Source organism: Hesperophylax consimilis, chromosome 8 (genome assembly GCF_061612785.1).
Source record: "Hesperophylax consimilis isolate HC1 chromosome 8, BYU_Hcon_1.0, whole genome shotgun sequence".
NCBI lineage: Eukaryota > Metazoa > Arthropoda > Insecta > Trichoptera > Limnephilidae > Hesperophylax > Hesperophylax consimilis.
Window position 1 is genome coordinate 20,863,267 of NC_142843.1, and position 144,179 is coordinate 21,007,445.

At 35.1% G+C, this 144,179-nt stretch overlaps 7 protein-coding genes across 9 annotated transcripts; 3 read left to right on the plus strand and 4 right to left on the minus strand.

Moving 5' to 3' along the window:
* Positions 1 to 447: 447 nt before the first annotated feature.
* LOC149421702 (multicopper oxidase 3-like) lies at positions 448 to 60,995 on the minus strand. Its single transcript, XM_089635023.1, has 9 exons — positions 60,410 to 60,995; positions 51,368 to 51,718; positions 28,223 to 28,433; positions 10,399 to 10,562; positions 6,702 to 6,853; positions 5,974 to 6,187; positions 5,153 to 5,356; positions 3,982 to 4,117; positions 448 to 3,087 (listed from the first exon to the last, which is right to left on the minus strand). The coding sequence occupies exons 1-9, from the start codon at positions 60,531 to 60,533 to the stop codon at positions 2,853 to 2,855; spliced, it is 1,791 nt and encodes a 596-aa protein (XP_089491149.1). The 5' UTR covers positions 60,534 to 60,995; the 3' UTR covers positions 448 to 2,852.
* A 696-nt stretch (positions 60,996 to 61,691) lies between these two features.
* Positions 61,692 to 76,597, plus strand: LOC149421703 (putative protein phosphatase CG10417). 2 transcript variants are annotated; one of them, XM_089634490.1, is made up of 8 exons: positions 61,692 to 61,912; positions 67,453 to 67,687; positions 70,653 to 70,969; positions 74,301 to 74,595; positions 74,758 to 74,991; positions 75,079 to 75,204; positions 75,339 to 75,748; positions 76,239 to 76,597. In XM_089634490.1, the coding sequence occupies exons 1-8, from the start codon at positions 61,802 to 61,804 to the stop codon at positions 76,431 to 76,433; spliced, it is 1,923 nt and encodes a 640-aa protein (XP_089490616.1). In that variant the 5' UTR covers positions 61,692 to 61,801; the 3' UTR covers positions 76,434 to 76,597. The 2 variants fall into 2 exon arrangements, with proteins under 2 accessions (XP_089490616.1, XP_089490617.1); XM_089634491.1 differs by having other exon boundaries at positions 74,881 to 74,991.
* A 5,199-nt stretch (positions 76,598 to 81,796) lies between these two features.
* Positions 81,797 to 84,269, minus strand: IFT20 (intraflagellar transport 20). Its single transcript, XM_089634492.1, has 3 exons — positions 84,093 to 84,269; positions 83,445 to 83,599; positions 81,797 to 83,088 (listed from the first exon to the last, which is right to left on the minus strand). The coding sequence occupies exons 1-3, from the start codon at positions 84,214 to 84,216 to the stop codon at positions 82,972 to 82,974; spliced, it is 396 nt and encodes a 131-aa protein (XP_089490618.1). The 5' UTR covers positions 84,217 to 84,269; the 3' UTR covers positions 81,797 to 82,971.
* A 7,009-nt stretch (positions 84,270 to 91,278) lies between these two features.
* LOC149421705 (BTB/POZ domain-containing adapter for CUL3-mediated RhoA degradation protein 3) lies at positions 91,279 to 94,284 on the plus strand. Its single transcript, XM_089634494.1, has 3 exons — positions 91,279 to 91,713; positions 91,961 to 92,220; positions 93,065 to 94,284. Exons 1-3 carry the CDS (start codon positions 91,539 to 91,541, stop codon positions 93,515 to 93,517), a joined length of 888 nt encoding a protein of 295 aa, XP_089490620.1. The 5' UTR covers positions 91,279 to 91,538; the 3' UTR covers positions 93,518 to 94,284.
* A 1,632-nt stretch (positions 94,285 to 95,916) lies between these two features.
* On the minus strand, positions 95,917 to 97,560 carry LOC149421706 (INO80 complex subunit B). The gene is made up of 3 exons (XM_089634493.1): positions 97,280 to 97,560; positions 96,568 to 96,941; positions 95,917 to 96,476 (listed from the first exon to the last, which is right to left on the minus strand). The coding sequence occupies exons 1-3, from the start codon at positions 97,323 to 97,325 to the stop codon at positions 95,934 to 95,936; spliced, it is 963 nt and encodes a 320-aa protein (XP_089490619.1). The 5' UTR covers positions 97,326 to 97,560; the 3' UTR covers positions 95,917 to 95,933.
* Positions 97,561 to 102,018: 4,458 nt separating this feature from the next.
* On the plus strand, positions 102,019 to 118,860 carry LOC149421707 (SAC3 domain-containing protein 1). 2 transcript variants are annotated; one of them, XM_089634495.1, is made up of 7 exons: positions 102,019 to 102,242; positions 102,323 to 102,514; positions 111,293 to 111,454; positions 112,491 to 112,790; positions 112,895 to 113,032; positions 113,793 to 113,985; positions 118,680 to 118,860. In XM_089634495.1, exons 1-7 carry the CDS (start codon positions 102,190 to 102,192, stop codon positions 118,764 to 118,766), a joined length of 1,125 nt encoding a protein of 374 aa, XP_089490621.1. In that variant the 5' UTR covers positions 102,019 to 102,189; the 3' UTR covers positions 118,767 to 118,860. The 2 variants fall into 2 exon arrangements, with proteins under 2 accessions (XP_089490621.1, XP_089490622.1); XM_089634496.1 differs by having other exon boundaries at positions 102,021 to 102,054.
* Positions 118,861 to 127,905: 9,045 nt separating this feature from the next.
* LOC149421708 (uncharacterized) lies at positions 127,906 to 133,270 on the minus strand. Its single transcript, XM_089634314.1, has 2 exons — positions 133,091 to 133,270; positions 127,906 to 129,042 (listed from the first exon to the last, which is right to left on the minus strand). Exons 1-2 carry the CDS (start codon positions 133,268 to 133,270, stop codon positions 127,906 to 127,908), a joined length of 1,317 nt encoding a protein of 438 aa, XP_089490440.1.
* Positions 133,271 to 144,179: the final 10,909 nt, after the last annotated feature.

The window sequence follows — 144,179 nt, forward strand, 5'->3', positions numbered from 1 at the left end:
TTCGTACGACATTTTATAGCATAGTAATGATCAGCAGAATCCATTTCTAGCCAAAAAAAATACCCTTGAAAATTCAAGTCTCTATGTCTATGAAAGGCGATTTTCAGCCCACTGTGCGGCCCTCCAATTATATTGAAGTAGACGATTTGCATCAGAAAAACATAGATGTCAGGCATCAAAACAAAATAGCCCTCTGTGGAACGATTACAAAACTAAAGCCCAAAACCATTAATTTGAGGTAGTCAGATTTTTCAACATAATGTAGAATTGAATTGTAAATCACCTAAATAATATAAATGCCACCCCATGACTGTGCAGTGATGCGTTTACTATTACAATTATTTTCAAACCATGCAATAAATTAACAAATCAGTGAAAAATGAAACACATTTCTCGATATAGTTTTTTTTAATTATAATTCATAACTTACAACAAAAAAAGGTTTATGTATAATTAAAATTATGATCTGTTTATTTATTTATCACATACATACTTACAAATTTATAACAGTTTCCCAGTGGAATTACTATTGGAAGCAGTCATATTATTCAGATTTACTTTCTTGTTATTACTTAGCGGTGGTATCACTCCACTCTAAAAAATAAACCTAGGATGTGGTGTAGAAGCTTAGTCAATTTTACTGCATTGTGATTCTGGCCACCAAAAATACATAATGAATATACAATAACATGGTATAAACTATTTTTCTTACTAAATCAAAGTGGCCGGTTGCACAGTGTTTGCTTTCCTCTTGGTGCTCCATGGACGGAGTGATTTAGTACAACATTTCTAAAGAACATCAACAAAACTGTGTACTAGCATTCAAATCGAAAAGTGATAAATCAAAAACAAGGTTTTTAAATAGACTATAAGTACCTACGTGAATTCAGGGGTATGCAGTCCATATTGGTACATAAGCACTGCCTATCCTAAATAACTCGTATAAAAATAATAATATTAACACTTATAAAATATTAATATTAATATAAAATTAAAATAATATGAACACTTATAAAATTATTGCAAGAAACCGATAAAAAAATTTGCGCCAAATAATGCAGTGTGTCGCGGACCGCAACTGCTATAAAGTATCGAAGGCAGGAACTAAATATGGAAATGACCACACGTCATTTTCAAAAATACGTCGTTTTTATTCGACATAAAAAAATGTACACTCATTCAAGGGACAACTTGTCTGTGTTAGTTCGAAGAAGGCTGTGCCTTTTGATACAAATCACAAATGTAGCAATCAGTGCCATCTGTTGGTTCTATTAATAAGTACAACTTTACTAATGAAATAATTATCATATTATGTTGGTTTTCTTCAATGTTATAGTGCAGTCAGAAAAAAGGTAGAAATTTTATTTAATCCAGTAATCGGCTTGAAATATGTACAAACAAAGCGGTTTTTGATATTTGACATGACTTAGTTCATTCCAACCAACATAGGCTAAGGCCAGCAGCTTAGCTATCCTTACAAAAAACTTACTATATCTATGGTAAGTCTTATTATAATCAATTAATTGTTTATTTTTTACTGCCTACCCGGATTAAAAATTCTGTACAGCCCATTGCCAGTATTGCATTATAGAATGTTTAATTTCCACAAAATGGTTGCATTGAACGCTATCATACCAACCTAATTAAAAACATCAAAATTCTAAATGCAACTCAAACATAAATTAATTGTGTTAACCTTCATAACTTATTATTACAATAGCATCCTATACTTTTACTTCTTCAATCCATTTCACATAAAAACGAGGGTAACTTTTTACTGAGACAATTTAAGTAACAAGCACATACATTAAAAATATGAACTACATTGAAATACATATATTAATGAAAAGCACAACAACTACACCAATATCACATTTTAACCCAATTAGCCTTACTAATTAAAATCAACAGCACAATACGAAAAATAATTGAATATCAGGGAATGGTCTTATTTTTTTGGGTTGAAAAATCTCAATAAAATTCCACTTTCCGTAAAGTTCATTTAAATAAAATGCACAGCATTAGAAAGGGTTTTCAAAATACGTAAATATGAAGAAAAAATAAATAATAGTACATTCAAGTCCTGGCTCTGACATTGCCCTTCCGCAAAATATCTTCTCAGAAAATCAAAAATTTATTATTATACAGGGTTTTCCAATAAGAGGTGTTATTTTGATATTCAATCGTAAAAGATCAATGGTTTCGTTGAAAGTAAACGTTGTTCAGATCAATACCATCCAATTCTCTATATAGCAATCCATTCACCATAACTGTTGCTCCAGCCTCATTTTCGAAAAAGTAAGGTCCAATGACTTCGCCGGACCATAAATCGCACCAAACAGTCACACGTTGAGGATAGAGAGGCTATCAAACAATAACTCTTGGGTTTTCCGAGCCCCAGATGCAACAATTTTGCTTGTGACGAAGCCACCGAGGTGGAAATGGGCCTCATCACTCAAGATGATTTGCATTTGATTCACTCAAGTGAATTTTAATAATTTTAATGCGTTGTTGAAGCGTGTATCGTTCCATTTTTATTGGCGTAGTTTCTACTAGTCAAATGTCAAATGACAGCTTCAAAAGTAACATCTACCGAAATAGCGGGCTATTCAAAATAACACCTCTTATTGGAAAACCCTGTAGATACCAGTAAAAACAGAAATTTTACAATAAACTCAAATTCTGTGTACACATGAGTTTGGAATTGATCAGAACATGAGATTCTTGTTTTTTCATTGTTTTTGTGAGCATGTTCTGTAGAATTTGCACTATTGCAAATCATATACAATTTCTCTAACAATCTAACTAAAAATAAATAGGTTTTAACATTACAGAATCAATTCTATAATAAATTAATTGATCAAAACATCTGGAGGTTTGTAGTTTCCACACTTGGGCAGGTTGTTGAGGATCTTGGCGGGGAGTTTGGACTTAACCCTGATGATGAGGGCTGCAGGAAGAGAGGAAACTCCGCATTCACGGCACTCGAGGAGCCAGGCTCCGGGACTATCAGCCACCAGGCGGACAATCGTGTACCCCTTGTTGGGTACGTAGATGGTGTCTTTTTGTGGAGGGTTCCATAGATTCCTGATACAAATAAATATTGAATGGTTTAATAATAATTGTTTTCTAGAATACAGCAGTACATGGATGAGGCTGCAATTAGAACCCATTCAGGGAGAAGGGCTATAAAAAACTATACATAAAATATTATTTTCTGTTCTAACGTTTTCACAGAGTTGCCCAACAGGGTGGCGATGTATTTAGTACTTATCAGGTATCACACATATAAAAAAATTAAATAAAAGTCTTCAAGGATATCCCAACACACGAATTCTACTGTGTGATATCGAAGACTACGATTATTTCGATGACTATGATTACATATATCGATGACCATGATAATATCGATGACTATGATTATTTCGATGACTATGATTATATCGATGATTGTGAATACATCGATGACTATGATTATATCGATGACTATGATTACATATATCGATGACTATGATAATATCGATGACCATGATAATATCGATGACTATGATTATTTCGATGACTATGATTATATCGATGACTGTGAATACATCGATGACTATGATTATATCGATGACTATGATTACATATATCGATGACTATGATTACATATATCGATGACTATGATAATATCGATGACTGTGATAATATCGATGACTATGATTATTTCGATGACTATGATTATATCGATGACTGTGAATACATCGATGACTATGATTATATCGATGACTATGATTACATATATCGATGACTATGATTACATATATCGATGACTATGATTGCATATATCGATGACTATGATTACATATATCGATGACTATGATAATATCGATGACTGTGATTACATTTATCGATGACTATGATTACATATATCGATGAATTTCATAGGGAAATTAACGTTATTATGTTTTAGTTTTGCTAATTTTCATAGTTTAGATATACCTCTCAATTTTTCCTTCAGCGTCAATCTCTTCAACTTTTTCTTTGGACAATCCCTTTTCATGTGATTTGGATGTTGCCAATACAAACATTGGCTTTCCATGAATATGGAATGTTTTTTCTGAATCACTTCCAAAACCTTAAAACAAAAATAATACATTAATATTTTGAAAATTAGTACCTTTTATGGCGGACCATTACCCAAAAATTGAAAAGTATTATCAACTGAAATATATAAAATCGAATATCGTAATAATAAAAAATTGTTACATGTAAAAGATCGGTCTCACTAAAAAATCGTGGTGAAAATTTTATTCAATTGATAAATGACCGTGTATGCGATAACCTTACTAATTGAAATGTAAAATAGAAACCGACATAAAAAAACCTCAACACAAACATTTTGAATCAAAACGTTGAAAAATTTCAGAGAAATAAAAAATCAAAAAACGCTGACCTTTTATTTAAAAAAATTGAAAGATAACTGTCGCTTCACTTTTATCTCGTTTATCAATTAAAAATGTAAATATTATAATAACAATCCCAGAGAATTACCAAAAAATCAGACAATTGAGATCCATTTTGACAATAAACATTGATTTTTTTATCTTCGTATTTACCTATACACACACATGCATAATGCATTTATGTTAAAACAACTTCACTTTCATGGAACTTTTATTAAATTAAAAGTTTTATTAAGTAAAAGTCAATTAAAAAATAATAATTACAATATTACCTCGCTTTTTACGATAACATGAAACTATATTATTCACAATAATGCATTAACAAAAGTATATTATTCAGAATATGACAAAACTGATAAAAATAACTCAAATAATATTAAATATATTGAATTCATAAAATACTATTATAAACTAATATAATAGTGAATTGGTCTGGTCATTAGAATCGAAATCATTATTAAAAACATGATTTTAATCACACTACAAACAAACACTGTCATTCGCGGGGAAACAGCGCATGCATGCGCGTAGGTTGAAAATTTCAATGTTGTTATTGGTAATAATTCCAAATAAACAGTGTACACTATTTGTACAGGGTGTAACAAAAAACCGTTTAACGAATGTGAAAATGTTTTTCTTTAGTACGGCTGATAGTCTGCAAGATGAATTTAACTCCTGAATAGTCGAGACTTTCATAGATCTCTTACCTTCATTAACTATTACTAGTTCCAGAGTGGATTTATAGTCGACATCGAGTAATTGGACGCACTCAACTCCTTTGGTTTTATGTTCTTCATCAACAGGGCAAATTGTGTGTTGCAGAATGTCATTCGGTTGACTTAAGATTGGAGCATTGGGATACATGAAATTCTTCCCATTTATTTGTACAACTTTAGTTGTGTCATCTTTGCCTAAACCAAAAACAATAGTTAAATAAACAAAGCGATGTTACATATATTTTTAATTAGATTTTTGAGTTAATCAAATTATTTTGTTTTCCATGACTGACGGTTCTTTCGCCTGATGAAGGAAATATCAAATATAAGTTTACCACTGACCACTGATAGGTAGTCTGTTACCTCTCCCTCGTTCTCATGTGACAGAAATGTAGCTCTCGGAGATATGGCAATGAATATTTATAATACTCTTTAAAAGCGAAAGAACCATCAAGTTTATTTGATTTACAAAAAGGGACGTTTTTCATTTTACTAAATACTTACCTACAATACAAAAATGCAAAATAATGTAACTTATTCAATTTAGTTCTAAAAACAACAAATTTAATGCCATTAAATTTAGTAAAACTGATAAAATACAAATTTGTACTGAAAATTAAACTTTTTCATACTTAACCCTAACTTAACTTATTTTACAGAATAACAATAACAACAAAAAAAGCAAAGTTGTGGAAGCCATTTTTGGTATTTTGCTAATAAATAATATGTATTATATGATAACATAATGTGCATGCTTTCATAATGTGCTCTCATTCCATTTCTTTTTCCTCATTTAATCTAAAAATTCTTACTCAGTTCGGATGGATAGAAAGGTGGCACAGCCATAGCATCACTCAGATATCTGTACTCATTGTCCTCGTCATCAAACATGACTGTGTTGGTGTCAACCTGAAGGTAGACCCTCCGCTCACCGATGGGAGAAACCGTCAGATCAGCCGGGGGGCCAACAACTGACAGTAACTGATGACCGTGGATCACTTTTCCTCTGCTTTTGGCTTCATCGTCCTGAAATATATATTTTTGTAAATGGTAGATAATATAACCGTATTCAGCAATAATTTATACTTTGGTTATTTAAATCTGATCCCAATGCAATAATGACAGTCCATATGTTTCAGAAACTTTTTAATCATATTTTCAAAATTGCTTCTTTCAAAATTGCATTCTTTTCTATAACTCTTTTTTTAAAACTGGAGTGTTATTTTAATAGTGGAGTTATATATAAGAACATTTATTTTATAGATAATTATACAAAACACTGAAACATCAATCTGTTGAAAAATCAATTGAATTATAATATATCTCAATTTCATTGCTTCACAAATAAATTTTCTGAAATGAGGATGATACTTAAATAAATCGCATTCAGACCGCAGTTAAAAACAGCCCGGAATATTTTCTAGCCAATACAAAAGTCAAAGGGGTCACCACTGTTAGTGAATATGGCGACCTTGTTCGTTCTGTTACTAACTAGAAAAATACTCTAGACTCTGGATGCATGAACAATTGAATTACTTACAATTTCAATAATTTCCTCACTATTTTCAGGAACTTCTTCATAAGTGATTAATGCTTTTTGTTTCAAATTATGGCACAAAGCCAGTCCTTGTATCCTCAGCTCGTACGTAGCAGGCTTCTGATCAGCATGCAAGGCGAAGTCTATTCGTTCCCCTGAAAGATAGGTATATTCAGCAATTACAATTTATTAAAAAAATAATTGTTTTCATCGAATTATTTCCTTTCACAAATTCCACAAAAAATGGATGGTGATTATGAATAATCACGAATATTTTTAACCAAATATTGTTTGTCCCTTTGTGTTCTGTCACCCCATACTTTTAATAATACCTACAACATCAAAATCGATACATATAACAAGAAAAAATTACGAATATTAAAATGCTTCATACATGCAGAATGAAACATAAAAAAATAATAAAAAACAAAATTAAAAATTAATAAATTACAATTAAATAAAAAAATAAAAAATAAATATAAAAACTAAACAAATAAAACCTCATCCCATACACACAAGCAATTGCTTATTAAGGGAGAACATTAAAAATAATAATAATAATAAAAAAATAAAAATTTGAAATTGACTAACTACTCAGTTGACTCAAGAACAATTCTCCACTAACCGGGAATTGTAATTAGTAAAAATGAAAAAAATAAAATAAAATTTAAGAAATCAACGAAATGAAATCTCATTTATGATTACGATCGCGATTTGCTACAAAACACGAGGACACGTTTGAAACCACAAAGTTTTACAGAATCGAAATAACAACAGTAGCTACCGCTGGCGTGCCTTGATCTATGCCCAAAGGCAGGCTGTAGTTTCTCAAGTTCGTGTATTGAATATTTGAAAATGGCCATTATTGTATTATGGGTGGTTTGCTACAATGACACAATTCAAAATTAGCAATTTTTACGGAAACTAATTTGAACATTTTCTAATAATATTGTGAAGCATTATTGAAACTTACTTAACTGCCTCTCGGCAACTTTTGGTAGTTCAAATATAATTGTTCTATCAGTAAAAAGTACAAGAGGAAATGGTTAGTTTTGACCAAATAAGGCAGATGTGGATATTTTTTATGTTTCATTTATGTTCTTATTACAGCAAACAAGCGCCGTCTTATTAAAAAGAGGAATTTTTTCACATGAAACAATGCATCAATGCAGAAGATTGTAACATAAAAAATATTTTCAATTTTTTTTCTAAATAAGTTTTGGTCAAAAATAATTTTATTTGAGTAGACACAGCTTTTCAGCCTTTATGGACTGCACGTCACTGAAAAGTACGTACCTATCTACATATTTCAAGAACGTGCAAAATTCAGGAACAAATTTCTTCGGAGATGAGTGGATATTTACTTCGAATATAAAGGTTAACACCTATCTGACGGCTAATAAATAAGTGCCCACGCAAAATAGACTATGTCAAAATCGATATGAATTTGTTTAGGTGCGGCAACATTATTCTTGGCGACCGTTTTTCAAGGTATTTATTTTACATAAACCGGTTGGAAGAACAGAGCGGAAAGTTGTGCAATAAATCAGTGAACGACGTAGAAATTTTAATGATATTCGAATATGACCATGAATTCGTTGTTAAAAAAATTCTTACACTTTAGCATATATTAAACTAGCTGAAGTCCCGGCGTTACCCGGGCTTTACACAGAGTTTTTATAAATTCGCGGAAATCTAATATAGACAGTGATTTTCGTATTATTTAGAAGGTCAAGTGTGGGAAATGTCATCAACCTCATAATAAAACTGTAGATTAGCATAAAATCAAAACCACGCCACCCGCCACTCCTCTGTATATAAATACATAATAGATATATAATATAGGATCATAAACTAAAAATAAATCCCAATTAAAAATATTTTTTTCAAGGTATGGAGATTTAACCCTGTCTGACACCCGTATGAGACCTAAACTACGAAAATAGGTTCGGTAGGTATCTATTTTCCAGAGGGTAAACATATATTCTAAGAAAAATAAGTTTTGAAAAATCGCAGATTTCCCGAGTGGAGGATCAGAGCAAGCCTCTTTCGAACCTCACTTTCCCTTCTATCACTTCACTTAGTTTCATGCCTTTATTTCGGACGACAACAAAAAAAAAAAGTTAAATTAAGCACCTATACGAAATTGTGATACGTAATTATATTTTTAACATTCCCAACCATCTACAGCCAGTAGATGCCAGTACACGTTGGGCCAACGCGCTGGGCCAATGCCGGCCTAACCGCCAACGTGTGAAAGCTGTTGGCGGGTTGGCGCCAAGATCCTTTGATGTGTGCACGAAAAAGCGACACTAATCGGTTGGTCGGCCAACGTTGGCGGCTAACGTGTAACATACGCCAAGTAATCAAATACATTTAGGCCAACATAGGGCATAATATTGGCAGCTTTAAAATAGAAACATCGTTACTTGGTCATCTCCATTTTATCTGCGGTTCTATATTTTAAGCCACAGTTAAATAACGACCTTAAAACGAATACAGTAATTAGTATATGCCAATTACCTACTTTAAAGTACGTAACATAGGTTATGCTATGAAAATGGAATGGTTTTTTTTTATTGCCTCGTGATTCGTCGTAATTCTAGCATTTAATTATCATTTTAACAGCCATATACCCAAAAATAACCTTGCCGGATTTGAGAGCGCTATTGGCTAATAACATTGATGAAATAAATAAAATAAAAGGATGAACCTGTTTCAGTTTCTGATTGCATTACCGACAAGCTTTTATGCTAGTTGAACTGAAATTGAGTTTCTTTCGAAGTTGACTAATACTTTTATTACATTCGATTTTCGCACCGCTCCATATCTCACGGAATACAAAAACCTTCGTGAAAACAGTAAAATATGAATAATGATCGAAATTTGTAAATTAGACTTGAGAAATTGAGAATTATGAATGCATTCAGCAAGGCCATAAAAAACGAGATTAAAAATATGTTTACGAAATAAATCCGATTGCCAAATTCCACAAGCGAAAAACACAGATGTTTATTTTATTAAATAATAATATTGATGATTTCCTAACCAAGTTAATTAATTTACTTTCTTCAAAACGATCCACATTTGAATACAAAGTTGAAACGCATTTATGAAACGAATTTGGAAACTTGTTTGATGAACTTGACGTGACGCATCTATCTAACTATATAAATAAAAATTTAAATGTTCGTTTGTTCAAAATCTTAAATCTCCGAAAGTTCTTCTCCGATTGCGTTGAAATTTTGACACAACATTGCGTTTGAATATGCATGTTTTTATAAACGAGAGTAAGAAAAAAATGAAAATTAATTATTGTATCGATAATAAATTACATACTTTAATTTTTAACATTTCAGAACATGTCTACTATAACTATAGTCAGGTCATATTAAAATATTGACAAAATATGCATGTTTTACACTATAACTATAGCCAGGTTATATTACAATATTGATAAAATATGCACTTTTTGCTGATTTACAGTAACAACAATTTTCAAGCAATGAACACAAAGGGGTATGAACTCATAATTCATACAACATTATCTTCGTCGATAAATAGAATCAATTTTCAATAATCAAGTCATTAAAAACTTAAATTACTTTGAAGAAGGACAAAGAGTCGTTTTTTAGATTCAAATTTCCGTGGACACACATTATATAAAAAAAATATTTAATATGTAAATATGTGTAAGTACCTGGAAGAAGGACGAAGGTTCCTGCTGCAGTAGGCTTCACCGCCTTCCCGTCGGCCGCTATAATGGTGACCTCGTGGCTGGCGATGGACACTGAGAGGGGGCAGTCCAGGGGAATGGCGTTCATCGCGCGGAATCTGTACTTTTCACCCGAGGCCACGGAGATCCTACGAACATGATGATTCATTTAAGTTGATAAATAATTTTATTTTTAAGAAGACAGGTATTTTAACGTTTTATACACAATGGAAACCTGTAAAATATTATTAAAAAAAAATTGTCGTGCATACACGTAACAACGAGCTTCCATCCAAAAAACACATTAAAATTAGAATATATGTTTATCAATCATGCGAAGGACGCACTTCAGAAACATAAAAAAATGTGTTTTTTTTTTATTTATTACTAAACATAAACTTAGCTTACATATATGGGGGTACACCTATAAATAAAAATATATTTATAATTATGAAAATGAAATGTTACCACACATATGAATTATTACTGTATTATCAATTATGATCAAAAGATAGGATACTATTGTACAGGTTTCAGAATCATTTTTTTAAGCCCTCTTGATGATTGTATGGACTGTACCCTACTGTTTTTTTTTTGCCTTTTCGGACTTAGAAGCTGGATATAATGTGTTTCTAAGCAATAATTTCTACACAACTCATCAGTTGCAAAAAATACATTTGATATATTTTCGTTATAACGAAAGACAATAAGTTAAATACTTTCGTCATAGCGAAAGACAATAAGTGGCTTCCTGGTTTGATAAATTGACCATATATATTATTACAAAGGGTGCATAGACATAGAACGGTTGTAGATAGTTAGAATATTCTTCAAATGAGACAAGCACAACATAATTTTTTGCAGGAAAAAAATTTTGAAAACAATATTACCATTAAAATCCATTCATCACAATGTGAAAATAAAAAAGAATGCGGTAATGTAAATTGTTTACCAATAACATGCAAAAATAGTATAAAGTATCTGGGTATCATAGTAGATAGACACTTAAAATGGAACGAACAAGTCCAAAATACGGCAACCAGAGTAAGAAAACTTATTTACTTATTCATTAGATTGAGAAACATCCTTTCATATAATATGATTAAAATTATATATTTTTCTCTTGCCCAATCCATATAACAATATGGTATAATCGGTTGGGGAGGGACTTTCAAAACTACTTTTGAGTGTTCGCGCTTAGAAGCTGCAGACACGTGTCTATATAAGCTCCCGGACTTTAATTCTCCTGACGGGGTAGTTCTTATACTAGTGTTCTGAAAGTTCGTCCTTATAAGTGAAATATTAAAATTGTTGTGTTTTTTATGTTAAAATAGTTGTTTAGTGTAAATTCTAATAGATATGACAATTTAAAATATTGAAGTAAGAGTTTTATTCAAAAACTTTTAACAGACATAGCTGTATTTAAAAGTGCAGTGTGGGTTCACAGATGGATGCCACATGTTTTTCTGCCAGGGTGGAGCGATGACCGGTGTAAGGTTACGTTTTATTTTTTGTGGGAACATTTCGAAATGGGTAGTAAGGTCATAAATCATGATAAGATATACTTTGGACGAACTGTATGCCTTACGACCCTTACCGGTAATAAACAATCATAATAGTTTTAATAGTGGTGATAATGAAAAGGACGATGGTGTACTTCTTCCCCAACGTAAGGGAAGGAAACGAGGGTGTAGAGCCGGAAGGAAGGTAAAATTAGTGAAAAATCTGCGGTTAGCTCAAACCAGAAATTTGCGTCCACCTAAGTCTCTGAATGTTGCGGCTTGGAATGCGAGATCCATTGCTAATAAACACGAAGATATTGTGGATCTGATAAGGGGCAAAGATATTCATATTTTGGCGCTATCGGAGACTTGGCATGAGAATGCAGACTCATACTCCATCAAAACACTTCGGTCAAGCGGTTTCTCGGTGTATGAAGCTGCAAGACCGATCAAAACGGACACAAGCAACGTTAATTTTACAAATCACGGGGGGGTTGCAATTGTAGCGCAAAATGGTATTCGCTTAGACAGTATAGGAATACGTCAGGTGTATACCACTTTTGAGTTTGTCGGCTGCAAGGCTTCAGCTAATGGTGCATCCCTCGTGATAATTTCCATCTATCGTCCCGGGTCATGCACACCGACTGCAATTTTTTTCAATGAATTTAGATCTCTCCTGGAGTGTACCTCCAATTACAATTGCGACGTTGTTATTCTGGGAGATATAAATATTCACTTGGAAAAGAAAGTCAATCCCATGACTAAAAAATTTAATAAAATTCTGCGTGACTTCGGCTGCGACCAGTGGGTTAACTCACCTACTCATGATGCAGGAGGCACACTTGACGCAATAATTTCCCGGGTCGGTTTTCCTCCGAAAATCGTAGATGTTACGGACATTGGACTATCGGATCATCGTCTCGTCACATCCGTGTTTGCCTTCGATCCTCCAAAACTGGAGTTTAAATCTATTATCTCCAGAAATTGGAGAGAATTCGACTTCGAGACATTTTGCATCGAATTAAAAACCTCGCCTCTCTGTGATAAGGAAAAGTATTGCGAAATGCAGGTAGAAGAGTTAGTTACTCTCTATAATTCTACGCTACTGGCATTAATTGATAAAAATGCTCCTTTCACAGAAAAGATCTGCCGCATTAGAAATTGCAGTAAATGGTTCGATGCAGAATGTCTTCAAAGGAAAAGGGAAATGCGTAAATTGGAGAGGGCTTACAGACGGAACCCAACTCTCAGCAATCGGCAGCTTTGGATTGCAAAGCAAAGAGTGTATAAGGAAGAAGTGACGAAGAAAAAATCAAACTTTTGGTGTGACCAAATTGAGTCAGAAAAGGACCCTCGAAAGCTCTGGCAAAACATAAAGACTCTGTCTGGAGAGAGCAACATCAAGGTTGATTCCTCCCTTGAAGCAAACAGCCTCGCAACACACTTCAGAAATAAGGTTGAAAACATTCGGGCCCTCAGTGTAGTAGGATCGCCTCCTGTCGCAGCACCAAGTCCGCTCTCTGGTGACTTCACTACTTTCGCAGCTGTAACGGAAGAAGATGTCACGCGTGCTGTGATGTCTTGTCCTAATAAACAATGCACACAAGACCCCATACCTACCTGGCTCTTAAAGAAATGTCTTCCGGATATAACGCCTATAATTACCGCAATTATCCAGAAGTCACTAGTAAATTCACTTGTACCGGGAACACTCAAAAAATCAATTATAACTCCGATTCTAAAAAAACAAAATCTTGATACAGACAATACGGATAATTACAGGCCAATATCTAACCTACCATTTCTGTCAAAACTGCTTGAGAAAATCGTTGCCAAACAATTGGTGGGGTACTTGAACTCGGCCGGTCTATTTGCCAAAAATCAATCTGCTTATCGACAGTTTCATTCAACGGAAACTGTCCTTTTGCGGGTAATTTCAGATTTGATCATCGGGATGGAAGCAGGTAAGTTGGGTTTGGTATCTGTTCTTGATATGAGTGCGGCATTTGACACTGTAGATCATAGTATTTTATTAAATGTGCTTGAAACCGAATTTGGCGTTCGAGGTGATGTACTCCAATGGATGTCATCGTACCTGTCTGGACGAGTATCTTCAGTAACTTTCAATAAATATACATCACCTGAAACTCCCATCGAATTTGGAGTTCCCCAGGGTTCTGTACTGGGTCCCATTCTCTTCATTCTATATACTAATCGTCTCGAACGACTCATTCACTCAGCTGGCTTTGAATCACAAGGCTACGCGGATGATCGTTTGATTTTCAAGTTTTGCTCCCCGGATGAAAAAGACGTCCTTAAAAACGAGGTGGTTAGTTTCATTGACACGGTTTCAAGTTGGATGTCTGTTAATAAACTCAAACTTAATCCGACAAAGACGGAATTTATTTGGATAGCTTCTCCTGGAAGACAAGCCCTCATCGACTCCAGTCCAATCCGTATTCAGAATACAAATATAATCCCTTCTACGGAAATAAAATTTCTAGGTTTCACTTTAGACAATTGTCTTTCTCTTGAATCGCAAATTTCAAAAACTGTAAGTGCTGGCTTTTTCCATCTAAGGCAGATAAAATCAATTAGGAGATGCCTTCCCTTTGATGGAGCAAAATCACTCATTAATTCGTTCGTTGTCTCACGTATGGACTATTGTAATAGTGCATATGCTGGCCTACCTAAAAAACAATTCAACAGAATCCAGTCCGTTTTCAATGCTGCGGCGAGAATGATTTTTGGTGAATCTAAGCATTGTCGTATAACCCCGCTTCTAAGGGATCGTCTTCATTGGCTTCGATGCCCTGAAAGAACAGAGTTCAAGATCTGCCTAATGACCTTCAAAGCATTGCAGGGAATGGCGCCAGCCTATATATCGGAATTATGTGTCCGACAAAACCTAAGCGATAGACAGCTTACTCTGAGGTCAGCAGATCTAGATGTTACCAATCGTTTAATCGAACTTTCTCGGTCAAATCGAGCTGTTTACTATGATCGCTCTTTTCGTGTAGCTGGCCCACTCATTTGGAATAAACTTCCCCCAGCCCTTACCAATATACAAAATTTGGCTGAATTTAAACGGGTTTTAAAAACAAAATTATTCAAAAAATCATATTTAATAATTTAAAATCATTTATATTCTCATGAATCTAAGCTTCTTTTTTAATATACTATAAAAAGCCAGGTTTTTAAGTTTTCCGGTAATTGTTTGGTTTCGGTTTCCTCCTTATTGTACTTTTATGTTTAATGTCCACCTATTATATAATATTTTGATGTTTTCCTGTTTTATATAATATTTTAATTTTAAAGTTCTTATTTTTCGTGCACTGTCACTGTCTTTTATTGTTATCCTCTACTAAAATAGCACTGTTATTGTTAAATTTTATTCTCTGCTTTTGTGTAAACCGTTTATTCTTTATTTCATATTATGTAATTAATTTTTTTTAAAAGGAACACAATAGGAAATTTTATTTTAAGTTTATTATAGTTAAGCGCACTTGTAGTGAAACAACACAAAACTGCGCTATATAAATGTTATGTTATTATTATTATTATTATTAACCTTTCACCTGTAGAAAAGGTTCAGATGTTAATTTTGAAAGTCATCCTAAGAAAACCATCGATATTTCCAACGGAGCTGTTTGACTCGTTTAGGGTTCTTAGCTTAAACAAAATTTAAAAAAAAGAATGCACTGTTACAAATTCATAAAGACTTTTCAATTCAACAATTTCTACAAAAATAAGTAACCGATCTAGATCACGTGGTAACTTAGAAATTCCTAAATGTAATACTAGTACCATTATACTTATCAAGGTATAAAATCGTTTAATGCCCTTACGGATAAAATTAAAACTGAAAAAATTACAAAACTTTCAAATCACAAATCAAACAACTTTCAGATAAACCCAACGGTAATCACAAGTTTTAATTTCATTGGATACATTTTTCAAATAATTGTTTATATGAACTCATTTGTAATTTTTATTGATTAAATTTTCCTAAATTCACGCTATGAATTTAGGAAAATTGATTAATCATTAATAAAAAATAATATTAATAAACAAAATTTAATATTTTTAAAAAAAATACATATCCTCTAAAGTTATATTATCCGCTTCCTAATATGTGCTAATATGCGTTTATTGTTGTTGCATTTTATTAAGTACCCATTTCATACAAGATTGCCAGCTCGGTCTTTGAACAATTGACTACCAGTACTGTACCTACCTACTATTATTTCGTACCTAATAAGTACATTTTTATTTTTATATCTTATTTTTTAAAAGTTTAATAACTATTATATTATTTAAGTTATATTTTTTATTTTTAGTTTGTAATTAAATTTCTTATTTTCTTAATTATATAGTGTTATCAAATTTATCATCTAGTTTTATAGCTATTTGTTAATTTTTAGCTACATCAACTAGTGAAATTTTACAACCTATAAACCATAATGACCCACTACACTCCCCAACTAAAACACGAGAAATAATTTCTCAATTGAGTTGGGCATTTTTTTGTTAAAAATTTCTAATTTTTTCGCAATCAGCCTCGAAATATCTACATTTGTAAATTATTGTAATGTGTTTGTATATTCAATAAATAAATAAAAATAAATAATCAATCTCCATTTAGTAACTGAGAAAAATAATCAGACCATTTATTTGCCTTTTTCAACATGATCGACATAATTTATATTATTTTAGATTTCGACATTAATTTGGCAACGACATATTTCTTGAAGCTTTCGTCATTACATTTGCACTTTTTACCCTGGTTCTGTGAGAAAAGCGTAATTACGAAATCGTAAAAAATCCGAATTTATCATTATTCAGACTGTAAAACGTACTACGTAAATTAGAACGTAAAACCGTCAAACCACAACGTTTAATACAATTTATTCTAGACAAGTGATCACTGATGCAAGAAAGCAACTCAACGTTTACTTATTAAAAGTAAATTAAATCGTTCATGTTTCACTACCAACTAGATACAAGATGTTGTAAAATTATAATGAACTTCTCAGCGAAAAGCTGTCGTTAAATTATGATGGATGAAATCACGAATAGAAATGAAAGTCACTGCCAATCTGTGATTAGGAGAAAGGCAAGGAAAATGTTAGCACTTAATCGGCCTAGGGAGAAATGAAGGAAGGTACAACCAGGTGAAAATGTTATAGCATTACAAATTTGCATGCTACAACATAGCGTGCTACTATTATAACAGCTATGAGTGAAGAACGCAAAACACGTTCGAAATTATTTATACTGTCAATTATTAACAGATTACATTGTAACAGATTAAAATTATCAGGTTGATGTTACAATAAAACAGATTGTTAATTGTAACATCAACCTGATAAAACATGCTCATGTAAAAACTAACATGTAAGTTCTAAAAATGAAAATTGAAACATCAATAATCTTCTAATTCTACGTACACAGCGAACAGAAACTGCAAGCGGCGTTTTGCGCCATTTGCGGTTACTTCGTTACTTTCCCACAAGTAACGAAGCTTAGCTTAGCTATGGCTTAGCTAGTTCAGCTAGGTAGTTCAAGTCGCGTATGTGATATTTAGAATATGAAATACTTAGAAGACACAGAAAATAAAAAGATTAATTTGCGACCATAGAGATTACAACTGACTTGCCCTGACATGAAATCTGGATATCATTTCGACGAACTGGAGCCATATTTTTGGCAACAGGAGGGTCCGAATTCTTTGGATAAATTAGGACATCAGTGATACATTGACCACCGAAGAGCGCCCATTGTAATAACCAACCACTGCGAAGAAAAGTAATTTTCGATAAAGAAAGGCAAAGGTGGGACTTTTCTGCGCAGCATCTGAATGTTCGTTAAAAGTTAACAAATAATAAATAGTATTAGATTTTACGGTATACAAAATGTTGGGACTGATTCGGACAACTTTCGAAATTATTATTTCAGATGTAATATGTGATTTTTCATGGATACTCGCTAGTGTGTGTAACAAAAATGAAGGGCCGTATTACTGCGTATAAATTTGCAAACCGAAACGCAAGACGAGCCACGAATTATGGAAAAGTAACGAAGCAACCGCAAGCGGCGTTTCGCGCCATTTGCTGTTGCTTTGTTTCTTTCCCGTAAGTCAGTTGCCCGTGGTTCAGCTCGGCAGTTTGGCTCGCGCGTTTATACGCAGCATTAAACGAATCGCCTGGAGTAGCAACGCTAAAATTGAGTGAGGTGGCTAAATTATAACAATTAAAGTTATTTTATGCAGCCCATAATTTTTATTTCGTGACCAAAAGTAAGATTTTATTTTCGAGGACCGAGTGGTGATGACCGAATCACGAGTTGCCTGTATACTATCAGATTCATTTATTGACAGATCACCGAAAGTGGGATATCCATTTCCGATACTGACAGTCATCGTTCTTTAATACCGCGGTCAAGCGAAAAAGTTTTAATAAGTTAATTCCGCCATGAAAGTTCTAAAAAGAGTTCTTCAAAATTATTTCCAAAATCATTTTAAAAAGTTTAGGTAAGACTAAATACAGTGAATTTACAGTAAATAGAAATATCCTGTGAGTTTTCAAATCCCCTTAGAGTAAAAAATCTTTAATTTAGGTCGTATTTGACTCAACTGTCATTTGAGGTAGCATTTGGCGTAATTGTGAATATAATTTTTTTATAAAACCATTTTATGTCATAGTAACTTATTAAAAACGATTTCGGATAAAACGCAACTAAAAACATAAATTCCATTAAGTTCCAATTATGTGCTTCATTGTTTGGAGACTGTAAAACATCACACCAATTATTATGATCCCATCGTACGCAAAGATTTACAAATTCGAGTAAAAGTTAAACAACAGATTTACATGTTGGCCATAAAGTTTTACGATCGCGACGAATGAACGCCCCGAAAACCCATATAAAACGTGATAAAAAGATTACTTAGAAATAACAAAAGAGAAAATAGAGAAATACTGACTGGTTTTCTTATAAAAAATCCAAACCTCATCCGTGACTTTAAACAGGTTTAATATTCGCGAATAAACTAAAAATTAATTTATCGTGCCTTATTTGAACTTGACGGCAGTGAATTTGCTATCGATCGCAACGATTCAATGATAATAAATATCATTATGTATTCCAATAGGAAGTCAGACTGGTTAGGTAGGTAGGTAATATCCAGAAATTTATGAGGTAGATACGATTTCGATAAGTTTATACATTCCATTTTAAAACCCATTTCTTTCTACACCTACCTAATAATAAAATTATGAAACCCTCTTCAAGTGGAATACATTTCACTGTATATTATTTAGATGTGTATCTTTCTAACATTGAAGATCTTTCAATATGATAAGAAATAATAAGAATTCTTAGAGATCTGTACCCACATAGTATACGTCACTGTCTTATATCGATCTCTTTGAGAAAAAAATAATAATGTTCTGATTGATAAGTTGACACTTGAGAACGAGAGATCGATGGCAAACTATTTTATTTTATCAATGACTAGCTGACGTGTACCCGGTGTTGCTGAAGGTTATCCTTATGAGATAGATATATGCCATAGCGGACTTATCTGTAGACCTTTTTAAGATATACAATTCCGTAGTACATTGTTTTGATGTATCTCATAAGGTTTAGCCAGCATTAGCAATGTAAGCGCCCGAAAATATATTTTGTACGACTCGATTACAAAACATCGACTTATCTCTATTTTGTACAAATATAATATGCATGTTTAATTTTCACAAAAACTTTTCCGGAGAAATTCTCTAAATGATCCGTATCAAAATCCGTTGCGTAGTTTAGAAGAACTAAGCGCACAAACAGACAGACGCGGATAGTGACTTTGTTTTATACTATTTAAAGAAGATAATATCAACAATTCCCAATGAAAATATGAAACAGACATAGTTACAGAGAAAATAAAAAAGGAACGGTCGCAACCGGAACTCGAACCCAGGTCTTTTCTAGTTTTCTCTACCTACGTAAGGCGAAGCTTAATGCCAATTCACTATTTAGATTAATCTTTATAACGAATTGGTGTACATTATGAATACCAAAAAATATGCTTTAGATAAATTGAAGGTTTTCCTATCGTTTCGCTTTAGTAGAATATAAATACAAAGGTAAATTACTCAATAATTTTTTTTCTATAGAAATGTATGAACGCGTAAAGGAAACAACTTTAAAAAAATACAGTATTATAGCGAAGATTATCTGTGGCAGTTTCACTTGATTAACTTTTTGCTTTCTTATAAAATTATTTACAAAATAAATAAAAAACAGTTTTGTGCTTGAAATCGATCGTTTTTAGACTCCGTTTGTAAAGCGATTTTAATGACTATTACCTACAATATAAGGTATACCAAGAATATACACATTTTTGGCTTGTAGCTTCTTCTTAAGCAATTGCAACCTTATTCATTCTCGTACTTCCATTTTTTCAATTATAACTATTTGTTTTCTATATTTTTTGGCGACCACTCTTTATATTTATTTTGTTTGTTGGTTTATATATAATATAAAAGGCTAAATAGAATATTATTAATTATTACTAATTCATAAATATTATATGGAGACAGTAAATGAACATGCTATTCATATGGACTTCTGGCGTTCTTTCCTATGGGATATCATCAGGTTCACCAACCAAAAAAACGGCTAGGCGTAGGTACAGTAATTTCACTGATATTTTGAATGCCTTTGATAAGAAGATTATCACGAAGCGCCATGACTCCTCCTAAATACATTGAACTCAAGAGAAAGCATGTCGTGCGAAGATGTGCGTATGGGTGTTATCAGGTTCTCTTTAATCGCCGGTCAAAAAACAACAACATTGCACGCGCATTATCTCTAATAAACTAAAGAAACTAAGCACGCCGTGCGGGCATTTCCCTTTCACTTTAACAGACTTACAACAAGTATTAAATAAATGCGTGTTTAAAATATAGAATATTTCCGAGTTTCTATGAAAATTCCACGAACGAAGTTATTTCAGTAGGGGTCAATAATTTATTATAAAATTACTAATTTCGGCTGTAAATCCGTCTATCTGTCTGTAACTCCGGTTCATTGTTCTCTAGAACTCGGATTTAATGTAAATTTAAGTCATTTCAAAATTGTTTTTTTTTTTGAGAATTCAGACAAGCGATAAAGTAGCTACTAGTAGTTCCATGAGGAACAGACCTCACGTTGATTATTCCGATTTGATAGCTCGTAACGCTAATGCGGACTCTGGCGGAATAATACGGTACTATCCAACAGGGTTATCATCTTGACAGGATTGTCCGGACACGGAACACACAAATTTACAGACAGACGAAATGCAAATCGGTCGAGTTAAAACAGGACTTCACCAGGACTAAAAACTGTTTTTTCGAGAATCCAGAACCGTGATTTTTCACGTGTACAATATTTTTGAGAAAATACATATTTTATTTGATAATACATATTTAGGAAGCGAAAACCGCTACGACATAGAGGTAACTTATTCTCCTATTATAGCTTATAACCTCGGGTCCGCTTCCTAACAAAGGTTTACATCAAATAAACGTAGAAAGTTCTAAATTACATGACAATGAAAGTGGAAGCACAATACGATGACTTGTAAGATAATAAGTGAACTATTTAGTTGCTGATTTTATCGAGTGACTTAGCCGAGTGAGATATACTAATTAGTTGCTGATTTTATCGAGTGACTTAGCCGAGTGAGATATACTAATTAGTTGCTGATTTTATCGAGTGACTTAGCCGAGTGAGATATACTATTTAGTTGCTGATTTTATCGAGTGACTTAGCCGAGTGAGATATACTATTTAGTTGCTGATTTTATCGAGTGACTTAGCCGAGTGAGATATACTATTTAGTTGCTGATTTTATCGAGTGACTTAGCCGAGTGAGATATACTATTTAGTTGCTGATTTTATCGAGTGACTTAGCCGAGTGAGATATACTATTTAGTTGCTGATTTTATCGAGTGACTTAGCCGAGTGAGATATACTATTTAGTTGCTGATTTTATCGAGTGACTTAGCCGAGTGAGATATACTATTTAGTTGCTGATTTTATCGAGTGACTTAGCCGAGTGAGATATACTATTTAGTTGCTGATTTTATCGAGTGACTTAGCCGAGTGAGATATACTATTTAGTTGCTGATTTTATCGAGTGACTTAGCCGAGTGAGATATACTATTTAGTTGCTGATTTTATCGAGTGACTTAGCCGAGTGAGATATACTATTTAGTTGCTGATTTTATCGAGTGACTTAGCCGAGTGAGATATACTATTTAGTTGCTGATTTTATCGAGTGACTTAGCCGAGTAAGATATACTATGAAAAGCAGTCGTCAAAAATTTTAGGAAAATATATAAAATTTACTTCAGTTACTTAGGTACTGAAATTTTTTTTAAATACTTTTGAACGTTTAAAAGTACTGAACCAATTACAAACATAGTGTCTTGTCTTATTTGTTGAACGGATATCCTCAACGCACTTGGTGAAAATATGAGCAAAAAAAATATATAAAATGATGTGTAAATTTCACAACACCGGGTTAACCATTCAAGAGAATTTTCTGATTCTGTCATACAGATTCTGTTTCACATATAAAGCCTATGGTGGAAATGACGATGCTACCTGAAAATAGTTGCATTGAAGTTGATGTAGGTGTCAGAGCTTTCCCATCGAGGATTATTGCTACTCCATCGTACCACTAATATAAATTGACTCTTGCGCGTGATAAAGGAATTTGTTTTTTTTTTATTTTGAATATGAAAGATACCTAAATACGATCAATTGCTTAAAAAAATTTAGATAGTTAGGCTTATTAGTTTGCTCATAAAGTAATGACTGTCACTTCCTTCAGTCATGATGTTTTATTGACATTAATCATACACGCCAGATAATTTCATATTCAGGCGTGACATTGGAGTTATAAAACATTAAACCCAAAATAATTAATCAATCAATTTGTTAGAGTACCTGAATTATATTCATTCGATGGTACAATTTTAAAGTTAATTTAATTCATAGTAATATCAAATCACGTTTAATTTAATATATATATGCTAATGACATTCAAAGAATAGAAAATTTTACCCAACACGAGTTCTTCTTCTAATAAACATCGTTAAATAAGCACGAAATTGACTTTGTATAAATTAAAAATAGGAATTCTTGGGTAACTTCGGAATAATGTGAGTTCTCAGCCGAAAACGAGTTTTTTAGTCTTGACACTGAAGGTTAACAATTTGTAGGTTATTCAAATTATTGAACGGAGCCTCGAGCAAATTCTTGTATTTCGATAACGTGTTTCAGATTTTCTCAGGATTTTTAGCTTCAAATTTGTATATAATATGCGAAAAGGATTAGTTTAGCAAGTTCTTTAAATTTTTGATTAATTAATGAATTATCGCAGATTATAATGATAATTAATTAATTTGGAAAAATTTTAATCTCGCGGAACACGTTTCACCAATTAATTTTAAGCATTTTTGCCGTTTTCTTTATTGCGTGAACAATATTGTATTATTTACACGCATATTAAACCTGCCTTTATATTTTTAATTTATGCTTAAGGTGAGGCACCACATCGTGTAACATTTGGATCGGGCCGCTAACAAAAACACTTCTTATGCAGATGGCGATAAGGTTTAAACTCCTGCAACATCAGCCCCCTATTTTGTATTCGCCAAAAAGAGTGTTTTATTTTATTTTGCAAACTTTCGTCACAAAGATTTATTATTTAAGATTAATTTACCTAATTTTTTCACATTGTACAATGCAACTATAGTCAAAAAAATTGTTATTACCGCAATATTTATGTTATAATTAAGGGTAAACATAACTTAATAATAATCTACGCGTTCATAGACAGCGTAAATTGCATTACTTTATGAAAATACATTATTTGGAAGTTATGCTTTAAAATATTAAGACGAATTATTTGTTTGCGCCCGTACGTACGCAATATGAGTATGAATAAATAGTTTTGTCTGCACAAAAACTTCATTCTTTCAAGAAAGAAATACAATATTTTATCGGTGATTCAATCCAATATTGTATTTATATGCCTTTCTTGAAAGAATTGAGTTTTATACGTACATAACTATTTATTCAAATTCATAATATTACCTACGTATATGTACGGGCGCAAACAAATAATTCAACTTAATAATATAACATTGATAAACAAAAAAATAAACTCCATCAAATGCTAGCGCGAACCCGTGAAAAACCATATGATAATTCCAACCAGGGATATGATAATTTAAATTTCGAAAAATTGAAATAAAAATCCGTTAAAAAAATATACTTTAAGTAGGTACTTTATCGCTTGTCGGAATTATTCAAATTAACACTATCAGTTTTGAAAATCACACTAATTACAATTATTCAAGGGCAAATTACAATTACAAATATTCAAGGGCAAATCCAAGTTCTAGATATCATTGAACCAGATTTAGTATTTTTGATAATTTGTCTGAACGATTGTTTCGTTTTAATGGTGGCATATAGATATGCAAAAATATCCAAATTTCAGATTTATAATAAATTCTGTGGTCCAGAATAAACATAAGTTATTAACTTTTCTTTTTTTTTATTTTATGAGGTTTGAAAAAAATTATCCCACGCGTTGAAGTATTTTATTTATACACAAGTTTTTTTTATTTTTTATAGTGAATACCTCACAAGAGTCCCAACTGCTCCCGTCTGGAGCCAGTGAGACTATGGCATCCCCAATTGGGGGATGTTTTGAGGCTGAAGGTAAGTGGGGAAGGGAAAGAGGAAGGTGGGGAAGTACCTGGCTATTCAGATCTAGTCACTAAACACGGCTAAAGCCATTTGGAGCAACGTTTCAATTCTGAATGGTGGTCTTACACCAGGGCGATACTGGTAGTATCTTCAACTCTGGAACGTGCCGCAAATATACTATATATTATTTTAATTAATTAATTGTGAAATAACACAAATTAATCAAATAAAATTTATTTGCGCACGCCGGGTTCGAACCCGCGACCTTCGGAATGGCAGTCCAATGCGTTACCACTGGACTATGCCGGCCGTCATTTTATTTATCGGCCGTGAAGTTATTTCATCGAAAACTGGGTTTACTTTATTTTTTTTAAATTAAGTCTAAATATGCGCGAAGTTGAAGTCCCGCTACGTAGCTTATTCCGAGTAATAAACATATGTATTAATAATATTATTTATAACGGGTTTTATAATGTTGTATCCTTAATTTCCACGCTCGTTATATTTTAGGTGTTCATAGATGACATTAATTAATTTATTTGATTAAAATACGCTTTTTGCAAGGTATTCCTTTACAATATTAGGACAAAGTATTTGTTTGCGCCCGTACATACGCAATATGAATGTGAATAAATAGTTTTGTTCGTTTAAAAACTCAATTCTTTCGAGAAAGGTATACAAATACAATATTGTACCTACCGATGATTCAATACAACAAATAATTGTTTCTTATGGTTGTTTGACGCTGTTCAATATTACCCAATTACCCAGGCACTAAATTTATCGTATGCTTGCGGTGGAAGTCTATTAAAGCGTATATTAAGTACAAGGTGGGGCAAAAGTAATGTCATAATGTGATTTAGCTGCCGCTTTGTTAGAACTTTTTTTTTTTTTAAACGGGCTCTGTTTTCATGGAAAGTTTATTTGAAGGTGTAGAATTGATGAAATTAAGTTTAAAAAATGATACCGGTCAAATGACCACCTCCTGAGTTGATGCATATTGACGGCATTTCGAATTGTTGCTCGCAAAACATCTGGCTCGAAATTGGTGATTTCTTCTTCAATGTTGGCTTTCAAGACGAAAGAAATCTTGCGCCGTCAGATCTGGCAATCTAGCTGGCCAGTTCAAATTTTAAAATCGCCAAATCGGGAGATCACACGGCCCGGATATTGGTGATCTCCATCGTTGTCCGAGCTGTGCGCGCAGTTGATCCGTCCTGCTGGAACCAACAATGCTCGAGACCCAATTCAGCAACTTGTGGCTAAAAAAATCGTTTAACATCTATCTGTAGCGTAGCTGGACCTGTGGCTTGGCGGTCAAAAGGCAGGAATTTGTAAACGGTTTGCACTTTGTTAGGGAACATCTTCCGGTCTTTCACCAAAATTCGACGCAACAAAATTCTGCTGATGCCAAAATTATGTGCATCGTTGTTTCGTCAATATTTGTGGACTCTCTCGGACATTATGGAGGAGGCCCACCACTTCCCCGCTCTGTTTTAGGTAGTGATGGTACCCCTTCAGAGCTCTCGCAAGGACGCAAATTTTTTTGATATAACGAGTCTACATTTAAAATTTCAAAACAAGACCTCCAAAATGTCCATGCATACAATGTTATTCGCAGTATGCAAGTGCTGCGTATTAATAACATGGACTCGGACAGCGATATTCTCGGTCGAACGAGCAATACGGGGCTGGCCGGACCACGAAATTCACGCTGCGTTAAAACAACAGACCGGAAATTGGTCAAATAAGCATTAACAATAATACTGCTTATCTTCAACTAATTTTCTATCTGTCTACAACATAAATGTCAAAGCACAATGACATTTGACGCCATTTTCTAAAATTATGGCACATTCACATTGTGATATTACTTTTGTCCCACCTTGTACAACTATCAACATATAAAATCAAAAGGGCCGAACGTTGAAATAAATCAATATCATAACTTACTTCCAGACTTTATGATTAGAAGCTCTTTGTACAGTAGACCTCGCGTCCAAAGAGTAGGTTTCGAATTTTCTCTTATTTAATAAATCAAAAATAATATTTAAAATACCAAACTTCCCCTAAAATCATAAGATTTGTAAGTAGATACATAAATACAAAACTACTTAGTTATAAACCCTACATTTTATGCAACTTTTTGAAATTTCTATGGAGGAATTGTAAATTTTTTCAATGATAATTCTTTTTTTTAATTCCTTAGACGGGTAGGTACCATAATATTGAAAAATGCGAATAAAAAAGCCCAAATAAACACGAAAATTTCATATCTAAAAAAAATCATCTTTACTCAAGCATTACAACGGTCACCATCTTCAACCTGAAACGATACGTACAAACAAATTTTCAAACAGATAAAATGTAAAACGGTCGAGTTAAAGCAGGACTTCGCTACGCTTAGTCATTAATATGGAGCACAGTATAAACTTGACAATAATTGTATTTACAATCAGGTTTCATAGAGCCATTCGCCCAAACAAGAGGAAGAATATATGAAACAACTAACTCGAGAATATATCGAACTGTTTTAAATTTACAAAATTTTTGACGGGGTTGAATATTATCAAATAATTGGTCGTGATAAAGTAATCGTAATTTCAGTATTTAACATTTAATCACAAATAAATTACCTTTGTATACACGTTGGAAATTAAATAAACGTGGTTGTCTCGTATCACAGTTGGATCGAGTAAAATAATGGGAGAAAATAGGCAAACGTATACGGAAGACATGTCACCGTGGCCAGCTCGGCTGTTTTATCGGATGGAGTGACAGGTATAATAATGATAATTAAACTCATGCAACAACTGCACAAATGGCAAATGTCAGATTGTTCGGATAGTAATGTTGTTAGAATGAAAGTTAATTGATGGACGTTGTTTCACCCGGAATCACATTGCACAAAATTAATTATTTGCAACGAAAACACGATAGATGCAAAAGCGTCGGAAATAGGAACAGAAACCACTTATATGGTATTGTGCTTGTTTAATTACCAGATCTGAATGGCCAGGTAGAACACCACTTCAACACTCTCATATCATGTCATTAGTCCAGTGAGGAAATCATTACATTACATTACATTACACAGTTTTTTTAAAGAATACTGACTTCAATAAACCTAAATTCTCTACAATATACAATGGAATCAAAAATTTTAATGTGATAATAAAAAATGCAGAACAGTTGCCAAAATTTTGAGGTATTTCTTTTGTTAAAGTAAGTAATAAAAATCACGATATTCAATGTCGTCATCTAAAGGGAGGGTTGCCATAAAAAAACCACTCTGCCTTAGCATATACTTTGCTTCATAATTTCGTACATAGTCACTCCTCTATTTATCTATTATACTGACTCTTAACATGACCCATATAAAGTATTTGATTCAATTATTCGTGCCATGTTTTGATGTTTTTCTCGAAACATTAAACAAAACAACAAAAAAAAGAAACAAAACTTAATTCAAAAAACGAACAACAAAGTAAGCAAACAAAAAGCCAAAATTGACAAAACCAAAAAAAAATGTGTAACTTCTACCTCCTGTACTCCCCGCCCTGTCCGGAGAGTCCATCGATTTCCAAGTGCGTGGGAAGCACGGTCATTGTGCCCGGCGGGCTCGTAGAGATCGCGGACATGACCAGCACGCGCGCCGCGCCCCTGTCGTGCTTGAAAAGCGCGTTTGCCGGCTCCAGAGGTGAGGGTTGGCGCACGATCAGCGCGCCGAACACGCCGGCCAGTTGTTGGGATACTGTTGATATAAACTTTGCATTAATATACTTTATCAATTTTGTAGACCATGGTTTCTGTGTGGTCTACGGTGAAAAATCTTAAAATGTTTTTTTCATATATTAGAACGAAAGATAAGGAATGCTTGTGCCTATATAAGAACAACCATGTTATAATAATATTATAATAGAAGATAATAATCAATATGTATAATAACATTCACACAGAAGCATTGCATGAATGAATCTACAAATAAAGGAAAATTACATCAAATATATTTACAATAGTATTCTGGCTCAGCTTTAATTCTTATATATAACAAAGTATATAACAAAGATTCATTTTGTCATTATAAACGCTATATGTAAATTATTCGAGATGAAAGCAAGATTACTCCAGCATTGGTAACCATTATTTCTATCGATCCATCTTTTATGTCAAACCTGAAGCAGATTTCTTAAAATCAATTTATGCGGACCAGTGTACACCACGATTCGTTCCATTATTCATATAAAGTACACAACCACGTGTTTTTTCTTCACAAGAGTTAATTTATACATAAAATACAATAAATTACTAAATAAGGTCAGATTTTATTTACTCTTCTCCGTACAGTAATCTAGAAAATACAGGGTTTTCCAATAAGAGGTGTTATTTTATTTTAGAGGTGCTGTTGATGATCGGCCGTCTTGAGTTCTTGTGTTAACTGAACTTTATAAGCCTTAAGACACAAATCTTCATGCAAAATACGGTGTAATGACGTTTGTGGAATGCCTAATTCCAAAGAACGACGAGTAATGGACAAACCTGGGTTTTCTTGAACACTTTCGGCTACAGCAGCAATATTCTCGGCTGTTCTTGAGCGACGTGCACGGTTTTTATTCTTCGCATCACCAAGTTGTCCCAACAGCTCGAATTTTTCCACCAATTTCTGTATTGCGTTCCAACAAGGTGCTTCACGACGACCCAAAAATGTTCGAGTTTTACGAACAGTCTCTGCCAAATTTTCACCATGTGAATTTTAATAATTTCAATGCGTTGTTGAAGCGTGTATCGTTCCATTTTTATTAATGGCGTAGTTTCTACTTGTCAAATGTAAAAAAATGACAGCTTCAAAAGTAACATCTAACGAAATAGCGGGCTATTCAAAATAACACCTCTTATTGGAAAACCCTATAAATATATATATAATGAAATGTGGGCTGGTATAAATAAAGTTTAATGGGTAGTCATTATTAACCACCGACAACAAATTTTAGGTGGTCGTAGTCAATATGTTAGACAACTTTGCAGGTGCGTAGGTAAAAAAAGTAATATAATACTTATTTTAGATGATATTTTAAAACATTATTTTTTAACGTTAATTGGAAAATTGTGCATAACACCCGACATTTTAATTATATAATGGACTAAATTAAATTTCTAAAGGTAGAAACTTTGACGGCATCTGTTGTGCGATCTTCGCCTTATTCGAGTTAAAATTTTGGGGGCTTGAAAAAATATGCACTGCCCATGATTTTTTCTGTCCATCTCTTTTATTTAAATATTTAAAATTACTTACAACTTTAGATGTTATATGCAAAAGTGATGTAAGTTTTGAGCCGATATACATACATACATTCCTACGTCATTTTATACATAAATAATTCAAACCAGTGAAACAGATGGGTATATTTAGAATAATTGAAATATTAAATTTCTTCCCTGATAAAAAAGTCAGTTTCATTGTTACAGAAGACCAGAAAAGTTTTTAAAAAGCGAGGAGTTTTAAAAACCACTCTGCATATCCTTGCAAATTGGCGTGCTGGTAACTGTAACTTGACTCGTCACATAAGTTAGCTGAGATTGTAAGGAAGCCAAAAATGTGTATGTTCTTTGTATACCTTATGTAGTAGGTAATAGGCATTAAAATCGCTTGACAAACGCAGTCTAGAAACGTTCGATTCCAAGCAAAAAACTGTTTTTTATTTATTTTGTAAATAATTTTATCAGAAAGCAAAAAAGTTAATCAAGTGAAACTGTCACAGATAATCTTAGCTATAATACTGTATTTTTTTAAAGTTGTTTCCTTTATGCGTTCATAAATTTATAATATATATATTAAAAAAAATTTAATAGTTTGCATTTATATTTTTTATTGAGTAATTTATATTTTTATTTGTATTCTACTCAAGCGAAGCGATAGGAAAATCTTCAACTTATCTAAAGCATATTTTTTAGTATTCATAATGTACACCAATTCGTTATAAAGATTAATCAAAATAGTGATTTGGCATTAAGCTTCGCCTTATGCGATGGTCTGATGAGCATCTTTGTCAAAATTATAATATAATGATTTTAGATTTTTTCATTTCAGATATGTTTTAAATATTTATGTCTATAAGTGGTTCATTGACTGAAAGTGACATGATTCTGAAGTGTAAAAACTGAAGAATTTTTTTTTAAAGCAGTGTAAGTGCGTACACAATTATTCTACATTAGTCAAGGTAACATGTAGTGTAATAAACAGTGCGTGCCTTTTTAAGAAAGTTTTTTAGATAATTTACAAAACCGCACGTAGGTTAATTGATATGATTAGCAGTTTTGGAAGGGAAATCTAGTTTGTGTGAATCAACGCTACGTGCCACACAAGCAACGAAACCATTGATCTTTTACGATTGAATATTAAAATAACACCTCTTATTGGAAAACCCTGTATAATAGTTTTAGAACATTTTCATTTCAGGTATGTTTTAAATATGTATGTCTATAAGTGGTTCATTGACTGAAAACGACATGATTCTGAAGTTTTTTTTAAAGCAGTGTAAGTACGTGCACAACTCTACATTAGTCAAGGTAACATGTAGTGGAATAAACAGTGCGTGCCTTTTTAGGAAAGTTTTTTAGATAATTTACAAAACCGCACGTAGGTTAATTAATATGATTAGCAGTTTTGGAAGGGAAATCTAGTTTGTGTGAATCAAATCGAGATTGGTTGAAAAGAAGTTAATGGATATTTTATATTCGGTTCGAGAAGGGAAAACTGAATATTAAAAATCGTAATTTTGGGCACAGTTTCTAAAAAGTCGAAAGTTATAAACAATATTTTCTTGGATTGGATTAGATTGAGCTTACCAAGAACAATGGAAATCTTTTGTAAATAATAATATAGACGTGGAGTTTAATATCGCGGAAATCTTTCTCCTTGATAAATATCTGCAACTAGGTATAGCAGAGAGCTCGAGGCAGGCACCTTCCCGACAGGTACGGAGTACCTCTCACTAACTGGTGTGTACCTGGCACTGGCAACATCAATTTACCAAGAAACTAGTAATAGAAACAGAATACCTATTTATAACACAAATGCAGTAAATAATTAAAGCAATATATTTTTGCTACATGAATATGAATTTTAGTGCAAATAAAAATCATTTCAACAAAACCAAAAAAGTGAAGCGAAGGCAAGTTAAGTGTGAAGCCCGACTAAGAAGTTTTCCGACGGTGAGTTTATCACTACTTCAATAGTTGACTCCAGACGTGCCGCATAATGCAGTGGAGTCGCTGCTCACAACTAGCAAGTAGCAAGTAATTTAATAAATTCAGTGTTTTCCAATAAGAGGTGGTATTTTGATATTCAATCGTAAAAGATCAATAGTTTCGTTGCTTGTGTGGCACGTAGCGCCGTCTTGTTGAACGTAAACGTTGTCTAGATCAATACATTCCAATTTCGGCCATAAAAAATCATTAATCATCTCACGATAGCGTAATCCATTCACCGTAACTGTTGCTCCAGCCTCATTTTAGAAAAAGTAAGGTCCAATGACTCCGCCGGACCATAAACCGCTCCAAACAGTCACACGATAGAGAGGCTTTTCAACAATAACTCTTGGGTTTTCCGAGCCCCAGATGGGACGATTTTGCTTGTTGACGAAGCCACCGAGGTGGAAATGAGCCTCATCACTCAAGATGATTTGCATTTGATTCACTCAAGTGAATTTTAATAATTTCAATGCGTTGTTGAAGCGTGTATCGTTCCTTTATTATTAATAACGTAGTTTCTACTTGTCAAATGTCAAAAAATTACAGCTTCAAAAGTAATATCTACCGAAATAGCGGGCTATTCAAAATAACACCTCTTATTGGAAAACCCTGTACTTGAACATTGATGGTAAGGCCCAAATACACTATTATAGTTGTAATTGAATTCATACACTTCATTTTGCCCTTTTAATTGCTAAATTATTTATTTGCCAGAGGGAGCGGTTCACGTGTGTTGTGCGGCCCATCTGGAGGCCACTTTTGACTCTAATAATGAAGGTATAAAATTTTACATGCAACTTCGAAAAACGTAACAATAAGTAGGTACTCAATTAAAAGCCTTTGTAAATGTTATTGCATGAGCAAATCTTTAGCAAGTGTTGATAATTTTTATGTACCTACCGATAAAATAATTTATTGTTACGTAATTCCTATATGTGATACTACAACATACAATAATAGATGTATCTAATTTTTGTCACTCGTATGTTACTTCTCAACATTAATTTTTTTAAGCGCTTCCTACATTTTATTGAATCACTAGAATAATCAATCTTAACGTGATTGAAATTCTGTATCACTTTCCTATCAAATTGTTAATCGCCACACCAACCATCAATCATTTAAATCATTAGGTACAACTAACAAAACATCGCTACTGGCAGACTATAATAGTTATGCTAATAAAAAAAACCCCATTCAAATGTAGTCTCTGCAATCCCTAGACAGAAATAACCTAACAGTGATGATGTGTTTAGTGATGAATCTCCAAACAATGGTCAATTTAGCCTCGTCCAATGTACATTTGAAGGAACTTTAGAAATAAAAATAATAATTAAAACGTAGTGAGTAGACCTTTAAAAGTTAATGGTTATTCCAAACGATCAGCCAAGACCCTAGACAACCCAAAACGTATGTATATCCGAGAGGTAAGTAGGTCTCTCTTCAGTGGTGTAGCTATAGCAATCACATCGGGGGTTCGACCCTGGTGGGGGGGCAGAAGGGGAGGGGTGTGGAAAATATATTTAAATCTCTACTGACCACAACTTATTATTTACAGATATTGATAAAAGAGATGGTGCTAATAATATTGGTTGTATTTTCCAGGGCCTCGATTCTCGACGAAGTCATTCCACTCGAACAGCGAGTGGTTCAACCCACTCGTTGTTCGAGTGGAATGACTTGACGTTTGGCGTATATGAATAAAAATGTCGACCAATGTATGCACTTTCGACGGCGATTGTAAGCGGCCTGGATTGGAGAGTCGAAACCCAGGAATGTAATCTACGAGTACTATTCCCTTATTTTCCTACGCAATACTGAACGAGAATTGAATCAATAATGAATAAGGATATGAACCCACTATAAGTTCTTGTCTCTCTTAACTGGACAGATTATTCAACACATCTTACACAACCCGGTCTTTTGACGGCCTCCGTGGTCAACGGGTAAGGCTCTCGACTAGCATACCGGGGGTCGCGGGTTCAAATCAAATTAAATTTTGTTTGTTTGAATTACTTGTGTTATTTCACAATTTACTTATTTAAAAGTATAAAGTATTTTTGTGGGACGTTCCAGAGTGGAAGATACTCTCAGTATCGCCCTGGTGCAAGACCACCTTTCAGAATTGAAACGTTGCTTGAAATGACTTTGGCCGTATTTGGTGACCATATCTGAACAGGTACTTCACCACCTGCCTCTTCACCATTTCCTTCCCCTCCCTATATCCTTCAGCCTCACAACATATCCCAATTGGGGATTCCATAGTCCCACTGGCTCCAGGCAGTTGGGAGCGATTGGGACTCTTGTGCTGTTCACTTAATATATATAATTATTTTATTTTATAAAAAAAAATATTTAATTTTTAATTTTTTTATTTCAAAACGAGCAATGATGATTTTCCAAAAAAATGATGAATTTAACCGTAAAAAAGTATATCTGCGTAGGTCTCTGAAAAGGGAAGATTCTTCTACAAGCCAGACTAACCCAATACTGATATTTCCCCAAGCAATGGTCAATGTAACTCCGCAGCAGGTTTGAATGAACATTAGTGTAAAAATATATCTGTAAGTATATCTAAGTAGGTCTATAAAAAAGAAATATTTTTCTACATAGTAATCATCAGTAAGATCATCATAGCCAGTGAAAGCGGATTCGCTATGAATAAGATGCAATCGCCGTCGGTAAACTGGTTACTACACTCCACTAAGATCAAATACTTGACATACATAAAATTTGTTGTAAAGAGAATATTTCCATTGTGTTAAAAACTGGTTTATAGAAACCTAAACACAATGTCAAGAGAACTAGAATTAGAAGTGTTGTACATTGGTCATCATATGCAACTAGTTTCTTTATCACACAATCGTGTTATTTTTTGTTCCCAAGCTTAGTGGCTTGAAATTCTGGACTCAAAAATTGGATTACGGTTTGAAAACGATAATATTTACTTCCACGCGAACTCAGAGAATATCTATTCACTGATAGATTAATTTATTACGAGATGTGAATCAATCAGAAAAAATCTCAATATAGGCACGTAAATTTTAGAATCCGTGGGCACCAAACATAGCTTCACTACAATATATCTCCTCTTCTTACACCTACAAACAAATACACACACTTATTCAATAAAAACGTCTCCCAGTAATTACTTACTCTACCTATCAAATACATTAAAATAAAATAAAGAAGATACTAAACACATTAGGTACCCACCTACGTAATATTATATATACAGGATTTTCCAATAAGAGGTGTTATTTTGATATTCAATGGTAAAAGATCAATGGTTTCGTTGCTTGTGTAGCACGTAGCGCCGTTTTGTTGAAAGTAAACGTTGTCCAGATCAATACCATCTAATTCCGGCCATGAAAAATCATTGATCATCTCTCAATAGCGCAATCCATTTACCGTAACTGTTGCTCCAGCCTCATTTTCGAAAAAGTAAGGTCCAATGACTCCGCCGGACCATTAACGCACCAAACAGTTACACGTTGAGAATAGAGAGGCTTTTCAACAATAACTCTTGGGTTTTCCGAGCCCCATATGCGACAATTTTGCTTGTTGACGAAGCCACCGAGGTGGAAATGGGCCTCATCACTCAAGATGATTTGTATTTGATTCACTCAAGTGAATTTTAATAATTTCAATGCGTTTTTGAAGCGTGTATCGTTCCATTTTTATTAATGGCGTAGTTTTTACTTGTCAAATGTCAAAAGATGACAGCTTCAAAAGTAACATCTACCGAAATAGCGGGCTATTCAAAATAACACCTCTTATCGAAAAACCATGTATAACTGTTTCTCACCGTTTTATTCACCGGTCTAAACAACGTTAAAGGTAAGGCAATGTGCTATTTGTAATTATCTTGATTTAATAACACATATAACTAGCCAATAGTGCTATTTGTGTACGTAGTATTTCCACGTTTTTATTTAATGCCAAACATTCTTGGACCATTAAGGACAACATTAAATAGTGTGCGGCCTTATGCTACGTATATACAGGACAAAATTTCCGCGAGCAGCAAGCAACCGCAACCGCCGAGAAGGACATAGTATGTAATTTTTTCCATAAACAGTATACACAATCCTTCTACTATGCCGAAAAAAAACAAAACAAAAACTCTCTGTGAATTATTTTTTAAGATTACGTCATTTTGTCAAAATTTAGGAAATGTCTTTTTATACGTGTCACTAACATGTTTTTCGTCAATTTTACAACTTTTTTTTCTATTTAATTAAAATCTAATGCTTTTTAACTTGGTATGGGTAATTAGTTCATAATTAAATACTTAAGAAAGGGTTTTTCCCAGAATTAGAACAATTCAACAAATTTCAAGGTAAAAATTGGAGTTCTGTGAAGGTTCTATTCAAGTTCTGTTTATATTTCATAACGGGACGGTTGTTTCATAGTACTTAGATAGTAAAAGAACTTTAAAATAATTTCAATATTATCATTGGAATTTGATGAATTGTTCAAATTCTGTGAAACAACCCATCCTAAGTGGGTATTTCTGAAAAATGTGTATTCAGTACCTACCGAATTATTCATTAACACATAAAAAGGATTTGGTTTTTGACCCACTCCCCTACTGTTTTGTTTCTCTAATAAAAAAAGCCTAAAGTCTGTAAAACTGTGAGCTCTAAATTTAGTACTGAAATTTGTACATCATTTTATCATTAATTTCAAGATCAACATAACTATATTCAGCATCTTTACTTCCATATAACTACTACATAACATGATAAATGCTTGAACTATTTTGTGATGCGTTCAAGAGAAACGGATAACAGGCTGACACGTGCGCAGGAGAGGTTTTAAGATATCAAATGTCCTGTCTGTGGTGCTATAAAATCATCACAATAAGGTTATAATTACTACAAATACGAGTTATATTGCAAACTTTTTTTTTTTTTATCAACAAAATTTTGGTACATATACAATTCAGGTACACACATAGTAATATAGAATGAAAGAGTAACAAAAAAATCCCACAAAGGCGAAGCCTGAGCGTGGGTATTATAGTGTAAGGATAAAATAGTGGTGTTTAAAATATATTTCTTTAAACATGTAAAAAGTATCCATAGAGATCAATGTAATTGTTTTTTTTTACAGAAGTTTCTATTTTTTTTTAATTTACAAATATACACACACACACACACAATCACATAAAACATAGATGCATGTATATTTCTTTGATTTACAGAAATTAATCTTTAATTTACAGAAAGACATGTGGTATTTTAGTTATTTAGAAACAGATAGCTTAAATTATAGAAAAAAGTTACTCGCTTCAAAATTATTTCTTATCCAACTTTTAACATTTTTCTTATATAAGTTCAGGTTTTGTCACATGTTGATGGAATTGGCACTACAATACTTATTGCGATGTCCTTCAAAAGTTCAGACATGATTCATCAATATTTATTTAAAGCTTTTTATAGTTTGTAGCCACAAAACGCAAAACACTTTCTAGTCTCTACAAGAAATATATCATTTCACATCATTGGTTTAATATTTTGCAATTTTCTTGCCTACCTAAATAATTAATAAATTCTATTTTTTTTTCTTCATGTTGGCCTAAAACGATTATAAGAGATAACATAGCATATTATAAGAATATGAATACATTTTTACAAAGAAAATACAGATACATTTTTCTATAAGCTTCTTTTTTTCTTTTACAACATAAAAAATATTATTGGATTATTGTTATTTTTTTATAACTTTTATTATTTATTTATACATGCAGCTATTGATTACGTTGTATATTGTTTTCTATCGTGATAATATGGCTGCATTATCACGATATAAATTAGTATAATATGCAAAACAATTAAAATTAAGTCAATTCACAACGGTGATCCATTGCCCGTAAATCACAGAAGTAACATTGCATTGCCTCGAGAATATGTACACATCATTTTATCCTAAAAACTTACATTTGAATCTAACGTACAATAATATTAAAATACTTTACATTAGTTTTTCAATATCAAAACCTCACAAAACCGATAACTAACTAGCCTATCCACTAATTGTGCTGCAAATAAGAATTGAAGCCACATAGTTTTTCAATTTAAAACATCACACAACAGTAAATTAGCTTATCAAGTAATGGCATTGCAAATAAAAGTTGAAGCCACATTGCAATAACTTAGCATATCAAGTATTGATACTCCAGATACAGTTTTAAGCCACATACCTTTTCAATATAAATCTTCGCAAGACATAGATTTTTCAATGTAAAAACTTCAAAAACCAATTAATTAGCCTATAAAGTAATGGTGATGCAAATCAAAATTGAAGCCACATTTTTTCAACATAAAACAACAAACCAATAAATTAGTAAATGACATTTCAAATAAAATTATAAACTAGGTAGTTTTTCAATACAAAACTTAAAAAGTCAATAAATTAACCTAAAAGGTTATGGCACTACAAATACAATTTGAAGCCACATTGTTTTTCAACATCAAAAACTTCACAAAACCAATAAATTAGCCTATCAAGTAAATTGAATTGCAAATAAAAATCGAAGCCACATTCAACATATATTTTTTACGTTTTTGTTTTTTATAACATCTAAATATTAATGGGTTGTTGAATAATGTTATTTTTATAGTCGACCCAGCATTTACGGAATTTCTATCGATGATTGATAGAAACAAACATAATTTTATAAGCATATCTATAAGCATGTTTATAGCCTACATTAACATAGTCATGTCACTAGATTTTATTTTGAGTAAATTCATAAAACACTATGTAATATGACGTGCTTTCAAGCCCATCATTTATTTTTAAATGAATAGGAGTATAATTAAATTAATTAAGGGTTAACGAAAAATCTCATTGTAAATCTTATATATACGGTAGCGCATTCGTATACATACCTACTTCTATTTGGTTGATCGAATCTGTTTATGAAATGTAGAAATAACGATAAAATAAAAAGAGTTCTAATAAAAATAAATTGTTAGCACTTTTGGATTCCAAAGCTTCTTATTTTTTTATGATAGAAATACATTTCCGACTTTCGAAAAAATATACTTTTATATCGAAAGAGCAGAGATAATTTTACTAACCATTCTGAAATACAAAATTTAATTTGATGAACTATCCTTGAAATAATAGCGTGATTTTGGTATTTCGAAAATCGCCAAACGCAGCGTCTGTGCTCGCCAATGATATTTTAAAGTTTTACAGTAAGCTTTTTCAAAAACGTTTGGAACATTTCGGATTGACTTTTAACCTATTTTTTAAAACGTTTCACGCTTTCAATAGTAATTCTTCAGCATTCAAAGATATTCGTTCTCCAAAAGGTTTTCAACGCATGCAAAAGCTATTTGGCGTTCCATGGACTATGTTGGCGTTGCATAGGCCGAACTCATAGACATATGAATATTAGTAGACCTGCCCTAAGTGATTAAAAGCGTATTATTCCCCACTCCCCATACCGGTTCCATTGGAGCCGGCTGTGCTCGCGTATGGCCTCAAGTGAATTTAGAAAACGTGACGTCATCATTCTTGTGCGAACTATGGTCGAGGCATCATCGGTTCATTTTACGAAATAACACGGCAAAATGGTATGAAAACTTGTAAAAATAGATGTGAAAAAGAGAATAAACCCAATTGTCGTATTACATTCCATATATAAGCATTATTTTACTTTATTTTAAGCATATTCACATCGAATAATATGGATCAGTTGTAGAAACATATACTATCACATCGAGATACGTCTGAACACAAAGCTGGTTGGTTGCTGGGAAGTAAATTATGAACATTTATAAAAGTGTCTTAACTAAATACGCAAACGAAATATTCGACTCTGAAAATAGAAGAAATTTATTTTGCCTAGTTTGGACTTCGCAAATTTGTTCATAACGTGGCGAGTAATTTGCGCTCCCATGTAAAAATGTCTATTCATTCAAAAGCAGATTTTACTTTTAAGAACTAAATGGTGATATTATAATGCAAGATGCCTATATACTGTCAGATTGATTTATTGACGAATCACAGTCAGCTTTACCCCCTTCGTTCTTCAACAGTTGATTTTACCCCTCATCTTTAATTTCTAGTCTATATATTCATATGTCTGTGGCCGAACTGGTGTTTCATGGGCTATGTTGGCGCTCCTAGTTTGTTTGGAGTGATGGCGCCTCACACGAGCCACTCTTCAGTGGGGCGCGCGGGTCACACATCTGTGCCGCTGCAGTAGGTCGCTGGCCTAATCATATGAAATAATCATAATCTTAATCATATGAATAATTTCCAAATACGTATTAAGAGGAAGCTACAAGCCAAAAATGTGTATATTCATGGTATACCTTATATTGTAGGTAATAGACATTAAAAATCGCTTGATAAGCGGAGTCTAGAAACTGTTTTTTTATTTATTTTGTAAATAATTTTATAAGAAAGCAAAAAATTTAATCAAGTGAACTGTCACTCATAATTTTAGCTATAATATTGTATTTTTTAAAGTTGTTTCCATTATGCGTTCATACATTTCTAAAAAAAAAAAAAAAAAATTGCAGTTTACATTTATACTTTTTTTGAGTAATTTATTTTTGTATTTGTATTCTACTCAAGCGAAACAATAGGAAAACCTTCAATTTATATAAATCATATATTTAGGTATTCATAATGTACACCAATTCGTTATAAAGATTAATCAAAATAGTGATTTGGCATTAAGCTTCGCCTTAAATTCAATCGTTTTCTTGAGATGATTTCACGATCAGTTAAATCATACAAAAGGAAATAATATCGCTGCACACCGCGCTCCACCGCCCGTAGACAAAAACCTACTTTATTTGGCCTGGTTTGGTAGCGTTAAAAAATAAACATTCTCAATGTCAGCGCGGTAGCCCCAACAATCACTAAAACCGTAGTCATAAACTATAAATGGAGGTGCTGTAACTTTAAATAATATGTATTTATTCCGTTGACATAACTTCGGCTATAAACATTATACTTTTCGTTTGAAGATTAATGGCCCAATTTTATTATCAAACTAGTTGAGAGGTTTGATCTCATTGCCAATCGGTATAATACTAGGTTGTTAAAAATCTCGAGAATATAATTTAATTATTTGTGTTAGTTAGCAGCGGGGGATACTTTCAGTATCGCCCTAGCGAAAGACCGCCATTTTGATGTGATCGTTGATGTTTGCAAAATGTCCTAAACCCATCAGTTGTGTTGAGACTTGTGTTTCAAATATTAAAAAATGTGTTGATAGTATTGAGAAACAAATATATTTATCCCCGCAAACATTGTGTGCTTTTACATTTCAAAGTAGCTATATCCTTGCTTGTGTGTTTGTAGATAGCTTTGCTGCATCTTGGTTTTCGGCAGCAAATATTGCAAAAATGATATATGTTTCAAAAACAATCTTCTAAGACTTCAATTGGAGACTGACTCTTTGGCATTTCAAGTATTTATTTTATAAAAATAATAAAATATAATACATGTACATGCATGTATGAATAGTTCAATTTATATCTTAAGCATTCATATTTAGGCATTAATTTAATTATTTTACCTACCTAATACTAATGGCCGTTGTTCCCAATCCTACTGATCAACTGTTGAGCCGAAATTTTGGCTCAACACAGTTCAAACTCACAACTATGCTCTTTCCAACGGAAAGGTGACGACTGAGCGATCAACCAATTTAAGGAAGCCAAACTACTGGATTAAGACTGCCTCAGTAAATGACTAGTTATAAAAAGTGTCGACAGAGTGAAAAATATTCGCTAAGCCAAAACACGGTGGCATTAAAGTCAGGCTAACACTTTATTTTTAACATATCACATATGTTTTTTTTATTACAATATAAAGTTTACATATTATTTGATACATATAATATTTCATTACAGTAAATTACAAAGTGAAAATGATAAAAAAAATAATAATAATAAATTGGTTAATCAGCATCTAGTACATACTTATGAGTGAATTTTTATAAAAAAATTGATCTTGGATCTGTCTTGGCTGATGATCCAAGACTTGATGTCTGTTTTGTATTTCAAAAAAGATTCGTTCAGTCCAATGGCTAGTGGGAGAGCATTATATAGCCTTGTTGCAAAATATCTAAAATTTCTCTGGCCAAAAGTTGTTTTAGCCAAAGAGATTTGTAAGAGATTATGTCCTTTGGTTCTAGTATCACGATCAGTTTGGAGATTGTCAAAAGTAGTTTTGTGTTTGAAGAGGTATGCTAGTATGTTTTTAGCATAAAGTTGCCTAATGTCCATAATACAGAGTTTCCTAAAGATTTCATCCGAGCTGCTTGTGATTGATAGTTTGAGGATAATCTTTATTATAAGTTTCTGAGCTTTAGATATTGGATCAATGGTGGCAGCGTTTGCTCCTCCCTATGCTATGATACCATACTCTATTAAAGATTGACAAAGTGCTCAGTAGATTGTTTTGAGCTGGCTTAGGTTGAGAAAGATGCGAGTTTGTCTAAAAAAGTAAATGAATTTTCTAAGTTTGTTTGCTGTAGTGGTTATATGTTGTTTCCACTTCAAATTGATTTCAAAAATAATACCTAAGTATTTAATTTTAGTTACCTGTTCTAAATAAGGGCAATCACATGTTATCGTATTTGTCAGGTTGCAAGCACATATTTTAATTTGATTTCTTAAGGAAGGGTTAATACTAAATTCAATGTATTTAGTTTTGGTCACATTCATTGTTAGTGTATTATTGTTTAGCCATATTTTAACAACAGTTATGCCCCTGTTAGCTTTTATGTATACATCATTCCAATTGCTTGATTTGAAGAGGAGAATCGTATCATCAGCGAAACTTACAATTTTGGCATCTATTTGAAGATTACACAATTCATTTATGTATATTAAGAACAAGGTAGGACCTAAAACGCTTCCTTGAGGCACGCCGTAGCTAATTGGTAATTGACTGCTATTGCAGTTGTTGATTTTCACACTTTGCTTTCGGTTTGACAGGTAATCGCTAATAATAGTAAGTTCATCACCATTTATACCAATATTAGATAGTTTTTGGAAAAGTTTAGAGTGAGAGATAGTATCAAATGCTTTGCACAGGTCTAAGAATATTGATATGCATTTTGATCCCTTGTCTAAGTTTTCATTTAGAAAATCGGTAACTGTTGTCAGGGCTTCGGGGGTGCCTTTATTTTTCCTGAATCCAAACTGGTTGAGTGATAGAATGTTATTTTGTTCAAGGCATTCAATTAGTTGATTATTAATAGTTTTTTCAAAGACTTTAGATAGTGAATTTAGTAATGTAATTGGACGATAGTTAGTTATGTCCGCCCTAGAGCCTCCTTTATGTATTGGGATTATGATTCCGTGTTTTAGTTTGTCGGGGAATCGGCCTTTTAGGATGCTTAGGTTAATAAGATTTGTTAAGGGAGTGGTTATTTCTGATACAAGTTTTTTTAAGGCAATATTTGATATATCGTCCAAGCCAGTTGAAGACGAGTTTTTTAATGAGTTTATGATCAATCTAGTATCTTCATTTGAAATTGGTTTTAGACTAAAATGCAAATTGTTGGGCAAATTTGTATTACAGCTTAGTGAACTGGAGTTGATATGATTTACATCAATATTTTTTGCGAGTTCTTCACCTATTTTTGAGAAGTATTTATTTGCATGATTAACAATAATATCGGGATTACTAGAAAAACTAAATACTTTATCATTTACTTTTAGTTGTTTTAAGTCATTCGTAGGATTAAGTTGAGAGTGGGTGGCTTCTTTAAGTGTTTTCCAAAGTTTTTTAAGATCATTATTACAGTTTTCTATTTTTTGTTTGTAATATATCTCTTTAGCCTTTCTTATTATTTGTGTACAAATGTTTCTATATCTTTTATAAAAGTTTCGAAGTTGTATATCATAAAGATTGTTAATAACGTTTTTTTTTTTGTGTTTTTATGTTTGTCTTTTCTGTTGCATGTTTGTATGGAAAAAAAAGTGGTGTAGTGGTCGGTAAGTGTAGATTCATATACAATAGATATTACTGGGTAGTTGGATTTGACCATGATGTGGTCAATGCATGAAATGGAGTCTAATGTAGCACGTGTGGGAGTGTTTATGGTGCTTTGGAATCCATGGTATGTGAGCGTATTTAGGTATTTTTGGCACTAAGAATGTTCATTTGTTGGCAGAATATTTATGTTGAGGTCACCAGTAATAATACAATTTTTAATATTACATAAATCAGTTAAACAGTTATTAATCGATTCTAGGAATGGTGAAATATTATAAGATGATGGAGAACGGTATATTGCTAAGATACATGTGTCATTATTGAGAGTTATTTGCAAACAGTTTGCACGGCTGACTTGGATTTCATTGACAGATAAACCAAACGTTTGTTTAAAAAAATATTAAATATCGATTTATGTATTATAGTATTTAAAATATATATATATGCATTAATAATAATAAATTAATACAATAATTAATTCGCCAATATTAATTTAGCATTGAAAGTTTTTACTTTGATGTCATTTTATTGTTTATGAAAGTGGGCGGGGGCACTGAAGATAATCAACGGTAAAATTTTTTGGAAACAGGCGAATCGAACGTTACTAAACAAAAATACTTGGCTGATTGGTCGTTCGAAAAGTTATATTATATATTTAATAATGGAATGTTTAAGTGTGTATATCATGAAAGCAGGATTATTGGAATGATATTGAATCCATTTAAATTAACGATTTAAAAGTTTAATAAAATAATATTCGGTCTTGTATCGTTCATTAGAAAAAAGAATCTTGTCTGTGTTTAAAAAAACGCCCCTGATGCGCTCGCATCCCCTTGAAACTTTTCCCAAAGAGCAAATAATAAGCGGCAAATTAGATTTTTTTTTCTTTTTTAATAGCTCAAAGAAACTCATTCGGGTAAAACGGCTCCGAAGAGTTATGTTAGATCATCTATTGTAATAAAGACTTTGTCAAAAAAAATATGAATACCGCACAAGAGTCTCAACTGCTCCGAATTGGGGTATGTTGTGAGGCTGAGGGTAGTGAGGAGGGGAAGGACATGGGGAAGTTTCTGGCTGTTCAGATCTGGTCACCAAACACGGCTAAAGCCATTAGCAACGTTTCAAATCTGAATGGTGGTCTTACACCTTACATGGGAACAAAATAAATCATTATTCATAATCAAGGCGCGCAATCGTCTCTAACATTATACAGTGAGCAACTATTTGAGTATACATCTCTAAATAGTATAAAATAAAGTCGTTGTCCGCGTCTGTTTGTGCGCTTAGTTCTTATCAACTACGCAAACGGTTTTTTATAGGGTTTTCACTATCATTTAGAGAATTTCTTCCGGAAGGTTTAAATATATATTTTTTTTATTTTTTTTAATATTTTATTTTTTATTTTTAATAATATGTTTTCATGGTACATAATTCATTTTACATCTTGGGTCTTTTTACTACTCTTCCATTGAAAGCATTTGCTTGTGTATGGAAGGGGAGTGTACATAAATGTTGTTGTTAGTTAGTACTTAAATAATTCATTGTACATAAATGTATGTTTGCTGTAGTATTTTTTTGATAGTAGTGAAGGATAATATATTAATATAATAAATTTTTAAAAAGAAAGGAAGTTGTGGAAAACTAAGGATATTTGTGAGATTAATTAAGTGACAGTAGTTTTTTTTTCAGAATATTTTTGAAGTGTCTCTTGACAGAGAGCAGTATTCGGGTTTTATCATTAATGCTTCTTATTTCTTCTGGTAGACGATTGAAAAAAGTTCTTCCCTGGTAAGTATAATGATGTTGTGCAAAAGACGTATTTAGTTTTGGGCATAGAAGTCATGTCTAAGTCGCGTTCTGTTTTCATTTAAAAATTGATATTTATCTTTTTCTTTTATAATTTGGATTAATGAGTTTTTAATATATAGGTCTTTAAATATAGGTACTTGAAATTCTTCAAACAGGCGTTCTGTAGGGTAGTCAAAGGATTTTTTTAATATAATTTTAATAATTGTTCTTTGTATAATTTCAATTGGAAGAAGGTTACATTTATACGCGGATCCCCAACTAATAATAGCGTATTGTAAAGTGGATTGAACAAAGGCATAGTAAATTAAATATAGATTTTTTATCGACAGAAAGTTTCTAATTCTTAAAAATATATATTATAATTTTCTAATTTTGTTTACTACTTGACATATTTGTTCCTTCCATTTCAGATTTTTATCAATAATTACTCCTAGATATTTAATTTTATTTGTTGTTTTTAGTACTGGCATACATTACATGCATACTATATATAGAGAGTAGAGAAATGTTGATGTTTTATAATCAAGTCGTAAAAACATATTTTCGGGCGGTTACATCGCTAATGCTGACTAAACCTTATGAGATACATCAAATAATGTACTACGGAATTGTATATCTTAAAAAGGTCTGCAGAAAGGTCCACTGGGGTATATATCTATCTCGTAAGCATAACCCCCTGCAAATCCGGGTACACGTCAGCTAGTTTGATATATTTTAAGTTCTATGACCTTCACGTTCTGAGTTCAATAACACCAATCTCATAGTACACGTAAATGCAATTTCTAACTAATAAGAAGAGAAAGGATTAATGGTAGGTAATCATGATACCAATGTTGCATTTATTCCGTTAAACTTGCAAAACATTAAAACATAGAAAATGATCGCCACATTGATGGCTTTTAAAGGAAACTTGATATAAACGTAATTGCTTTGCAACGGTATGAGTGAGCACGTTTTAACAGGCAGAAAACCATAAACATAGATACTAGCCTTCACTCGAAGTGAAATCACTAACGCAACGGTTAATTGGGTATTTTAACATTAGGACAAGCTGAAAACAGATAGTTGTGTAGTATCATAGATTGGCACAGCAGTGGTGCTTTTATTCGAATTATCACAGATTTTCCACAGTAAAAAGTTTTTCCAAAATACTGAAAGTTTTTTGGAATAAACTGTAATTATAATTTTTTTTTAATTATTAACTTCACATGGGAGACCCTGAGAAAAATAATTTCTCTCAAGGTCTATGTCATCTTTTCATTCAACAGTGAAATTTATATTCAACAGTGGGACGCACATTTTGATTTGTACAGAGTCAGCGGTTATGAACTATACTCGTAAAGTATCTGCAAGCCCTGTAAAGTACGCCCAGCTTCTGAAAGGTTAACTTGATTCGGGCTTCGATGGAGATGGTGCCTAGAAAATGGAGAAAATCAGTAAGATGCCCTGTCCCTGAACAGAGTAACTAACTTTGTTGATTATCCGAAGAACTAAGAACACCCTTGCTCTTTGGAATACACTTACACCTAATCGATGTGAACTCTGTCGCAAACTGGGCAAAAATTAACTGCTTAAGCTTCAGTGCACCTAAATGCAATGTAGTCTCTTTCACAAGGGCAAAACAGAAGATCATATTTGAATATTCAATTAACGATAACATTTTTCATCGCTTTAGTCAAATAAAAGATCTAGGGGTTATTTTTGACAGCAAAATGACATTCCACCAGCACACAAATGACTTATGCAACAGAGCATATAAACTGCTGGGCTTTGTCATTCGCAATTCACGCTCATTTCAAAACCCACTAACAATTAGGCTACTTTACAACTCACTGGTGCTAAGTGTACTGGAGTCGAATTGTATTATCTGGGCCCCATTTGAAGCATCCTATATTTTAAACATTGAAAGAGTTCATAAAAAATTCCTACGTTTTTATTTTATTTTTACGCCTCTATGGAACATATTCATATTTATATCCATCGAGATTTATTCTAGGTATGGCTAACTACCATTCTCTAGAAACTCGTAGATTTTTTGCGTTGCTAAAATATTTCTTTCAATTAATCAATGGCCTCGTCACTAACGGTGAGATTCTGGCGCAAATCAATTTATTTGTCCCAGAGTCTCACTCTCGGGCACGTCACCATAACATATTATATTGCCGATTGAGTCGTACAAATCTGTACCCGAATTCGCCCGTGGGAAGAGCGATACGCTATTTAAATATATTAGATAAAAATTTCGACATATTCTTCGGAAAATTCAATGAGTTTGTAAGGTTTTTGGCGCTACATTCTCACTGTGAAAATGGTACTTTTACAATTAGTTAGATAAAATATCTGTAATGTTGTAAAAATTTTTGTACACAAATAAAATAAAATAAAATAAAATAAGATGATTTAGAATAAGAATCTACTTAAGAATTGCAAAACAAGCAACAAATGCAATTACGCAAGTACGTCTGTCTTAAATGCAGCAATCGCGATGTTGTTCACTAAATGTTGTTCAATAACTTATAATGATTATTACTAACGCAAAATTACAGATGTTTGAAAGCACAAAAGGGCTTTTATTTTCAAAGAAAACTTCATTAAATCCGTGAAATGACGATACCAATAAATTAAAATAGTGATTATGAAGTTCGAGGAGGAATAATAAATTGAAACATATCCGTTAATAATTAATTGAATTTACCTTACGAACAGTGAAAGCAATTTTTTTCTCGAGATATTTTGCCTTGGCCAACTTTTACTAAAACATACTTCTATTTTGCTAATAAACATTAATTCTAACTAATCGCGAACGCCTCGAGTCGGGCTTGAGCCTCAATTGATAAAGATCTCAGATGACGAATTAATTATTTTTATACATTATTAAGATACAAAGACGATCAAAAAATATAAAATGCATATAAATAACCTAAGTAAGAATGTTTAAGGATATGACTTTCATTTTAATTGTGCATATTGCGTGGGTTAAATATTATATTGTGGCTTTCCTAATAATGACGTAACTAAAACATTTTAATTGTGCATATTGCGTAGGTTAAATATTATATTGTGGCTTTCCTAATAATGACGTAACTAAAACATTTTAATTGTGCATATTGCGTAGGTTAAATATTATATTGTGGCTTTCCTAATAATGACGTAACTAAAACATTTTTCACTAAACTCAAAAATCAATCAACAGTTTCAAAAATAGTAACCATTTCCCAACGATATTTGGTATTTTCCAAAACAAATTTAACTGTCAGTACTTCTGCCGTTCCCAAATTTTCCTTTTCTTCTTCCTTTTGTACATTATTTTTGGCGAAAACCCTTTCAGGAATTCAGTCTTTTTCCACCCAGATTTTTGACTCATTATTAGCATACGCAAAAGTTGTGACAAAAAGAAGAATTCCAGAACTACTCATTAGTAAAGGCCTGGTCTAGAGCCAGTGAGACTATGGAATCCATAATAAGGGTATGTTGTGAGGCTAGTTAGGAGGGGAAGGAAATGGGAAGAGGAAGATGGGGGGGAACCTGGATATTCAGATCTAGTCACCAAACACGGCCAAAGCCATTTCAAGCAACGTTTCAATTCTGAAACACGGCTAAAGCCATTTCTAAAGCAGTGGTCTCACATCAGGGCGATACTGAGATTATCTTCCACTCTGGAATGTGCCGAAAGTACCTATACTATTAATTATTATAAAATGAATGAATTGTGAAATAACACAAATTCATCGAATAAAATTTACTTGCGCACGCCGGGCATTTGAACCCGCGACCTTCGGATTGTTATTCGAGAGTCTTACCCCTCGATCACAGAGGTTGTCAAATCTAAAATATGGCAAATATCGCAGTTGCAACAATTTATTTGTACAGAACCTTAAATTATTAATTATCCTAATTCGTAAACGTTAATACTCATTCAGGCAATGATTAACACAATCGCCTCCGCTTAATGTGTATTGCGAACTGAGGACCGCGCAGCGTTGCCAGGTCCAGATTGCAATATTTCCCTAGATTGGGAGTTGAAATTTCCCTAGATTTCCCTAGATTCCGGGGGTACCACCTTGGCAAGTTAAAAACGTCTGTCAATCCGGGGGGGGGGGTTTATTGTTTAGTAAATTGTTAAGGTCAAATAATAGCAATACATAACATAGCGATGCCTTAATCTGAAATTTTGTGATTTAGCAAGGAACAAGAAGATTTGGAATAATGAATTATTTGTATGGCGAGGTATCAGTGAAATATTACCTCAAGGGCGCTTTGAATTATTAGTACAGGTTGAAGACTGAAGTTTATCAGTTTGGCACTTGAGATGATTCAGAAGAACAGAAGTGAAATGACAGTGGAAATATTTGACGAGAAAAAACCTGTACTATTACATGCCGAACAAAACCCAGAAGTTTAGTTACTTTAACTACTTTAGGTACTTCTGCGCGTACATTTTTTTAGGCCTTTTGGCCGAAGTTGAATCATCCTCATCCGGAAGGTTCCTCCTTGCGCCAGAAGTCGAAGGTATATCCATCGTGTTGACCTATAATAAATACTATATTATAAATTCAGGGTGTATTTATACCAAACACATAATAGTATAAGTTGTGTTAAACTAAACACTGAATATATTGGAAAGTAGCTTATAAAAATTTTAAACTTAGTAGCTGAACGCTGAACTTTGTGTTACACTAACCCTGTTTTACATGTTAATTAATTGGAAAGAGATAATAATAATTTCAAATTACTTACCACTGAATTCAAAACAGAAATCTTAATAAAAATCACTGTAAACCAACCGAAATTGCCGAAAGTGGAAAGCCAAAAGTGAAAAGCTGAGAGAAGATAATTTCTTATTGTAATGATCATAGACAAAGTCGTAATCTGAAACTTTTAAGAAGTCCCCGGTTTTAATATTTTTAGGAACATAAATATAATTTTGAGTTGTCAGTGTTAAAAATAACATTGCTTCATTTATGTACATCAGCTCTTTGCGGGTTGGCCCCAAGATGTACGAATATCAAATATCAATCAAATATGGCCAAACAACATCACATTTAATAAGTTGTTTTTAAGATAAAATCATTGGAACAACACCAACCGTCAACACATACGAAAGGCACGGAGTGAGGAATCTAATTTAAACGCATATTACCAGAACGTCGGAGGGTTGAATTCTAAAACGTCCGTATTCAAAAGCAATCTTATTCCTCGCTAAAAATTATGCTGTTTACCGAGACCGGTGTACCAAAGCCGGGGGTGTACTTCTGGCTGTCCGCTCCGAATGCGTACCACGTATATGCGTGTTGAACGAATATCTTCAATGGACAAATACATTTCTTTGTGCCATTCTCACTCTCGAGGACGTCGCCATAACCTCATTTATTGTAGAGCGAGCCGCACCAATTTGTTCATGAACTCACCCGTGGAGAGTGTCACGTACTTCCTAATTGTAGTTGATCAAAATATCGATACTTTTTTTCATTTCTTAAAACGGCTCTTACAAGGTTTTGTCACTGCAAATATATTGTATAAACGGTACAATAATAACGATCTAGACCCCAATCCGGAGTGTTATTAAAAAAATTATACGAATTGAATAAATAAATAAATGTCTGTTTTGAGATGGGTAAATTTTACAAAACATTATTATCTTACCAGAATGCGCATGATACATATAAGTTCCCACATCCTCCGCGCGGAACACGTACTTAAAGCTGGTCCCACTAGCGATGGGGCATTGCGTGACCATAGGCACCCCGTCCATGTAGGGGCTGCCACGCTGCGCTACGCCTCTCCAGTGCAGCGCCAGCTCCTGGCCTGGCAGGCGGTTCACCACCTCCACCACCACCAAGTCCCGGGCGCACACTTCGATCGCGGGTCCGGGTGCATGCCCGTTGACGGCCAACACGGTCCTGTTGTGCACGGTGGCCGGCGCCACCCTGAACGTAAAGGAGCATGTGCGCGGCTTCTGTCCAAACTTGCAGGGGCCGGCACAGTTTTTTATGTCTGGAAGAATGTAAAAAAACGTTTTATTGGGATCATAATGAAAACCAGGGTTTGTCAACGAAACCTCTCAATGTGTTATAAATCCTATAATTTTGTTTTTTACTATGAGATAATTTTTCAATGTAAATACCGCACGAGAGTCCCACCTGCTGTGGACTATGTAATTAATAATTATGAATGTTGTGAGGTTGAAGGGAGTGGGGAAGGGAAGGAGATGGAGAAAAAGAAGATTTGGTAGTATCTGACTACACAGAAATGGTTACCAAACACGGCTAAAGCCATCCCAAGCATCGTTTTGATTCTGAATGGTGGTTTCATATGCGATTAGCATCGGTATTAGTCAACGTTATTGGCGATACTTTTGTTCGCCCGGTTTCATACTAATATTAGTTAATGGCTTATCTCCGGTGTTTCTATTATCCCTGTTTGATAACATATACGATGCACAGGATTTTCAACGAAATCTCTCAAAACATATTATCATTTTAGAAGGCTTAAAAATAAAATACAATAAATTTCGATTTACTAAAGCCCCTGTAGATCCTAATACATAATAATAATATTTGAATTATTTGTATAGCGCCATTTTTGTGCAAAATCACATATATATACATATGTACAAATATATAATACATTTCTACAATAACAATGGTCGACATTTATTTTTTTAAGTGCAGTCCCTTAAGCATAGCTAATTTTTTTATATGTATAGTATCCATAAACACGAAATGAAACAAACAAAAAAATTTAATAGGTCAGGTGTTTTTATTATTTAACAACGTTTTTTCACATAATTCTTCCATAGTATGACGGGTACTTATTTATTTATTTATACTGGGTTTTACAGATGATCACACTTACGTGAGAACAATCCACTTATAAAAACTCAGTTATTGTACAATTACAAAAATCTACAATTAAATAAAGATACAATAAATTAAATACAGATACATACAATTAAATACAGATACATGCAATTAGAAAACAAAAACATCAAAAAATAAAAATAAAATACACAATCATATACAAGCTCGCTCAAGTAACACATTACATTATACATTATTACAAGTGGTAAGAGGCATAAGAAATACGAGAGGTATGCATAGAGAGAATATTGACACAATGAATTAGCTAATATTTTTTAATAGCGCCAGAACTTTTTTTCTGAATCCGTACAAATTATCGACGAAAATATCTATTTCAGCACACTCTATCTTGTTATATAGTCGACACATCTGGGTCAGAGGGCTAAAGTAGGCGATATTATTTATAAATGTATTCAGGTGAAAAATATTATGGCGCCTTAAACAATGCGAATTGGGGACATTTATTTTAATATTGCTAAGACATAATGTAGTATCAAGTTGACCGTGAATAATTTTATGTAAACATATGAGATCAGTCAATTGCCTTCTAGTTTTAAGTGTATCAATCTTGAAGTAATCACGACGTACGTCATATGATCTTAGATGGTCATGTAATCCACATTTGAAGGATAACATTCTTAGCATTTTTTTTTAATAGATTCTACAATATTTTCATATTTGCAGTAATGTGGATTCCAAATAGAGCTTCCATATTCAAGTTTACTTCTAATTAAGGCATTGTAAAGAGTTAGAATTGATTGAGGATCTTGGAAAGGTTTACATATTCTATGAATAAATCCTATCATTTTTAATGATTTGCACTTAATGTCGTTAATGTGTACATCAAATATGAATTTAGAATCAAGAGTGATTCCTAGATCTCTTATTGGAGATACTTTTTTGAGAATAATATTATTAATAACATAGGAAAAATCCTTTATAATTCTATTTCTAGTGAAGTTTAAAATGTAACATTTTTCAACATTTAAGTGCATATCATTGACAGTACACCAGTTATTAAGTGTGTGGAGGTCGTTTTGAAGCAGTTGATGATCGGAAACAGACTTGATTTTACGAAAAATTTTAAGATCATCGGCGAAAAAAGCATAATCACAATTTAATTTCGAGCCAAGGTCATTTATGAATATAAGAAAAAGCAGGGGGCCAAGATTTGAACCCTGTGGTACACCGGAAGTTATAATTATAGGGGATGATTTGTATCCATTAATAAGAACTAATTGAGTTCTGTTATACAAATATGATTTCACCCAGCGAAGTAGATCTCCATGTATTCCTATTTGTTCAAGTTTTTTTAATAAGATGGAGTGATTAACTTTATCAAAAGCTTTTTGGAAATCAGTATAAATTGCATCTACTTGTAATCTTTCATTAAAAGAATTACATACATAATTACAAAATTCCAAAAGATTTGAGTTAATAGATCTTTGAGGAACAAACCCATGTTGCCTAGTGCAGAGAAGGGGCTTAAATTGCGAAAAAATATTTTTATATATCAAAGATTCAAAAACCTTAGCAAAACAGGATAATATACTGATTGGTCTATAATTTTTTACTAAAGATTGGTCTCCCGATTTTAATACTGGTACCACATGTGCTTTTTTCCACAGATCAGGAAAAGTTCCCGTGGTTAGGGATGTATTAAAAATTATAAAAAGCGGTAAACATAAAGAGTCTGCAAAGCAACTGACAAAGAAAGGAGGAATATTATCTGGGCCTGGACCCTTGTTGGAATCTATTTTACTCAAAAAACATTTTATTTCATCTGCACCAATATGTATTTTACCCAAATTGCTTTGATTGTGTTCAGTTATGTTTGGCATTGAACCATTAGTGGATGATTCCGAATTGGTATAAACAGATGAAAAATATTTAGAAAATATGTTTGCTATGTGTTCACCGTCATTTGCGGAAATATCGTCAAGATGCATTACTTTAGGAATACAATTGGTTTTTCGTAATGATTTTGAGTATGACCAGAACACCTTTATGTTACCTTGCAGACCACTTTCGACAGAGTTGATGTATGATTTATAACATTCGCTTTGTATTTTTTTTGTAACTTTCCTTAAATAAGAAAATTCTCTATAATCTGACTCGTTACCATGTTTTTTTACCTTAAGTCTAATGCTGTTTTTTTCTTAAGAAGAGCAATCAAAACTTACTTAACAAAATTTCAGAACTAATTCAATTTAATTTTTTTTGCTCCTGATTTGCGCTTGTGAGTATCTTGAAAGTCTCTCTGCAGGGTCCAGCAATAGTCTGCTAGCATAGATGGACTCCACTTTCCTTGGTATCGCTTTTCCATAGCCGCAATGACCTTGTGAAATCGTTCGCCGTGCTCGTCACTGACATCTTCCATATTTTCTGGGAAAAAATTCAAATGAGAGTGAAGGAAGTGTATTTTTAGTGACGTTACATCCCATATTTTTATAGGCCATGAGCATTTCAGACACAATGCTGATATAGTCTTCACTTTAATGACTTCCAAGAAGTTTCTCGACAACATTCGAAGGCTGAAGATTGAAGGCTGACCAAGCGGCTAGGTCGACTGGTCTCAACACTGTTATAAAATTCGGATCAGTCAAGACCTCCCTTATTTGTGGTCCCACGAATATTTCTTCTTTAATTTTTCCGTCGCTGATCTTAGGAACGTTTTGCTTTAAGTAAATCATGCCATTTCCATCCTTTTACAAAAATTTTCATCAAACCCAACTTAACGTGTAAGGGTGTAAGTAAGATATCTTTAGATTTTACTATTGGAGCATGTTGAACATTCTTCGTGCCAGGTTTAAGGTGCTTTCTAGTAGGCCAGTCCTTCTTGGCATAATGGTTTTTCCTGTCTCTGCTGTCCCACTCGCACAGAAAACCACAATACTTTGTATAACCCGCTTGCAGTCCTAGTAGGAGCCCTATTATTTTTAGATCACCACATATTTTCCATTCGTATTTTACAAATTTATTTTTTGTTAACAGCAGCTTCATGTTGTCATAGTTCTCTTTCATGTTTGCAGCATGACCAAGTGGAATGGATGGTCAAAAAATCAAAAAATCAATTATAACTCACGAATAAATATGAATTAAAACTTAAAACCCATAAAAACCTGACGTGATAGAAAAAAACTAATCACATATCTGAAATCAGCTTGAAATTTCCTGTCAGATTTGGCTACTTTCGTTAAAGGGACAAAAAATGTGTTGACCAGTGTAATCTATGTTTACATATATGGAGATAATATACAGTACCATACCTACCCGGTAGGTAACACATTGACACTGTTTCATTGTTTATTAGCGAAATTAAGATACGGTTCGCACGCACAGGGCACACAATTGGAAAATTGGATATAATTGAACTTTCCGGTATTTATTTTAATAATATATACCTATTTATATTCTAATGAGCATGTTTAGGATAAGAAAAGCAAATTTTTTGCTGGGCGGTACTACAGAACAAGGTTTTTATCAGAATTCACTTTCCTAAATGTGATTCGTCCCTCGGTATAAGACAGATTTGGAATAATGTAAATCCAATAAGAAGAGTGTGATTAGGGTGTATTATAGGCAATACAAGAATGCTACTCACAGGAATAGTATATTTAATTTAAGGGTATGACAGCTTAAAAAGGTAAGTTTTCCTCAAATATAAATTTTCTACATAAAGCAATAGAAAAAAGGTGCATTGATGAATACTTCCAGAAAAAAGATAAACCTAACAATACATTCAATTTGGGAGGCGTGTATGGGTACCGCCGCCCCGGAACCATTTATAGGATAACCTACACCCCTGCCAGCATTTGCTACATTATTTATCTGTTATTTTTTATTCTTTATTTTATATTTCATTATATTTACAAAAAGATAGTTTATTTTTTTTTATTATAGGTTATTACAGCTTAGGTTAGGTTAGGTTGAGTTATTATAGGTTAGAATAGGATACGTTAGGTTAGGTTAGGTTGGATTATTATATGTTAGATTAGGATAGGTTAGGTTAGGTTCGGTTGGATTATTATATGTTAGATAATAATAATTTTCTATTATAATCCAACCTAACCTAACCTATTCTAACCTAACCTAACCCAACCAAACCTAACCGTATATAACATATAATAATCCAACCTAACCTAACCTATAATAACCCAACCTTACCTAACCTAACCTATCCTATAATAATCCAACCCAGCCCAACCTATAATAATCCAACCTAACCTATCCTAATCTAACCTATAATAACCCAACCTAACCTATCCTACCTATCCTAATCTAACATATAATAATCCAACCTAATCTAACCTAACCTATCCTAATCTAACATATAATAATCCAACCTAACCTGACAATCAATCAATTGCATGTCATACTAATCAATATTTTGCATCTGTTGGATCAAATCTAGCAATAAAATTTTTATTAGAAACCCAGAAAACGGAAGACTCTTTAGCATCGACAATTGAAACAAAGGAACAATCTTTTTCATTTAATATTAAACCAACTACTGTAGAAGAGGTCTTAAAAATAATCAACAGCCTTAATACTACACATGCAAAGGGTCCAGATAGTCTAAATACACAAATACTAAAAAAAATTAAAAATCAGATTTCTGCTCCGCTATCATATATTTACAACTTAAGTTTTGCATCAGGAATATTTCCTGATCACTTCAAAAAATCAATAATTGTCCCAATTCACAAAAGTGGACCTAAATCTCTTGTAGAAAACTATAGGCCAATATCACTATTAAGCGCGATATCCAAAGTCGTTGAAAAGCTTTTCAAAACTAGGTTAAACGAATATGTGGAGAAACATAACATTCTAAGTCCTAACCAATACGGCTTTCGGTCGGGCAAGGGAACGGATGATGCCATCGCATGTCTCACTGAAACTATTGCAGGGAATATGAACCGTGGCAAGAAAACTATTGCCCTTTTCCTGGACCTGTCCATGGCATTTGACACAATATCCCATAAAATTCTTTTACAGAGACTTAGAAATATAGGAATAAAGGGAAAAGCTTTTCAATGGATAGAAAGTTATATATTTAATAGATTTCAACAAACCAGAATTAACGAGGCTATTAGCACTTCACTAAAATACACTTTTGGGGTACCACAAGGAAGTACACTTGGGCCCCTTCTCTTTATTATATACATAAACGAACTTTGTAACCAACACATTGATGGCAAAATTATCACGTTCGCTGACGATACAGTTATTTTGTTTGAAGGAGATTATTGGCAAGAAACACACCACCTTGCGAACACAGGTATAAAACAGTGGTTGGACAGTAATTTGCTTACACTAAACATACAAAAAACAAAATATCTCACATTTAGCGCTACCCTTGCAGGTCAACCCAAAATACCTCATCACCTCACAATACATAATATTAAGTGTAGCCTTGGAAATAATAACCATACTTGTAAATGCGAAACCCTTGAATGTGTTAAATCTATTAAATATTTAGGTATTATATTGGATAACTATCTTAAATGGAAACAACAAATTGAAAACACAGCTAACAAAGTGCGCAAGCTTATTTATATATTTATAGCATTGCGGGAAATTATAAAAACTCAAGACATTAAAAAAATATACTACGGGCTCTGTAACTCCGTCATAACCTACGGTTGCATTGGATGGGGTGGAACAGGATTAACAATATTATACCCGCTACTGAAGGCACAGAAATCCATTCTACGCGTCATTATGAAGAAACCCTTCAGATACTCGAGCGACGCTCTCTTCAAGGAGTTTAATGTGCTTGATGTTTGACAGTGTTACATAAAAAAATAACAATCTGCGTCCACAAAAATAAAAACAAAACGATAACAGTCGATCATAATCATCAAACCAGAAGTAAGAGCAGAAACGACCTTTCTATTCCAACTAGCAATACTGCGGCTTATCAAAAAGTTTTCTCATACCTGGGACCAAAAATATACAACAAAATCCCCTCTCAATTTAAACTATGTGAATTATCAGCCTTCGGTACTAAAATTACTAAATGGTTATTAGACTTAGGTAGGACAGATTCCGAAAAATTATTAAAAAACGTAGTCTGAGTTGATTTCTTCGATTTTGTATTTTGTATTTACCTAAAAAATATTTTTTTATTTTTCTTTCTTACATTGATATATTATATTTTTATTTTATATTTTACATGTACCTATCTGGATTTTATTGTTTATTACTGCTAAATTGTATTTTCCTAAAAAAATATTTTCTTTCTTACATTTATATGTTATATTTTAATTTTATTTTATATTTTACATGTACCTACCTGGAATTATGTACACGCAACCTGCCAATTTGACTGTCCTAAAACGGGAAACTTCCTAGTTGGACAGTCAAAGCTTCCTTTTATATTTGTATATCTTGTATGGAATAAATGTAATAATAATAATTAAATAAAATAAATAATAACCTAACCTAAACTATAATAACCCAACCTTACCTAACCTAACCTATCCTTTAATAATCCAACCCAGCCCAACCTATAATAATCCAACCTAACCTAACCTAACCTAACCTAACCTATCCTAATCTAACATATAATAATTCAACCTAACCTAACCTAAACTATAATAACCCAACCTTACCTAACCTAACCTATCCTTTAATAATCCAACCCAGCCCAACCTATAATAATCCAACCCAGCTCAACCTATAATAATCCAACCTAACCTAACCTAACCTATCCTAATCTAAACTATAATAATCCAACCTAACCTAACCTAACCTATCCTAATCTAACCTTTAATAGCCCAACGTAACCTAACCTATCCTAATCTGACATATAATAATCCAACCTAACCTAACCTAACCTATCCTAATCTAACATATAATAATCCAACCTAACCTAACCTAACCTATCCTAATCTAACATATAATAATCCAACCTAACCTAACCTATAATAACCCAACCAAACCTAAAATCAAAACGTTTTATTTAAAAAAATCGTTGTAAACCTTTAACATTGAGAAACTAAATTCATATGATGTTTGGGACCAAATTTGGTCGCCTCATAATTAAGGGGTGCGTGGTGCGTGGCCAATAATTATTCGAGATCGCTATCTCGAATAATTGTCTATTATGCCGATTATGTCTTTCACGTTTTCTAAACTGCCACTACACAAACAAACGCGAATTATGAGCGATGTTCAATCGGTGTTCTGTCAAAATGGTGTGTCGAATGGAAAATTTTCTCGTAAATTATTATTTGCGTAAATAATATTAAATATCAATATTTTTCAAAATCATAAATGCAAGAAGTTGCTGTTTATTGTCATTAAGGCGATGCCATACGTATTAATTCAAAATCATGTGTTTTTGGTTTGAAAATTTGGTCGCCTAGAAATGTTTCAGATGCTTTAATTAAATATTTTTGCCTGAACATCGACAAAATAAAATAAAAGGCACTTTTTGGCCATGTTTTTTTCTTGCATAAATCAAAACAGGCGGATGTTGTTAAGCGGGAATTTAAACCTTAGCGCAATCGACGCAAGGGTTGTTATTGAAAGCGGCTCAATTTAAAATATTACACGACGTAGTGCATCACCTTAAGTTGATCAAATGATAGTTTTTTTTAATGCGTATTAAAAACGGGGGACGTAGGTAAATATTTACCATTATAATAAATATGTACACATAAATAAAATAATTTTATATTTAAGTACATATTATGAATTAAAATATATACCTACATAAAATGAATTCACTATCATTGAATTTAATCATTTTGAAACGGGTAAAAAATAAAAATATTGTAAAAACGGTACTTTTACATCAAAAATAGAAAACTCTTACCTGCTAATTTATTTGTGAATCCGTAAGTTTGTGCTAAAACTGTGTCAATAGAGGCATTACCCCAAATTCCCACATTTTCCAAAATAACGACTAGACACAACAGAATTTTTGTTGACAGCCTCATCACAATAAACTTTCAATAAAACCACAAGGTTACAATAAATTACGATGGTCTCACTGGTAATGATTATTATTCATTCAAATCTGAGCATCCTCTGAAAGTGAGCACTTATTTTTTCACATAAAAGAAAAGTCGATAGTAAAATTACACTTTTGAAAACAAGTAAAATAAAACAACAAATTATTGTTAGGTCATCACATGAAAATCAAGAGTATTTTCACCAACCTATCGCCGACAAGCCGATCCCCAACACCGACCGTAAAAACGTGAAGTAAACTGAGCATTTGAGCAAACTGAGTAAATTAAAGTTGTTGAAAGTGCTAGATATTTTTTGAAAGGCCGCGCTATCTCAGAATGTTTTCTTTGCTTGCTTCAGTACAAGTAACGAGAAGACATTTGTAAAAATGTCACGCTAGTAACTCGCTTATCAAAAGTGTTCATCGCGCTAAAAACAACATTTTTATTAATTTCTAGTACTCCATCTAGGTACTCTCTAACTAATATGGCCGTCTCAAGTCGTATCACATTCTTGCCATAATAGAATATTACAATTTTACTTTACAATGCACACACAGAGAACTCAAGCCTTGTTTATTATTAAATAGTTTTAGTTTTATGACCACATTTTGATAATGGTCTCGAACGCTGAAACAGCAACACAAATATAAAAACTAAAATATTCGCAGATTTTTCAAATTATTAAATTTGATTTACTGAATTTAAAAATATATTAATATAAATATGTAAAATTCTTATAACCAATGATTGAAAAAAGGCAGAGTAGTGTTTATTTACGATCTTCAAGGTTGGTTGCTCTTTCTTATGCACCTATTGATTCGAAGTCAGACGTTAAATATTTTTGAATTTCCTAATTTTACGTTACGTTTATTAGAATTAAATGTTTTTATCAATAAATTTTGGGTTGGATCGCCCAATAAGGTATTATTTATGTAAAAAAAAAAATAAATTTTAAATCAGAATTACGTAAATTAATAAACATGTTATTCTAGTTATTAAAATAATCACAAAGTTTTCGTGGTTTCATGGATGTCAACCTTTTGCGATCTATGAATAGTTTTATAATAATGACGATTCATTTTCCAACCCTAACAAATTGTCTATTGTAGAAATATAGAAATATGTTGTCTGTGGTATTTTAGAAGCGTGTGAGGTTGTCGGTTGTCGGGTGATTGGCGGTATTATCAGTATTAACTTTTATTCTGATCCTAAAGTGTTTGGTTTTGTGTGTTCTTCATAATTTTTTGTGCAAAATGGGCGCTTATCTTTCGGAACCATTGACCAATAAAACATCTAGCGACGAAACAAAGGACCACATATCTTGTGGGTCCAGTTCAATGCAAGGATGGCGAATTAGCCAAGAGGTACGAATCCCGCCGTTTTTACTATATCTGATATTATCTTAGAAATTGCACTTTTTGCTATAAACTGTGCAAACCGAAACATAGGGCACGGCGAATTTACTGCAGATTCTTAAATAAACAACACCGCAACACTTATTATTGTTACCGGACATTGTAGATTGTCACATGCGGTTTTTATGCAATTGTTTATAAGTAACACACTGTTCTGTACTATATTCACGTTTAGAATTAGTAATATATCAATTCATTGCATTTTCATCGAACTTTGAATACCAATAACAGGGTGTGCACAAAGTACAATATTTTAAACGTGAAAACTCGCTGAAAATGATTCCCAAGGATTAATTTGTTGCCCACCGTTACTGACGTTTTTGTGAATTCGCTTGCGATTATGTTTCTTTAACTCCTAATTACATTCTAACTAATTTTGAGAACAAAGGTTTCGTAAATCATCCAAGTAACAAACCCTTATGGCGGGAGAGGTTGTCAAAGTCAACTTCCATACTAAACAATGTTGTGTTCATTCATTAGTACAATCAATCAACATACACATTCACTTATAAAGTAATTAATCATGTATACTCTCCAAATTTTCGTTCGTTAAGTCCTAGATTTCTAGTAGTGAAAAAAAAAATTCCTTTAAAGTCCTTGATTTCTAATAATGATAAAAAATTGCGGGTAAAATTCGGTTTATGGGAGTCACTCGAATAACCGAAATTGAACTTGATTTAGACTAATTTAGGGCTGGGGAATCCGAATCTGTAAGAATTAGGTGGGGTTCAATTTCGGTTATTCGAGTGACTCCCATAAACCGAATTTTTTCCAAAATTGCATAAATAGATAGTACAAGAAGAAATGTTCGACCTACAAGTATTCAAAATTTATATGCGCTGTCAGGTTTTCCCACAAAGGGCGAAGATGACAATTGGGAGTTCCCGCCACTTAACCTCTAGTGTGCCGGCGTTACCATCTTGCGTTGGTGTACGTTTTATACTTTAAAACATGTTATGTACCATGTTTAAATGAATCACAATCACTTGTCAACAAAATTACCAATCGGGAGTTTTATTTTGTATTGCTTGAAATGAGGCGCAAGTCAAGCATAAAATATTGGAAATTCCAGACGTCGGTTCGGCTCGTGCCTTTGAGTGGTTCGGTTGTTTTGTTGTTTACATTACTGTATGTATTTACGAGAGAACCATGTATGATTTTGTTTTTATTTAGAAGGACATGATATTTTTTCAACTGTTTAAAAATCTTTGCATTTATTTTTTTACTTTTGTAGTAACATGAGGGAGAAAAAAAAACATTTCTTTGAATATAAGTAGCTACTCTGGGAAAACCATTATTTCTATTAACATGAAATTTTGATAAATACACATACACAGAGTGGAAGATACTACCAGTATCGCCCTGGTGTAAGACCACCATTCAGAATTGAAACGTTGCTCCAAATGGCTTTAGCCGTGTTTAGTGACTAGATCTGAATAGCCAGGTACTTCCCACCTTCCTCTTTCCCTTCCCCACTTACCTTCAGCCTCACAACATCCCCCAATTGGGGATGCCATAGTCTCACTGGCTCCAGACGGGAGCAGTTGGGACTCTTGTGAGGTATTCAGTATAAAAAATAAAAAAAATAAAAAATTAATCTGATAAGTTGGTTCAATTTATAAAATCACTGTTTTGTTAAGCACAAATAAGTAATTAAGAAATTACAGTCAGCAAGCGCACAATGCGATGAACGCCTTAGGGTCTTACTGCATACAGTCTTTTTCTGTTGAGGGTTTGTGTGCGTAATAATTGTACCCATGGATATTTTCTTATGACCCAAACAGTCATTAGCTGTACATAGTTATAACTAATTTGCACACAAGTAGTGATGTAGACCCGGGAATATTCCCGGGAACAGGAATATTCCCCGACCTGAAATAAATTCCCGAAAACGGGGAATTTATTTTATTTTGAATAAAATGGTTTCTACACTTCTCTTGGATGCTTTATTGAGTGTTAGCATGTAAAGTAAGCCTGCAAACATTTGCAGTAAACGAAGCTGCCTCATCTTTACCTCGTGATATGAAGAACAGCCTGTTGGACGATGATGTTTACTGGACAAGAGTGACATCATTAGCCGATGTTCTGCGACTGATTGTTTCCTGGATTACACAGCTAGAGAGAGACGATCCACTAACACACAAAGCATTGTATGCTTTTGAGGATATTGAGAGCAGTCTAAGTAAAACTCTTCCAGCGTCTCTACTGTCACATGCCGAAGAGAAGCAAATACTGGAAAAGGCGGCGCAGCGCAAAGAATTTGCTATTGCTCCAATACATCTGGCTGCTGCCCTACTAGATCCAGGTTCCCAAGGACATCTGCTAAGCCACGCACAGCAACTTGAAGCACTTGAATTCATTGACCAAGTAGCAAGTCATATGGAGACTGTTGATAGTGCAAATGTTCTTGTTGATTTAGCCAATTATAGGGCTAAAGAAGAATCATGGAGCAAGGCATTCCTATGAAAGTGTGTCGATAAAATCACGCCAGTGACCTGGTGGAAGGGAATGTGCGGATGTTCTGATTTGTCACAGGTTGCCATAAGAATATTGACTGCTCCCATTACTTCAGCAGCCACTGAGAGATCTTTTAGCACGTTTAGTCGCATTCATACAACACGGAGGAATCGTCTAACAACTCAAGGAGCAGGGAAAATAACATTTGTGGCACACAATTGGAAACTTCTTTCCTCTGAAAGAGGCTCTCAAGTTGCTCCCACGAAAACCCTTTCTTCCACGGATGAGCAGATTGCTTCGCATCATAACGTTTCAAACCTATCTGGTACTCGCAAACGCAAACATCCAATTGACTGGCTGTGGAAGAAGAAAACGTAGATAATCCTGAGTTGACAACAGCTTCGTCCGGGTCAGATGAAGAAGAAGAAAAAGAAGAATATGAAGGTGAAAGTGGAAGCAAAGTTGATAGTGTCAGTGTCCAATCGGTATCATCAGATGAACAGTAACGATCTGTGAAGTTATGTCATTTTTACAGTTTTACGATTGATTTTTTATATGTACCGTTTACTAGCATAGAGTGTATATAGGCTACTAATACTGTACAGTAGAGGTGGGCAAAATTGATTGAATTAATTCCATGAATTAATTCAATCTTGTAACACAATCGATCTTATTCTCATTTTCAAAAGGAATTGAATCTTAATTCCTTATCGTTGGCATTTTTTTCTAAACATTTTACAATTAAATTATTTCATGATAATAAGGTAATAATTTATAATGATGTGCACTTTAAATGATTTAAATATTGTAGTGTTTCATAGAAATCTAATCTAATTAAATATTATTACGGTACTATGGCGGCGCGCCGCAAAGTTTATATGTACTGTGCCCTGTCGCACTAAATCGCGTATCTAGTATCTCGCGTCCCGCGCCGTAATCCAAAAGACTCTTTTCATCGAGTCCCCAGTCAAGGAATTAATGAATTTATTCCGTTTTCAGTTGTGACGTCACGCGTCGTGACACAAATCCTATGTCCCATGTACCGAGTCTGTCCGGACAAGCGGCCAATCTCAATCTCAGGGAATAAGTGAAACAGGACAGAGACAGTGACACTCGAGACAGAGTTCCCAATTCCCTATTCGTTATCGAGTCCCTTTCCTTACTAGTTACAGGTCCGTCCGCACCGTCTGCAAGAACGCAAGTCATTAATGTCGCAGATAGACACAACACACTTACTAGTCAGAAGTTCCTAATTCATTGCACTATGTCAGCTGTCAATCGGTTCGTCGTTAGTTCCCGCGTGGCTAAACCTTCGATTTAGTACCTAGTCAGGTGAAAACTTTCTACTTCGGAATCTGAACCCAAATAAAAAAGCGAAAGTATCTCCTGTATTCTTCTCCTTTCCACATGCGAAAATAATGCAATACGCTTAGAAACAAGACGATGTTTACGTTATTGTTCTTATAAGTATGTTTTTTTATGTACGAGTACCTGCTTCTTGTAGACGTAAAACGAGATCAGTTGACTATCGAATTGTGGGTGATGATAACAAGTAATTTGTTTTGATTTCTGTATTTTTGTACTGAATTGTATGTCACTCAATTTCAGACTTTCAATCAGTTTTTATTTGGCGCATGGATTTAAAATTACCATTGAGGTAAGTACCTGCAAACATTAAAATAAATAAATATAATATATATGTGGTTGAAGCTTATTCCAGGTGAACGGGTCGGATATACAAAAATTGGATAATAATAATATAGTTCTTATAATTGCTTTAAGAACGTATCTTATTGCCCCTAAAATAATGTATTTTTTATGTAAAGGTTATCTTAACGTATCTACTTTTTGTAGTTAACATAAAGATAGTTTTACGAAGAAAGATAATAATAATTTTTATTATTGGATTCAGTTTGCCAGCAAAAATTTTGTATGCAAAAAAAGATAAATCGAGTCGGACTTTTTATTTTTGGTATCGTTTAATGATGTTTTACCTTCGTTTTTTATAGGAAAAAGCAACATATTGAATAGCCAAGTTCTCTTCCAGAAAAAGGATCGAACTTTGGTGTTACTTTTCTGAAGTAGATGGAGGGATGCATTGCTCCACAATTTAGAAATGGCAGTTAAAAAATAAACATCCGACTATTCCTGTCCAGGTCCAGCGCCCTGCGCCTTCCGTGTCCTTTGCGGCACCGATTTCAACGATTTTATTAGTGACTTGTAAAATTACTTTTTATTTTTGTTTGTAAAATAACATATTTATTAAAAAGTTTGTAACATGTTTATTTTGTGGAACGACATATCTTTTTTTACTCAAGTTACTCCAAAGCTCTCCTCGCTTTAAGAACTCTGTGCTATAAAGTGTAAAGCTTACAAATACAGGTTTTCTAAGTAAAGTTATAAATGTACTTCTGCAATGTACAAAATAAATCCCTATATTTGATATTTTTTGTGTGTTTATTTAAAATGTTTTTTTCAAAACGAACATTATGTGAATGCGAAAAAAAAAATCATTATTGCTTTCTTTATGTTTCCTAAATGTGAGCAATCTAGGTACAAAACCAAAATGAAGTGTCGAATCAAGGAATTAAATGAATGATTTTAATGAATTAATTCACTTGACCAGGTGAATAAGACTGAATTGATTCATTATTGTGAATGAATCTGCCCATGTCTACTGTACAGTATACAATTATATAGAGATACTACTTACTTTAAAATAATTTTGATCGGTGTTTTTTTGTTATTTTTCTCTTGGATCCTATTCCTATATATATGGGAATAGTTTTTATGGATCTATCCTGCTCTATATGTACCATATGAGTGTATATTTTATTTTTTATTGAATAAATATTATTCTTTTTGAGGTATTATGTTGTTAAAATCAAAATTCCCAAAATTTCCCGTCCAGGGGAATATCCCCAGAAATAAATTCCCGGGAATTTATACATCACTACACACAAGAGACAGTGTGTGAGTAACAGACCTTTGTGATGGTGTGTGATTGTAACCAACAATCTATCTCTTTACAGGACGCCCACAATCATATAATTGACTTTGACATAAAAACATCACTGTTTGCGGTATATGACGGGCACGGGGGTGCAGAAGTGGCCAAGTACTGCGCCCTGAAGTTGCCGCAGTTCATCAAGGACCTGCAGGCATACAAGGATGGGGATCTCAAAAAAGCCTTGGAGGAGGCTTTCCTGGGATTCGACGCTTCCATTTCCACACCAGAAATCATCGAGTTGTTGAAGGGACTGTCAGGTAAATTTAAAGTGCTGTTGAGTTGGTTTAGAATGGAGAATGAGCAAGCAATACATGACACTATGAAGGCAATCAACTTCACTCATTCATTATTCTCTGCTGTGGTTAGGTTCCCGCATCGAGGCGCAGATAGCAAAACCTCGGATTACGAGTACTAGTAGCAGATATAAAATCATTCACAGAGTAACTAAGAGACAGAACTGTCCATAGGGGTGATGGGAATAATCCAATTTACGCAGACCGGGGGGAGGTGGTGTGGGCTTGCCCCTTTCAGTGATTTGTCAATAAATGATTCTGACATGTCTACAAGCAACTCAGATTTTAAGTATCATTATTTTAATCTTCGGAAATGAAATCTTTTTTTGAATAAGTTGTCCCTTTTCCAATGGTGCACGAATTCCTCCCTGCGTAATAACCGTAACTGCGAATCCCAAATCAGGTGAAAAAAGTAAAGTTGATCTTGTTTCCAAAATTAAATATTTTATTCAGTATTTAGTTTGACACTTTTACAAAAGTTTTATAATTTACTTACCGCATTTAACTAACATGTGAATGATGAGTGAACGCATGACGGTCCAATTAGAAAAGAACATTCATACCTTGTGCTGAAAAGTCCCACAATGAACACTGCGTTGCAAACTGTTAACTTACTTTAACAAACTTTACTTTTCTGTGTAGGGTCTGGTTATGTAATGTAAGGTTAAGTACAAATGATGTCGTAGTTTATTCAAGACATGCTCGAATCCTCCTGGTGCCCAACAGATTGTCATATGGTTTGCCTCCAGCTCTTTGAAATGATATCCAGATTTTGTCTTATGGACCATTCTATCTCTTCTGACATAAAAAACACTTATGAAAGTTCAAATCGGTTTGCCTTAGTTTTCGTAAGCACTCAGGTCATGGGCCCATTGTGCTCTCTCCTATTTAACGTAACCCGGTGCCTTTATAAAAGTTTACCAGGGTTGTCATTGGATATTGGCTTTGTCTCCTGGTTCCAAGTTGTCTTCCCCAGGTAGCTGAGCTTTGTTCCCATCAGGGCGGAACATCCTCTTCACATTTCCTGCATCTATTGGTGGTTTGTACTCCCATGTATCGCCTGAGGTGGCATTGTAATAGTTCTACCCTTAGTGAGTTTCTGTCCATATTTACTTTACCAGTTGCCTGGTTCTGGTTGTCTAGGGTCTAATCCGTTGAGTACTTTGGCTTCTCCCATTCCTAAGATTTTTTTTTTTTTTATAGTCGGAGGCGGTTTACTTACGTTCCCCGCGAGCACTTAGGCCATAGGCCCATTGTACTATCTCCCATTTTACCTCATTCCCTTGCCAGTAACCCGGTCCCTTTTATGAAGTTCACCAGGGCTGTCATTGGATATGTGGCGATGTCTTCTGGTTCCACACTGTGTCTTCCCAGGTATCTGAGCCTTATTCCCAGCAGAGCGGGGCATTGGCACCATAGGTGAATTGGAGTCTCTTCCTCCTCTTCACATTTCCTACAGATGTTGGTGTTTTCCACTCCCAACAGTTGCATGTGTCTCCTGAGATGGCAGTGTCCCGTTAATAGTCCTACCAGTTCCCTCAGTGAGTTTCTGTCCATATCGAGTAGTTGCCTGGTTCGGTTAGGGTCCGGTCCGTTTATGAGTACTTTAGATTGCCTCATTCCGGGTGCCTTCTTCCATTCCTTCCAGTGTTGGGATTTGATCCACCTCTTGATATGTAGTTTGGTGTGGCAAGCTGCTACTCCTACGGCCGGCTCAGATCCCACAAGTGGTGCTTTCGCCCCTTTCCTTGCTAGTTCGTCAGCCCGCTCGTTGCCCTCAATACCTTTATGTCCCTTCCTAAGATTTGATCCATATCTATGAAGTTTGGTGTGATAAGGCTCGATCCCGCAAGCGTTTGCTTCCACTCCTTTCCTTGCCATTCTACCAGCCTGCTCATTACCTGCAGTACCTTTATGTCCTGGTACTCAGATCAGGGTTATTTTAACAATGGTAGCAAGTTCTTCAAGGTAGTCCCAATAAATTTAAGTTTGACAAGAATATTTATTCAAAGTTTAAACATGTTGCAAAAAGCTTTTTATGGGGGTATTTAAATATTATTTCATGGTCTTTTGGCAATTATTTATAGAAATCTAATAAAGTTTGATTTGCTCCTTTGACCTTAAATGAAGCGGTCAAAAAAGTCAGTTAGCCGTCTGGCCAATTTAAAAAAATTGCATATTCCCCTTTCTTGGTTTTTGATTGTTGACTGCGGATGTGTAAAAGAGTACTTTGGATTGTGAGGGATTACTGTCTTTTTATAGTCCCATGTGAAGTGTTGATATAAAGATAGATTATTTTTTTAACACATTATGTGTTTGGTTCAAAGGTAAATCTTATTACCAATCAAACTGCCGTCTTGGACATTTAAAGTGTGTTAAACAAATATCTAGTGTAGTAATTTGTGTTGAACTGAAAATATATTCTTTCCACTGAGATTACTGAAACTGAATTAATGTTAAGTTAGTCAAGCATTAGAAAGGAGCGACCTTCAAAAATTATCAGATAAGATGTTCACGACCCATACTATTTTCCTAGTCATGTGTTAACCTGAAGCAATGTCTTAGTAATATTATGCTGTGCTTAAAAAAATACAATTGAATTTTGTTAGCCTTTTTAAGATTAAGACCAAATTTTAGAATGCGGGACATTTTATTATACACTCAACAATAAAGGGATTTATCGATGGCTAATTTAAATTTAGAGATCTGTAGAATGTAAAAAAGCATTCATTAATTGCCAGTAATAAGCCCGTAAATATTCCCAGAAGAGGTGATTTAAAGTGGAACCCACAAGAACAGTTCTATCATGAAAAAAATTTCCCTAGTTTGTACAAGGACCTTTACTTATAATTACTGCTTTAGTTTTCTGTTATGATTGCTCTTATTTTTCCCATAAGTGAAATCTAAACCCTAAATGAATTTATTTTAGAAAATGGTGAAATGGAAGCTGACGCAGACGAAAACATAGATGAAGAAGAAGAGGTGCACAACCTATTTGAAGAGGCGTCGATGCCTCTGGACAAGATCATGGCCAAATACCAGGAGGGTAAAGCCAACCAGCTCCTGGCTAAAGTGTGCAAGGGAGGGTCCGATGTTCCCGCCTCCCCTTTCCTTCGCTCCAAGCGTTTGGGTGGACAAGACGGCGGGGAAGCAGGCTGCTCCAGCAAAGTGCTCAAAGAAGAACCAGAATCCAGCGTCTCCTCTTCTGTTAAAGATGGTGAAGCAGACAAATCCAGTGAATCTCAGGTATACTCTCATATTACTTTAGATACATTCTCTATCTTACAGTTACACCAATCTCCATATTGACAGAACATCGCTCTAGTTTGTTTTTGTCCAACAGACCATTTTTGGCAAAATTGAGTTTAGTATGGAGTTCTTAGAAAGCTTTTATTTATATGATACAAGTCAAACAAATATTTAACCCTTAGGGGGAACTTTTGACTTTTTTTAATTCCATTTTTTTTTGCATATTAGGTTCAATTGTATGTAAATAAATAAAACGAAAAATAATATTTAAAATTTCGATTGGCAATTTATTCAAAAAAAATTATGTGGTTATTACAAAGTAACACTGCTAGTAGCATATTTTTTTTAATTTGAAAAATAAAAGTAATGATTAAAAACAATGTGAAACCTACCTACGTAATACTTCTATAGACTGTTGACTTTTCCGAGGTTTCTGTAGGATTAAATATTTCATCTGTATTTAGTTTATTAGTCTTCACTCAACTCGTCAACTTCAGATTTGGGATCAGAAAGTAAATCTATGAGATTTGAATAAATCACTCAGCCTTTCCATCTGGTAGAATTTCAAAATAACTTTATAATCAGAAAAACAGTAACACAAAAATAAAAATTTTGATCAGTGCAGGTTTCTCTAGTGGAGTTGTGGTAAGCCTGAAGTAACACCACAAAAAATTCTACTCACAGGTGGTAATTTACACATTTTATAATTAACAAAATAAACTGAAGAGAACACCTTATTTGTAAAGAAAATTAGATTCTTACCTTAATAGTTGCACAGAAATTAGGTTTTTTGTGGCAATTCTTTCCTCTAATATCCAACTGTCATAAAATCTCTAACTGAATGACAAAAATGTCTGTAAACACAATGTTATTCAAATTTTTAATGAAGTTTTTGACGGCGATGAGTTTTTGGATAGACGGCAGTATTAGTTACTTCAATAAATATGTGTTATTTTTAAAATGCACACTGCTCCTCTATTATTTTATATGTGTGCTCACAAGGATGCCACAATTCTACCAAAATCAAATAACGCCTCTTTTTAAACCCGCCGTTAAGTTACAATTCATATTATTGTGGCCAACATCCACAGCCATTCGTAGCCTAAGTGTGAAATTTGAACTCTCTGTTACGAGCGCATTTCTCAAACAGACCAAACAGCCAATAGCAGCACAGCGAAAGACCATGTGATCACTCTCAGCTGAGTCATTCGTTCGCTTGCGTCACGATATTAAAAATCTTCACTTGTGATTTTTCTATTTAGAAGGTTATTTTAGTGGTTTTCTGGAAGTTTTTGCCACACTGTAGAAAAACAACATTTCCAAGAAAAAAATAAAAGGTTATTAAAATTTTATCATTTTCTCAGCAAATTGTTTGATTTTGGTTTCAAATTATCGTCTGTTAAAGATCCATACAGGGTGGTTACAAAAACATTGTATGTTTTGATTAAATGTTTCGATCTGGTAAGCTACCACAGTAAAAGTACAGATAAACTAACATCGTTTCTACTTTAAGTTTATTAATTAAAGCCCACAGGGCTTTTATAATCAACAAAAAAAAATTGGGTAAAAATTGGTCTTATGCTCACACTCGTTCTTACTCAACGGTTTTACTTGATGTGGAGTAAGTATTACCGTGTGGATGGCAAAACTCATGGCTCGATTCGAGCTGGCTCAAAGTGATTAGGAACTCCTAATATCTTTTGTTCTTACTTGCTTGGAGTCATCGAGCCGGACTCTAAAATGTGTACATTACGTCGTGTAAGTTAGTAGTTATTGCTGCATATTGAAGGTCTGTGCAAGTTCTTCCAGTTGCTAGGTACCGCAACGTTACAGACAATGTTTCTTGAGGTCAAATTGATTGCCCCATATGGGTGTCATTTTTTCATGATTAATTAATTAACGGGATAACCATTTGCAAAAGTTCGTTGTACGACTCTGGCATTCTTAAATAATTTTGAAAATCGTCAGGATGTAACGCAGAAATAACCATTACATGACTGTAATCTGCGTGTCATTTCAACCTCTCCTTCACCCAGTATCTTTTCTTTCGCTTTAAACACATTTTATGAGCGAGCAATGTGACATTCGACAAACAAAGCCACAGCTTACGCCGCGTTGCCGACATGCTCGAACTGTTCGATGTACACTGAACTTCGAGCCAATGTTGTTGCGTAAAACCATATGTGTGGACATCGCCTCGAGCCTTCGTTCTAGCTCGTCTCTTTTACTCGATCGAGTAAAAACGAATGTTCGTACTAAGCTTTATGATTCTTGGAAAAAGAAATGTCTACCACAAAGGTCAATAAAAAAAAGATTTTTTTCTTTACATTTAATGTATAAAATTATTTATTTTGTTACTTACCTATATCCATTTCCAATCACTTCATTCAGCCCCTTTTGTAATCTGCTTAACAATTATTCCCAACCGAGTGGTGAACACTTACTACTGAGCTGAATGTAGTTAGGTAGGTTTTATGACCTCTTTTTTTCAAGTCTACATCGTGTAATAATTGATCTTAATCCTACCCGGTGTATTCCAGAATTGAACCATGTTTAAAAAGAACTCGTTATTGATTTACAAATTTCTAAAGAACTTCTATTGTGTTTCGAAATCCATTGATTATCTTACTATTTTTAAATTTTACTAAATTACTGTTATCACATAAATCAATCCAATCTTCCGGGTCTGACCATTATTCAAGCTCCTGCTTATATGCCATATGAATAAAATAATAATATTTTTGGAAAATTGTATAGCGCTGCTTTAGTGTAAATATCACTAACGATTCCCCACTTATTCCACTAATTGCACGTCAATCAGAAATAACACATGGAATGAATTGACCGATGAGTGTAATGCCGCCTGACATAATTTTATGGTTGTACAAAAACTCACTCTTACCATTTGTTTCCCAATGAAGTAGCATTATTGTTATAAAATTTAAGCACATTCTTAGTAATTATTTAAAAATCACACCCGAATTTTTCAGTCTCGCCTAAAAAATATAACAAACAAATTTTTTTTTTTTTCTTATAAGCTAATCCCATAAGTATCGGCGTACAGTGATTGACCTATTTTAACTGTGTTTCGTAATAATATTTCTTTGAAATGATTTCCGATCTTCCTGTAATACCAAACACGTTGGGTCAAGCAAGAGTTGAGCTAATTTCATTTTATATGCCTTTTACGTAAAAAAAAAACTTTAGTGCTATTTCTCCCGATATACTTTTTTGGTCTGTTTGATAAAAAAGAACTAGAGCGACAAGAAGATACAGCGTTTTTAACCAAAGCCTCACAACTTGTTAATCCAGACATTTGTTTTGAAAGGTCTCAACCAGCAATGGCGACATTGAGCCGAAGGTGGAGGAAGTCCAGGAAGAGAAAGCAGGCAGCAATGAGAAAACCACATCAGCGGAAACTTCCATTCCTGACAGCTCTGTGGATGAGTCCCTTCCCACTTCTGACAGCAGCACTGCCAAGGAGACGGTGGTCACTGCCCCCGCTAATGAGGACACGTGCAATGGAGAAGTCACCAATTCCAAAGCTGAATTAAAAGACAACGTCACTTCATCATCCAACGGGGAAGTCAATAGTTCACCTAGCAAAAAGGGAAAAGCCTTAGGTAAATGTCTTATTCACTATTTTCATTTTACTGACTTATTATTTACATGGGAGGCAATTGATTTTTTCACAAATGAATAGCCAAACTTTTGAAAAGAACTTTTTTTTTACAAAATTATGTTTTAATAAATTTATAAGGCTATTTTTTTCTGTTAATTTTAAGCAAAAACAGTGGTAGTTTCTAGCACAGAAACTGCTGCAGAAAAAACAGAATCAACGCGACCAAATAAACGTGCCGCCGCTACTTTGTATAATAGCCTACTTGACATTATAAACTGTTCTGAAGATGATGAGAGCGACTCCAACGATGAGACCTTCGAGGGCAAGGAAGAAGCCACCTCATCCGACGATGAAGAAGGGGCCGTTAACGGAGTAGGTGGCGATTCTTCAGAGGAAGGTAAGGAGGCTTGCTTTTCTTTTACCCCTTTTTAGTTGAAATTTTTAAATGATTCCAATGTTTGTATTGTTTTGTTCTCCTTTGTAGATCCTGATGAAGAGGAATCAAGCGATGAGGATAGTGAGCAAGATGAGATGGACGCCTTTAATATGATGATTAAAAATGAACCTGGTTCAAATAGTGGATGCACAGCTGTCGTTGCTTTACTTCGTGGTACGTACAATAACATTTAACACTTGGTCTAATGAAAATCAAAACTCAATCACTTTGTACATCACACCATGCACTTATTTCATTTCTTCAAAGCACCTGTATCCGTTAAGTTTATAAGTTTTCTTTATTTTCAGAAAATGAGCTGTTTGTCGCAAATGCTGGAGACTCTCGCTGTGTTGTATGCAGAGATGGCAAGGCAATCGACATGTCCATAGATCACAAACCTGAAGACGAAATAGAGTTGAATAGAATCATCAAAGCCGGAGGAAAGGTATCCAGCGACGGTCGAGTCAACGGAGGCCTGAACCTTTCCAGAGCCATTGGAGACCTGGGCTATAAGCAAAACAAAGAGCTCGGTCCCAAGGAGCAGATGATCACCGCCCTGCCTGATGTCAAAGTACTGACAATCGACCCAGCTTCGGATGAATTCATCGTCTTGGCCTGTGACGGAATATGGAACTCAATGAGTAGTCAAGAAGTTGTGGACTTTGTCAGGTGTAGACTAGAGAAGGGAGTAGAAAAGCTCTCTCAAATTTGTGAAGAAGTGAGTATTGTTTACTTTTTTAAGTAGGATCCTACAAACTAAATAAGTATTTTGTCTAGGATCCTACAAACTAGATAGTTTTTTTAGGTAGGATCCTACAAACTAAATAAGTTTTTTTGTCTAGGATCCTACAAACAAAATAAGTTATTTGTCTAGGATCCTACAAACTAAATAGTTTTTCTTCTGTATGTTCGCTAACTTTCATTTTTAGACAGACACTCATTTATTATTTATAATGAAATATGTTCAAATTTAAACATTATTTTATTTGATATTTTCACGGCCAAAAGTATTTTAGTGATATATTTGTGGGGTATTATGCCGTGTTGTGCTTCTTCTTTAGCCAACGTTTTGGACAGCATTACAGTGTCCATCATCAGGGCAGATTACACATGGACATCACTATAATTATTCTATATATTGAAGTGGCACTCCTCTCCAAAGTTTTTCCTATTACAGGAAAGTGCATCAGTGTGTGTTTGTTTTCCAGATGTTCGAGCATTGCCTGTCCCCCAACACGGCTGGAGATGGCACTGGCTGTGACAACATGACAGCTGTGATTGTCAAACTGAAGGCTGTCAGTAATATTTCTAAAAAGCGGCCATCAGATGATGAAGCGATGGATGAGAATCAAGCCAAGCGCACAAAGACTGAAGAAAAAGTTTCCGTTTCATCAAGTGTTTAATTTATTATACATGTGATTACTTATAAAGGTGCTTAAAGTACTGAAAAAGACATAGTTGTACACTTCCAGTGGTATTTCCTGAGTGACTGTGCCATCTTTAAATCTGTCCGATTCTCTTGTCTATGTAAATCAGTGCCATGCTGTGACTTTTCTCCATTTTTTTTTAAGAAATTAATTTTGGTCAATATTTAAAAATACCTATATCTTTTCCAGTTTAAAATACCAAAAGTTGACTGTTAAATTGGAAAAGTGCAAAAATAGGAAAGTCGAAGTTACCGCATGTCACTGACATAAACAATATTAGTTTGGTAAACCATTCAGTATTGTGTCTTTTCCCTTTGAAGAGGAGAAACGTTTTATTATCAATGACTGATTAACCACCATTACCTAGGTAAAATTTTACCCTGTGTGACGTTTAATTCTGGTCATCATTTGTGAGCCAATTCTCAGTAATATTTCTTACTGCTATCCTGGTTTCTGTATGGTAGAAATGTTATCAATTCTGCATGAACTCTGGCTAATTATTTTAAGTATTGCTTGGCTATCCACATTATTGTCTTCGAACCAGTGAATGAAACAATCATCATCGTGTCCTTAGTTGGGATTTTTTTTTAATTTATTTAAAAATAATTGTTCACAAGTCTTCTATACCAGTGTCTAATACGCAGTTATTGAATTAAATATAATACATTTAATGACAATAAATTTAAACGACCAAGCTAAATGGTTTTCTGCAGTATGCAGTGAACTCCATACAGCTGGTAACTTCAAATAAGGTTTTCTGTTCTGGTTTTATAGTTCGCATGATTGTTTTTTTTGTCATGGATTTGGCATTGCCCATGCCATTGTAGGGAACAATGCTGAGGTAACTTTTTGAAGTGGATTTGATGATTATAAATGAAATTGTTGAAATAAAGCCTTTTTGTTATAATGCTGGTCGTCATAATGAAAATCTTTTTTCAATTGTTTTAGTGCCAGTAAGTGGCATTGGAGACCGAAGTCGGTATCTAAGAATGGTGTGTTCATCAGTGGTGTATTCCTAAAGATTGGTGCATATGTATTTTTAATAACTCCACCTATAAATGAGGATTTTTCTTTTCCGCTTTTTTCAGTAAGTATATTGTAAAATGTTGTAATATAATTATATGTATGTATTCCAAAATAAATATTTTTTTGACTACAATATATTTTGTTGCTCCATTTCTGCCTTTTGGCTTACCTAAAATATTATTGTATAAAATTCTATGAATTTACTGCCACATTGCTCCCCTCCTTTTGCATTATCCGGATGTATTGATCTGAGTTCTGTCTTGTGAAGAATATCCACTGCATCAGTACGGAGCCTCGGGCAGTGATGACTTTCCGCTATTAATTGTATCATTTGAATTACAAAGTGAATAATCTTAAATGTGAATCCAACACTGCATAAGTCTTTGACACTTGAATATTTTCACACTAGCTAAAATTTAATCTAATTTTCCTGTGTATGGGAGCACTTGAATAATGATAAAAGTTGTTGTGTTTTGTAAAATGGCGCAAGATGACTAGCGGGAATCGGATTATCATTGAAAAAACAGTGAAATGTATTCATTTGCTTGGTCACTAAGAAGAAAAAACAACCTCATGAGTTTGTCGAGACCTGTGTGTCCAAAATATTCGACGAAAAGAATCTCGGGGAAGGTTTTATTCTGCAGTTCTGTTATCGAGTGATCATGAGGAAAATACGAGATGAGCAGACTAAAGATTACTTACTGTCAACCGGATTGTGGGTTTTGTTTGTATCGAACAATGAAGTTAGTACATTGCGTCTATTTTCAGTTATGGCGTGTATACACTAGCTAGCCGAACGACGAATCATGGCAAAGGAAAAGGGTTGGTTCATTCCTTTCCCATGATTCGTGGTTCGGCTCGCAAGTGTATGTGCATCGTTACAGTCCACAGTATGGGAAGTGGGCAATGAGAGGATCTATTTATATTTTCTTAAGTAGGTACATATTTATCTTTTAGGTGTCTTGTTTTTCCTTCAATTTTTTGTACAGCCTTTACAGAGATATTCTGTATTTAGATTTAGGTAGGTTTTGTTTGGCTGATATAAGCGACGCAAGCAGAGTTTTATGTTTATATTAGTGGCATTTTGAAGTATGGTATCTTTGTTTTGCGAGGAGCAATCTGGAAATGTGTTTAATTATCAAGAAATAAATAATATGCATATTCGGTTAGATTGTTATATTTCAAGGCTGAATTCCATATTACAGTGATCTCAGTGTTGTATGTAGCTAAAACTCACAGTAGGTGAAGACCCAACCATTAGATTTTTTTTTAAATTAAAAAGAATGATTCAAAAGTCAATAGTCTTAAGTAACTTTCTTATAAACGGGTTCTATCAATATGCAGTCCATGCCATCATCATCTTCTTATTGTATTATGAAAATGTTCAAATCTTGGCAAAATATTCATCGATTCCTAAGGGAATTGGGCATTGTTAAAATAGTGAATTATCCATTATGTGTAATGTAATTACCATCAGTGAAGAGAATTTGTGTTCATAATATTAACAAGTTAATATTGCAATATGATTGAGGTTGTTTATGGCTTGTAATAGTAATATTATGCTTCATTACTACATTTTTTTCTGTGGTGAAATGTAACCCTTGCTTTTTGATTATTATAATATAATATGTAAGTATCATTTATTTTGTTTTCATTTTTATTCTGTGTTTAAATATGTCTGGAACCATAATTTTTATTTTTTAATACATGAAATACAAAACAAAACAATTGTTTTTATTTATTAATATTATCTCTTTAAATAAACATCATAATAACGAGCCATAATCGGCAGAACAGCGTAAGCGACATTTTTTGTCAAATTACGATTTTTAACGAAAGCCGTTCAATTTTACCTAATACGTATGCTACAAAAATATAACAGTTCTATCTTACGCCTGACGCTTTTTTGGTACCTGTGCCTTTTAGCGTATGAACTTCCTTACAAATCTTGTAGACGAGCAAAACAGCGCAACCGACGTCATTTGATAGCGTAAGCGACAATATGGTCGGTTACGTTCTTACGCCGAACGGTAGAGAATGTTCCAGTTTTGTCAGTTAGCGTCCATCGGATGACCGGTAAATCTGTTTAATTTAACGTTACGTATTTAAATATTAGCATAATTAGTTATATAATATTAATATAATTACTGTTACCTACTACGCACTGTGCGTTTAAGGGGTAAAATGTCATTGTGTTATGAAGTAAACTAATACAAAATACTTTTCTTGTGCAGATGGCTCCACAAACTCCAACGCGTAAGATGGTAGAAATAGCATTACAGTCTATAGCCAATACCTCTTCAGGTTCACCGATTATTCTGCCAAAGATAGATAGTGATTCAAGAAAGTCACCTACATTACCGAAACCTTTGACTACTGTTCGTCTAGTAGATTACACTGATAGCGAAAGTGATTCGATGGACATTCTGGAACCCCCCGATAATAATTTAAGAACAATTTTATGTATTGACGAGGAGCCCCATAATCAGAAAATGGATGTTTGTGATGGGAACACTTCAGCAACAGCACATTTAAGTAAAATTGTTCATTTCTCCGATACTGAATTATGTTTAGATTTCGAACCATCTGAAGAGTCTTGGAAGCCTGATTCAGATGATGCAGAAATGAGCGATGAAAGCTTACTTATTGGGAGTGTTAGTGATCCACATTTATCTGTTGGATATGCTGGGTTAAGGAAATCAAAATTAGTCCCAAAGAGAGTGCGAAGGAGAGGAGAAAAATGTAATGGACAGCACAAAAGTGTTAAATCAAATCCGTGTCTAAATAAAAAATGTGGCAACAATTGTGCCATTCAATTCAGTGAAGAAGATCGCCTTAACATACATGCATTTTATTGGGGCATGGCCAGCAACCAGCGGCAGAGGGACTGGCTTCTTTTGTGTATAAACAAACAGCCAATCAAAAGAAAAAGGGCTAAAAATGATAGCAGAAGAAACACATCATATAAAAATTTCATAAATTGGAACAAGAAAAGAGTTCAAGTCTGTCAGCAATTTATTTTGACAACTCTTGACATCGGGAAAATGACTATCAGGCATGCATGCAATAATATTTTAGAAAATAATTTTTCTAAAACCGATATGAGAGGAAAGCACGAACCATCCAATAAAACGGACCAAGAAAAAAAGGACATGGTAATAAAGTTTATTACACAATTGCCCGCTGTTCCATCTCACTACTGTCGAAATAAATCTTCGAAAAGATATCTTCCTGCCGATTTGCGTAATGTGAAAACTGTGTATAAAATATACATTGAAAATGTTAATTCATTAGATGAATCTGGGCATAGTAACATTGTGAGTCTGAATATTTTTAGAAAAATATTTAATACGAATTTCAACTTGGGTTTTCATTTACCTAAAAAGGACAAGTGTTCTTTATGTGAGAAAGTGAAAAATTTGTCCGGTGACGAGAAGCTTCAGCAAACTGAAATGGATATTTACAAAAGTCACCTCAGCGAAAAGGAAAAATGCAAAGAGATCTTCATTAATGATCAGGCTAAAAGCAAAAATGATAATGATATTTTGTGCGCAAGTTTTGACCTCGAGAAGGTGCTAACCACTCCCCATGGAGAAAGCGTAAATTTGTATTATAGTCGAAAATACGGAGATCAAGTATAGGGATCTTAAAGGTCTCTGCGAGAAAGGTATTATTCCTGAGAGGATGAGGCATGAATTTTTGGAACTGCCACATGGATCCACAGTGGAAGATACCTTACCCTAATCCGACCAGGAAGACATGTGAATAGTTTTGAAAAATGTGGCTCAAACCAACAAACTTTTTCAAAAATTGCCGATATAAGTGCTATTATTAAAAAAATATATACCTACGATGTATCTATTATGTTTATTATTTGTTAAAATATTTTTGTTTTATTTTTATAGTTTTTAGAAAATAATATTTTTTCTTAATTTTCCCTGTAAAGTACAAGCAAGATAATTAAAAAAATATTACTTAAAAAATATATATGTTTTTTATTAGTAGTTACTTATGGCCTATTGCATGATAAAAATTTTTTAAAAATCTACTCCAAATAGCGTAAGCGACATTTCAGAGGGAAAAAAATCTGTTAGGGTTACAGGCAAAACAGCGTTACCGCCACTATCTCGACAACTGGAGGCATTTAAATAAAAAGTATTTTCATTTCATACAGGCAGTAACCAAAGATTATTAATCTTGATTAACCTAAATCCTTTTTGGAATCAATTAAGAGAGTTAATTAAAAAAAACCTTCTCCTGTATAATTTGCAAATTGTCGCTTACGCTGTTCTGCCGATTATGGCTCGATAATATACAAGGAATTATCGGGGAATGCTTGAAAGTTTACATAAGTCTTGGTGGGTCATATCTAGAAATCAAATTAGGATTTAGTAAAATTATAAAACAAATAGGTATATAATCTTATTTTATAGTGCTTTAGTAAACATAAAGCCTAAATCTTCTAAAGTAATATTGCACATTATAAAAGGTTCTTGACCATTTTCATTCCATAAATACCTGTTAGTTTTGGGTAGTTAATGCCACGTCTATCAAGCCTGGACAACAGCCGATGGGATTTTCAATGTCAATAAGCAGGCAGTAAACTTAAGCACCCCGGGGAAAATTAATATCAATATTCATGTGAATTTACAGTATCCAGTCGAGGGCACCCACCGTTTTAATGACCAGATGGGTCACTATCAGTTTTCACGTCCAGACTCGACTTTTGCTACAACGAAGCTACTATTTAATGACCAGATGGGTCACTATCAGTTTCTACGTCCAGACTCGACTTTTGCTACAACGAAGCTACTATTAAATGATTCTAAAAGCCCTCAACTGATCTAATTTTTTTATGAATCCTAAGAATTATCAACAATCGATCGTTCACAGAGAGATTCACAATAGTGACTTCTCATTGACAGGGGAATGATGAATATTTTGATTGAGTGCTTGGATGCAACGGATTGATCGTTTGACTGTGTGATTAACAATCAGTCGTTCGTCAGACGGTTTGTATGGTGGATCTATCGGGCCCTTCGGAATTGTGGAAGTAGAACGAGATTCTGTTTTACTTGTACATTGTGACTGCCCAGATCAATGAAAAGTGAAATTAAAATATTATCACAATGTTCACATACTATAGGTACTGTTTCTGCAGACGTCCACAGAAACACTGAGTGAAAATATTGATGGGTCGATTGAAATTCCATCAATCACACTTCAGTTGAAATTATCAATCGCGTTAACATATTGACAAATTGATATTGACCGTCTCCAGGGTGCTTTAGGTACTGAATTAGTGCCTATTACACATTGATGACAACTACAGACCATCGTAAGGTTAGCAGTGCTTATCTGCATGTATTCTAATATGCTGTGCTTTAGTGCCATTCTTTATATTTTATTTTATTGCCAGACATGATGCTAACGAGAACTTCAGTTTGATTTAACGTAACCTTAACTGAGTTTCTATTGATAAAATAATTTACCGCATTTCACTGAGGTATTCGATTGTCTCCTGTTGTTCCACTTCAACTAACTGAAGAGAATGGTATTCAAGTTGAAGCCTTTCCAATTCCATTGTCTTTTCCATAAGAAGACCCTGGAAAAAGCAAGGGAGAGATTACTAGGAGGTAAGAGAAGCAGATGGCTGATGCGTTGAACAGATTGTCGGTGTCAGCGCAGGACCATGTAGAGGGAAGAGCCAGATGCATCAGGGCAATCAGAGGAGTTTCACGATCCTCGGCAATGAGGGAACAACTGAACAGACTGTCGGTGTCAATGCAAGACTGTGTAGAGGGATGATCCAGATGCATCAGGGCAATCAAAAGAGTTTCACGGTCCTCGGCAATGAGGGAACAACAAAACAGTAATCAACGGTATGCCTTTACATATTTGCGAGTCATGGAAGACCCTTTTTAAGTACTTACATATATGATAATGTTTCATCATAATTACCTGTAATTTTTGTTGCTGTTCTTCTCTATCTTTCGTTACTGATTGAAGTGAATTTCTAACTCCAATAGTCATAATTTTTTCTTTATCAACACTTTTACCCAGGTCTTCCAATATTGTAATAAAAGAGTCAATAGTTAGTTCCAAGGAATTCACATCTGTAAAGGAGTTGAGTTGTATTTGGTAAACTTGTCGAATTCCGTTTCTTGCAAAGGCTCTTTAAAAAACAAAGCTTGATTTCAACTTATATATCTAATGGAAACAACTATTTAAGTCAGAGGTCTAAGTAAACATGCAAAAAATAGGTTGTTAGTTTGGGTTATTTTAATAATTTATACGTATTTCCTAACTTTCAAACTTAACTTTGAGAAAAAATGGAACTTCAATGCATCTTTTACCAACTCCCACAACATAAAAAGTTATTACTTGTAGTAATTAAGGTGAAACCAAGTGCTATTTATAATTTTTTGTGAGTTAAGGAATTCGACAAGTTTATCGAGTATACTATTTATATTTATTAACCGTGAGGTGATATTTCACAAAAAATGACGTTATTATTTTGATGATCATATTATAGAGGCTCTTGAAAGATTTCTTTCTCAACTTTTAAATAAGTCATAGTTATTCTTTTTTCAAGTAAACTGGACTTACTAATTTTAAATGTTTTGCTTGTTTCGATCAAATCATTTGTTTGATTTGATACTGTAGAATCAAGAATCCTTATTTTATTAAATTCGTCCAAATATAAACCAGCTTTGGCAAGTTCGTCCGCCATTTTTTGTAAACAAAAATATGTCACAAACGTCAGAATGTCCAGAACGCAGAATGCTGCAACAAACAACGAACCATAAATAAACCACTCTCTAGATCGATATCTTCGGGCTTTTTGTATGGCCCCATTTTGTCACACCCTTAACCACAGACGACCACAGATAAAACGGTCGTTTGGTCCAGACAGGTAAATATATTGTGGAACATAAATAAATCTCAAGGCCATTTGAAAAAGTGCAAACATAGACAATATAACTGCACCCAGCTAACATCGTTCATTCACTAGCCCAAAAAAATTATATTTTAAAAATAAAAATATTGGAATGCAGGAAAAGGAAAATAAAAAAACCCACACCTATGCACACATAAAAATACTTTTTATTTTCAAAAAGACAATGGACAGTAATACAAAACAGGGTCAGTACAACCGATGTATTGAGCATTGATTTATCATTGAAGTAGAAGATAATACTAATATATCTAAACAAAACATGAAACAGAACAAGACACAGAAAAATAAAAAGCAACGGTCTCAACTAGGAATCGAACCCAGGATTTCTGTCTTACTGCAACAACTTAATAGGATTTAATTTGACCTTGCACAAAAATACAAGAATATATACACAAAATAAATATTCAACGTGTTGAAAGATATTCATTATGTCAAGTAATAAAAAAAAGAATTAGAGGCAGGGCCGACCCTGTGCGGGCGCAATTAGAGCAGTCCACTTCGGGCGCTGAATTTCCAAGAGTGATAATACCTAAACCAACGTAAGATTATCTTTCATAAAAACCACGCTACGCATACATACAAATCATCAAAATATAATTGATTACAGTGATCGCCTATCTACTACCTAGGGCCTAGGCATCTACTGGTTTTGACAAGGAGCGCTAAAATTTTACTTGTGCCATGCGCCATTTGGCTCAGGGCCGACCCTGACTAGACGAACAACAATAGTAACGCCTTTTGACTTTTACATGGTATAATTTAAATCATAATACATACACCATAATATAAGAAATAAAAATCGTGTACATAATAAAAGCTTGTAAAGAAATATAGCTTGTAAAACAACAAAATATATTATGAAATAGAAGTTAAGAACATGTAATTAATATTTCTATTTTGGATACTGACAATTCGTGGTGGAATCCATTATCTATAAATAGTATAAAATAAAGTGACATTCGCGTCTGTCTGTTTGTGCGCTTAGTTCTTCTTAACTATGCGACTGATTTCGTTAAGGTTTTCAGCATCATTTAGAGAATTTATTCCGGAAGGTTTAGATAAATAACACATGCATTGACACATATTGATAAAAAGCAAAGAAAAGTCGATATAAAGATTATTTTTGGCCGCTTACATTGCTAACGCTGGCGAGACCTTATGAGAATATCAAAATAATGTACTACGGAATTGTATACCTTAAAAAGGCCTACAGAAAAGTCTGTTATATATATACAAATGTTATACATATCGCAGTTGCCGTCTGGTCCCCAAAATCTCCAAGTGCGTCTTCTGTTTCCTGGGAGAAAGGGCTGCCGTCGGACCAATGCAGCTCAAAATGACCTTCGTCTTACCTAGAAAAAGACAAAATTTGAGACCTATGATTACACTATTCTAGTATTGTACACATATTTAATAAATTTCATGGATAAAATTAATTAAAAATATTTTAAGAAAAAGGGGACATGGAGATGGATTAATTCACTGTTGAACTTTCTTGTATGGGAAAAAATCGCGTTTTATGCAGTTTCTGCAGAATTTGTAGGGAGCTAAAACAAAACTTCTTGAGCGAGTTTCACTGAAATATAAATTAGGTGTATACCTTCAGAATATTACTTCAAATGAGGATTCCACACTGTTGAAGCGTACTGTAGGTGACTTACATTTTATAAATATTAGTTAAAGAGTAACAAATTTAAGTGTTAATTATTACTGCCGCAGCACTAGAAGTAATTCAAATTCTCCTGCAAGGGTTTCATATAATTTTCACAGCTTTGTCGTCAGCAAACACTATGGAAAATGCTGGTTATCTGAATAAGGTACTTACATGATGCAATTCTGGAGAGGTTTCAATGACCTTGTTTGATGTAATCGTGGCTTTGTTTAGCAGTTTTAGCATCCTAATACGTGGTATAGTATCGCGTTGGAATACGGATAGGTCTGAAAAGGAAAATTAATTAAATTATTGGCCAATGAAGTACATTCAGGAATCAGGAATATTGTATCAAAGAACGATAGGTTAGTACCTGTATTTAACAACGGGTTCGGGTCCTTATTTCAATTGGTGGAGATAGACCGGATAACACACTTTAACACAACACGGCATTTATTTATCACCTTGAAGAATTCTAGCACGCAACATTAATTTTAGATGGCTGAAAGAAAATTCAAAATATTTACGCAAAAAACATCAACTGACTTCAACTTGAAATGGCGTCTTGGAAATTACCGTTAATTTTTATCGTAGCATAACCCATGCTTCGCTTCTCTTTCTAGCGTCAGCTACACTACTTGCTTCAACGCTTCGACGAAGTCCTCGACGAAGTTAGCCGAAGTTCAAAGTGCGTGCCCACACTCGTGCAGCTTCGCGAGTAACTCAGTACAGTCCTTTGACTCGGGCGCATTTACCGACAACAATCGGAAGTCGGGCGAAGCGAAGCGAAGTTGCCCGAAGCGAAGTGAAGTTCGTGCCCACACTATCGTATTCGGTCAACTTCGATCAACTTCGCGAGTAGTGTAGCTGGGCTTTCTGTTACACAAGTCGCTATGGTAGAGAGTGAGAGATCAAACTACAATTTTTGCTCTGAGCCAATGAGATCTGAGGTTTCAGCCACAACAGCTTTGTCTATAAGAATTTGGGTAAAGGATAACTCCTCCCATCAGGGTTACAAGGTCATGCGGGAGTTATACGCCCCTGAATAAACCACTCTCCAACGAACTGAACATGAACTGCGATTGACTGCGATCATAAATAAACTGCGATGAACTGAATTGAACTGAATGAACACGATGACCATAGATATTAATACAAGTCGGTCTAATGGGACAAGGACACGGTCAAGCGGCTTGTTCGCAAGCACGTAGTTTTTTTGTCTATTGTTGTCTATTGTTGTCTATTATTGTCTATGCTTAGCGGCTTGACAGCCCGCATCAAGCCTCTCCGTCAAGCATGGCCACGCCTTCCTGTGATTTCGTGGTGGTCTATGTATATGTACTTCTATGCCTTCCTGTCATTTCGTGACTCGCGGCAAAATGGAATCTGTCAAAGACAAAGCGTTCTTGGCTCTTAAGGGACTGGGACACGGTCAAGCGGCTTGATCGCAAGCACGTAGTTTTTTTGTCTATTGTTGTCTATTGTTGTCTATTATTGTCTATGCTTAGCGGCTTGACAGCCCGCATCAAGCCTCTCCGTCAAGCATGGCCACGCCTTCCTGTGATTTCGTGGTGGTCTATGTATATGTACTTCTATGCCTTCCTGTCATTTCGTGACTCGCGGCAAAATGGAATCTGTCAAAGACAAAGCGTTCTTGGCTCTTACGTTAGCTTTATGTTTGAATAAAATAATAAAAAGAAACGAATTTGGTGTCAAGAATGGTACAAGTTAAGGTACCGCTTTACCCATGAGCATTTGCTAAGTGTATTACAGGCTACAGCTATTTTTTGTATGAATATCTTGTGCGGTATTCATACAAAAATATGTTTTCTCCATTGAAAATTCAGAAAATTATTTATTCTACAGTTTGATTATTAATGACCTTGAAAACCGCTGTCATAATTATTAAAAAATACTAAAATACTTCCAGAATTCTTAAATTAGATGGATTTCTACAAATTGAACACAAAAACAATAACTAAGTACCTATTTTATAACAATTTTATTCAATTTATATCATTGTTTATGATACGTGATATTTATGTGTCTATTGTCGTTTGTCTATTCCCACAAAAATATAAATTCGCATCAAGCCTCGCCGCAAGCACGTAGAATTGCGCAATGCTTGCAAGCCAGCTTCGGTACACGGTCAAAATGCTTGACACAAAGTGCCATAGACAATAAACTACGTGCTTGCGATCAAGCCGCTTGACCGTGTCCCAGTCCCATTACGTTAGCTTTATGTTTGAATAAAATAATAAAAAGAAACGAATTTGGTGTCAAGAATGGTACAAGTTAAGGTACCGCTTTACCCATGAGCATTTGCAAAGTGTATTACAGGCTACAGCTATTTTTTGTATGAATATCTTGTGCGGTATTCATACAAAAAATATGTTTTCTCCATTGAAAATTCAGAAAATTATTTTTTCTACAGTTTGATTATTAATGACCTTGAAAACCGCTGTCATAATTATTAAAAAATACTAAAATACTTCCAGAATTTTTGAATTAGATGGATTTCTACAAATTGAACACAAAAACAATAACTAAGTACCTATTTTATAACAATTTTATTCAATTTATATCATTGTTTATGATACGTGATATTTATTTGTCTATTGTCGTTTGTCTATTCCCACAAAAATATAAATTTGAATTCTTCAAGGTGATAAATTAATGCCGTGTTGTGTTAAAGGTTGCTCAAATGGATTCGATAGTCCAGTGCTAGGAAGAAGCAGCAAGAAATACGTTTGTTTGTGTGTGCCATTTCGCGATTGAAATCAAAAATACGGTACTTTTGGGATTAAAAAATAATGCGTTGCCAACGCTTAATCTTCCAATCATCATAAAATATCCGGTCTATCTCCACCAATTGAAAGAAGGACCCGATCACGTTGTTAAATACAGGTACTAACCTCTCGTTCTTTGATACAATGTTCATGATTCCTGAATGTACTTCATTGGCTAATAATTTGATTAATTTTCCTTTTCAGACCTATCCGTATTCCGACGCGATCTTATACCACGTATTAGGAGACTAAAATTTCTAAATAAAGCCAAGATTACATCAAACAATATCATTTAAACCTCTCCAGAATTACATCATGTAAGTACCAGTATTTTCAATGATGTTTGCTGACGACAAAGCTGTGAAAATTATATGAAACCCTTGCAGGAGAACTTGAATAACTTCTAGTGCTATTTTGTGTATATATTCTTGTATTTTTGTGCAAGGTCAAATTAAATCCTATTAAGTTGTTGCAGTAAGACAGAAATCCTGGGTTCGATTCCTAGTTGAGACTGTTACTTTTTATTTTTTTGTGTCTTGTTCTGTTTCATGTTTTGTTTAGATATATTAGTATTATCTTCTACTTCAATGATAAATCAATGCTCAATACATCGGTTGTACTGACCCTGTTTTGTATTACTGTCCATTGTCTTTTTGAAAATAAAAAAATATTTTGATGTGTGCATAGCTGTGGGTTTTTTTTATTTTCCTTTTCCTGCATTCCAGTATTTTTTATTATATAATTTTTTTGGGCTAGTGAATGAACGATGTTAGCTGGGTGCAGGTGTATTGTCTATGTTTGCTCTTTTTTTAAATGACCTTGGGATTTCTTTATGGTCCACCATATATTTACCTGTCTGGACCAAACGACCGTTTTATCTGTGGTCGTCTGTGGTTAAGGGGGTGACAAAATGGCGCCATACAAAAAGCCCGAAGATATCGATCTAGAGAGTGGTTTATTTATGTATAACACCCATGTCGACTATGGGTGTTATATATCTATGCTGTCATCTGCAAGCTTTGTCGTTACCCAAATACTCAATTCACACAGGGCGATTTTAGTTGATCAAGTCTGTGTTGAATGACACTTGAAAGCTAATCGACAAGTGTGAATAGCCTTTCAACAGAATTGATCAAGTTTTTAGTTGAGCGACGAAACTTGAAAGCACGTCTACTTTTGTTGTTTAAGTATGAGTCACCGTTCGATTTTCCTGCCGAATAGAAACGTGTGAACATATGTCTCAAGTCGCTTACGATTTTTAGTTCCCTGCGGTTGAAAGTAGACGTTCCTAGTGAGTGGTTTATTCATAACGTTTTTATTGGTCGGATGACATGATGTTCAGATTTATGGATCTATACCAAAGCCAAGAAACAATTATTTTTAAATAATTATTTTTTGAAATATTCAGAGACGTATAATTTAATAATAATACAGTAAAACTTCAAACATAATATAATGAACGGTCAGTGGTTGAGTGGGCATAGCGCTTGGGTCTCACCCGAGCGTCGCGTGTTCGATTCCTCGGCTGGCTAAGTCCTCCATCACAACACAAGCAACATTTTCGGCTTTCTGTGGTGGTAGTAGGAGATTTTCAAACATTGTTGGGTTATTCGTAACCCGGGAATGTTTGTCTTTCTTTATAAAAAAAAAAAATTAATCGCAGTTTCACGAGCATTCCTATTTTTGTAAACTTCTTGTTTCTGATCCCAAAGACGGATGGCTTTGGTATAGATCCATAAATCTAAACATCATACTTAATAATTTTTTTCATTGAAACAGATGCCATGATGGTAAGTAATAGGTACGCATAAATAAATCACTCACTAGGAACGTCTAACGTTTAACTTTAGACCGCAGGGAACTAAAAATCGCAAGCGACTTGAAACATATGTTCACACGTTTCGATTAGGCGGGAAAATCGAACGATGACTCATACTCGAACAACAAAAGTAGACGGGCTTTCAACTTTCGTCGCTCAACTAAAAACTTGATCAATTCTGTTGAAAGGCTGTTCACACTTGTCGATTTAAAAAAAATTATTATTTAATAAATGTTTACATGTTACATTTTTTAACTACCATACTAGGCTAATGCCCGTGTTGTGGTAGTTATTGATTAGATTTTAAGTGTCATTCAACACAGAGTTGATCAACTAAAATCGCTTCGTCTGAATGGATATATGCCAGGAAACCAAGATAAGCCTGGTGATACCATTTCTAAAAATTGCTGGTGTACCGGGATGCTTGATATATATATTTACTTCCGTCAAGTTGCTGTGTGCTAAAAACCCTGACAAGCCATGCCATGTGATACCATTACTAAAAATTACTGATTTGCCGGGCCATAGTTAATCACCTATTTTAATTTTCGCACATGGCAGTACCATTACTTGATAGGGTGTTGTAGGTTGTAGTGTTGTTAGAAATCAATAATTATTCCAAAAGATCTTTCTTGCTAGTACATTTTTTTAAGTACATAGAAATAGTTCTTGTTATGAATGCTCAAATAGCCGAATCTCTTCTTATGTGCTAGATAATATTTTTCGCAAACAGGTTGCTGAAAATCGATATTCCTTTTGAGCTCTGGCGAGCTCCTGTTGTCGGTTTAAAAAATCTGTCAAAATTTCGGTGGAAACTGAAACTGTACTTGTCACCATGTCAGGGGAACGTGGGGACCAAAAGGCACTAATAAAGGGCAATCCATCCCAATATGTTAAGCTCAATGTTGGTGGGAATCTCTATTATACAACAATAGGGACTCTCACCAAGAATGACACTATGTTGAGAGCAATGTTTAGTGGCAGGATGGAAGTCCTTACTGATTCTGAAGGTATGTAGGATTGTATCTCAACCTCTTCCTACATTCGATAGGTTTTGTGCTCCCAACTATTGAAATAATTAATTTTGGAGCAAAATTGTACTTCATTTTCCTTGTTTTCTAAAGTTTTGCAACCAGTCCTCTTGTTATTTAGAATATAATTTTCGTTTGATACCTTTTAAAACGGAGTGACCTTCTAATATAATCCATTTTCTTCGTAGTTAGATGAAAGCTGTGCTAATTATTATTTTTTTATAAGGTTGGATACTCATTGATCGATGCGGGAAACATTTTGGAACCATATTGAATTACTTACGTGATGGTACCGTCCCTTTACCAGACAGCTGCAAGGAAGTAGCGGAGTTACTGGCCGAGGGCAAGTATTACCTGATTGAGGAGTTGGTGGAGTCTTGCCAGCAGGCTCTGGCCAAGAAAGAGCGGGACGCCGAGCCCATCTGCCGAGTTCCCTTGATTACCTCTCAGAAGGAGGAACAAATGCTCATTACTTCTACTACTAAGGTTTGTACAGATGACTAATCAAAGACTTACAATAAGAGGGTACTTGCAAACTCCTTTAATCTCTATTTCGGGATAAATGAACTGATTTGCTTAGTGGATGTGAGATACTATATTTTTTATTGTATTACATAATATTTATTTAACTGATTTTTAAAAAAAAGTAATGTTGAGAAAATTTTACATCAACTTTTCTTGTTATTGACTGAATTATAATGAAGATGGCGGCGAATGGATGTAACCGGTATATATTTTACATCAACTTTTCTTGTTATTGACTGAATCATAATAAAGATGACGGCGAATGGATGTAACCGGTATATATTTTACATCAACTTTTCTTGTTATTGACTGAATCATAATAAAGATGGCGGCGAATGGATGTAACCGGTATATATTTTACATCAACTTTTCTTGTTATTGACTGAATCATAATAAAGATGTCGTCGAATGGATGTAACCGGTATATATTTTACATCAACTTTTCTTGTTATTGACTGAATCATAATAAAGATGACGGCGAATGGATGTAACCGGTATATATTTTTCAATTTTTGGCCCTGAATAATATTATATTACATGATAATGTATCGAATGCCTGAAAAAAATAAGTCATGGACTACAATAACATTTCTTTAAGATAATTAGTATTATTATTATTGACTGTACCACCTAATTATTAGCTCGATAGTGAAATGTTTTCAATCATTAATTGATAAGATGTACATTATCTTGGAATGGATTAAGCTAATACATTTTAGCATTCCAACAAACACTAGGACAAAGCAGTAACTCTTATTAATTGTATTCAAGATAACTATCTAATTATGATTAATTTATTTTACAGCCAGTCGTGAAGTTGCTCATCAATAGACACAACAATAAATATTCATACACAAGTACGTCAGATGACAATCTACTAAAGAACATAGAATTATTTGATAAGCTGTCGCTGAGGTTCAGCGGCAGAGTCCTTTTCATCAAAGATGTAATCGGCTCCAACGAGATATGTTGCTGGTCTTTCTACGGTCACGGCAAGAACCGCGCCGAGGTGTGCTGCACGTCCATTGTGTACGCCACAGACAAGAAGCATACGAAGGTAGAGTTCCCAGAGGCGAGGATCTACGAGGAGACGCTGAGCATCCTGCTATACGAGAACAGGAACGGGCCTGACCAGGACCTGATGCAAGCCACGTCGTCCCGAGGAGCGGTGGCCGGTATGTCGTATACCAGCGACGAGGAGGAAGAGCGCTCAGGCTTGGCCCGCCTGCGCTCCAACAAGCAGAATAACCAGTCGTAGCGTTTAGAATCCGGCTTGGCACGCCTCAGGAACAGCAAGCAGAATAATCTTTGCTGAGCCTGAGTGGGCGCCCTGCTTTAGACTACCCTCCTATCACTATGGAAGATGTGAGCTTTTCTCTTCTGTGTGCAAGTGGCTAGTGGGTATGGTGAACTGTTATCATGACGATGATGGGGAGTATATTGATCTTTTGTGAGGAAAAGGATCAGATCAAAGACAATGGACGTTGTACGAGTGCACAAATTTAAGGGCTATGTGAAAATTAACAGCTCAAATTTTTGCCAAAATCTTGTAGAAATTTTAAAATTTTCACCCTATTGATAATTCTAACTTCAGTCGTTGCTCCCTTTTAGTTCACCTTGTATTGAATGTTACCAGGGTCCCTGAAACTGTGATATGTTTTAGATGCAGATTATCCACCTAGAATCCTTGTAGTTTTTATTAGTAAAGGGATTGAATTATTGATGTTTCAAAATGAATATACCTAAATTTAGTGTTAGTTTAAACTTGTTGTGAAGTTCTGGCATACATATTATGTATTGCCTTATTTATTAAGGACTGTTGATGAGAATGGAAAGATAGCTTCGTGGAGTGTTTTAAAAGCTACACGCAATAACATATTTATCTCAATACATATGTGTATTTTTTATCATTGTTGCATTTATGTAAATTAGTGAATTATTGTAATATTGCAAATAATATTATGACATAATCTTAATGTATGTATGTAGTTCTTACTTATTAAATAAACCACCTGTTATCTTCCATTTTCTCTGATATATTCATTAACTCACTCTCCTACTTTTGCCTAGGTTTATAATTTTAATAATAATAATAATAAATCTACAAAGCTCGAGAAAAATATGCGCATCATTATTATATGTATACTACATTATGTGGGTTTTTATTGTAATTTCTAAGAAAAACGAATCTGAAAAACAGCTGCGTGGCGTTTTTAAAAAAAAAAATGAATTTGGTTTTGAGGCCAAAATACTTGACCAAACTGAACATAGTAAGTAAAACTTAGATTAATAAATAGGAAATAATAAAATTTTAAAATAACGGTGAAAACATGGGAAATATATATAAATATTATTATGAATCCTGCAAAATGACAGATAATATAAGATTACCAAATTAATAGACCAGGGGAAGATCATTGGAAGGTGCCACACTTCATGGCATGAAATGAATTGCAGTTTGTTGCTCCAGCCCACAATATGGCGATGGCCAAACTCTGATAGGAGACGACAAAAGAAGAAGAATGTCTCATTTCTTTACTGTCTTCAAATAATTAGCATCATACAATGTAAGTATCTGGATTAATTCAAGTTCTTGTTGCCTGCTGTATGCTGATGATGCGGTGCTGATTGCTAACAGTATGGAAGATCTACAGTCTCGTGTCTAGGATGAACCAAGTATGTATGAAGAATGTAAGTAAGTCTAAAGTCATGGTGTTTGAAGGAGAGAGTACTAAAACAGTGTGCAATATAGTTGTGAATGAGGAATACTTGGAGCAGGTGGATGAGTTTGTGTATTTAGGGAGTATGTTAACGAGAGATGGGAAAACTGACAGAGATATTAAAAGGGTAAATGCAGATAACTCCATTAATGGAGGACTGAACGCAGTTGGCGCTAACAAAAAATTGTCCAAAGAAGCGAAGCTAGCAGTCCACAATGTAGTGCTGGTACCTACCCTGATATACTGAAGTGAGGCATGGAACTGGCAGAGAAAGGAAGAAAGTATATTGAATGCTGTAGAAATGAGATCACCGAGGCGTATGTGTGGTAAAACCACGTATGATCATGTGAAAAATGTGGAGATCCACAAAGAATGCAAGGCTGATGTAAGCGTAATGAGTAAGATCAAGAAAGAGACGCTCGGATGGTTTGGGCATGTGGAGCGAATGAGCAAAGAAAGGAGTGTAAGGAAAATACACGATGCAAATGTGAATGGTAGCAGAAGTCGGGGACGCCCGAGGAAGACATGGCACGACTGAAGTGAATCAGATACTTGAGTCGGGCCATGTGAAGGGTCAGAATTATAGAAGAGAATGTATGAATGTGATGTTTGGCGGTCAGTCCTCTCTGCCTGCCCCTGCGGTAAAGGCGTGATGGTTACTTAGTTAAGTTCTTGTTCATTTAAATAGAATTATGTAATTAAAAAAATATTTAGCTCATTTTCAGAAAATTTTAAAATAATTACACTTTTTGACATTGTTCAGAATTTCTACTCCTGTCCCATAAAATTACCTAAAGGAAATGTATGAAAATTAAGATAAATAGCATTAAAAGTCGGTTTTGTTGGAAAATTTGTCAAGAATGTCGATTCATTTTAGAACAAGTCTCAAAATTATAATTAAAACAAAGGAATGAAACAACTGATTATTTTACAACATATTATTTTATTAGAACACTAAACAACGACATTCAATAAATTTTTCTGGTAACAATTTAAACTACACAGAGGGACACCGGTCCTTGAGCATGAATACCTCTTCAAATTAGTACAATCAGACAAGCCACAAATCACTGGCTTTGGGGGATCCCGGGCATACTGGGCTTGTATAGGATAGTCTACATCCAGCGGCATCAAAACAATGATTCCGTCTTTGGTGTTTCTGTAAGTAATGTGCGGAACAGCTTTCCTAAAAGTCTTACACTTTGGAGCTCCTTTCAATATTTTTGATTCCTGCTTTTTCAGAAGTCTTTCCATGGTTTTCTTCTTGTCCTTCTCTCGCTTCTCATCAGCGAGCTGTTTACGTTTTAGGGACTTTAGGGCTGCTTTCTGTATCGCTTCAGCAGTCATAACTTTCTCTTTATATCCAGATGGAAGGGCCAGTAATACTTCTCCTCCGGGGCTCGGCTCCTTATCATTCCCCCTGTCGTACATAGCCCTCTGACGAGCTGTCATCATTTTGGGGTCTTTCGGCTTGATCTTTTTCAATTCATCATCAACCTAAAAATTAAGTTAAATAACAATTAGTATGTACTGAGCAAGATTATTTGTACTTAGAGAATAAAGGAAAACAAAATGCAATAAGATGTACCTCCTCAAGTTTTCCTGATTCTATTGCATCCAGCCATCTCTCCTCCTCACTTGAAGTCCCACTATCTTTTCCTTTGCCCTTCTTTTTTTTTGCAGCTACTTTGGGAGACATATTTGAAACTGAAGGAACTGGTAATTTTTTTTCTGAATATTTATTAATCTGGTTTTTGAGTAAGTCTGCGGCAGATGTTGTAGGAGAGTCTTTGCTCATTTTGATTTTAACTTTAAAAGCGGGTTTGGCATCAATGCCATCTTCGAAAGAAACATCTATAGATGCGTCGCTATCAAAATCCTCTAATTGATCCTTCTTTTTCTTATGTTTTTTATGCTTGTGACGCTTATGCCTTTTTTGAGGTTGATCCAAATCATCTGAAACTAAATGTTATCACAACATTAAAATAAACAAAAAATGAAAGAAAGCAGCAGGGTTTCTAAGAAGCTTGACTGACATGCAGTAGGACAGTTAGGATTCCGCAGCAGAGATTGAGAAACTTCTTTTGTTCAGATGCCAAGATGAAAGTTCTGGCTTAAGTGTGTGACAGTAATCTACAAAAATTGAAATAATAAGACAGAAACATAAGGGAAACTAGCATTCTCATTGTGCGCCCTTGAGGTGATTTTTCACAAAAACGGCGATATAAAAATTACACAATTATTATTATTATAAACTAGAAAAAGTGCAAGATTCAGTATAATATGTAAAATAATATTACCACTTTTGAGACTTTCGTCGAATGATATGTCTTTCCGTTTCCCCATTTTATTGTGATTATTATTAGTTATTATTTAATGATTTCGCTGCAATGTTCTCGTAACACAAGAAACAAACAAGGTTCCAACAGCGTTTGGTTTAGTGTTTTGTTCATAAATAAACCACTCGTTTCGTTTGACAATGACAACCAATGACACCATAAACATAAATAGTAAACGCATAAATAAACCTGAATAAACCACTCTCGATGACACCATAACACCATAGATATAAACGATAAAAAAAAACCAATCACACCATAGATATGCCGTTCACCAGACATGTAGTGATGGCAGCATAAATAAACCAATCTCAACAGTGTTGCCATCGTTGTGACTCTCCTGGCTAGAGATGGGCACAATCAATGAATCACCGATGATTTACTAGATCTTTTTTCACCCATTCACATATGGGTGAAAAAACCCTGTTTTGAGGGTCATAAAAATCATGTTTTACATAAGCTTTTTATTGAGAATACTGAGGAAACAACAGAATGTTCATAGATAATTAAATGATCTAAAATGCTTAGGCTGGGTCAAGATTCTTAGAATATACAGGCCTCGAGATTCCTCTAACCTCGTCGATGGTGTTTGATAGTCATAAACTTTCTCCATACTGGAAGTAACTAACGACCATCGCAAGGGGAGGCCGAGAGGATGGAGTGCCAAACAACTCGTCCTTAGCACACACTACTTGACTCATTCACATTCATACGTCGCCTCATAGATACCTTTCTGTTATTTTAACTCTCGACGTGGCCGAGTCAACTATTTTTTTATTATTTTTTTTTTATTAAGTAAAAGATTATACATTTGTATACATTATTTAAGAAATGTTTTGACTGCCCAACTAGGAGGATTCCCGTTTTAGGACAGTCAAATTAGGATGAGTATTAACATTTTGATAGGTTGTTTGATAAGTATAGTATTGAAATAATAGGAATATGTACTTTTAACTGGTGCCTAAGCCTACTAACATATTTTGTATAAATATGAATAACAAAGAGAAGAAATAGAATAAAATAAAAGATCCAATTAAACATAAGATTAACTGCTGCTTGGGTAGCATTTTAATTTAAAAGTACTAGGTGGGTACATATATACACATAATAATAAAGATTAGAACATAAAGGTATCTTTTACATGGTTTATTTTTTGTTTTTGTTTTTGGTTTGTGTTTGATTTCATTTTTTGTGTAGTAAAAGTTCACTCTCCTTTTTACCTAATTGATGAAACCAATTAGTGGTCAATTTAAGAAGAATAGCTGTGTTCCTTTGTCCAAGCATCATGCATGAAGTTGTATAGTTTTGGACCTAAGAATGAGAAGCGTCTTTGAGCGAGAGATGTTTTAGTTGTGAGTGGTACAATTGGATTTCTCCGTGAGTGGCGGGTGTCGTGAGAGTGGTTAATAGATGGGTAGAGGTGGCGTTGTTGATGGGTGTTTAAAATTAATTTTCTCATGTATAGTTGTCTAACATCCAGAACTCGGAATTCTTCAAATAGTGCATCGCTATGATATCTAAATGGTTTTTTGAGGATTACCCTTAGTAGTGATTTTTGAGCTTTTGCTAATTTGTCGAAAACAGTATTTGGTTCACTTGATTGTGTCGTGTCTTCTGCAGGCGTTCCCGACTTCTTCAACTATTCACATTCTCCTTCCACTCCTTTCTCCGTTCATTCGCGAGTCCATCTAAGCGTCCCTTGCTCAATTTAACTCATAACTCATAACGCTTACATCAGCCTTGCATTTTTTGGGAATCTCCACATTTATAACACGAGCATACATGGTTTTGTGAAAAATCACTCTGCAAATATGACTTCCTAGGCGCTATCTAATTATTTACAAACAGATACAGAAAATTTACTAAACTGGCATTTTGTTAAAAAATAATACTTTGGACGCAGAGAACAGTTTATTAACCCTTTACGGCGCCGAATTGCAGATCTGCATCATACCATTCGAACTCCTTCAGTTGTTCAAAGAAACAAAAAAATACCATTTTGCGCAGCGTTGCATATCCACAGCAAAGCTATCTTACGAATTAGTTAGTTTTATTTTTACTAAATGGCGCTACTTTACATTTTGTGGTCATTTGAATATAAAAACTTGTCATAACCGGTTCGTGTAGTTCGCACGCGTGTTCAATTGTTTGTTTTTATTACTGATATTGAAAATATCGCCGTGAAATTGTGCTGAAGTAACAGTAAGTCCTTCTTTTTCATAAATTTAATATACTTTCAATGAATTTTACTATACTTACAGGGATACGCTACACTTTTGTTATGATGCAGTAATGCATCATTGCGCTAAACGATCATAATCCATTAGTTTGTTTCTAGAAAGAATGTTTTTTTCTTTTAGTCTCATTATGAGTTCGAGGCTTCCACGTTTAGGTGCCAAAGTTCCATCTATGACGACTCAAGAATTGGAAGACATTCTGGGCCATTGGCAAGATGGTGATGATGGCTTAGACTACTCAGATGACGAAGACATAGCTGATCATCGTACATATTGGGACGAAATGGGCAGAATTTACGCGAATATTCGGATGAGGAACGAGAAATACCAGATCCAGAAAAACAGGACAACAACATCTTGTCACCAAACTTGGAGGACAATATCAACACTACAGTCGCGCAATATGAGACACCGCCTTGTATTCCAATACCGAGTACCAGTTCAACTACTACTTCAAGAAGTTCACGTGCTCCTAAGACAAATATTTTATGGAAAAATAAAAACTTAGGGCTTAGCGAAGACTAGATGATGTTTTGGGATCTTCTATCTTACCCAACGAAATATTAGAGCTGCAGACACCTTATCAGGTATTTTCGTATTTATTTACTGACGACTTTATCGATCTTATTAGAGAGGAAACAAACCTGTATAGCGTGCAAGAAGATACCAGTAAGTCTATAAATGTTACAAGCCAGGAAATAAGACAGTTCATAGGAATTCTATTCTCCATGTCCATAATTCATATGCCTAATGTGCGAATGTACTGGTCAGAGAAATATGGTTACGCCCACATACGCGAGACCATGACGGTAAAACAGTTCCGAGTTTTTGAGACAGTCGCTACATTCCAATGATAACGCCAAAATGACACCATATGGTTAGCCAAATTCTGATCGATTGTATAAAATCAGACCTATGATTGAGAAATTAAACCATAATTTTGCTAGAGAGCCTTTTAAACGACATTTGTCTGTTGATGAACAAATGTGTTCCACCAAAGCGCGAAGTGCCCTAAAGCAATATTTGCCAGATAAACCTCACAAATGGGGCTTCAAGCTGTTTGTGATTTGTGGTGTATCTGGATATGGCTACAAGTTTAGTTAAGTCTACAGTGGCCAAGAGAACATATGCGCAGATGGTGAGCCTCAGTTAGGTGCGTCATCTAACGTAGTGGTCCGACTTGCCGGAGACATATCTGACAACCAAAACTATTGATTGTTTTTTGACAACTAGTAAAGACGAGAGGTTAGTAAAATATAAAAAAACGAGCCGGCTCCAAAGTGACGTAGAATCACTGATTCAGGATAAAAGACGAAAGGACCATGCTAGTACATACCACCAAAAGAGGTCAGATTGGACCAGGTAGGGCACTGGCTTATATGGACTGAAAAGAGGCTGAGATGCAAACTTCCAGGATGTAAAGGAACAGTCCAAACAGAATGTCAAAAATGTGGTGTGGCCTTATATTTTAACAAGAATAATATCTGTTTTCAAATTTTTCATACTTACTAACTTTTTTGTATGTTTTGACACCATGATGCACTTCTGCATCACAATGTTTTTTTTCAAAAAAAAAAAATATTTTTACATAGGATTTTTTTTATTATTTTTCCCATTATGTATAGTTGTTGTTTTACCTGGAGGTATTAAAATAAATATAAAAAAAGTTCTTGCGCCGTAAAGGGTTAAATACATACTAAACATTGAATGATTTTCAATGAAGTATTTTCGTAAGGGTGTAGGGGGTAATTGCCCCCGATTCAGATCGTCTCCATCGGCGCCCCTCTATCGTTTAAAAAATGGAATCCATGGGTTGTGTCTCGTGGTTCTGAGAAAAGAAAGACGAGTTTAGTGGCTAGTAAGTGTATATTTATTTTATGAATTGGTTACAAAAGAATATCGTGGACTTATGCGTGAATGCCGTTCGTACCCTTTTAGATTTTGTTCTGTTGGTCCGATCATTGTTGCAAGATCAGTAATGCTGTCGCTGACGTCTGCTTGTGGCGGTTCAGTAAAAACTCAGTCTTTGGTTTGGCTGATGTTTCTTGAAGTAATTAAGTTGAAGTGAAGTGTTATTTAAATTTTTATTGGGTATTAAGTTTGAAACGGAATTCCAGAATTTTACCAAATATAATATGAGATCCAGAGATGTGCTTTATTTCAAATAAATCCATTTCAAATGGAAATGCAAAATGGGTATTTTCCATTTTGCATTTTAAATGCTTTTCTAAAAACCATTTTGCATTTTGCATTTCAAATGGTTTTGGGTACCCATTTTGCACATCTCTGATGAGATCGTAGTTGTTGTTATGACTATGGTTATGACTACAGAAATCATGGGTAATCTGGTGCATGAAAACTATAACAGCAAAAACAATATAGCTCGTCAAAGCCTGATTGGTAGGTACCAGCGATTGATGATTTTTCTTTAGATCTGGCAATTCTTCAAAATATTGACAGTTCTTTTGATAAAAACATAAATAAAAAAATAATACACATGTATATATTTTATTATACAATATAATATTATCAAGATGCTTTGAATTTAATTTTTAGTAATCTTTATTATTTTGCATTAATCCTTATTATTTTATTTTATTGTAATACAGTAGCCGTTCTAAGATATAAATTAAAATGGCTACGAAAGGAAAATGTTTCAATATGTGTCCAGTGCTTGAAATAGAAATGTTAGTTTTTATTTATAGTCTTAAATAGTGTGCTGTTTATTTTATTCAACCAATCCAATAGAATGTACATTTATTTTTAGGCGGGAAAGAGAGAGACTGTTACATCCATTAGAAATACTAGCTGGGACTGAAAAAAACAAACATCCTAAGGCTGATCAGTATAGAATAGTCAAGTGTTTTTGCCGCTCTGCAGCTGGCATTAACTTGACCTGTCCCGACCAGTTGCGACCCACTGAAGTTCTCCTGAAAACTATGAAATACCTCTTCACGCAGTAAGTTTTAACATAAGTCATTACTATTGTAGTGACGCAAAAAAATATTTTCGCTGACTTGGGAAGTGGGCAACATGCTTTTTTATATACGAATCGTCCAATTTTAGTGACCGACCGATTTTCAGCCGAAACTGGAACCGAATTCGATTTCTGTTCTAGTTTCGGCCGAAACAGAAACTTATTTGAAAAAGTTAAAAAACACTATACCTCGAAATTAGGCGTTCTTATTGTTAAATTTATAAGAGTCCGTTAAAGTTAGTGTCAAATAAAATATTAAAGATATCAATTTTGAGTAAATTGGTTTACTTTTAGCCCTTTTAAGTGCATTGTTACGTACCAGTTCTTCAATGTACACTATAGGTAGGTACTATGAATTACTAAATATAGAAAAGATCTTAGAACTACTAACTATAGTAAACAAAACAGTCTAATCTTTAAGTCTTTATGTAAGACAGTAGCAATACAATAACTAATTATTATTTAATCGATAAACTTTCACAAAAGTACATAATAATAATAAGAATTTTAGTATTTCATAATTACTAACTATAAACTTTGAATTTTAAGACAACATTTATACTATAACAGATTTGTTTAAAATAATATTGTCAGTATACTGATAAAAACCCATTAAATGCAGGATTGACGTATTTGAGATAAATCAATTTGAAAGTTTGACTGTCTAAAAGTCATGTTCACATTATAAATTTTTAATGTTGCAAAATGCTGTTAGATTAACAGTTTTATTAACTAATAGTTTTTACAAATTATTTAATCTAAATACATTACTTAACCTGCAAAAAAAATTTCCATAGTTGAAAGTGTGAGATTTTAACTGTTTTTATCATTAGACAATGTAACCCAGAACTTTGAATTTATTGCTCAAGAAAATGTTAAGTGGCTCTAGAGGATTTTATTTGTACGTAAACTATTTTACTAAACCCTCCTTCTCATTGTTTTATTGAGTGTTAAGAATAAAATGTTGAACAAAACACTTTTTTGGTTTTAATGCAAATCATATGAGGCACTCAAAAAACTAAGTAATTAAATTATTTCGATTTGATTAGCAGGCTCAGGAACTTGATCCTTTACATCGACATTAGTACGGAGTCCGTTGTACCATCCATGTTATTCTTCAGGTATAACTAACTCCCTTGTGACATAGTTTTAGTAGGTCATTTTTCTTGGCCTGACTTATCGCCAGTGGTTCATCATAGAGTTGTTTCAAGTCCCGGAGAATAATATGGGAAACGTTTTTTGTTTGTGGGCCAGGTGACATAAGAGATGATCTTGTAATTAACTTTCTATTAGAGTAAGCTTTTAAATCGTCAATATTTAGGTGATAAAATGTGTCCGACATGTCATAATCAAAGAAGATTTTGTTAGTTTCTCCTTTCACATACTGTATACTTTTTATTTTCAACCACTTACCTTGGTCGTCTTTTGTTCTATTTATCACAAATTTGTTAGCGAGGTCTTTCACATCGATAAATTCCGGTTGACGGTAACTTGTCAATTCTGCGCTTTTTTGTGATCTTGCTCGTTCGTTCATAATGTACACGGCAGAGTTTTTCTTAACATGTTCTATGCTACTATGCATTGAATCTGCTTCCATATGCGTGTGACCAGATTCAAGAAATTTCTGCCCAATTATACGGATGTGCTCAAAGTGTTGTACGGCCAAAAGAAATATTATTGCTACATATTGGTTCCAGTTCTGCCCTCCACATGTGTCGGGGAACAGGCTTATTTCCCTAATAATCTGGCATGTCATTTTTAAGTAGTAGTTCAGGATAATGCCTATTTCGCAACTCCCACGCTTTTCATTTATTTCGGACCATGGAAAAAAGTATGCATTGTTAGGGGCAGGAGCCTCATATAATGTGAGATTATACAAACAAAATTTACTTGCATAGTAGAGAAGGCCGACTTTTTCGCTTGGAATTTTTAAAACAGCCTGTAGGTCAAATGTTAGCGACATGAAGTTGTTTTCTTTGTTCAATCTCCTTTTATCATTTTCCTTCTCCTAATTGCAAACATCTTTCCTTTCCATGTGTTCTTTGTAGTTTTGTTCTAATTCGCTATTATTACTAGCCTTCGCATAGTTTGTACATATTAGGCAATGATCCTTTTTTGGTACGAAGAAACTTAAATTATAATTTTTATAAAATATTCATCAGTACGTTATTTCTGTAACATGCTCGGTAACATCCGTTTCTTTGCAATAATCCAAGTACAAATCATGTATTTTCTTAATGGATAGAGAGCTCTCTAAATACTTACGCTTTGATGATTTTCTCACATAGTGAGGCGGCATGCTTGGAAATGATTCAATGTGTGATTTCATATAGTCAAAGATCTCATATAGTCAAAGTCTTAGTTTTATGTGGAGGCTCTTTTTTGCCTCTCTTGTCATCTTGAATGTAAATTCCCAATGCGTTTTTATTATTTATTGCTAGTGTTATTACATCGGGCGATATACAAGGAGTTTTGACCATGAATTTTTGACAAACTGCTATCTTGTCATTCCCTTTGGGAAGAAAACATTTTTTTTGCATACAACATTGGTTTTTTGGATCTTACAACCAAATGGCGTTTTGTTTCTTGAAGATGCACATTAGCTAACAAGTAATTTTTCTTGCTTTTGAAGTCAAGCTCCCAGTAGAGCCTGCAAAGTGTACTACGTTCATCCAAAGAAAACTTCTCATTGCATATTTTTATATTTGGTAGGCGGGAATGGGTACCGCCGCCCTGGGAACCATTTATTGGATGACCAACACCTCTGCCACAGGTCACCCCAAGTGGTTCGCTACGTTTGGTGACTTAGCAGGGGTGCCCGGGTTCATGGGTTAAGGTTTGCCCAGGTCTTGGTGGCGGGTGCGTCGGCCCACCTTCTGCGTGGCGGGCCGGTTGGGAGATGCTGGTTGAGGGAGACCCTTTACAACCGGTTACCGCTGTCCGGGCCGCTCGATAGTACAGGGGCCCGACCCTCAGGGGACCCAGCAGCAGCGTTTGGGGCGCATTGGATGCCCTCTCCAGCCGGACTCTCCCAGCCTATCGCCTAGCACCGCAGTGAGTGGGCTGGAACCAAACGCTCATCACTTCTGGACAGCCTGAACCCCAGATTCCTACCCACCCCTCATACCTTTCCTTTCCAGACCTTCCTTTCACACATACCCTTAAAAAAAAAAAAATTAAAATCATGAATATACATAAAAACAAACTTAACATCGTTACAGCGGCGAGTAGCAGGCGTCCCCGGTGCGGGCCAAAACTGTTGGTACATTTTGCCAACATTCGCGGTCTGCACACTAATTTAAATTCTGTTCATCACCATCTTTTGTCCCAACGTCCCAACCTTCTTTTCCTATCCGAAACTCAGATAGCCGAGCCGCCAGACTCCTCCTATCTGGACTGCCCGGGCTTTACCCTCGCAAGCAAGTTCCGACTCAAAGGAGGAGTCTGCCTCTATAGTCGAGCTGACGTCAACTGTGTACGACTATTGAGTCTGGAAAACTCCAGATTCGACGTAATGTGGGTGCGCGTCAATCTTGCCAGTACGGCAAGATTCTACGCATGTCTATACCGCTCACCGAACCATAGCGAATCAGACACTTCCGAGCTCTTCAAACATTTGAGAGATACTATTAATGATCTCTTGCCCCGCTACCCTTCGGCCGAGTTTATTGTTCTGGGGGACTTCAATGTTCATAACGAACCATGGTTGAAGTTCTCAGGCCCAACGGACTCGGCTGGCCGACAGGCGGAATCCTTTGCCATTTGCTACGGATTAGAGCAACTGGTTCAGGAGCCTACAAGGGTTCCTGATGTCCAGACTCACCGTTCCAATCTGTTAGACCTATTCTTAACTACTGTGCCACACCGTTATAAGATTGACGTCACAGCGCCTCTGGGATCATCTGACCACTGTCTAGTGACGACATCAATCCCCGTTAGCCTCAGACCAACCAATGAGAGGCTGAGGAGAAAAGTGTGGCACTATAGGTCAGCAGATTGGTTCGGTATGCGGGCCCATTTTAACGCTTTTCCGTGGTCAGCTGTTTGTTTTCGGACTTCGGACCCTTCAAGATGTGCCCAGGAGATTGGTGAAGTCATCAAATCGGCGATGGATGGCTTCATACAATCGACTACTAAAGAAACTGGTGTGGGCTCAAAGCCGTGGTTCAGTCGACAATGCTCCGAAGCAGTTCGACGAAAAAATGCGGCTTACTGAGCCTACAACACATCTCGAACGCCCGAAAGCAGATCAGCATACAACAAATCGGCAAAGGAATGCAAGAGAATCATTAATAGGTCAAAATTCGAACACGACCTGCAGATCAGCAAAAAGCTGGCTACCTGCCCGCATGGCAGCAGAGCATTCTGGTCGCTTGCGGGCTCAATAGGTCGGAATTTTTGCAAACCCAGTTTGCCACCTCTTACCAGACCTGACGGCTCACTAGCAAACACCGCCACCGAAAAGGCTAACCTTTTAGGGAAAATGTTTGCGGAAAATTCGACCCTCGATGACGGAGGTGCTGTTCCGCCGTCGGTTCCTCACTGCAGCTTCTATATGAAAAAGTTGAGGATCCGGCATCGGGATGTACTCCACGTTATACGGGAGCTCAATGTTAACAAAGCTAGTGGACCTGATGGAATACCTGCCCTGGTATTGCAGAGGTGTGCTGCGGAAATAGTTCCAGTTTTGACAAAGCTCTTCAAAATGTCCCTGAAGTGTGGCACTGTGCCCTCTGGTTGGAAAAAAAGCGGTCATTCACCCTATTCCCAAGAAAGGTGACCGCTCCAAACCGGCCAACTACCGCCCCATAGCGATCACATCAGTTCTGTCCAAAGTGATGGAACGTGTGATCAACGACAAACTGCTCACATACCTCGAGAAGAACAAAATTATCAACGACCGTCAAGACGGATTCCGGCGGAACCGCTCGTGCGGTGATCTTCTCGCGTATGTGACGCATGTTTGGGGGCGGTGCCTGGAACGTCACGGTGAGACCCAAACGGTCGCACTAGACATATCCAAGGCCTTTGACCGGGTCTCGCACCGAGGACTTGTCAACAAATTGCCTTCTTACGGACTTCCCGTATCCCTGTGTACGTGGATTGCTGACTTTTTAAGGGATAGATCGATTCAGGCGGTTGCTGACGGTTTCACCTCTTCCTCACACTCCATAAATGCTGGCGTCCCACAGGGATCGGTTCTGTCTCCGACTTTGTTTTTGTTGCACATCAATGATTTTTATTTATTTAATTTTTAAAAAGAAAGACAAACATTCCCAGGTTACGTATAACCCAACAATGTTTGAAAATCTCCTACTACCACCACAGAAAGCCGAAAATGTTGCTTGTGTTGTGATGGAGGACTTAGCCAGCCGAGGAATCGAACACGCGACTCTCGGGTGAGACCCAAGCGCTATGCCCACTCAACCACTGACCGGTCAATGACCTTTTGACATGTGCACCGATTCATTGCTACGCGGATGACAGTACAGTTCATGATAGCTTTTTGTTTGACAAGCCCCCAAAGGGCACACAAACTCCAACGGCTCGGAGGGCTTTGAAGCAGAGAATGGACGGTTATCTCGAGAGTATTTCCTCCTGGGGTAAAAATAATATCGTCGAATTTAATGTTTCAAAGACCCAATCCTGTCTGATTACGTCTAAAAGGGATCCAAATGATAATCTAGTCTCCTTCAACGGAAGCAATCTTCCGAACAGGCCTTCCATTGATATGCTTGGTGTAACTATAAGTGACCAGCTCAGGTACGGGGGCTCCATCGAAGCCAGAGTAAAGTTGGCCTCTCAGAAGCTGGGCGTACTGTACAGGGCCCGCAGATACTTTAATGGTACACAACTGCTGACCCTGTACAAATCGCAAGTGCGCCCTACTGTCGAATTTGGCAGCCATCTCTGGTCCGGAGCCCCTAAATACCTGAAAAAAACCCTTGACTCTGTGCAGAAACGGGCGGTCCGTTTGATAGATTCCCCAATCTTAACAAACGGACTGCAATCTTTAGAGCACAGGCGTCAGGTAGGTATGCTGTCCTTGTTCTATCGGTATTACAATGGAAGATGCTCTGAGGAACTAGCGTCATTGATGCCTTCGGCACCGGTGCGTAGTCGGGATAAACGCCAAACGCGCGCCCTACATTTGTACACGGTTGACATTTGTCACATGAGAACGGGTCGCTTCTACGATTCGTTCTTAAGTTCAACAGCTCGGCTGTGGAACGAACTGCCGGCCTCTGTGTTTCCTCCCTCCTACAACATGGGACTCTTCAAGACCCATGTTCACTCCTTCCTCTCCACAAAAAGACCCTCCACACAGCATCCCCAAAGATGACATAGGTCCTGAGGGAAATTATTTTCTTCAGGGCCTCCTGTGTGGAGTTAATATAAAAAAAAAAAATATATATATATATACTGAAATTTATCACAATTAGCCGGCTTGGGCACCTTTGAAGTTCTTTTTTTATGTTACATGTGTAAGGCTATAGCCCTTTTAATTTTGGCTGTATTAACAACCCATTCATGAGGGTCCGTAACACACCATCTCTTTAATGGACCAATCTTCCTTGCTACTCGAGCCAGAAGGTATTTTAAAACATCACCAATTATTTGTTTTGAATCCAGAAAATGTATTTCTAAACCTTCATGTATGTTGAATTCATTCGTTGGCGATTGTTGTTCATGATCCGGTAGAAAAAAGAGTCACCAAAAGTAAGTAAACTATTTTCAGAACTATTAGCGCAGAAGGAGTCAAGAGGTTTGAATGATGAGTCGTCATCTGAAAATGATCAGTATTAGATTATAACTCGTCCGTGTTAACAAATAATACCAGTTATTGTTATTTGTGGTGTTTTAAATGAAAGTATTTACAGAAATTTTTCATTAACCGCTTCTGTGCCAAGAGCGAGTTAACTCGCATTCTTGGCCTGCTGTGCACAGCTACACTTCTACCTACTGGCATTTAAAAGGTTAAAGGGATTTATTAGTTTTCAACGGAATGCATTTTTATGAAACGATAGGTTTAGAGGTTTTTAGAGGATTCTAACTTTGAAACGAATCATCGAAGGAATGAGTGGGTTTTATCAGTCGATAGAGCTAAAAGAACCAAACAAAACTGCATTTTTTACTGATTTTAACAATTTTTTTTATTTAACTGGTTTTATCAGTATACTGACTATATTTAAGTTGTGCTGAAGGCATACAGATGTGATCTGACACTTCACAAATACAGGTTTCGGCTGAGCTGTAAACTTCGGTCGGTCACTATGTATTCAATTTAGCCCTGTCACAAAATATTGTTATTAAGGCGAGTTTAAACTTAGCATGATTTTTTTATTGAAACTTTCATTGAAGGTTTTTAAACTGTGTATGTATGTGTAGTTTTTAATTCAAAGTTTCATGTAATGTGATTTTTAAAATGTGATCCATCAACTTCATGCTTGTCCGTGGTTAGTGTTAGTGTGCTAGTGTTTTGTGTAGCTAACTCATTAAGGGCCAGAGGCGACCTGTGACATATATTGCCAGCAGTTCATTTCACTTCTAAAATGTTCCTAGTATGTAATATAGGTGTAGTAAATTAATTAATGGGCATACTACAATAATTCATACACTATTAAGTTGCATTTGTAAAATAATAGAATCAATAATGCTGCTCCATCAGGGTTAGAAAATCTCACGAAACCGTTTAAATGAATGTTGTAAATTAGTATTCCTAAATGAATAAGTCCAGACGCATTGGATTATGCATGATCAAAGGCAGTGCAAAATACATTTTCACACGTGTGTCGATAATGCATGGGATGAGCTACATATATATGCAAGGGAAATTTGGAACAAGAGGATGGCATAAGACTATCGAAGGGCCCGTATTTCAGTATACTCAGGAATCATGGGCTTTAAGTCAAACAACATTATCTACAAAAAACGTACAAATAATTTGTGTTGGTATGTTTTTTTGTAGATAACCTTGGAGGAAATTAAAAAACCTAGTTTGACTTTAACCTTTGGAGGATTGTGATTATCGCCAATTTAAATGAGTTGTTGGCTGAATGATTCTGTGGTTCTCCAATCTGCAGAATCCAAGGTTGCGTAATTACTCTCGGTGTGTAAAAATGAGAATTTGGATATTTTCAATTTAGTTTTTATTTTTACAAAACTCACTTTACAATAATTTTATGAACAAAACAGATCGCGCACGTTAGAGGAGATTTAGGGCTATACCAGCGGCTAGACCACTGGAGAGAGAATGATATATTTTCCGCGCGAGGTATCACGCGCAGGTTCACAGTGATACCAGTCTCACATGAATGTGGGTAAAAGTAATGTTGTTATTATTTTTGGGAGATGTAAACTCCTTATAATTTACCCTACAAACCTTTGGAATACCAACCAAATACCTCCATGTATAAATGTATAAATACCGTCATGTGCCAACGTTAAATAGTTGTATTGCTCGCCGTGTGCCAGCTGATTCTATTTTCCTTATACTTGTTTTTTGCAAAATTATGTTTTTGTAAATCGCACTGTCGCACTCAAAAATGTGTTTATATATCTATAAATTAATGTCTGATTGGGTTCTCAGGAAACCTACCCTTTAGCAACTAGAGAGTAAATATCTCTCAAGCTGAGCTTATAAAGCAGCTGAAATACCAGCCCTAAATTTTAGCCTCAATGATTCCCTCATTTTTTATTTTCTATATTAAAATTGTTGAACAAATTATGTTTTTTAACCATTTTGTTGCATATTTTCAGTGTAGTAAATGACACTAGATTTAGACCGATATGTGTATATGACTTTATAGTGGATAGACTAAGATCCATACAGCAAGATATGGTGATACAGGACTTGCCGCCTGAAGACTGTATACAAATACTGGAACCGATTGTTAGATTCCACGCACTCTATGCTTACAGGTATGTTATTGATTTTGCATTCTTTGTAAATTCACTAATTTCTATGTGATCTAATCAAAATGATAAACACATGTTTGCACAAATGTACCCATAATGAAACCATTCAATTTGCGCACTTGTTTTTTTACCTTTTAACAATTGAATGGTGTAAAATAAAATAGTATAAGTATTAATAATACATGTCATCATCATCCAAATATACAATGATCACACTATTTTTATATATTTATTGTTATCAAGCTTACCTTGTAGAACTCTATCAAGCTTAACTTACATCATCCAAATATACAATGATCACACTATTTTTATATATTTATTGTTATCAAGCTTACCTTGTAGAACTCTATCAAGCTTAACTTACATCATCCAAATATACAATGATCACACTATTTTTATATATTTATTGTTATCAAGCTTACCTTGTAGAACTCTATCAAGCTTAACTTACATCATCCAAATATACAATGATCACACTATTTTTATATATATATTCTTATCAAGCTTACCTTGCAGAACTCCATTTTAATTTTATGTTTTTCTAGTATTCAATAATATTATTATTCAATTTACAACAAAAAAACAGTTTATTTATAATCAAGTTCTGCTGTGTAATTATTATAACGCGTGACAGTTATTTCGCCTTCTTTCGTCTTCATCAAAATGTAGTGAAGCCACTTCCAGACAATATGTTTATATTATTTATATAATGGTACTAATAATCAAAAAAAATTTTAAATTTTTTTATTACCTGTGCCATTATTGATATCCAAGTAAAATATAGGTTATAAATGGTTATTAATAATCACCCTTTAAAGTTTCTCACAGTTATTGTATTATTTCCTGCATTATTATTTGACTAACTTGTATTTTTGTGTTCTATAAAAATTGAATTCGGCTTAAACATAACTAGAAGTGGTGAGCGAATTATGTTTTTTAAAACAGCTGTCACGCGTAACAATTATTACATAGCAAAACTTGTTCAAAAAAGAAAAACTTTAAAAAATAAAATAAACATACTCATACTGTTCTTTTTCAGGTTATGCGAGGAAAAAATCTTAAATTATGATCCAGTTTTAAATAAAAAACAATTTTTGGAGTACCTCAAGCGCTTATTGGTTTGCTACGATGAAATGGAAAACTTATATTGTGCTCAATTTTCTGACTTAATTAGTGGCGTGGAATCATTAAACATTAAGTCTCAATATAATTCCTCATTAAATTTTTATACTAAAGAAGTTATATATAAACGGCCTTTAATGGAAGCTATTTATATAATGAGTAATTTAGGTGATGTTCACCCACTAGAAAGATTTCTAAGGATTCCAGAAAAATTCAAGTTAGCATAAAATTATTGTTATATTGAAAAAAAAAAACTGCAATATGTATTCATTAATCGAAAATCTATTCAAATTTTTGTTAATGATTTGATACATTTAACAGGAGTCCACTTCTGAAATCCTGTTTCATTGCTTCAGTGAGTCATATCACGAGGAACTGGATAAAAGAATGCACAATACTGAAAACCCTTCCTCCGCTTGTTCTCTGCGTCGGAATATTATATCTCCCTGCTGTAAGGAGGTGTGTAGTAATTTTATATTTTAAATGATATGTTGTTCTAGTCGGCAGATACACATTTTGACATCAATTATTATTTTGTATATTTTTTTGACACATGAAATTTAACACAAATTACCCTATGACTTTTATGTGCTCCTGGTATTTTGTTCCTGTCAACAGGTTCACTTTTTGATGTTTCATTTATCATATATCATAATCCTAATAACTGGGCGGTTATAACCCTTTTAGAATCTATCTATTGACGAGGGGTAAGGCTCTTGACTAGCAATCTGGTAGTCGCGGGTTCACATCTCGGCATGCCAAGCAAAATTTCATTGGATTAATTTGTGTTATTTCACAATTTACTCACGTAAAATAATATATAGTATATTTGAGGCACGAGAAGTGGAAGATACTCTCAGTATCGCTCTGGTGTAAGACCACAATTTAGAATTGAAACCTTGCTTGAAATGGCTTGGGCCATGTTTGCTGACCAGATTTGAATAGCCAGGTCCATCCTCACCTTCCTATTTCCCATCTCCTTCCCCTCCCCAATACCTTCAGCCTTGCAACATACCCCAATTGGGGATGCCATACTTTACCTGTACTTTCTCCTTCACAACATCCCCATTATTAAGTGTGCTAATAATTATAGTCCTACTATCTCCAAACACTTCAGATATACTCTATTGGAGTCTAAATACAACAAAAAACATTAATTTAATATGGCTATATCAATGATTTTGGAGAGATTAACCACAGAATATATGTTTTTTTTCAGGAATGCACTTGAAGTAATGAGTCATGCGTACAACAGCAAGGTCCTGAAGTATCCCATTGAAAATATCAAAGAAATACTTCTTTATGAAAGCCCTTCCCAAGTTATGGACGATTGTCGCCATTATAATATTAAAATAATTGAAGGAAAATATGTAGGCTTTTTGAAAGATTCTTTCAACGACAATAACACAAAGGTACGTAATTAATTTATAGACTTAAATTTTTTCTATTTATGACATTTATTTTTAAATGTAGTAAAGTGCAAAACCTTGACTTTCTTCAGAAACAAAAATCCTGTTTTATTCGAATATTCCATCAATAACATAGCTTTAGAAAGAGTCACGGAAATGAGAGATCTTGGAATTATTTTGGACGAAAAACTAAGTTTCACCAATCATATCCATCAAATTATGAACAAAGGTATGAAAACACTAGGCTTCGTATTAAGAACAACTAAAAACTTTAATTCTTTGCAAGCCATTAAACTATTATACGTATCTCTAGTAAGAAGTCTAATTGAATATAACTCAGTAGTTTGGTCTCCATCTTATACAATTCACATTAACAACATTGAGCGAATACAAAATTTTTTTTACGTTTTATAAATTTTAAATTAAATATCCCTGTCGAAGACTTAAAATACAATTTCTTATTAAATACTCTAAAAATACATACATTAGAAGATAGACGTAAAATAAACGATTTAACGTTCTTATTCAAAATACTTAACTCTAAATTCGACTGTTGTGAACTCCTGCAACTTATAAACATACATACACCCACAGTAACAACACGACAAAATACAATATTCTACAGCAGCACACATAAGCGTAACTACATTGCCCACTCTCCGATACAACGACTTCACACCATGGGAAATCATTACTTGGGTGATGTTGACATATTCAATACCAACTTGGCAAGTTTTGTGGATCATTTAAAACATTTATTTCAACAATACTCCTAAACACATCATGTAAACCAACAAATAGCTGTAATTTTCTGTTTTTGTTTCTTGTGTTTGTATAACTTGTTACATAGCTTTTATCAAATGTAATTTTATTCTTATTTTTTATGTTTGAAAGTATTTGTCAAATTAAAATTATACTACCAACCATGTAAAAGCCCTCTGAGCGTTAAATAAATAAATAAATAAAAATAAGAAAAGAAATTACGTCACCATTATAATAAACTATGTAGATATTCCATTCCATTCCTGGCTTATGGCAATGATTTAGAGAGAGTTTTCTGCGCATTTACTAGCACGTAACGTGCCAGACACGGCTAAATTTGTTTTATACATTATGTATGAAGACATTCACATCATAGCGTACAGGCAGAGAGACGGATCTGCACCGACAGTAGAATATTTTATCTGTACTGTCGCATTTATGCGCCTGCGCAGTTCAGTACAGAATGGCGCCGCATCCACAGCTAATCTTGACACCGCATGGGGAAAGTCCATGCGAGTGCGATTTAAATTCGTATGAAATAGAATTCAAATTAAATTAAAATGGAATAAATTTAAATCGGGTTCACACGGCTTCACCTACATTATCATTTGTGATGCACCGCCATTTTACTCGTTGTCGCCATTATGCTGTTTTTGCCAATCACTGTGCCGAAATATTGTTCCGTTGGCCCGCCTGTTAAGATAGAGGAATCTATCAAACGGACCGCGTATTTCTGCAGTCGAGGGTTTTTTTCAGGTATTTTGGGGCTCCAGACCAGAGGTGGCTGCCAAATTCAATAGTGGGGTGCACTTGCGATTTCTACATGTGTAATATTAAAGTATCTGCAGGCCCTGTACGGTACATCCAGCTTCTGTGAGGCTAACTTTACTGGCTTCGATGGAGCCTTCGTGCCTGAGCTGGTCACTTACAGTTACAACAAGCATATCAATGGAAGGCATCTTGATTACTTCTAGTGAAGAAGCCTAGATTGTCATTTCGATCCCTTTTAAACGTAATCAGACATGATTGGGTCTTTGAAACATTAAATTCGACTAGGTTTTTTTTTACCCCAAGAGGAAACCTTCTCGAGGTAACCGTTCATTCTCTGCTTCAAAGCCCTCCGTGTACACGACAAAGGGTCATTGATGTGCAACAAAAATAAAGTCAGAGACATAATGAATCCCCGTGGGACGCCAGCATTTGAGTGTGAGGAAGAGGTGAAACCATTGGCAACCATCTGAATTGACATTTCCCTCAAAAATTCAGCAATCCACTTACAAAAGGATGGACAAGTCCTCGGTACCAAACCCAGTCAAAAGTCTCACCACAACGTACCAGGCACCGCCTACAAACATGCGTCACATACGCGAGAAGATCACCGCATGAGAGGTTCTGCCGGAATCCATATTGACAGTCGTAATTTTGTTCTTCTCACGGTATGTGAGCAGTTTGTCGTTAATCACATGTTCCATCACCTTGGATAGAATAGATGTGATCGCTATGGGGCAGTAGTTGGCCGGATTGGAGTAGTCACCCTTCTTTGGAATAGGATGAATGACCGATTTTTTTCCATCCAGAGGGTACAGAGCCAGATTTCAGGGACATTTTGAAAAGCTTCCGTCAGACCTATTAGCTTTACTAAGATCGAGCCCCTGTAAGACTTGGAGTACATCCCGATGCCGGATCCTCGCTTTTTCATATAGAAACCGCAGTGAGGAACCGACGGCGGGACAGTACACCGATCATTGAGGGTCGAGTTTTCTGCAAACATTTTACCTAATAAGTTGGCCTTTTCGGTGGCGGTGTTTGCTAGTTAGCCTCAGGTCTGGTAAAAGGTGGTAGATTGGATTTACAGAAATTGCAACCTATTGAGCCCGCAAGCGACCACAACACTCTTTTGAAGGATCCGAAGTCTGAAACAGACAGCTGACTACGGGAGAGCATTAAAATGTGCCCACAGACCAAACCAATCTGCTGACCTATAGTTCCACACTTTTCTCTTCAGCCTTGAGTTTGGCGGTCTGAAGATAACAGGGATTGATGTCGTCACCAGGCGGTGGTTGGACGATCCTAAATGTGCTGTGACCTCAATCCTGTATCCGTGTGGCACAGTGGTTAGAAATAGGTCTAACAGATTTGTCTGATAATTATGGTGATGGGTCTGGACATCAGGAACCCTTATAGGCACCTGAACCATTTGATCCAGTCCATGGCAAAGGGCAAAGGATTCCGCCTGTCATCCAGCCGAGTCTGTTACCTGTTAAATAATCTTAAAGTTCCCGCGATTCATGCATCACATGGAATGGCTCTCTGAGACGCATTACAATTGTTTCCACTCTGGGAGAAATGGGGCCCTTTCACTAAAGAGATTTAAAAAAAACTACAGTGATACCCCGACATACGAGTTTAATTCGTTCCGCAACCTTGCTTGTATCTTGAATTACTCGTATATCGATGCAGATTTCCGCATACAAAGCAATTAGACTACCATTAATCCGTTCCAACCCCCGAAATGTCACCCCAGTTATTTTTGTTACGTGGTTTTGAATAATAAAAACGTATTTATAAATGACAAATATTTATTGTACAAAAACAACAAAGAGAATGTAAATAAATAAATTAGATATCCTTACTGGTCTTTGCCTTTTTCGCTACATTTTTCTCGCTTTCACCTGTAGGCCGTTTAGAAAAAAACATGTCCAAGGAGGTTTGTTTCTTCCTCCCTCTCAGAATGTTCCGGAAATGAGTTAGGCAAGTGTCATTAAAAAGATCAGATGCACGACGTTTTGTACGGTGTTTCTTTTCCACGAACTGTGAAACTCTCTCCCACATTCCTAAGATCTCCTTTATCTCACTTGTAGAAATAACCTCCTCCTCTTCTGACTCCTCGAAACCAATTTCTTGCAAAATATCCGTATGCTGCTGTGACTGAAACTCTTGTATCTCCTCACCGCACGCGCGCTACCAGCCGTCCTGCTAAACCGAACTCGTATCTCGAATTTAGCTCGTAACTCAAAGCAAAAAATCACTCGCTCGCCGGCTCGTATCTCGAAAAACTCGTATGTTGGGGCTTGGGTCACTCGTATGTCAAGGTACCACTGTATTTTATTCTGAAAAACAACTACCGCCAGGGTCGATACCACGACCCGCTGTGTATTCTACATTGCAGATCGGACGTGCTGGTCAAGCATAGCTAAATGACTAGGTTTCTCGACATTTTCAACATTGGCCTTTCAAGTCATATTAGGCAAGAACTGTTAAACATTTTTACATTAACGCGTATATCATCTTTGGAGATGCTGTGTGGGGGGACTTTTTGTGGAAATTAAGGAGTGAACCTGGGTTTTGAAGATACCCATATCGAAAGAGGGAGGAAATTTAAAGGCCGGGAAATCATTCAACAGCCGAACTGTTGAACTCAAGAAGGAGTCGTTAATATTGCCACGGCGACAGTTTTTTATTCTCACGCATCGCGTTATGGCCCTGGACAGAGTCATTCGAAAACAATTTGAAGCCGCGGGGTGAGGGGGAAGGGGGAAGATGTTTGAAAAATGCCTTTAGCTTCTTAATTTTATCTTGACATATCCCATTCCCTGTCTCATCAAATACCTAGCCCAAAAAATCATGACGATATAAAATAAATATTAATTTAACTAGTTATTTTTATAGTACTTTGCATGCAAATCATTTCAAACAGATGTCGTACAAGATGGATGCCAGGCAATTTCCTCTCACCCTACATTTGGCTTCAATGTCGTGCGATACTAAATCGCATTAAGTCCGGGCTTTTTAGATTAATGGTGCTGTGTCTGTGCTGCACTGTAGATGTGAATGCTCGTGTCTGTACCGATAGATATGAATAAACCTTAAGACCTGTGTATGGTCATTTTGATTAATTGGTATTCTGCTTTGACATTCTTATGTTTTCATTTTAGGTCACCCCAATGAAAACCAAATACCTAGATGAACTTCTTTGTCAAACTGATTTAGAAAATCATCTTCTAGGCGACATCGTGGATTAATGATTCTTTTTTTGTATACTATAATACCTGTTAAAATGTAAACAGTCTTTTTAAATTAATTATGTACTATATTTTTTTATTATAATATAATAAAATAGGCAATTACTGTTTTTTGTTTTTATTATTGGCAAACTGGCGATACTTTTAGATCATGGGTGGTCAACCTTTTCAGCAGCCGGGCCGTACCAGAGGTGAGTCGTACTAGCTTGTCTTGATACTTGGAACAACTGGTACAAGTATGAATAAATACCTAGTCCAAATTCCTGTTTCCTAGTATTTCGCACTTGTACTTTTACAAGTAATGGTATGCCGAAAGGAATTATTGTATGGAGTATTGCTCACTCGGTGCTGGATTCCCCACAATATTTTTTTTGAGTGCATTTGCGATTTATGATTCTGCACAATGAATTAGCTAGAGAATTCCCCACATTTTTTCATGTCCTCTGGTGCATTTGTTTTGCAGATAATCCGTATTTCGGCTATAGAAACACTCCTCAGCGTCTTGCGGCTGGCGAATATTGCGTATACGGGACACAAAAGACGTCCAAGACTTGAAAGACTCGCAGTACTCGCAAGAAGCGTAATACCCTCAAGATGCGCAGTACTGATAGTTTAATCAATGTACTGAGATACTTCCAAATATGAGATAGATACGAACTACGAATTTTGGAATGTTTTTTTGGTGGTTTTATGTACACTAAAAGAAAAAAATGTGTGCATATGCTCTGCGGGTCACAAGTAGACACCCAGCGTGCTGCGGGTTGACCACCCTTGTTTTAGATCAGTCATACTCAACCTGCGGCCCGCCAAGCTATTTTGTGCGGCCCTCAATACATTTAATATCAGGAACATGGTTTACAAAATCTGGCATTCTATATCACGTTAATTTGGGATTAATTGCAACTTTGACGTATAGACATTGAAACCGAAGAGGATAGTCGTTGTCGTGTCAACATCAGATCTGGTATAAGAGTGTTGCTACTGCACACGCTAGATCTATCTCCAAAAAACAAAGATATGAAAGACAAATATGCGCGCAAATAATTTTGCTCGTGGCAACACATACATTTTTGATAGGTCCAAAGTTAAATGCGTCACATTCATAGTGTTGCCAAAAAAACGGGGGTGGTTGGTTTCATGATCAAAATAAAATGATATAAATAAAATCACAGAGAAGTTCTGTAATAACCCCCCCCGCCCATGGATTTCATATATTTTGTGGGGAGCACTCATTTTGATTTTTTTTTGTGGGGAATTATGTTTTACAGAAATTCTCTAACAACCCCCCCCCCATGGATTTCGAATAATAAAAGGGTGAATCAAGCTCACGTAGAATATTTGTGGGGAATATGTGGGCAGAATTACTGCAACTGAAATTCAGCTACATTAGGCTACTTAATGTTTGAAAAACGGCGACATTAGGCCAAGATCCGTTGGCAACACTGACAAGTATAGTGTTGCGGCCCGCGTAGCTTTACAAACATATGAATGTGGCCCGCAGAAGAAAAAGGTTGAGTATCATTGTTTTAGATCAAGGCTGCCCAACCCCAGGCCCGCGGGCCACAATGTGGCCCGCGAACGAATTATAAGTGGCCCGCGTGAACCATTTTCAAAAACCCGCCAATCCGCCAATTTGAAAAAGTGTCGCGGGCCCGCGGTAAAACAAACAATGCAGCTTGCGCGCGGTCACCAGTGTTGCCAATGAAGGCGATTTATCGCTATTTAGGCTACCTAGAACGAGAATCAGCGACGAAAAAATCTAACCTGTTGAACTTACTTTTTAAACCGAAATGGAATCTTATAGCCACCCCCCCCCCCCCCCATGGAATTCGAAAACTGTTGTGGGGAATCACATATGATGATGATATTTTGTGGGGAGCACTCATTTTGAATTTTTTTGTGGGGAATTATGTTTTATAGAAATTCTCTAACAACCCCCCCCCCTTATGGAAATAGGAACCGTCAGGTATTCAGTGGCCCGCCAGTGATTCAAAATCGTCAATTTCGCCCAACTGTTAAAAAGGTTGGGCAGCCTTGTTTTAGATGGTCAAACCAAAATTCATTTCCATTGTTCAGAGAATTATTACTATCACATTTCTGGCGGGCATTTTTTGCATTGGCAATTTGTTTTAAATCACTGTATCTTCGAAAATAATTAAAATATTTTAATAAAATTTTTTACTTAGTAACTCGGCATACCCAAGCTATAAAAATACTAAACGAAAATCGAATATTATTTGAAATGCAACTCAATGAACCTTATAATATGTGTAAAATATGGTCCGCCTATCGGTATTTGCCCATACCTGCAGTCTTTAAATACGCCCGACATCTCTCGCTCACTTGCACATAGGAGTCAAGTGGGGGCGGAACAGAAATAGAGATTTGAATTGGGTTTCACAGTCATAAGAGTCCTCATTCATTGAATTATTAAAATAACAAATAATATACTATCCTTTTGTTGAAATACCGATGTAAACGAAAGGCACAAAGATAAATATAAAAAGAAGACTTGCATTACGATTCGATAATTATGTACATACAGTCAGGACCTTTACAAAGAGATTGGTATATAATATTCATATAAAAACATTGAATAATTCCATCTTTTCTGCCATTGAAATGAGACCGGCGCAAAAGGTAGAACTACCCTTCCCGCCCGAAGTGTGTTAAGATGCCGAAATAAAGCTTACTAATATTTTAATATCCTTGAGCAACATTTCGGTTTAGACCATGAGTCTGATGACAATTCGGAAATTTCAGCCCGTTTGAAACTAATGGGCATGAAAAACTGTTTTCAAAAGTTCGAATCCAAGTTTCAAAGTAGCGACCATAGGAATGATGATTTTCCAGAAATGCATTTTATTGAAGATTTTGTGACTGATCTCTGTTTCGACCATGAGTCTGATCACGATTCCAAAATTTCAGTCCTTTTGGGAACATAGAGCCTGAAAAAATGCCTTTTAAAGTCCGAACCCATGCTTCAAAGTAGCGTCCACGGGAATGATAAATTTCCAGAAATGCAATTTTTTGCAGATTTTGTGAATGATTTTGGTTTGGATCATGAGTCTGATAACGAATCCGAAATTTCAGCACTTTTCGGACCATAGAGCTTGAAAAAATGTCTTTTAAAGTCCGAACCCAAGTCTCAAATAAGTGCCTATAAAAAAAATGATTTTTCCAGGAATGCAAATTTATTCAGATGTTGTGACTGATTTTGGTTTGGACCATGAGTCTGATCACGATTCCAAAATTTCAGTCCGTTTGGGACCATAGAGCCTGAAAAAATGGCTTTTTTTGGCCGAACCCAAGTCTCAAATAAGTGCCAATAAGAATAATGATTTTTCCAGAAATGCAAATTTATTCAGATTTTGTGAATAATTTCGGTTTGGACGATGATTCTGATCACGAATCCGAAATTTCAGTCCTTTTGGGACCATAGAGCCTGAAAAAATGCCTTTTAAAGCCCGAACCCAAGTCTCAAATAAGTGCCTATAAGAATAATAATTTTTCCAGAAATGCAAATTTATTCAGATTTTGTGAATGATTTCTGTTTGGACCATGGGTCCAATTACGAAACCGAAATTTCAGCCCTTTTGGGAACATAGAGCCTGAAAAAATGCCTTTTAAAGTCCGAACCCAAGTCTCGAAGTAGCGCCCATAAGAATGACGAATTTTTCAGAAATGCAACTTTTTGCAGAATTTGTGACTGATTTCGGTTTAGACCATGAGTCTGATGACAATTCGGAAATTTCAGCCCGTTTGAAACTAATGGGCATGAAAAACTGTTTTCAAAAGTTCGAATCCAAGTTTCAAAGTAGCGTCAAATGATGATTTTCCAGAAATATTTTTTTTTGAAGATTTTGTGAATGATCTCTCTTTGAACCATGAGTCTGATCACGATTCCAAAATATCAGTCCTTTTGGGACCATAGAGCATAAATGATGATTTTCCAGAAAGGCAAATTTATTCAGATTTTATGAATGATTTCTGTTTGGACCATGATTCTGATCACGAATCCGAAATTTCAGTCCTTTTGGGACCATAGAGCCTGAAAAAATGCCTTTTAAAGTCCGAACCCAAGTCTCGAAGTAGCGCCCATAAGAATGACGAATTTTTCAGAAATGCAACTTTTTGCAGAATTTGTGACTGATTTCGGTTTAGACCATGAGTCTGATGACAATTCGGAAATTTCAGCCCGTTTGAAACTAATGGGCATTAAAAACTATTTTCAAAAGTTCGAATCCAAGTTTCAAAGTAGCGTCCATAGGAATGATAAATTTCCAGAAATGCAATTTTTTGCAGATTTTGTGAATGATTTTGGTTTAGACCATGAGTCTGATAACGAACCCGAAATTTCAGCACTTTTCGGACCATAGAGCTTGAAAAAATGGCTTTTAAAGTCCGAACCCAAGTCTCAAATATAAGAATAAGAATAATGATTTTTCAAGAAATGCAACTTTATTCAGATTTAAAGAGTGTTTTCGGGTTGGACCATGGGTCCGATTACGAATCCAAATATTCAGCCCATTTGGGACCATAGAGCCTGAAAAAATGGAATTTAAAGTACGAACCCAAGTCGCGAAGTAGCGCCCATAAGAATGATGATTTTTTCAGAAATGCAACATTATTCAGATTGTGTGACTTAAGTCGGTTTGGACCATAATTCTGATCACGATTCCGAAATTTCAGTCCTTTTGGGACCATAGAGCCTTAAAAAATGGCTATTAAAGTCCAAACCCAAGTCTCAAATAAGTGCCTATAAGAATAATAATTTTTCCAGAAATGCAAATTTATTCAGATTTTGTGAATGATTTCTGTTTGGAGAATGGGTCCAATTACGAAACCGAAATTTCAGCCCTTTTGGGACCATAGAGCCTGAAAAAATGCCTTTTAAAGTCCGAACCCAAGTCTCGAAGTAGCGCCCATAAGAATGACGAATTTTTCAGAAATGCAACTTTTTGCAGAATTTGTGACTGATTTCGGTTTAGACCATGAGTCTGATGACAATTCGGAAATTTCAGCCCGTTTGAAACTAATGGGCATGAAAAACTGTTTTCAAAAGTTCGAATCCAAGTTTCAAAGTAGCGTCAAATGATGATTTTCCAGAAATATTTTTTTTTGAAGATTTTGTGAATGATCTCTCTTTGAACCATGAGTCTGATCACGATTCCAAAATATCAGTCCTTTTGGGACCATAGAGCATAAATGATGATTTTCCAGAAAGGCAAATTTATTCAGATTTTATGAATGATTTCTGTTTGGACCATGATTCTGATCACGAATCCGAAATTTCAGTCCTTTTGGGACCATAGAGCCTGAAAAAATGCCTTTTAAAGTCCGAACCCAAGTCTCGAAGTAGCGCCCATAAGAATGACGAATTTTTCAGAAATGCAACTTTTTGCAGAATTTGTGACTGATTTCGGTTTAGACCATGAGTCTGATGACAATTCGGAAATTTCAGCCCGTTTGAAACTAATGGGCATGAAAAACTATTTTCAAAAGTTCGAATCCAAGTTTCAAAGTAGCGTCCATAGGAATGATAAATTTCCAGAAATGCAATTTTTTGCAGATTTTGTGAATGATTTTGGTTTAGACCATGAGTCTGATAACGAACCCGAAATTTCAGCACTTTTCGGACCATAGAGCTTGAAAAAATGGCTTTTAAAGTCCGAACCCAAGTCTCAAATATAAGAATAAGAATAATGATTTTTCAAGAAATGCAACTTTATTCAGATTTAAAGAGTGTTTTCGGGTTGGACCATGGGTCCGATTACGAATCCAAATATTCAGCCCATTTGGGACCATAGAGCCTGAAAAAATGGAATTTATAGTACGAACCCAAGTCGCGAAGTAGCGCCCTTAAGAATGATGAATTTTTCAGAAATGCAACATTATTCAGATTTTGTGACTTAAGTCGGTTTGGACCATAATTCTGATTACGATTCCAAAATTTCAGTCCTTTTGGGACCATAGAGCCTTAAAAAATGGCTATTAAAGTCCGAACCCAAGTCTCAAATAAGTGCCTATAAGAATAATGATTTTTCAAGAAATGCAAATTTATTCAGATTTTGTGAATGATTTCTGTTTGGACCATGGGTCCAATTACGAAACCGAAATTTCAGCCCTTTTGGGACCATAGAGCCTGAAAAAATGCCTTTTAAAGTCCGAACCCAAGTCTCGAAGTAGCGTCATAAGAATGACGAATTTTTCAGAAATGCAACTTTTTGCAGAATTTGTGACTGATTTCGGTTTAGACCATGAATCTGATGACAATTCGGAAATTTCAGCCCGTTTGAAACTAATGGGCATGAAAAAATATTTTCAAAAGTTCGAATCCAAGTTTCAAAGTAGCGACCATAGGAATGATGATTTTCCAGAAATGCATTTTATTGAAGATTTTGTGACTGATCTCTGTTTCGACCATGAGTCTGATCACGATTCCAAAATTTCAGTCCTTTTGGGAACATAGAGCCTGAAAAAATGCCTTTTTAAAGTCCGAACCCATGCTTCAAAGTAGCGTCCACGGGAATGATAAATTTCCAGAAATGCAATTTTTTGCAGATTTTGTGAATGATTTTGGTTTGGATCATGAGTCTGATAACGAATCCGAAATTTCAGCACTTTTCGGACCATAGAGCTTGAAAAAATGTCTTTTAAAGTCCGAACCCAAGTCTCAAATAAGTGCCTATAAAAAAAATGATTTTTCCAGGAATGCAAATTTATTCAGATGTTGTGACTGATTTTGGTTTGGACCATGAGTCTGATCACGATTCCGAAATTTCGGTCCTTTTGGAAACATAGAGCCTGAAAAAATGGCTTTTAAAATCCGAACCTAAGTCTCAAATAAGTGCCTACAAGAATAATGATTTTTCAAGAAATGCAAGTTTATTCAGATTTAAAGAGTGTTTTCGGGTTGGACCATGGGTCCGATTACGAAACGAAAATTCCAGTTCGTTTGGGACCATAGAGCCGGAAAAAATGGCTTTTGAAGTCCGAACCCAAGTCTTGAAGAAGCCCCCATAAGAATGATGATTTTTTCAGAAATGCAACATTATTCAGATTTTGTGACTGATGTCGGCTTGCACCGTGAGAATATTCCAAAATTTCAGCTCTTTTGGGACCATAAAGCCTGAAAAAATGGCTTTTGACGTCCGAACCCAAGTCTCGAAGTAGCGCCCATAAGAATGATGATTTTTCAAGAAATGTAACTTTATTCTAATTTAATGAGTGTTTTCGGTTTTGACCTTGAGTCTGATGACATTTCGGAAATTTCAGCCAGTTTGAAACCAAAAAGCCTGAAAAAATGACTTATAAAGTTCGAACCCAAGTCTCAAAATAGCGCCCACAAGAATTATGAATTTTTCAGAAACGCAATTTTATTCAGATTTTGTGACTGATGTCGGTTTCGACCATGAGTCGGAGATCACGAATCCGAAGTTTTAGCCCTTTTGGGACCATAGACCTTGAAAAAATAGCTTTTAAAGTCCGAACCCAAGTCTCGAAGAAGCGCCCATAGTGATGATTTTTTCAGAAATGCAAAATTATTTGGATTTTGTGACTGAAGTCGGTTTGGACCATGAGTCTGATCACTAATCCAAAATTTCAGTCCTTGTGGGACCATAGAGCCTGAAAAAATGGCTTTTAGAGTCCGAACCCAAGTCTCGAAATAGCGCCCATAAGAATGATGATTTTTTAAGAAATTCAACATTATTCAGATTTTGTGACTGATTTCGGTTTGAACCATGAGTTTTATGACAATTCAGAAATTTCAGCCCGTTTGAAACCAATGAACCTGAAAAAATGTTTTCAATAGTTCGAACCCAAGTTTCAAAGTAGCGTCCATAAGTAATGATGGAGTTTTACCTACCATTAAAACTCTTATTATGTTGCCTTCCTCATCCAGAACATATATATTATGTGAGAGACGACATGTCGATTCTTGTCATAGTGGTCTGATCCTACTTCCTTTTTTCTGTTTTGGTAATCCTGGGATGACATCATCTACTCGCTCTGTGATTGGTTGTTTGTTTTGTCACTGGCAGTTGGCGTCTCGCCTCGTTTCATTTGTCAATTATAATCTCACCAAGCAGTGATTAAATATATGTTCTGGATGAGGAAGGCAACATAATAAGATTTTTAATGGTAGGTAAAACTCCATCATTATGTACTGCCGTTCTTCATCCAGAACATATATATTATGTGAGAAGTGTTTGTTATCGCCTTGATGACAGAACTGATGTCAATTGTGAGAGGTTACAGGTTCAAACAGATTTGTGAGAGATGGCAATGTCAAAGAGTTACCTCCTTCCATTACCTCCCTTCTGTAATGTTTTGCAAAAGTGTTCTCGCTTTTCCAATTTCCTCTTTCCAGGATCTTTTCAATGGGGCAATTTTCTAACCAGCTCAGTGATGCTACAGCAGACCTTGTACTCCCTGCTGATTTATCAATGCCAGCACTTTTTAGTACTGTTTTCACCCATCCTCCAATTATTGTTCTTGAGGCAGGTTTTGGCGGGCCCGTCGTTGAAATAAATAAATTTGGTATGGAATTTGATTCTTATCTTCTTACTCTAGATAAGGTGCATACTTTACGGAGCCAATATACTGAATCTGTAGCTCGGTCTGAGGAAGCTTTAAGCTTCCATCCCGACTGCTGACGAGTAGTAGAATCAGTTTTAGATCCAAAAGCTGGCCAAAGTATAATATGGTCCCCATTGTCCACGAAACTGTCTGGTGTATATCGTAACAGAGTAAGATCGTGCACTCTTCGTCCAGATGCGAGTAAAAGAATGACAGCGCATCTTCGAGAAGCCTCAAACAGAGTAACTGTTTCTGTAAGGTTTTCTTTCAACCATACAGTAACTTGTCTAGGGTCCCAGATAGGCAATGCTTTCTTCTTTCTAGAAGTATTAACTATACCTTTCATCACTTGTTTAACTTAGGTATGGCTGCTTAGCGATTCACACTCTGGGTCGGTTAATGTTGAAATGGCTGACTTATGAAGAGCAATGGTACTAGGAGCCAAGCCTTCTTTAAGTTTTAAATTGGCTAAAAATCTTGCCAACTGGGAACCTGAAGGATCAGCTATATCCACCTTATTCTTGACACACCATTGGCCCCACCTAATTCTTCCATGCTAATTTATATGCGGTGACCGTTGAAGATCGCCATCCAGCATTGAGGAGGCCTCTCTCGTGTTCTGACCATTCATTGAGCGCTCCTCTCCAGCCCCAATCTTCCATACTTCCATCTCCAGTTTTTGAATCTGAGGAGGATGAAGACCTGTCGAGATATCCACCAGGTTGTCGAGTAGGTTGGTTATTTGTAAAGGTGGAGCTAGTGCTCTCGACTGGAGATCTGGCAGCCAGAACACCTTGGGCCACCTCGGTACTACCAATAGGTAAATACCGACACACTTGTTTAGATGTTCCAGGACTCTCGGTATCAAGCAGGGCGGTGGAAATACCCATGCCAGTGGGAAGCACCAACTCCTGCTGAAAGCATTGTGATATAGGGCTGCTGTGTCGGTGGGGTCTATGCATACATAACTGTTTACAACATGAGCTCTCTTGGATGCAAATAGGTCCACCATGGGTCTGCCCCAAAGGCAGAATATCTGGTCGGTCGCTGTAGGTAGAAGGTGCCATTCTGGTAACAAGGTCCCTCGGGAAAGATGATCGGCGAGTCCATTGTATCGTCCCGGGAGGTAATACACTTCCATCCTTATGTTGTGCGCGTCCGCTACTTCCAGAATCTGATACGTTAACTGAAGGAGGTTCACTGATTTTGTACCTCCTTCGTTGCGTAGATATGCTAGTATCGTTCTGTTGTCCGATTGAATGAGACAAGTAGAATTGCTCAAACTGGCTCTCTGGTACTTTAATGCATGGAGAATAGCAAACATTTCTTTTAGGTTGCTGTGCCATTTGGTTTGTTGTTGTGTCCAACAGCCTGAGAGTGGGATGTCGTCTACCTGCGCCCCCCACCCGCTGTCTGCTGCGTCTGTCGCAATGAAGTGGCATGCTTTGGGGAAATGGATAAGGGAATGCGTACTCACGTTGTGCCTCCACCAATCTAGATCCTCCAGTACTGCAAGGTTTACAGGTACCTTCTTCCGGAGTGGGAGCTTTGTCATGGCAAGTGACTGGAGCTGCATCTGCCTGCAGTGCAAGCGACCCCTGGGAACCACAAACGCTGCAAAGTTCAGCTGTCCTAGGATGCTCTGCGCCTCCCTCAGGGACCATTCCTTCCTTGTCGCAACCTTTTGCAACGACTTCGAAAAAACGAAAAGCTGCTTTTGCAAATCCAGGGTAGACAGATTTTGATGTAACTAAAACTTGCATTACATCCACAGGAACTTCTTGGCCGACCAATCGAAGTAATTGTCTGTGAAAATGAGAGTACCCGTCAATTAGATCTTCTTGTGGTACACTTTTGAAAAACGGCATTTTCGCGAAGCTTTCCACTATCGAATTTGAATTGACAGAAGAAGAGGGCACATTTGCTGCTTCCGATGGACAAAATAATCTGCCAATGTGCTTGTAGCACTCATTTGTTGGATTCGGCCCCCCATGTGTACCAACAATTTCTCTTTTGAGCTGCTGTCTTCAACATCATGCTGTGATCGATAGAATTTTCGGTTGATAAAATATTCATTGTTTTTAAGCCAAAAGAGCCTTCACATTGACGCTGAAGAGAGGACTTCAAATTTTCTAATTTACTCCACAAAATGTGTGCAAACGAATAGTTTGAACCTTCTAAATTGTCAATTAGTTTCATAATTTTCGGACAGAATTCTGATACGAATGTAATTTGAACTTGAATTTTACTGGTTAGAATGTCATTTTCAAAACATTCTTTGAGGTAAATAGTGCTAGAATTGTCGTTTTCGTATTCATTCAGAAAATCGATAATTTACTGCATATACTCCTTCCTATAAATCACAGATTTAAACCAAGAATTCCACCTGGTTAAAACAGGCGTAGGGTAAAGTTTTGGAGTTAATTGTGGAGCATGCTGTCGTAGAAAGTTTAAATTGGAACTTTTCATTTTTCTAGAATGCAAAAAGGCTGACTTTGTCTTGGTCACAATAGAGTTCAGTTCCTTAAATTCTTTTATAAAAATGTCACCCACAAGATTCACTTTGTGCGCCCAGCATTGAAAGTGCAGTGCATGGTCACCCAGTAGTATTTTTAGCAAGTTGAAACATGCACCCATGTACCTTGCAGAGTCAGACACTAAACCATGTACTTGAGAGTATTGAATTTCGTATTCTTTCAAAGTATCAATTATTGCTTGAGAACAAGTGGAAGCATTGGCAGTGTCTAAAAAATTTACACTTGCTAAGAAACAAGACTGCTGTGGTTCTGAAGAGACAGTTTTAAGTAAAACTGCAAAGACACATCTGTCTTGTTTGACAGAAGTTTCGTCCGCCACCACAACTACAGGCTGATCCTTTAGTTTTTGTTTCACTTCATCTTTCTCCGAAACACCGCACTGTGGTACGTACTTACTTTTTATTTTTATTTTATTTTATTTTTATTAAGTGTTAATTATTTAACCAATAATAGGTTTTCACTTAAGTATTTTAATTATTTAGTGAATATATAATATTTATGTAATAAAAAAAGTTACATTAGCCTATAGGGATGGGATGGGGAAGGGAGGGGTATGAGATGGATCTAGTCTGTGTAATGTGTAGCATGTACGTAATAAAAAATAAAAATGATAATATAATTATTTATTGATTTTAGGTTTGAAATTGTGGTATGCTGAGTTAAATAAGTCTAATTCACTGTATGAAGTATTAAAATTGTATGAAGCACGGTGAATAAGCATTTTGTTTTGAGTTCGTGTTACATTGAGGGATGTTTAATGTGTGATTTTGTCTGGTTTGTCTGATGGGTACTCTTAATTGAATTCTTTCAAGTAATTCCGGGCAATCTATCACAGAGGTGGCAATTTTTTGTAAAAATAGTACGTCTGCGGAGTTTCTACGACTTTCCAGTGACGAAATCCTGAAAAACGCTGCTGACTCCTCGTGACTCAGATGAGGACGATAGGCCCGAAAATCAAGGTATCGTAGAAAACGATATTGCACTTTCTCAATCCTTTCTATGTGTGACTTATACATGGGATTCCATACTTGAGAGGCGTACTCCAGAGAACTGCGTACATAACAAAGTACAGCATTTTCATGGTATTTACTTTTTTTAAATTTTTGCAGGTTCTGAGTACAAAGCCAAGTAACTTGGAAGCTTTTGCAAACATGGATTCGATATGGCGCTCAAAAAGTAATTTCGGATCTAACAATACTCCCAGATCCTTAGCCTCTGTCATTTTGCTCAGTATTGTGCCGTTAAGGGAGTAATTAAAAGAAATGGGATTTTTATTTCGGGTGAAGCTGATGGTGCCACATTTTTTTACATTTATTTGCAGGTTGTGTTCTGCACAATAAATATTTAGGCGATTTAGATCTTCTTGCACGCGGGTACACTCATTGATACACGTGATAGGGGAGAATATTTTTATGTCATCTGCGTATAATAAAGTTCTGGAGTGGTGAAAACATTTCCCAATGTCATTAATATATATATTAAAGAGTAATGGTCCCAATAATGACCCCTGGGGTACTCCCGACGGCACGGTTTCCCAGTTCGATTTATAGCCACCGACGACTACTGCTTGGCTACGGTTTGCAATATAGGACGAGAGCCATCTGAGGAGGTCTCCGTGTACACCGATTTGTAAAAGTTTTCTCAGCAAGATATCATGAATAACTAAATCAAAAGCTTTACTATAATCTGTATATATTGCATCTACCTGTATACGCTGATCCATGTTATCTTGTAAGAATTCGGTGAATGCCGTTAAGTTAGTGGTTGTAGATTTCCCCCTCATAAATCCATGTTGGTTATTATTGAATGACGATCTCAAGGTCGAAAACATCTGGTCATACACAATTTTTTCGAAAACCTTACTAAAGATGCAGAGCTTTGAAATTGGCCTATAATTTTCGACGTTAGATTTTTGGCCATTTTTGAAGATGGGAGTTACAAATGCCGTTTTCCAGGTGTTTGGGACTATTCCCTCTTTAAGGGAGCGACTAAAAATTATGGATAGCGGTTTAGATAGGCTGCGGGCACATTTGTTTATGAAGAAAGGGGGAATTTTATCTGGGCCTGCGCCTTTTTTGAGATCTAAATCTTCAAGGTGTTTCTGTATATGATGCTGGTCGACTTCAATATTATTAATGCTAGCAACACAGAGCTCTTTGGGGTTGTCCGGTAGGATCTGGATGTTTCGAGCATTATTGTTGTAGACAGACATGAAATATTTAGAGAACAAGTTACAGATGGCAGACCCATTTTCAGCTTTTTCGTCTTTAAATGTCACAGTGTTCGGAACACTGTGGGATTTGGAGTTGGATTTTATGTAATTCCAAACTTTTTTTGGGTCGGAGGATATATCATGTTCGATTTTTAATAAGTAAATATTGTGGCATTCCCAATTAAGTTTTTTGTGGCGTGATCTTAGTAAAGAGAAAGTGGCGTAGTCAGATGGGTTTTTGTATATCTTAAACTTTTTAAAGTATTTGTATTTTTCTGATGTCAATTTAATGAGGGCCGAATTATACCATGGCGGGTATTTAGAATTCCTACATAGTTTTTTGGGAATGTAGGCGTCTATAAGATTATATAATTGTGAATAGAATTTTTTTAATGGCGTGTTAACATCGAAAGGAGCTCATGCCAGTTTACCTGGTCGAGACATGTATCAATTTGTTCGTAATCACCGCGCCTAAAGACGTAACCGCTTCTTAGTTCCTCCACTAGTGGATCGGGTTCCGAAAATGAAACTTCTATGATTAGTGAGGTGTGATGAGGGTCTTCTGAAATTAATGGTTCATCACATGCAGAGACCGTGACGAAGTCATTACATAGGACGAGATCAAGAAAGTGACCGTTGGTATTTGGAATTCCATTATATTGGTGCAATCCAGAAAAATGCATGCAGTCTATAAATGATGTGCTAACAGGCGATAAGCGATCACTGGGTATAAGGGACGTGTTATTGGGAGACTTATTCCATGAAATGTCAGAGAGGTTGAAGTCACCTAGGATAATGAATTTGTCTGAGGGAAATTGCAACGTAAGTGCTGAAATTTGGGTGAGGAAGCTTTCCATATTTTCACGATATGTTGGTCCTTTAGGGAGGTAAGCACAGCATATGTGAAGATTTGTGTGTTTGGATCCCTTGGATTCTAATGATATCCAGATGTCCTCAGCTCGCGAATGCCACCCTGGGCGCTCGTGAGCTACCAGTTCACGACGAACAGCGACTAAGATACCCCCGCCCAAGCGCTGCCCTGTGCAAGCGTAGTCCCGATCTCGGCGGTGTACATCGTAGCGATCATCAAATAACTCTTCATTACGGATGCCATCAACAAGCCACGATTCGGTCAGAGCGATAACGTCATACTCGTTGGATAGAACTGCCATCAGCAATGTGTCAGTCTTAGTGCGTAGCCCTCTTACGTTTTGGTGATATATATTTAATTTATTTAGAGTCATTGGTCTGAGAAAAATCGATGATTAAGTTTGTGTTTATTTTTATATAATTCCCAAATATTTTTGCAAAATGTTTAAAGAACGAAAAGTGTGTTAGTGTGAATAGATCCTTAGGGTAGGTGATGGAGATGAGGGAGGGAAGGGTACATTTAAAGTAATATAAATCATTAAGAATAGTTAAAATGAAGTTAGTATGAAATACGATCAATTTAAATGGTCTTATCTTGAGGCTTGGCTCGGCTGAGGGCCTGCTGCATCTCCTCGGTTGGGTCCTGTGGCCGGAGGCTCGCGGTCCATCTTCTTCAGGTCTGCCTCCTTTGAGATTATGATGGGCGCTGACGACGTATTTCGTCGAGCGTGAATTATGCAGTTTTTTGTCCATACAAACTGAAAACCCTTTTGTTTCGCTAGAAGCCTTGCGCGGTAAAATAGCTGTTTGTTTATGCTAGTGAGATGGTCACCCACATAGACATTTTGCGGTAATCCCGTAAATCCTAAGTCCGTCGGGGAGATCCCTTTGCGGTCTGTTACCGCCTGCAGAAACTGTTTTTTTAAGTTTCGGCTGGTAAATTTCACAACTATTGATTTTGTTTTTATCTTCCCAGTCTTGCGGCCTCTGGGAGCATCACGCGTTACGAACTCCATGTCCCTTTCGCCGATATCCACGTTGCTCAGACTAGCGATTTTTGAAATAATGGTTACTAAGTTTTCACCCTTCTTATCCGGGATACCCCTTATTTCTAGGTTTTGCAGTCTTGCCCATTGGTCCTTTCTGTTTGATTCCTCGATCATGTTACGTACTTCTGTTCTCAGGTGGGAGACTTCTGCCTCCAGATGTTCGACTTTTTTAAGTCGATTTTCCATATCGGCAATCTTGTTTCCGAATGTTGCTACATCATGGTGACAGCTTTCAACCGACTTTTGTACGCCTTGTACTTCTACGTCTCAAATTATCTCCAGAAGGCAGGTTACCCGAGGCACATATTTTTCCATGTAACTGCGAACAGCTGGATGATCTAGTTGATTCAACGGAATGTTTGCTTTCAAACACATTTTTACAGTGCCAAGCACAAATTCCTCTTTTTCCGTTTTGGCACGCTTTTGCACTTCAAAAGCACCAACTATTGTGGATTGCCTTTTTATTCCAGAGGACCCTGGTTGAGCATCAGGATCAGATTTCTTTCTTAAATGAGTAACAGAAGTCGTATGTTTCTTCAAAGTATCTAACTTCTCTCCTTCCAAACGCACGTTGCAGTATTTGCACGTTACGATGTCAGTATCGCTTAAATACAAGCCATCCTCTTTGAACTTTTTTACTCGTTCAGATAATTCTACTTTCGGGCGGCCCATATTGATGTTAGTAACACAACTATACCATACGCGCATGAGCGAGTGACTGATTGAACGACAAGAGATGGACGGACGCCAACATACACTACTTCTTATCTAAGCAGCAAACCTGAACACGAACTTAAAGGCACAATTTCTCGCGCCTACCAAAACACGATCCCGCAATCTACACTACTTCTTAGCTAAGCAGCAAACCAGAACTCTAATTTTAAGGCGAAATTGCTCGCGCCTACCAAAACATGAAACTGCAATCTACACTACTTCTTAGCTAAGCAGCAAACCAGAACTCTAATTTTAAGGCGAAATTGCTCGCGCCTACCAAAACATGAAACTGCAATCTACACTACTTCTTAGCTAAGCAGCAAACCAGAACTCTAATTTTAAGGCGAAATTGCTCGCGCCTACCAAAACATGAAACTGCAATCTACACTACTTCTTAGCTAAGCAGCAAACCAGAACTCTAATTTTAAGGCGAAATTGCTCGCGCCTACCAAAACATGAAACTGCAATCTACACTACTTCTTAGCTAAGCAGCAAACCAGAACTCGAATTTTAAGGCGAAATTGCTCGCGCCTACCAAAACATGAAACTGCAATCTACACTACTTCTTAGCTAAGCAGCAAACCAGAACTCTAATTTTAAGGCGAAATTGCTCGCGCCTACCAAAACAGATCCTGCAATCTACACTACTTCTTAGCTAAGCAGCAAACCAGAACTCTAATTTTAAGGCGAAATTGCTCGCGCCTACCAAAACACGATCCTGCAATCTACACTACTTCTTAGCTAAGCAGCAAACCAGAACTCGAATTTTAAGGTGAAATTGCTCGCGCCTACCAAAACACGATCCTGCAATCTACACTACTTCTTAGCTAAGCAGCAAACCAGAACTCGAATTTTAAGGCGAAATTGCTCGCGCCTACCAAAACACGACCCTGCAATCTACACTACTTCTTAGCTAAGCAGCAAACCAGAACTCTAATTTTAAGGCGAAATTGCTCGCGCCTACCAAAACACGACCCTGCAATCTACACTACTTCTTAGCTAAGCAGCAAACCAGAACTCTAATTTTAAGGCGAAATTGCTCGTGCCTACCAAAACAGATCCTGCAATCTACACTATTTCTTAGCTAAGCAGCAAACCAGAACTCTAATTTTAAGGCGAAATTGCTCGCGCCTACCAAAACACGATCCTGCAATCTACACTACTTCTTAGCTAAGCAGCAAACCAGAACTCGAATTTTAAGGCGAAATTGCTCGCGCCTACCAAAACACGACCCTGCAATCTACACTACTTCTTAGCTAAGCAGCAAACCAGAACTCTAATTTTAAGGCGAAATTGCTCGCGCCTACCAAAACACGACCCTGCAATCTACACTACTTCTTAGCTAAGCAGCAAACCAGAACTCTAATTTTAAGGCGAAATTGCTCGTGCCTACCAAAACAGATCCTGCAATCTACACTATTTCTTAGCTAAGCAGCAAACCAGAACTCTAATTTTAAGGCGAAATTGCTCGCGCCTACCAAAACACGATCCTGCAATCTACACTACTTTTTAGCGTAGCAGCAAACCAGAACTCAAATTTTAAGGCGAATTTTTTTTTATTTTTTTTTTTTATTCTAGATAAAAGAAAATTACATTTTTCACTTATTTAACTAGAAATAACATATATATTACACATAAATATATTACACACTGATATTATTCACTTTCATTGTTTTGTTGATTGAGCATAAAACTGAACAATTTTTTTTAAATGTACCTATACTTTTTTCATTTTTAATTTCGTCTGGGAGGCAATTGTATATGTTGCTTCCCTCGTAACCAATGGATTGTTTGCCATAATGAGTATGTATGGTGTTTAAATGTATTTTATCGTGTTGCCGTGTAAAGTGTGTGTGTACTTGGGACGTTTTAATGAGTTCTGTATTAGTATGTATGAGTTTATTATTTATTTTGTAAATAAGAAGACATGTATTATATTCATATAATTTTCTTAATTTTAATAGTTTTGTTTCCATATATAATTTTTTTGTTGATGTTCTAGATTTGAAGTGAAATAGTTTTTTGATTTCTTTGTTTTCTGTTACCTGTAGTTCGTTTATATATGTTTCACATGTATTTCCCCAGATTTCAACCAAGTAGTTTAAATGTGAGTGTACGAGGCTATAATATAAACCTTTTTTAATTTTATTTGGTAACAGATATGATATCCGGTTGAATACGCTAATTAAGGGGGTGGTTTTATCTTTAATATCTTGAATATGCTGTTTAAAAGTTAGGTGTTTATCAATGCACAGTCCAAGATATTTCTCCTGTATCAGGATTTGCAGGTTGTTATTTTCAATTTTTAAGGGTACATGAGGAGGATTATTTTACGAGTTGAGCTTAAAATCATGTATCCTGTTTTTTTAACATTCATTGTTAATATATTTGATTGGAGCCAACTGTTAATTTTGTCTAAGTCACTCTGTGCATTTTCTAGTAAGATGTTTAAATCTTTACCCCAGTAGAAAATTGCAGTATCATCTGCATATAAAAAAATATCACCGTTTAAATCTAATTGGGAGATATCATTTATATAAATTTGGAACAGAAGTGGTCCTAGTATGGATCCTTGCGGAACTCCGTAGTTTATTGGTAGGTGGTTGCTATTTTGATTATTGATGCTAACGAATTGCTTTCTGTTGCTAAGATATGATTTGAATAGATTAAGAGCAGGACCAACTACACCAATTTTCTCGAGTTTCTTGAGAAGTATGTCATGGCTTACTGTATCGAAGGCTTTTTGAAGGTCAATTAGTATAGATAAAATATAATTTCCACCATCAATGCTGCTTCTAAGTTTACTGATTAAGTCATTTACTGCCGCAAGTGTGTTTGATTTTTTCCTAAAGCCATATTGTTTTTTATATAAGAACGATTTTTTTGATAGAAAGTTGTTTAATCTATCGTAGATCACACGTTCAAAGATTTTAGATAAGATTGGTAAGATAGAAATGGGTCTGTAATTTGAGGTATCCGTTTTGGACCCACCTTTGTGAATCTGTATTACCTTAGCAATTTTGCAACTATCTGGAAAAGTTCCCTCTTTAAGACACTGATTAATTAACTTTGATAAAATAGGAACCAATTCTGTGGAGAGACTTAGAACTGTCTTACATTTGAGTGTATTATAACCAGCGCTTGCATTTAGTTTTAAGGATTTTATTATTTGATTTATTTCTAATTCCGTGGTAGGTTTAAGATATAATGATTCCATGCTATCATGCACTAATGTTATTTCATTGGCTAGATTATGTGTGATTTTGTTGTGTATATTATTAGCTAAGGAGGAGCCAATGTTACAAAAGAAATTGTTAAAGTGGTCGCATATCTCTGCGTTGTTTGTGATTATTTCGTTGTTAATGATTAATTTATTACAAAAAGGATTCAAAGTATTCGATTGGTTCTGTATAATGTTGTTTATTAACTTCCAGGTTTTTTTACTGTTATTTTCGCATTTTTTAAAAAGATCACCGTAGTGTTTTTGTTTTAAGTTTCGTTTTTTCTTAGTAATATTATTTCTTACTACTAGGAATTCTGTTTTCAATAACGTGTTGTTTGGTTGTTTTTTTAGTTTCAGGTGTAATCTGTTTCTTTTGTTGATTAATTTTATGAGGTCTTTGGTTATCCAGTCTGGGTTATTTATGTTTTTTGTGTTAATTTTAGTGATGCTATTATAATTAATTTTATTTTTGAGGTAGTTCAAAAGATTGTCATAGTTTAATACCGAGTCGTTATTCATGTTAAGATGGAAGGGATTTTGGATGATATCATTCTTTAGATTATCATAATCAATATGTGTATATTTTCGGGACGACTTTATAGATGTGTTTTTAGTATATGTGTGAATTACATCAAGGAGTAAAATATTGTGGTCGGATATTGAATTATCACAGTTCGTTAATGAGTATTCTAGTTTTATGTCGGTGAGTATATGATCAATGATTGTGTTAGTATTATCTGTAATGCGTGTCGCGTGTTTGTTGTTTATTTTGTTCAGGATGGTATAATTATTTAATCTTATTGTGTCTGTGTACTTACGTGTTTGAGTATTTGTTGAGTCAAGTAGATTTATATTAAAATCTCCAAAAATAATACATCTTTTGTGTGCTTCAAGTTGGGGGCTAAGTTTATCCAAAAAGTCTTGATAATTAGTACTAGGCTTTTTATACACTACACCTATGTTTAAATTAAGTTTGTTTATTTGTATCCACAGGAAGTTGTTGTCGGAGTCGTACACGTTGTTGATTACATTAAAGTCCATGGTATCTTTGATAAATATTGACACTCCACCTCCAGCTCCTTGTGGGCGGCAGGATGCTTCATGCCGGTAACCTTCTAGATTTACGTATTTTACTTCCTCTTCTTTCAGCCATGTCTCACTCATCAGAATAATATTGAAACTGGAATTTGTGGATTTAAGTAGAAATTCTATATCTTCAATTTTACCTTTTAAACTTCTTACATTAAGGTACATGAATGACAGAGAAGTTTGACCTTTTGACGTGCAGGAAGGTTTATATTGGTCCATTTTTTTAATTCTAATGTGTTTCTTTATTTTTGTTTTCTTCTCGTCTACCTGATTATGATGTTTCCGTTCTCTGCTTCCGGATCCCAGTTTTTTGGAGTCTGCGTGTATTTGCTGTTTAATGTACTTTCAGGGCGATTTCTTATTTCATGGTATGCTATTTGGTCAGTGAAACTAGCATGTTTAAACATTAGAACTATTTTTTTAATTTCATAATTCAGCTTGGACACATTAAGGTATCTGTTTTCTGTAACTGGGTGTATAACGATGTTTGTGTGTTTAAGATTTTGTATTATATAGTGGAGATTACTTAACAGATTTGTCGTCGATTTATCTTGTTTACCTGGGCACAGAATAACGGTATCCGTTTTCGTTAAGTTTTTGCTTTCATGAAGCACATTTGACATAAAATTATCAATCGTAGCATCCGGATAAATGTGACTACAGCATTTTGCACGAATCGGTATTTGTTTTTCAATTTTTCTCCTCAGACGTTTACCCTGTTCGTCACCAAATATCATAATGTTTATTTCTTTTTCTTCCTCCAAAGGCGGACCTCTCAATATTGTTTTCACTCCCTCGGGAACCGTACCTTGGTCTGCAGACGAGGGCGGTTGAGTATTGCTGGTTGATGTAAGTTTTACGTAATTTATGGAATTCTCCATTGATTTAATTTCATTAATATTTTTGTCTATGTTTGAAATCCTAGTTATGATTTCACGTTGAAAATTTTCTAGTAGTGAGTAGATATTGAGAGACATCTCTTGGAAAGTTTGAAAGTTTTCGTTTAGTTGGTTTGTTATGGATTTCAATATATCATACTGTTGTTCAGTATCGTTCACAGATGTCATCACGTTCACAGATGACAGGGTTTCTGTTTTTAGTGAAGATTTTTTTTTAGCTTCTTTGCAAATAGTGCAGGTAAAAGCATTTTTATTTTGTTTATTCAATTTACGAAAATTGCTCTCGGATATATGACAACATGTAAAGTGAAAGTTCTTATTGCACGTCTTACATAATAGATTTTCGTTATCGAATATCTCAGTGTTGCAGGATTTGCATTCCATTAATAATATTTTTTATTAGTATTATTTTTTGAGCAGGAGTAAATGAGTATTTGTGATTATTATAATCCCAGAAACTGTATTTTATAATGACTCACTTTTCGTAGAATTACCCGTTTCTTAAATCCAGTGTATTGGGTAGGAATTTTATTTAAAAATTTTTTCTTTTTTATCGTTCACGATATATTGCACTTTAAAATGTTTATAATTATTTAATGTTTAGGTTTATGTTGTTTAATTATTTTCGTGGGACAAAAATAGTTTAATTCAATGTTAGATTTCGAACAAACAAACAATAACACGTTTGACGTTTGACGTTACGTATTTCACTTTCACACTTATTTCCACTTTAATGGGTGAAGATTCAAAGATTGTTAGAATAGTGCCAAGAGGCAATGTTGTTTAGTTACTTATTCACTGTGGTTTACTGGTTAAAGTTATTTTACTACAAGTTTTTTTTTAATTTTTGACGGAGCAAAACAAGTTCACCTAGCGGTTGACGTTCAAAACTATATATTACTATAAAACTATATATTACTAACGAAATTGCTCGCGCCTACCAAAACACGATCCTGCAATCTACACTACTTCTTAGCTAAGCAGCAAACCAGAACTCGAATTTTAAGGCGAAATTGCTCGCGCCTACCAAAACACGATCCTGCAATCTACACTACTTCTTAGCTAAGCAGCAAACCAGAACTCGAATTTTAAGGCGAAATTGCTCGTGCCTACCAAAACACGATCCTGCAATCTACACTACTTCTTAGCTAAGCAGCAAACCAGAACTCGAATTTTAAGGCGAAATTGCTTTCGCCTACCAAACACGCCTACCAAAACAAATCCTGCAATCTACACTACTTCTTAGCTAAGCAGCAAACCAGAACTCTAATTTTAAGGTGAAATTGCTCGCGCCTACCAAAACACGATCCTGCAATCTACACTGCTTCTTAGCTAAGCAGCAAACCAGAACTCATTCAGTTTCCTGAAAACCATTTTTATACAGTAGCATCCCCGACACATTTACGTCAGCTCGTAGCCATAATACCGTTGATATTAGGAAACCCTCACCATTCATATTCTTCTTTCGATATACAAAAGGTGATTGTGAACCATTTTAAAGGGATTTAAAATATTTGAAATTTTCTAAGTTCATTCATTGAGTGTACAATGTACTGATTATTAGTTTTGCAATATCTGATGAATTGTTCCCAGTTGTGCCGTAAAAATATTTGGAATTGGGTAGTTTTTTTTTTTGCCCTTTCTATCGCTGAATGGACAGAGTCTACTTCCAGGTGAGTGTGACCACGTAATAAAAATACATGATAAATGATCTTGAGGTTTTTATTTTTTGTAAAACCAGCCACACGTAGGATATGGCTATTGTTATATTTCTATTTTGACCTGCACAGTTGTCAGACCATACGGTTATTTCTTCAACATTATCCCCCATATCGCTGTATATCCACTTTAAGAGGCAATAAGCTACTTCATTTGCCCCCTGTTTTCCATCCCTATATATTCCATTCAGTAGTATAATGATGAGGTATAGTAAATGTAAGTAAATAAATAAATAAGTGACATGGTCAGGTCTTCAATAATAATATCACCACCTATGTTTCCATCAGTCTCTTCAGAAGAATTATGTTTCTTGAGCCTCGTCATACATTCATACACGGAAATACTCTTTTTCATCATTATTTATTGCATTCCATACTAATGTATGACAGCTCTGAAGACTGGGATTGTTGTGTTTAGTTCCACAGAAAACATAGAAATTAGAGGCAGAAGGACGCAAAATAGACTTGAGTCTACATTCGAATTTTTACTTCAATGGAAAGCGTAGAGGTAACGTAATGTCAGAGGCAGAAAGATGCAAGTCCAATGTACATCTTTATGCTTCTACGATGTAATGGTTCTTGCATCCTTATATATTTTTGAAAAAACCATAAATATTCAAGATAGGGCTTGCATTTTTCTGCCACTAATAAACATGATAATTTACTTCATGTCTTCATCAAAAACTCATTTCTTCAAATTTTGGACTTGCATCTATAAATATATATAGGACTATATATATATATATATAGTCCTATATATATTCATAGTCCTCCTCACTAGGAGATCCTGTGTTGCACGGGGGACTATGTTTTTTGAAGTTTTCAGCGACTTCTATGGTTAGACTTCATGTTTTGGGTAAAGGTTGTCCAGAAACTTCTACGACGAAGTTGTAAATATGCTAGCAAGTTTTTTATCCGGTTGTTCCTTAAGCCAAGATTTAATGTCCGTACTGTAGTCATTTTTTGTTTTGAATAGTTTGATACTAAGGACGGGTTGTTTCGGAGTATTTGAACAATTCATCAAATTTCAACGTTCATTTCTAGGATCTGTGAAAGTCCAATTCAAGTTCTGTTATTATATCATTATAGGCTAGTTGCTCGACAGAACTGAAATAAAAACAGAACTTGAAAAAATCTTTCACAGAACTTGAAAATGAACGTTGAAATTTGATGAATTGTTCAAATACTCCGAAACAACCCGTCCTTAGTGAGAGTTTGTTATATACCTTTACTGCTAAAAATTCAGAGCTTCTTTGTCCAAAGGTAGAGTTACACTTTGGTATATTTAGTATCTCTGTTTGTTTGGCTCTGGTTTTATGAGTATGTAAGGTGTTTGCATGTAAATAATTTTTGATGTGATCTACCAAAATGTTTTTGGCATAGATTTTCAATTTTTTATTTTTACTTGGAACGTTAAACTGTTTAAAAATTTCTGTTGTTGACGTCCTTGTGGGAACATTTATTTTGTTTGTTTATGTTTTATCTATCTTACTAATCTCACTTACATCTTACTAATCTTATTAAGATATTTATTTTTACTAATCCTACTAATTACAATTACATCTTGCTAATCTCGAATTCAATTTTTTTGTTTCTAGAGAATTAAATAAATTTTTTTTTTTTTTTGATTAGTGTAAACACTTTAATCAAAATGAAGAGTTTTAAAAAAAATTAATTTAAAGAAAATAAAATTCTTTATTGGGATAAACATGCTTGACAATGAATAAGCATAATAGAAAATTCTATTTTTAGGTCAAAAACGAGATATGAAAATTATTTTAATTAAAACTACATTATTTTTATTTTTTAGCTCCCGTGCTGCTTTCCAAGGTCTTGTCTCAATGGCTGCTTCAGAAGACCTGTGTGCTGAGTGCCCTCAGGGCTTCAGCCTACACTCGCCACAATGCCATGCCCCGCACTCCCGAGCCTTCGACATCGTCCTCACTTGCGTCGCTCAGACCCGATAACATTATAGTGAAGTGGAACGCTCAAGGAAGCCATCTAAGGTGAAGTATTTGTCTATATAACTCTGTGTTCAGGGCCTTGGAAGCCCGATGCAAAGTATAAGTTACCTCATGGCTTACCTCTGGCGTCCCTATGTGGCTTCCCCTTTGTCATGATATGATCGCGGTGAGGTCTGATGTCTACTAGGCTCTGAAATACAAGCAACTTTTTTCAACAATTTCTTGCGGCAAGGTTTCCATATTGTCAGTCAAGATTGCGCAAGATTGTCATGTGTATTGCCAATTCTTACCAATATATTGCCCTATCTTGATGAGAGTTCGCCCGGCTTTCGATATTATGACTATATTGACAATCCAAATATATTTTCTTCTCGCTCCTTTACATATCGTCGCTGTGAAATCAAACCGGCATATATGCAAAAATGGAGATTTTGAGTTATTGGTGTCAAAAAATTTCTTTTTTTCCCTTCTATTTTTATGTCGAACCGGCATGTCGTATAGTTGAATAAAAATCTGTCAGATGGCGTTGGGCCGGTATGCATTTACGCGTGAATC

What these genes read in the sequence shown, in the direction of transcription:
- LOC149421702 (XM_089635023.1), bottom strand. Translation starts at nt 60,533, where the DNA reads ATGAGGCTGTCAACAAAAATTCTGTTGTGTCTAGTCGTTATTTTGGAA. An exon ending in GTGAGGAAATTATTGAAATT is followed by an intron (nt 6,188 to 6,701) that starts GTAAGTAATTCA and finishes TATATATTTCAG; the next exon opens with GACGATGAAGCCAAAAGCAG. An exon ending in TTTCTATCCATCCGAACTGA is followed by an intron (nt 5,357 to 5,973) that starts GTAAGAATTTTT and finishes TTTTTGGTTTAG; the next exon opens with GCAAAGATGACACAACTAAA.
- LOC149421703 (XM_089634490.1), top strand. Translation starts at nt 61,802, where the DNA reads ATGGGCGCTTATCTTTCGGAACCATTGACCAATAAAACATCTAGCGAC. An exon ending in GTTGTTGAAGGGACTGTCAG is followed by an intron (nt 67,688 to 70,652) that starts GTAAATTTAAAG and finishes AATTTATTTTAG; the next exon opens with AAAATGGTGAAATGGAAGCT. An exon ending in TCTCTCAAATTTGTGAAGAA is followed by an intron (nt 75,749 to 76,238) that starts GTGAGTATTGTT and finishes TTTGTTTTCCAG; the next exon opens with ATGTTCGAGCATTGCCTGTC.
- IFT20 (XM_089634492.1), bottom strand. Translation starts at nt 84,216, where the DNA reads ATGGCGGACGAACTTGCCAAAGCTGGTTTATATTTGGACGAATTTAAT. An exon ending in AAGCAAAACATTTAAAATTA is followed by an intron (nt 83,600 to 84,092) that starts GTAAGTCCAGTT and finishes ACTCCTTTACAG; the next exon opens with ATGTGAATTCCTTGGAACTA. An exon ending in AACAGCAACAAAAATTACAG is followed by an intron (nt 83,089 to 83,444) that starts GTAATTATGATG and finishes TGCTTTTTCCAG; the next exon opens with GGTCTTCTTATGGAAAAGAC.
- LOC149421705 (XM_089634494.1), top strand. Translation starts at nt 91,539, where the DNA reads ATGTCAGGGGAACGTGGGGACCAAAAGGCACTAATAAAGGGCAATCCA. An exon ending in AGTCCTTACTGATTCTGAAG is followed by an intron (nt 91,714 to 91,960) that starts GTATGTAGGATT and finishes TTTTTTTATAAG; the next exon opens with GTTGGATACTCATTGATCGA. An exon ending in TCATTACTTCTACTACTAAG is followed by an intron (nt 92,221 to 93,064) that starts GTTTGTACAGAT and finishes TTTATTTTACAG; the next exon opens with CCAGTCGTGAAGTTGCTCAT.
- LOC149421706 (XM_089634493.1), bottom strand. Translation starts at nt 97,325, where the DNA reads ATGGGGAAACGGAAAGACATATCATTCGACGAAAGTCTCAAAAGTG. An exon ending in CGACGAAAGTCTCAAAAGTG is followed by an intron (nt 96,942 to 97,279) that starts GTAATATTATTT and finishes GATAACATTTAG; the next exon opens with TTTCAGATGATTTGGATCAA. An exon ending in AATCAGGAAAACTTGAGGAG is followed by an intron (nt 96,477 to 96,567) that starts GTACATCTTATT and finishes CTTAATTTTTAG; the next exon opens with GTTGATGATGAATTGAAAAA.
- LOC149421707 (XM_089634495.1), top strand. Translation starts at nt 102,190, where the DNA reads ATGGCTACGAAAGGAAAATGTTTCAATATGTGTCCAGTGCTTGAAATA. An exon ending in ATGAAATACCTCTTCACGCA is followed by an intron (nt 102,515 to 111,292) that starts GTAAGTTTTAAC and finishes GCATATTTTCAG; the next exon opens with TGTAGTAAATGACACTAGAT. An exon ending in AGGATTCCAGAAAAATTCAA is followed by an intron (nt 112,791 to 112,894) that starts GTTAGCATAAAA and finishes TACATTTAACAG; the next exon opens with GAGTCCACTTCTGAAATCCT.
- LOC149421708 (XM_089634314.1), bottom strand. Translation starts at nt 133,270, where the DNA reads ATGGCAGTTCTATCCAACGAGTATGACGTTATCGCTCTGACCGAATCG. An exon ending in TCGCTGTTCGTCGTGAACTG is followed by an intron (nt 129,043 to 133,090) that starts GTAGCTCACGAG and finishes GTTTTTTCGAAG; the next exon opens with TCGTTGCAAAAGGTTGCGAC.